At 41.3% G+C, this 134,261-nt stretch overlaps 7 protein-coding genes across 10 annotated transcripts; 6 read left to right on the plus strand and 1 right to left on the minus strand.

The window, feature by feature from the left end:
• Window positions 1–1,808: 1,808 nt before the first annotated feature.
• Window positions 1,809–5,437, plus strand: zdhhc24 (zinc finger DHHC-type containing 24). 2 transcript variants are annotated; one of them, XM_066648458.1, is made up of 4 exons: window positions 1,809–2,095; window positions 2,308–2,682; window positions 4,081–4,358; window positions 4,982–5,437. In XM_066648458.1, the coding sequence occupies exons 2-4, from the start codon at window positions 2,378–2,380 to the stop codon at window positions 5,272–5,274; spliced, it is 876 nt and encodes a 291-aa protein (XP_066504555.1). In that variant the 5' UTR covers window positions 1,809–2,095; window positions 2,308–2,377; the 3' UTR covers window positions 5,275–5,437. The 2 variants fall into 2 exon arrangements, with proteins under 2 accessions (XP_066504555.1, XP_066504554.1); XM_066648457.1 differs by having other exon boundaries at window positions 1,809–2,682.
• A 1,809-nt stretch (window positions 5,438–7,246) lies between these two features.
• slc24a6a (solute carrier family 24 member 6a) lies at window positions 7,247–27,912 on the plus strand. The gene is made up of 17 exons (XM_066649713.1): window positions 7,247–7,751; window positions 11,771–11,866; window positions 14,968–15,044; window positions 15,309–15,383; window positions 15,487–15,571; window positions 15,987–16,090; window positions 16,192–16,266; window positions 16,366–16,391; window positions 16,476–16,529; window positions 16,622–16,764; window positions 18,036–18,202; window positions 20,527–20,794; window positions 22,243–22,409; window positions 22,968–23,082; window positions 23,201–23,313; window positions 24,249–24,314; window positions 25,226–27,912. Exons 1-17 carry the CDS (start codon window positions 7,652–7,654, stop codon window positions 25,334–25,336), a joined length of 1,842 nt encoding a protein of 613 aa, XP_066505810.1. The 5' UTR covers window positions 7,247–7,651; the 3' UTR covers window positions 25,337–27,912.
• A 4,877-nt stretch (window positions 27,913–32,789) lies between these two features.
• Window positions 32,790–34,537, plus strand: urp1 (urotensin-related peptide 1). Its single transcript, XM_066648590.1, has 5 exons — window positions 32,790–32,886; window positions 33,063–33,191; window positions 33,280–33,320; window positions 33,734–33,839; window positions 34,443–34,537. Exons 1-5 carry the CDS (start codon window positions 32,790–32,792, stop codon window positions 34,472–34,474), a joined length of 405 nt encoding a protein of 134 aa, XP_066504687.1. The 3' UTR covers window positions 34,475–34,537.
• Window positions 34,538–34,767: 230 nt separating this feature from the next.
• Window positions 34,768–43,492, minus strand: clic2 (chloride intracellular channel 2). The gene is made up of 6 exons (XM_066649431.1): window positions 43,296–43,492; window positions 41,079–41,188; window positions 38,833–38,958; window positions 38,432–38,532; window positions 38,085–38,266; window positions 34,768–36,672 (listed from the first exon to the last, which is right to left on the minus strand). The coding sequence occupies exons 1-6, from the start codon at window positions 43,347–43,349 to the stop codon at window positions 36,511–36,513; spliced, it is 735 nt and encodes a 244-aa protein (XP_066505528.1). The 5' UTR covers window positions 43,350–43,492; the 3' UTR covers window positions 34,768–36,510.
• A 7,093-nt stretch (window positions 43,493–50,585) lies between these two features.
• On the plus strand, window positions 50,586–62,252 carry si:ch73-335m24.2 (protein eva-1 homolog C). Of its 2 annotated transcripts, XM_066649826.1 has the most exons (8): window positions 50,586–50,734; window positions 53,373–53,575; window positions 56,498–56,621; window positions 56,713–56,865; window positions 58,098–58,241; window positions 58,645–58,716; window positions 59,971–60,051; window positions 60,915–62,252. In XM_066649826.1, the coding sequence occupies exons 1-8, from the start codon at window positions 50,638–50,640 to the stop codon at window positions 61,307–61,309; spliced, it is 1,269 nt and encodes a 422-aa protein (XP_066505923.1). In that variant the 5' UTR covers window positions 50,586–50,637; the 3' UTR covers window positions 61,310–62,252. The 2 variants fall into 2 exon arrangements, with proteins under 2 accessions (XP_066505923.1, XP_066505924.1); XM_066649827.1 differs by lacking the exon at window positions 59,971–60,051 and having other exon boundaries at window positions 60,915–62,251.
• A 4,548-nt stretch (window positions 62,253–66,800) lies between these two features.
• ocrl (OCRL inositol polyphosphate-5-phosphatase) lies at window positions 66,801–88,422 on the plus strand. 2 transcript variants are annotated; one of them, XM_066649001.1, is made up of 24 exons: window positions 66,801–67,448; window positions 69,446–69,525; window positions 71,861–71,952; window positions 72,251–72,289; window positions 72,415–72,528; window positions 74,185–74,355; window positions 74,497–74,743; window positions 74,944–75,105; window positions 75,203–75,304; window positions 75,792–75,906; window positions 76,558–76,674; window positions 76,811–76,992; window positions 77,287–77,398; window positions 77,673–77,782; window positions 77,936–78,071; window positions 78,363–78,473; window positions 78,738–78,903; window positions 79,731–79,966; window positions 80,699–80,722; window positions 81,449–81,565; window positions 81,652–81,736; window positions 83,103–83,230; window positions 84,037–84,148; window positions 84,617–88,422. In XM_066649001.1, the coding sequence occupies exons 1-24, from the start codon at window positions 67,407–67,409 to the stop codon at window positions 84,739–84,741; spliced, it is 2,925 nt and encodes a 974-aa protein (XP_066505098.1). In that variant the 5' UTR covers window positions 66,801–67,406; the 3' UTR covers window positions 84,742–88,422. The 2 variants fall into 2 exon arrangements, with proteins under 2 accessions (XP_066505098.1, XP_066505099.1); XM_066649002.1 differs by lacking the exon at window positions 80,699–80,722.
• Window positions 88,423–90,476: 2,054 nt separating this feature from the next.
• vimr2 (vimentin-related 2) lies at window positions 90,477–112,917 on the plus strand. The gene is made up of 11 exons (XM_066650026.1): window positions 90,477–90,576; window positions 90,689–90,822; window positions 91,157–91,298; window positions 91,805–91,960; window positions 94,315–94,434; window positions 97,219–97,314; window positions 101,018–101,155; window positions 105,119–105,241; window positions 108,977–109,087; window positions 109,168–109,292; window positions 111,905–112,917. The coding sequence occupies exons 2-11, from the start codon at window positions 90,710–90,712 to the stop codon at window positions 111,945–111,947; spliced, it is 1,167 nt and encodes a 388-aa protein (XP_066506123.1). The 5' UTR covers window positions 90,477–90,576; window positions 90,689–90,709; the 3' UTR covers window positions 111,948–112,917.
• Window positions 112,918–134,261: the final 21,344 nt, after the last annotated feature.

Genomic DNA, 134,261 nt, shown 5'->3' on the forward strand with positions numbered 1-134,261 from the left:
AAGAAGTCTGTCCGTCAAGGACATATTTTAAACGTCAATGGACGTCCAACTTCCATCGTAATAAGTTTGTTAAGTGGTGACCAATCGATAACGTCAGTGGACATCCAAAACGCGTTTTATACAAGTAATTTATTTCGGGACCAATTAATAACGTAAATGGACGTCCAAAATACGTCTAATAGTCGTCTTTTCAATGTCTGTGTTTGGACGTCTTCTCAACTTTCATTTTCAACCTTAAGAGAACGTTGATTAGACGGCAGTCATTACGTTGAATCAACGGCTAAATGTTTACTGGGGGGGTATGTTCTCTTTTTTAGACTTAAAAAATGTCCGGCCGGAATTTCACAAATGTCCGGGATTGTGTTTTTCTAGAGCTTACATAGAACTTCGAGAAGCGTTTCGTTCACAAACTAGTCCCGCCCTCCCCTACTCCGATTGGTTCGCTTGAGTGAGAAGGAGGCTTGGAGAAGTAGCCTAAAATCTTCTGATTGGACGGTCTGACTGTAGAGCTACCGTTATTGGTCGATAACCTTCTCTGTAAACATTTAATTGGTCAGTCTGCACGTCAGTAGTCCTTGTTTACGTCAGGTAAAGCTCATGTACCTACCCTCATCTGGAGCAGCTATGCCGAAACGTAAATATAAGTTCTCGGATGAATTAAAAAAGACATTCACATGTTTTGTGTAGCAGATAAAGGTGTAAAAGACCTAAAAGTATACATAGTATACATAGGTTCAGCTAAGCATACAACGGCAGTGAGGGGTGCGACCTCATCACCCCCCCACACCCCGAGACCTGACGGCTTTTTTTACCATCTCAGATCTGGTCCCCCTTGTTTTTATATATGTGACCTTTGAGCCCTCAGACGGCATTGCAAGAGAATCTGAATGTATTATGATAAATATAGCCACATGGGTGCAGGAGTAAGTTGGAAATTTGTTTTTTTATTTAATACAGTCCACCACTGCATTCAGAAAGTGACGCAAAAGAGGCAAACATACCACTTACAAAAAAGCCAAAATCTTATAATTCCCCAAATTATAAAGGTGTGTTATAAAAAGAAAAACCTACGTAACTGTCGTGAACATTCTGTCCTTTTTGCAGTCATCACATAAAAAAGTTGCTTATATTTACAAAATAATTTGTATTTTGTAATTTTCAAAAAAAACCACAAATTTTGTGGCTATTTTGTCTGTTACATGAAGGTTCAATTAATAAAAAACATGGTGTGTTCGCCTTGTGCTCATGTAATTCCTTCGGGTGCTCCAGTTTACTCCCACGGTCCAAAAAAACACACGTTAATAGGTCGATTGGCGACTCAAAAGTGTCTAAAGGTGTGAGTGTTTGAGTGAATGTGTGAGTATGTGTCTCCCTGAGATGGCCTGGCGCCCCCTCCAGGGTGTGTTCCTGCCTTGCGCCCAGTGATTCTGGGTAGGCTCTGAACCCACCACAACCCTGAATTGAATAAGTGGTTACACACAATGAATGAGTGAATGAATTAATTATTTGCATCCTACTTTACAGAGTCCTCTTTTTAGGTAAAGAAATACTTGAATTTGTTAAGGAGACAATTTGTGCACTACCCTATAACACATTATGAGCTTCATGTTGCCAATGAAATGCGCAGTAAAAATAGGTTTCGTCTATTTTTTACTTATGAATCACCTATTATTAGTGTTGTCGTTTTATGGCTTGCCGTAGTGTGTAGGGAGTAGGGAACAATAAGCGCGCAGCGGTGTGGAACAGACCCGTGTCTGAGTAGGAACCTGGCGCCTCAGCCCTTGAATTTGGAGGGAGTTTCACACTGAAACTCAGCCGAGTAGCTGCAAAACCAGCTTGGTGGCTATGAGCTTTTTGTTGGTTTGTTTTAGTATATGATTTATATCAAGTGCTGTTTTAAAGCAAGAAAATCGAGTAAATGACGCTTAATTTGTTTTAAATAAAGCAACTGACTGTGCAGCTGGTAGGAGCTAAACTAAGATGTAAACAGCTAAAGTTAGCAACTACGCTAAGGGATATCCTTCCTAAAAAATAAGAGAATAGCGCTTTTATTAATTGAGTTCTGCTGCCAAAGGCGGTTAAATGTGCGTTTACAGTAAGTATATAGTTCAGAGAAGAGAATACAGACAGCGATAAGTGTTGTTTTGTTTGTTAATAACTATTTCATATCGTTAATAGCCTCCAACTCATAGGAGTGAAGTGTTCATTTTTGATTTAGGTTTTTTCTAGATCAAAGGTTTTTTTTAGTAACGTGAAAGTGTAGCGAAGAGGATAAACCAATGAATATTTGGTGAAATTGAGTTGCAGTTTGGGGCAGCTTTGTAAAGCTTTTGCTTGGAGTTGGAGTTGAACTTGGAGTGAGTTCTTAAGGAAAAGGATGGTCTCCTTTGGCAGTAGAGTTTGGTGTCGATTAGAGAAGACATGTTACCACCTGCCCGTGGTCCTGAACACGGTTCTGGTGTTTTCCATCACTGCGGAAGTCAGTTATCTTGTTGTAATGGAGGCTCCTCTAGAGCCCGCTATGAAGAAGACTGAGTGGTCCTCAACATGGAAGACCATGCATCTCTTGGCACAGTATTTTATGCTCGGAAACATTACGTGGAACGCCTGGTTGTTCTTCAAAACCAGCCCCAGTATCCGGGGTGTGTTCCTCAGTGGAGAAATAGTGGGACAGGGATGGAGGTAATTCATTCACGATGATTGTTTTCTCCTGTTTCCATTCTAATCTGAACTGTTGTTTGTGTCTCATTGTTTTCGGCTGTTTTATGTTCAGCAACTTCTTTTTACAGACTTTAAAGTTTATGGAATCTAATTCAGGTTCGTTGTGTAAATATTAAACATGCTTTTTATGATACAGGTGCATCTCAATAAATTAGAATATCATCAGAAAACGTTAATTGATTTCAATAATTCAATTCAAAAAGTGAAATGAAAAACGTGTGGTAGAAAAAGGTGCACAAGCAACAGAGATAACCGCAAAAGGACATTCAAAAATGTGTGGGAGATCCACAAGGAGTGAACTGCTGCTGGAGCCAGTGCTTCAAGAGCCACCACACACAGGACATCCAGGACATGGGCCACAACTGTCGCACTCCTTGTGTCAAGCCACTCATGTCCCATAGACAGTGGCAGAAGCATCTCAACTGGGCCAAAGAGGAAAAGAACTGGACTGTTGCTCAGTGTTCGAAGTCTTGTTTTCAGATGACAGTAAATTTAACATTTCCTTTGGAAATCAAGGTCCCAGAGTCTGGAGGAAGAGTGGAGAGGGACAGTCCAAGCTGCTTGAGTCTAGTGTGAAGTTCCCACAATCAGTGATGGTTTGTGGAGCCATGTCATCTGCTGGTGTTGGTCCACTGTGTTACATCAAGTCCAAAGTCAGTGCAGACGTCTACCAGGAAATACATTAAAGCACTTTATGCTTCCCACTGCTGACAAGCTTTATGGAGATGCAGATTTCATTTTCCAGCAGGACTTGGAGCCTGTCCACACTGCCAAATACCTGGTTTAATGACCACAGTATCACTGTGTTTGATTGGCCAGCAACTCGCCTGACCTAAACCCCACAGAGAATCTATGGGGTATTGTCAGGAGGAAGATGAGAGGCACCAGTCACAATAATGCAGACGAGCTGAAGGCTGCTATCAAAGCGACCTGGGCTTCCATAACACCTCAGTAGTGCCACAGGCTGATCGCCTCCATGCCACGCCGCATTGGTGCAGTGATTCATGCAAAAGGAGCCCCGACCAAGTTCTGAGTGCATATACTTTTCAGTAAATTTGTCTTGTGTAATATTCTATTTTTCTGTGATAATGACTTCTGGGTTTTATTGGCTGTAAGCCACAATCATCAAAATTAAAAGAAATAAACTCTTGAAATTGATCACTTTGTTTGTTTGTAATGAATCTATACGAGTTTCACTTTTTGAATTACTTTTAATAATAATCTGATTCATTGAGATGCACGTGTACAACTGTTTAGTGTGGAATAATAGTGAAATATCAGGTTAATGAGAATTTGTTTTCCAAGAAAATCTAACTAACACCCCCCCCCCTCCCTCCCCCCCTCTCTTAAATTTGACAGGTACTGTTACACATGTGAGACCCACACTCCTCCACGCTGCTCTCATTGTTATGACTGTAACGTGTGTGTGCTGCGAAGAGACCACCACTGTGTGTTCTTTGGGCAGTGTGTGGGTTTCCGTAATTACAGAAACTTTCTGAGCTGCCTGCTCTTCATGTGGGCGGGACTGCTGTACGCCGTGGTGATGAACGCAGAGGTCTTCATCGTCATCCTCAAGGAGGGGGTCACCTTCCACAGTGTCATGCTCCTTTTGGTTCCATGGATTATGCTCGTGACTGGTGAGTGTGTGTGTTCTGTGCAAAAGGTCTACGTTTCTTGTTCATAACAATAAGATGAACTCATTTATCACCGGAGGGAAGTCAGAAAATAATATACAACATGTACTTTGTGGAAAGCTTGTAAAACGTCTAAAGAAATAATAAAATGAAATGCCCTGGAGCAGCTGCACATTAGCCTCAGGCCTCTGTCCCAGAAATGCCAACGATGGACTACAGGGACAAACTGTTCCCTAGCATTGTGCTAATTAGTGAAGGGCAACACCTTTCAGATTAGTCGAAGTGATATCTGTGAGTGCAGTTCAGTAAATTACAAACACGGTTAAATGAAATGGGGTGGCACAGTGGAGTTCATTCATTCCCTACTTGGGTCACTGTCTTGAACCACCATTCATTTGAAATGTGTTGTGATGATATCCAGTGTATTCCTTGTAAATCATCTTAAATGCATCACAGTAATAATAAACACCCTTATATTGCCTATCCCTGACCAGTAGCACATAGCATACACTGAAGAGTTTGGAGTTGATTACTGTAGCAGTAGAGCTTTACTGCTTTGACTGAAACGCACAACCTCTTATTGGTTTATTTTTCTTGTTTCCTCTAATCCTTCCATTTGATAACAGGTCAGGTGACGGCGCAGGCCTTTGCTTTCGCTTTCATCGCCGATGTCTGTGTGATCGGCTGCCTGCTGGTGTCTGCTTTCCTGTTCTTCCACGTGTTGCTGATGCTGAGAGGGCAGACCACGAGGGAGTGGTACTCTTCCAGGCGTCCCTACAACCTCGGCAGAGTCGCCAACGTTCGAGAGTGTCTAGGAGAACTGTGGTTCATTTGCTGGATCTGTCCCCTCATCCCCTCACCGCTGCCAGGAGACGGCATAAACTTTAAGGTCACTGGCCCTCTGGAGCCAGTACGGTAATAGCTGCATGAATCCAATTGTTTTTCTGTTGTAACATGAAGCCAGAGCTACTGTAATCTGATTTATCTGAGTGAACCTTGATGCATTGATGCAGTTTCCTTGGAACATTTACCAGCTCTGTGTTCCTCTGGGAACCTACAAGAAATTGCCATTTATTTCACACCATATATTTTGTGATTATTTTACACAAAGAAGGGTCGGAGTTAGTTGTTAATCAGGAATGACTCTAATGGGAATGTGTTAATATAATATACTGTATGTGTTGCTGTTATTCCATTTACTGTGTTATCTCGGTGCACTGAACCTATGCCTTTGCTACACCAGAGTGATATTATTGTAATTGAGTGTTGTTGTTTTTTCTTTTTTGGACACGTTATTTTTCATTATTTACTATGCATTTTTGTATTTTAAGCAATCGTTTATGTGACAAATAACATTGAACTTGCAGGTGCACCTCAATAAATTAGAATATCATCAAAAAGTTAATTTTAGAAAATCAATTCAAAAAGTGAAACTCAGATATAGATTCATTACAAACAGCGTGAACCATTTCAAGCGTTTTTTTCTTTTAATGTTGATGATTATGGCCTTACAGCCAATGAAAACCCAAAAGTCATTATCCCAGATCCCACTGTCCCAGTCTGTGTGGGTTTCCTCCTGGTGACTGTCTGTGAGGAGTGTGGTGTGTTCTCCCTGTGTCTGTGTGGGTTTCCTCCTGGTGACTACTCTGTGAGGAGTGTGGTGTGTTCTCCCTGTGTCTGTGTGGGTTTCCTCCGGGTGACTGTCTGTGAGGAGTGTGGTGTGTTCTCCCTGTGTCTGTGTAGGTTTCCTCCGGGTGACTGTGTGTGAGGAGTGTGGTGTGTTCTCCCTGTGTCTGCGTGGGTTTCCTCCCACAGTCCAAAAACACACGTTGGTAGGTGGATTGGCGACTCAAAAGTGTCCGTAGGTGTCAGTGTGAGTGAATGTGTGTGTGTCTGTGTTGCCCTGTGAAGGACTGGCACTCCCTCCAGGGTGTATTCCCGCCTTGCGCCCAATGATTCCAGGTAGGCTCTGGACCCACCGCAACCTTGAATTGGATAAGCGGTTACAGATAATGAATGAATGAACTTTTGGGTTTTCATTGGCTGTAAGCCATAGTCATCAACATTAAAAGAAATAGATCTCTGCTTGTGATAACTCTATAGGTGTTTCACTTTTTGAATTGAATTACTGAAATAAATACATTTTTGATGATAGTTATTTAATGAGATGCACCTGTATATGCCAAGGTATGCCACAGTTATTTTTGGGTTAATAATAAAAAGCTTAACTCTATGTTCTGTGGTTTTTAATAATGTATGTAAACAGTGTCAGTAACCCACCCCCCTGCAATCCCTTCCCCTGATCACTACAGGAGCCACTAAAGCTGCACACTGCTTTAATTATGACATTCTTCATCCCTGTCTTTGACCTTAATATCAGTCAGAACTTTGCATGTAGCATTTCCCCCTATAACTCTGTGTGTGTATAAAAACGGTCATAATTCAAGCTGGGATTCTGTCACAGTGCTATTTGCATATAACCATGTGATCTATGATCAATGCTTTGAGAACCAGCTAAAATTAAATACACGACATCAAAGAATTGCAGGCACCTGCTGATCATGTGTTGTTTGTTAAATGAAGAATATTAATAATGAATGTGTTCCTGCAGTAACAACGTCTACTGTTCTGGGATGAGAGGTTTTTGTTTGTTTTGTTGCCGTGACCATGTTTGCAGACAGCATTGATTACAAGCGGGCGTTTGATTATTTACGTCATAATGCAATTACTAAGTATTCTTCTTTGATGTTATGGTTTAGGAATGCTCTATTTTTAAATAAGAATGATGCAACAAATATTTACCCATTAACTTCAAAGCTAGGCCTACTACAGTTCTGTGCATCTAATATGATTCCCATTCATTCATTATCCAGCTTTAAGGATGCTGCAGGATAAATGGGGGTTCAGTTTTTAGTGTTAGTAATTCATCAGGAGGGCGCACTAGTGTCTATCAGTGTGGGGAAACACCCTCAGTGACGAAAAGAGAACAGCGTGGAGAGAGGGAGAGCAGGCGGAGGGGTATGTGATGAGCATACCCATGGACTGAGCGGGAGAAAACGTGAAAATATTTTCGCTGTTATATATTTGCGCAGGCTTCGTCTCTTGTTTCGTATCCGGGGTAAAAGCGGCACGATGCTGGTTCTGCGCTGGAGGCGGTGCGGTGCTGAGGAGGCGCGTGGCTGATAAGGCGCGGACGCGTCGTGTTTCTCGGCTGCAATAACCGAGAGAGGGGGGCCTGTTTTCTCGCTGTTTTCTCGGGATGTTCTGAGCGGGCTACGGAGGGCGGTTTCGGAGCCATGGAAGCCGTGTGGACGGCGAGGCGGCGGCGGCGGATTCTCCGGGGTCTCTGTGTCTGTGGGGGGTTCATCGCCCTCAGCGCCTTCCTGCATGTAACAGGTGCGTTTGTGTGAAATGTAAGGTCTTTTTTTATAGTGAGAACATGTTATTTTGCCCCACATAGCTTCCCCGCTGAACGTCAACAAGCTTCCAGAAGCCTGTCAGGAAAGTAGAGCATGGAGCTCCTTGAATTCTTAATGTTTCTTTCGTGTTTTTTTTTATTGTAAAGCTTGGCTTGGGTAGCGAGCTAACACACAACAGCTGCACATAAGGTCACCGTTAAAAATGCCAAGCGTCAACTAGAGGGGCATAAAACCCTCTTAGTATTAAACTGTGGAGCAATGGAATTTATCCAACATCCAGTATCTGTCCTCGTTAATCTCCTCTTAGCTGAATGACAAAACATCTTCCAACATCTAGTGTAAAGCTGCCTTCACAGATGAGAATGGCTGCTATAGGAAACCAATTCTAACCATCATCGTTTTCAGAAGAAATGACATAAGCATGGTCACTCATCAGAAGGAGCGTCCACAAAGTTTTTTTTGGCCATTGATAAAGGTGATAAAGGTTCCACTTCAGTGCCAGGGCTTTCCCAGTAGACAAGGAACGTCCCTGGACCTTCAAAATAGGTCTAAAAGTAGTCTGTCCGTCAAGGACATATTTTAAACGTCAACGGACGTCCAAAATCCATCTTAAAAATGGTGACCAATTGATAAAGTCAATGGACGTCCAAAATACGTCTAATAGTCGTCTTTTCAATGTCTGTGTTTTGGACGTATTTTCAACTTTCATTTTCAATCTTAAGAGAACGTTGATTAGACGGCAGTCATTACGTTATTTCAACGTTGAATCAACGGCTAAATGTTTACTGGGTCGACACTTGGAGCAAAGAAATGCTGTCCTTTGTCTGTGTCAAGTCCTGTTAAGTCCACAGGCTGTAATTATCTATGAAGCAGATGACATTTCAGAGTGTGGCCTCTCCACACCTCTCCAGCTTTGATACCTGAACATCACACCTGTGTCCTGCTCCTTTGTATCACCACTCATTACTCCGTCTCTGAATACAGCTTCTTTGTAGACATCGGAGGGAGTGTTACAAATTAATCTAAAAATACACTGTAAAAGTCCTGTTATTTACGTGTATGAATTACACTGACTGAAAGCTATACTGAATGCAGGAGCTTAACAGTAAAGAGTGATCATATTGCAGTGATATTCCAGAGCAGTGGTCACCCTATACTTGCCATGCATTTCGGAATATAGCTTGGCTGAAGCCTCTGAAAAGCTTGACCTTATAAAGAGCTTTTCCTTCCTGCAGTAATTAGGTTTAACGTGAAGAGTAGGAATGAGTGATGAGCCACTTTTAGACACAGCAAGCTGAAAAAAACTGTCCCCTGTGAATCTGTTTGAAATTGGTTTGTGGAAACTGTTTCATTTTGAAGTATATATTTTTAGGAACTGTCTGGATCATTACTGTGTTTTTCAAACCTGGATGAATACACTAGTGATTCACAAGAGTATCACTAAGCAGTTTGTCCACATTTTCTGCAGCAATGGCTTCTCCACTTCGGAGAAAACTTTAGAGTCCTGTTGTGTTCCATTAAGGTACATTACATTCTCTTCTCCAGAATGAGAGGTGAATATTTGTAAGATTTAATTATAGAACTGTGTAAAATAAAGGAACATAATAAAAGTCCTGGTGGCAGGTAGTGTCACAGTCACACAGCTCCAGAGATCTGGAGGTTGTGGGTTCGAGTCCCGCTCCGGGTGACTGTCTGTGAGGAGTGTGGTGTGTTCTCTCTGTGTCTGCGTGGGTTTTCTCCGGGTGACTGTCTGTGAGGACTGTGGTGTGTTCTCCCTGTGTTTGCGTGGGTTTCCTCCGGGTGACTGTCTGTGAGGAGTGTGGTGTGTTCTCCCTGTGTCTGCGTGGGTTTCCTCCGGGTGACTGTCTGTGAGGAGTGTGGTGTGTTCTCCCTGTGTCTGCGTGGGTTTCCTCCGGGTGACTGTCTGTGAGGAGTGTGGTGTGTTCTCTCTGTGTCTGCGTGGGTTTCCTCCGGGTGACTGTCTGTGAGGATTGTGGTGTGTTCTCCCTGTGTCTGCGTGGGTTTCCTCCGGGTGACTGTCTGTGAGGAGTGTGGTGTGTTCTCCCTGTGTCTGCGTGGGTTTCCTCCGGGTGACTGTCTGTGAGGAGTGTGGTGTGTTCTCTCTGTGTCTGCGTGGGTTTCCTCCGAGTGACTGTCTGTGAGGAGTGTGGTGTGTTCTCTCTGTGTCTGCATGGGTTTCCTCCAGGTGCTCCAGTTTCCACCCATGGTACAAAAACACACATTTGTAGGTGGAATGGTGACTTAAAAGTGTCCATAGGTGTGAGTTTGTGAGTGTGTATCACCCTGTGAAGAACTGGTGAACCCTCCAATTTGTTATCCCGTCTTGTCGCTAATGATACTCAGTAGGCTCTGGACCCACCGTGACTCTGAACTAAATAAGTGGTTACAGACAATGAATGAATAAAAGTCCTGTAGATAATGGGGCATATGAAATCAACACAATTTTTAAATCTATAATTATTATAGAATTGGGTACAATTATGCTACAAGTTACAAATATGTACTCTTAAGTGTCACCACAGTGACAGGTTTTCAGACTGTGTTCTGTGTCCACAAAGATTGCCCCTTAAGTAATACCTTGACTTACAAGTTGAATTAGTTCTATGACTGAGCTCGTAACTCAATTTGCTCGTATATTAAATTTCCTTTTTAAAATGAACTGAAATGCTATTAATCCGTTCCAGCCCAAATAACATAATGTACAAAACATAATAATACATAATAAAAGAGTTAGTAGTAGGGGAGTTTTTATTTTCATGCTTTATCGTTTAACTTAACGTACTCGCTACACGCTTAATGCTACAATGCTACAAAAACAGCAATACGACAGAAATCTTGCACGGCAAAATAACCAAGTGAACTGAACGCTCTCTGGGCCACCTAGTGGCAGGTGGCGTAAGCTCGCTCGCTCGTAACTCTGATCTCGGCTCGCATCATAATGCAAAAAATCGACCGAGTGATGGCTCGTATCTCTGAAAATTCGTAAGTTGATTCACCCGTAGGTCAAGGTTTGACTGTTTACGAACCTTTAAATATAAAGTGTATCAAAAGAGGCAGTGTATCATGAGGCATTTGGCTCGGTGTCTTATAAGACTGTCCATCAACGTACAAACTTTTAACAGTTTAATTAAAACAAAAGTCGTACAATAAATTGCTTGTTCCGTAGTGCCGATGCCTGTAAGTCTCGTCCTGTAACTACCACATTACACCAGTAATAACACCTAGACCACCCCATCAGGAACATCTGGACTGCGGCTTGACAGACCATTTTGTGAGATTGGATGTGAAAAGGAATGTCAGCTGGCACACATCGTAATGAGCAGGCTCTCAAGGCCTCTATTGGGACAATTTTTAGAACTGATTCGTTTACATATGCAAATGAGGGCCATATTAGTCACTGGTTTCGCAGATTTAGATCCTGATCCATGCCCTCCATTAATTACTGCTTTTGCATTAGATTTCCATGGAAACGCACAGGGGATTACTCCACTTTTTCCCCCCATTTCCAAATCGATTTCAATTTCCTGATGAAGAGAGGATCGTGTTTGCTTGTCTAAACATTTTTATCCACAGTAACTTCTCAGTTTGTTCCATTCTTGTTATTCACAGGCTTTAACTTCTATTTCCCATGTGATGGAATTGAACTTCGTCATTTTTAAGGCAATAGTTGTGCAAGAAAATAATGAGAAAACAATGAGACAAAAAAAAGGAACTCAGTATTACAGTATCATCATTAATTTTCCTGACCCATTGACGAGCAACATTTGAGCAGTAATGTTTACCTCTTTCTATTATCCACAGTTTTACATTTGTCTTTGACATTGACTGTAATTTCTACATAAAAAATGTATAAAAATGCTCTCTCTCTAAATCTGAGAAACTGTGTGAGTAGAGATTAAAACCTGTGGAGTATGAAGATAAATAAATTACTATATGCCTTTTTAATGTCATTATGGACTGGGTTCTTTTCTTCAGATCATCTCAAACACGACCAGGACCTTGTTTGGTCCAAACGGAGACTAACCCAGCAGAGTGTAGAGGAAAATCAGACGTCTAGCACACCCAGAGCTGGTGAGTTTGGTCCTCTCTCTCTCTCTCTCTCTCTGTCTTCCTTTTTCTTTCTCTTTCTCTCTGCTACATTATACCTCTCCTCACGTCTCACTTGTTCTCTGGTTGTCTCTCCATAATTTTCTCTCTCATCATTTATAGACAGCTGCCTTCCTCACAGTCAAACCCCCTTTGAGGCTTGTGTTGCTAAGCAACCGAATCCTTAATTTTGGAACAGAGGATTGCCTGTTTTACGCATTCAAAGTGTCGTACTTAAGAAAAACACGTCACACTGCCTTTTTCCCACAAATGGTCCACTAACGGCTCACCTACAGAAGTGTCTCACTTTCAGATCTCTCTGTCTCATTTTTCTCTCTCTCTCTCTGTCTCATTTCTCTCTCTCTCTCTGTCTCATTTCTCTCTCTCTCTCTCTCTCTCTCTCTCTCTCTGTCTCATTTCTCTCTCTCTCTCTCTCTCTCTCTCTGTCTCATTTCTCTCTCCCTCTCTCTCTCTCTCTCTGTCTCATTTCTCTCTCTCTCTCTCTCTCTCTCTCTGTGTCATTTCTCTCTCTCTCTCTCTCTGTCTCATTTCTCTCTCTCGCTCTCTCTCTCTGTCTCTCTCTCTCTGTCTTTCTTTCTCTCTCTCTCTCTCTCTCTCTCTCTCTCTCTGTCTCATTTCTCTCTATTGCTCTCTCTCTCTGTCTCATTTATCTCTATTGCTCTCTCTCTCTGTCTCTCTCTGTCTCATTTCTCTCTCTTGCTCTCTCTCTCTCTGTCTCATTTCTCTCTCTCTCTCTCTCTCTCTGTTCTATCTCATCATCTGTTCTGTCTCAGTTCCCTCTTAGTTATCTATCTCTCTTAGTTCAGTGCCAATAGATAGCAAGTGTTTTGCAGCTGTCTTGAAGAGACTTTGTGTGAGTGCTCAGTTGTGTGTCTACTCCCTCTCTTTAATATCTGGGATAATGTTTACTTCTGTGTTTTAGAAGAAGAAGAAGAAAAAGTTACTTTATTAATCTCCTTGGGAAAACTGATCACCTGCATTTAAGGACATTTTCACCCTTGTCCCGAATACTTCAGTCCACATGAAGAATCTCCTGTGCAGTGTTTTAACGGGACTCAATACTGTGATATGCAATATTACTGCCTCAAATGATTAATTTATCCTGATTTTAGCGATACATTCCTAACTGTCACCCGGAACTGGCCTGAACTCTTCCTTCTGAGGCTGCTCCATGACTTGGTGCTGGTGGAGGAAGTCAGGCTTTGATAGCAGGATGAAAGATAGCTAGACGAGATCGCTAATTTACGACTTTCTGGCACAGACTTTGTATATTGCCTTGGCTAAATTGGCCGGCTCACCCTTTTTCATTTAGTTGAAAGCCGAAATGCTCCCAAACCTGCAAAATTGTGTGTAGGGGGAAGCACTGCATTTCACCATGCACCTGCAAAAATCAAGCTCTTTTTGTATGAGAAGATTTTGAGCCCTGCCGGCCAGCATGAGAAGTGTGTTTGTCTCCATGCTCTCAGTACTCTCACACTCAATCCACAAATCTGAGCTTATTACAGTCACCTCGCTCCTGTCCCATGTAAGCATGGATTTATTAGGGAACAGATGTAGCCCAATGGTTAAAGGAGCGGTTTTGGGACCGGAAGGATCTCTGGTCTAATACCTGACAGGAAAATTGGGGGTGGTGCCCTGGCCCTGCCCGTCACTCCTGGTGTGTTTTCACTGTTTTACTTTTTTTTTTTTGGTCTTATATATATGTGTGTGACTGTTGTCATCAAATATAAACATTTTCTTAAATATATTAATAATAATAGTGTAGTGATTAGACAAAATCTGTGAATTGAAATCTTCACATAAAGTCTAGTGTATGTTGATATTGTAGAATGAAGGAATACATCCAAAAACTAGAAACAACAAACATATTATATATAAATAGGATATTTTTTCCTCTTAGCAACACAAACACAGTCAGTTGGTGTATGTTCTACAGTTTAAAAAGCACATTAATCTACAAACTTTTTTGTTACACATTCCAGATTGGAAGTGTTTTCTTGGAGATCAGTGTTTGTTGATTACATCTGTGGAACTTTGGAGTGCAGTGTGTAGCATTGCTCTAACATAAGCAGGCCTGGCTCTTTGGGCTCTGAGGACTGTTTCAAATCAGCTAAAGCTGGAGATTTCAATTGGCACTTAGTTACCAGAGACAAAAGCCTCTTAAAAGCATGGAGTTAAATGGGGTATGGTCAGGGGACAAGTGCTGCATCCACATACCAAGTGTTGATGCTCATGTTCTGTCTAGATTACACAGATTTCACAGTTTACAGTGTTTTCGGTGTGTGTGTGTGTTTGTACATGCGTATGCCCTCCATTTCTCTCACCATAATTTTAATGAAAGCTTGTGGCTCCCTCTCATCAGTGTCTCCAGGGCCAATAGGAAACCCCAGCTCACAGAGAGTGGGGTCTCCATGGCAACTACATAGTAACGCCGTAAAAACTTGTTAAAACCTTTAGCTTGGACATGTTCTTTCCGCTCTGTCAGGAATGCACTTCCTCGAGGGTTGATGTTGTGGCTCGCCCAGAAAAGAAGGTTACACTGGTGGCATTAAAGCGATAGTCGAGTATTTTTCAAACAAGTCTCTATTGGCTGCATCTGCAGCACATGGCAAATTACCACCAAAATTTCTCTTCAGTTCTTAAACACTGTCCCACTGACTTTACACAGTCAGATTTCTAAACACTGGTGCTAACTTTAACAAGGATTTTTAGTCTCTACGTCACTGATAGAGCCAACAGGGACCCTGCTTTCTAGAGCAGAGGTTTCTTGAGGACAGAGCATTTTATATAAACCCACCTGGAGTCCTTTGCAGCTTTAATTCTTTAACCCTTTTTATTTTATAGAGGTTTTTCAGGGTTTTATAAAACCTATTTTAATATTTCCGACACCTTACAAAATGGAGTGTAACATTGGTTCTTGTGTGTCTGCACACGCTGCTGTGGTGGAGGCTAATGGATGCATTTGAGAAGCATTTGAGAAGGTTTTCAGTTGCTTCTGTGTCAATAGTCTGAACTCATTCACTCCTTCCCTCTGCTAATGGATGGTGATCTCTTTCCGCACACAGCAATCAATGAGTTTCCTGAGGACATCTTCACTAAGGAGCAGAGGAGGCATGGGGCTGTGCTGTTGCACGTTTTCTGTGTGAGTAAGGAGAAATATGTGTGCGTCATTTCCACTTCAGTGTATTACACTAAAAAGCTAAAGGTTTGTCAGGTCATTGCTTTAACAGCTTCTAATTTTGTCAGGATTTACTGACAGCCATGAGAGCATTAGTGAGGTTTAACGGTGTCTGATAACTTTTGGACGTATGTATGGTACAGGGTATGTACGTATCACTGCACACACACATCCAGATATGTGCTGTTTCTGTTCACTCTCTGCTTGTGTTCTGTTTTCTATCCCCAGGCAGTTTACATGTTCTATGCCCTGGCCATTGTTTGCGATGTGTACTTTGTGCCGTCTCTGGAAAAGATCTGTGAGGTAAGAGCTCTCATTGCCGTGTTCATAGTGTCCTTCATTTTTGGAAGTTGCAAGGTTGTGTTTACATCCTGAGCTCTTTAAAAAACATGTATTTCTTTTGCAGAACCTACATCTGAGTGAGGATGTTGCGGGGGCGACCTTTATGGCGGCAGGAAGCTCTGCTCCAGAGCTTTTTACCTCTTTGATTGGTAGGTAAAGCAGTTACACTGGATTTTGAACGACTGATCATTGAGGATGAATCTGATGATTGTGAGGGTGTAGGAAGAGATTTTTAAAAATTCAGTCAAAACTTGTAAGGATGTAAATTAATAAATCAGCTGTTGTCATTATATCTCGAATAGTATAATGTTGATCTAGTGTTTAAGACTCTCTCAGATCCCCTAATACACAGTTCACTGGGCCAGAGCATATATTTCTGTGTGTGTGTGTGTGTGTGTGTTTAATGTTTATACATAAAGACACATCAGATCCGAAAAATTCCAAATGCCATGTGCCAAATGTGTCAAGTGCACCTCTGACATTTGAAACTATTTCAGACATTAAAGAGTACTCTCTGCGTTACGGTAAATCTTCCAGTCTGATTTTGATGTAAAATTGTTTTAGGTGTATTCATCACTAAGGGGGACGTGGGTGTCGGGACCATTGTGGGCTCTGCGGTCTTTAACATCCTGGTTATCATTGGCGTGTGTGGCATCTTTTCTGGACAGGTACAGTACATTCTTCACAGTGGTTTTCACCGTTGTGGGAAAGATCAAACAGATGTCTTTAAGCTTTTCCGGTCTCTGTCTCTATTTCATTTTCGCCACAGACCATCTCTCTCACTTGGTGGCCTCTGTTCCGTGACTCTGTTTTCTACATCTTCTCTGTCTTGGCCTTGATTCTGGTGAGACTTGTTGGAATTACAATGCTAAGATGTTAAAGCTGTCTGTTACGCTCATTGTATTCTAAATGCGATTTATATACCACTGTTCTTGACTTGCAGATCATTTACGATGAGAAAGTTCTCTGGTATGTTCTAGCTGTTATAATAGTATTTGGTTTGGATTCCAAAGGACATTTTTTATGATCTCAGACTTTGCTTTGTTGTCACAGGTGGGAGACTATAATCCTCATATCAATGTATGGCATTTACATCCTTATCATGAAGTACGTAGTGATCTCTCTTTGTATTACATTTTTTTTTCAAAATACTCTAACAACAGACTTGAAGCCCATGATCTTGATTCGCTGTGTTTCAGGTTTAACAGTCAGATCTGGGGCTGGGTGGAGCAGCGGTGTGGGATCCCAGGCCAGCCGTGTTTAGTGAGCAGTTTACGCAGAGATATATCAGTTGGAGAAGCTACCGCTCACTGTGACACTTCCTTGATTCTGCTGAAGAAAGGTATGCTTGAGTAGGGTATTCTGTTGTCTTTTTGATTGGTAGAGAGTGCAAGACGTAGTCAAAAGTCTAAGGGTGAACCCCATTTCTTCATTTTATCTTTTTTTTTTTTTTTTCAAATGTTGCCTTGTCCCTTGGAACTGAATTCCCATTCCCCTACGAAATGGGGCAACACTTCAAGAGCCTGATAAACCAGCAGAACACACACAAAAAATAGCGCTTCTCCGCCAGTCTGCAGTGCTATCAGATTAGTGCTGCTGGACTTAAACGTAGTATAACGATTGGACGTTTCACTTCAGTGTTTAACCCACTCCTAACCATCTCTCTGTGTGATATTAAGCTGAATTCAGCTTTTTGTTCAAATCTTCCCTTAAACCTTAAGTGCACTGCAATGTAAATGCTTAACCGTTTTAAGGCGGAACTGGTTATTTACTGGCTACCTACTAAGACTTTGACATACTACAAGTGATGGAGAAAATACTGACATCTGTGGGTTTATTAGGTTGCTCGCATCTTGCCAGTGGTTCACAAGGCCTTCATAACTTTTCGTTTGAAGTGTGCCAATGAAAATTCTCATTTTCAAGGAGTATATAGCCCTAACCATGGATCCTACATCTCTTTTCCAACAAGAATATAGACAACTTAAGTGGTGATAAAAAGGGATTCACCCCATGTTAGCTTTAATTTTTTAATTGTCTTTAGTATCATAAACTAATGAGTATTTGCATATTTCCGTTTGTGACCTGTGATGTCTGTAAGCTGCAAACGATGAGGGCTGTGTCAATTTTTCTTGTGAATGTTCGTGAGGTGAGTGTCTGGGAGAATCAGTAATCTTCATCACGTGCACCCACCCGAAATGTTCAAACCAGGGTGCTGAGCATAACGTGCACATTAGATTGCTCCCTATTTAAATAATGTGAATCAGCCTCTTACCACATGGACATAATTACGTCCAAATATCTGTCCACTCTCACTGATGATCACTGAATCCTAAGATGTTCAGTTGAAATGGAAGGATGCTATCATTTTTTAGATTGCATTCTTCAACTAATCTCCTGTATCTTTTGATAAATAAGTTGGAAAAAAAAAATATATATATATATATATTACTTGCCATTAATTGGAATTTAATGCCCGTTTTTATCTGGAAATAAATAAATAAAACAGATAAAAGTGTGGTCTGTTACTTTTAAACAAGACTAATTTGTAAAGCCCTTAATAGCATCTCTCTCTCTCTCTCTCTCTCTCTCTCTCTCTCTCTCTCTCTCTCTCAGGTCAGTGTGCAGCTGATGGGGACTCACCCGTGGTGATGGTGGATGAGCTGATGAGCCTGCACCCTCACTCATTCTCCTTCTCAGAGGCAAGCCTCCGTGTCATGATCACGCCTCACTTCTCCCCTCGTACTCGCCTCAGCATGGCTGGACGCATGCTAATCACTGAGGTAACGCCCCCTCGCCTGCCTCGCTGCCCCCAGGCACGATGGAGTTCTGGATCTGTGTTTATTGGACAACAATGCTCTTTAACTTTAAAACTAGTCAGTATACCTATTTCTCTTTATGAGATTGCTGCAGAAATCGGAAGCAAATTATTCAACATTTTTCAGATTTTTTTGTTTTTTGTTTTGAGTGATTTTATCAAGTGTAAACATCCTATTTCACAATCAGAATTTATTCCAGTTAATAATGCACTGTAAGATATATTAATGATTTGCTTGACAAAAGCAAAATAATCTGATAGTGACATAAGACACGCACTTTCTAGATATAATCACTTTAAAGAAGTAAAATTGTATAGAAATAGATTGAGCAAACATGAGTATTTGTTACACATAATCTCATAAATATTGCGGCATGGTTGCGCAGCAGGTACTGTCGCAGTCACACAGCCCTAGGAACCTGTGTTCTCCCCGTGTCCGCGTGGGTTTCCTCCGGGTGACTGTCTGTGAGGAGTGTGGTGTGTTCTCCCTGTGTCTGCGTGGGTTTACTCCGGGTGACTGTCTGTGAGGAGTGTGGTGTGTTCTCCCTGTGTCTGCGTGGGTTTACTCCGGGTGACTTTCTGTGAGGTGTGTGGTGTGTTCTCCCTGTGTCTGAGTGGGTTTACACCAGGTGACTGTCTGTGAGGAGTGTGGTGTGTTCTCCCTGTGTCTGCGTGGGTTTCCTCCGGGTGACTGTCTGTGAGGAGTGTGGTGTGTTCTTTCTGTGTCTGCGTGGGTTTCCTCCGGGTGACTGTCTGTGAGGAGTGTGGTGTGTTCTCCCTGTGTCTGCGTGGGTTTCCTCCGGGTGACTGTCTGTGAGGAGTGTGGTGTGTTTTCCCTGTGTCTGCGTGGGTTTCCTCCGGGTGCTCCATTTTCCTCCCGCGGTCCAAAAACACACGTTGGTAGGTGGAATGGTGATTTAAAAGTGTCCATAGGTGTGAGTGTGTGTGTTGCCCTGTGAAGGACTGGCGCCCCCTCCAGGGTGTATTCCCACTTTGCACCCAGTGATTCCGGGTGGGCTCCGGACCCACCACAACCCTGAACTGGATAAGTGGTTACAGACAATGAATGAATTAATCTCATAAATATTAGATATACTGAATAGTTATAAGGTTATTTCTCTTAAAAAGAGATCATTTGTTTTGTTTTTGCAATGAGACTGACATTATTAACTGTTTGCAGCAGGTCTGATAGTAGCCAAGTCTTTTCTCCTCTGCTGAAAAACTACATGTGGTAGGAGGGTGGCTATACCACTTTTAGTTCACATTTATCTTCATCTACATGTTCAGATATGACAGGTTTCTTATAGCTGTGATTAGCTTTGTTATACAATGAGTTGCATGTTTACAGTTGAATATCAAAAAAGGGTCCGGTCACTTATCTTAATAGTAAATTCAGCTACAGCAATATGCAACCATTACTTATGGATGGAATTAACAGACACACAGCTTGTTTAGAAAAGCACTGCGAGTGGAATGGGGCACTAAAGTTACCATTCCAATATTCACATGCCCAGAGTGTGGGATAGAAGGATGAAATAAACCCCTTGCACTAACTGGTGGAGCAGCAGAACTGCATTTTCTGGAGTGATGGTTCTCCATCCACTATCTGAATGGCCAGATGTTTGTGGTAAATGATGAAATGGTGAGTGCAGGAATAAAAGTATCAAAGAAGTGGCAACTCGCTGTATAATGACATTCCACCTTTGTCTTGGTGAATGGAAACATCTTACTTCATTTATTTAATCTGAAAGGGCCCATATTATTATTATTGTTTTGGAAATACCATGTAACATATGGTTTTATGTGGCAAATTCAGTCATGGCTGACTCCTACAAGAATATACAGTTGCTTTAAATTCAACAGGCTTCTTTTGTTTTCATGTAAGACTGTGCTGTATATGCAAATGCTTTGTTAATGCCTCAAGCTACTTTTGTGCCTAAGGTCTGTTTAATTGGCAAAGATAAACTTTGATCTGAATATGAAGCAATATGTGAATCTATTGATTTTGATCATTTTTCAAGACAGTGAAAATGATGTTGTATGTTGTGTTATGATATGGGCCCTTTTGTGTCAGTGTTTTATTTATCGTATCTCCATGCACTTCCATGATTTGCTTGTTTTCTTGACTCGGGGCACTCCTGCATGTCATTATTAAAAGAGCTCTCTGCGCACTGCTATATCTTTGGACATATCACCCAGCATTTCCAGTTGGTCGTTTTCTCTTTGCATGTGAGTGGACATTCATATATCTCCCTTTTATTCTCTTTCCGTCTCTCTCATGTCCCATAGAGGCAGAGGCTGATAAGAAACCGGAGCTCAGGGGATAGTGGCAGTGGGGCCGGGGACACTCCCGCTCAGGGGCCAGAGGGCGTCCCCTGGGGTCTGGAGAACGGAGATGCCTTGGAGAGTGAAACGCAGCCACTGGAAGACCCTAGGACGCGGGGTGAGGGGGCAGCACTGGAGAGAGGAGTAGAATCAGAAGATTCACAGCACAAAGAGGAGGAAGATGAGGATGAAGGAGAAGAAGGACAACACTTCAGTCCTCTCATTTTGCCAGGTTTGAGTTTTATTAGTGCCACAGGGAGTGGGCAACACTTTATCATCCATTAATAAGTAGTATATCACAGTTTGCACCCACTACTGTTCTGGGAAGGTGATACACTAGAAATATGTTGGTAAGGATTTATTGGCATTAGCCACATAAACATTTGAGGGGTCAGGTGATTATTTCCCCAAAGGTCTTGGGTGGATTACTTTCTATGTCTCATCACCCAGTGCTTGGGCTTTTATATACTTCTTTGTGCAGCAGCTTGAGAGTCAGACAGTCATTTCATGATATTCCACCGATATTATACACTCTGTACACACCCTATCAAAAATCTATTTCCACAATGGTTCAGTTCACTAGTCCTAATGTCTGTAGTGTAATGTAGTGTGATTGATCGACAGGCGGGGAGTAACGTAGCCTATTTGTCTGTTATTTCGGGCCATAGCCACCTTTTTTCTATTTTTGACCTGATTAGAAAAAGTTGTCCTCGTGCTTAATTGCGCATGATGACACCAATCCTCAGGGCGAGCTGACATTTCCAGATGAGGGGGATGTGCATTGTTTTTGTTCGGTCAGATCGTCTGAGATAAATGGGATTTGATTTAAAAGCCCCTCCAGCAGCAGCCTGCACCTGAGTGGGCTCTAACTGTATTCACACAGAGACCTGACTACTGAAAGTTGTCAGGACTTTTCTAAAGCAACATGAATAATGTCAGACAGGACAAAGTTGGAAGAGGGTGATGTGCTCCAGACATTTGCAGCCAATGGCCATTTCTACTGAAATGGTCAGTAATCTGAGAACAGTATTGAGACCCGTCACTAATGTAGAATGATTTGTTTAGAGAGAGATTAAATGTAGAGAACAGGGTTCTACTGCTCTACAGCCTTGTTTGTCTTTTGAGCTCAAATGTCCTATTTATAATTTTCTATGGCACATACACAAACTGGTGTTGAGAACAAAAGTCAGAATAATTCAGAGAATAAAGTCTGAAAATGACTTTTATCATCATTGCACGGCTCTAAACCGTAAAGGTCTTTGAATTGAAAATAACAAAGAATACACAGATGAGTGTAAGGTGCCCCTTTAGAAACTATATATATATATAATTTCACTGCTGCAGCTTTGTCATTCAGTCTGCTTCCTTCTGGCAGTAATGGTAATGATATTACGATATACACACCTCAGAATCAAATCCCCTCCATTTCAATGTGAAGACCAGACCAACCATGAAATTATGAAACCAATATCTTCCACATCTTCCATGTGTCTCTTATTAGGAATTAGAATTCTGCTCATAGGCAGCTGATAAACTCAATTTCATGCTTTGAGAGCATGAAAGGGCAGAGACTGAAAGTAATTCCTCCCCACCCCGTTTTGTGTTACTCTCTCTTACCAGTAGATGGCGCCCTGGTCTCATCCAAGTGCCCACTGAGTGAATGTATTTCTTTGTCTGCAGGAGGATGCTGCGAGAGGGTGAGGTGGCTGTTTTCGTGGCCTTTGAGCTGTCTGCTCTACTACACTGTGCCCAACTGTGTGCTGCCTCGCTGGGAGCGCTGGTTCATGGTCACATTCGCGGTGTCCACACTCTGGATCGCAGTGTTCTCCTACCTCATGGTGTGGATGGTACGAAACCATCTCCTGTTGATGTTTTTTTTTATCCAATGGCAATGGCAAATACGCATAACCATAATCTTTTCTTTGGAAACTCAGTATTTTACATTAATTAATGTTCAGTTTGGCTGTTCCTCAGTCCTGCTTCTCTCACAATGCCACTGTAAGTTTACAAAAATATTTAAAAACTGCTTGACATAAATGGCAGTGATCTCTTTCAAAATTTTTGATTTATTTGGTTATGGATTTATCTTTAATTTAGGTTCACTCCATAATATTTATCCCTTCACTGAACTGTAGTAGGGAGAACAGAGTCTCTGTCATTTCTACTCTGGGCTCAGCACTACAGAAACTGCACTGTGTAACTCCCCATTGATTTGAGTACAGTGCTGTAAACATTAATTACAGTAGGGGAGCCCCAGGAGAAAAATAAAAACGAAACAAAAAAGTACCTTACCTAGTGTTCCTTACAATAGAAATGTGCTGACGTTAATGTGTTTAGGTTCCGACTGCTGCACACTTTTTATTTCCTGAATTAAGGACAAATGCTGAACTCTTGTTCTGTTCTAGGTCACCATTATCAGTTACACACTGAACATCCCTGATGTTATCATGGGCATCACATTCTTAGCAGCAGGCACCAGTGTGCCAGACTGTATGGCCAGTCTCCTAGTGGCCCGCCAAGGTGCACAAACACACACTTACCACATTACTAGACCTAGAGCAGTTTCATTGTGTGTGACAGTTTATTTGCACAGTGACTGATCTTGGGTGTGTGTGTGTGTGTGTGTGTGTGTTTTCAGGTATGGGAGATATGGCTGTGTCTAACTCAATAGGGAGTAACATTTTTGACATTCTCTTGGGCCTTGGATTCCCCTGGGCTCTGCGCACGCTGCTGGTGGATTATGGGTCAACAGTTAGTTTCTACCACCTTTATTACTTTTTGTGACTGTGTTCTCATTTGAATACTTGGATTAAAACAGGATGCCTTGCAGATACTCACATTATCTTCTTAAAGATGCACTCATGATAAATCTGTTAATAAAAATGTTCTTTGTGGCATTCCATAGAAGAACCTCTTTAATTTCCCTGTGGTCATTTTATTATTGTTTTTTTTTTTTAAGAAAAATCTTTTTTACACATTGTCAGCACAAAACTGAATGCTGTAATATTTATTCTGCGACATATTCCCACCACTTTTCAAGTGTACTGTGAAAATATCTGACATTTTGTAAACCAATTTAATATTGATTACTATGACTATTTAATCCAGGTGAATTTCGCTCCTGAAACAGCTGTGTGCTGTATTTTGGAGCGATATTGATTTGCATTTGTTTTCGTCTGAGTAAAAGTCTCTACAAGCCATCCCTGCTTTATTTGTTTTGTTAAAAATTGCATTAATAATATGCCTGTTTTGGTCACAAATAAAAACCTAGATATTAAATGCATTATATATTTTATTATATTGAATAAATTTTTGATATAAGGATATTTCTTTTATTGTTCAAAGCCAATAGGCCCAACAAACACGGCTATAAAACCTGTCAAGGACTTTTTCCTTTCAGTCCAAGCGCTGATTTCTTTTCAGGAAGCGCATGTGCTGGGTGACTCGATTTCTTAAAGGGACCACAAATTTGGCACTGAATTAAATACAACACGTTTTGCACACGTCCCCAACTCTTTTCAAAGCAGAGTTTAAGGCCTTCTTATGATCTTATTCTAAACCTAAACTTAATGCTGCTTCTATCAAAATAAATTGTAACTAGAAAAGCATGTAAACACTGTACTATGAGATTTGTTGTATGACAAATGTTTATTTGTATTTTCTGATCATTTTTCTGTATTTCTCAGGTCTTCATTAACAGCAGGGGACTGGTTTACTCTGTCATTTTACTTCTTGCTTCAGTTTTTCTCACTGTGAGTATTGACTACTGACCTTATTTATTATTATTATTATTATTAACACTGTTTTATGATGATGGTGATGGGGAAACAGGAATAGCCATTTCTACAGCACAAGTATGGTCATTATTACAATTTTATTAATAAAAAGTAACCCTTTGGGCTGACTCTGTTTTGTTCTTTGTGGTAATGTAACAGTAGTGGTCAAACTGAAATAAATAAGTTTAATTGGGTTCTGTTTAGTCCAGGGCGGCACGGTGGTGCAGCAGGTTAGTGTCGCAGTCACACAGCTCCAGGGACCTGGAGGTTGTGGGTTCGATTCCCGCTCCAGGTGACTGTCTGTGAGGAGTGTGGTGTGTTCTCCCTGTGTCCGCGTGGGTTCCCTCGGGGTGCTCCGGTTTCCTCCCACAGTCCAAAAACACACGTTGGTAGGTGGATTGGCGACTCAAAAGTGTCCGTAGGTGTGAGTGTGTGAGTGAATGTGTGAGTGTGTGTTGCCCTGTGAAGGACTGGCGCCCCCTCCAGGGTGTATTCCCGCCTTGCGCCCAATGATAGGCTCTGGACCCACCGCAACCCTGAACTGGATAAGGGTTACAGATAATGAATGAATGAATGTTTAATCCTACAACACCTACCATGTCACCACAGCACAGAATGTTTGAGACTGTATACTTTTTAAGTTTCTTAATCATTTCATGTCATATATTTCTGTGCTTTGGCGTTCTGAGGTGGAAAACCATCCAAGCATCTCACTCCACTAGCATTTTAAAAGGCGCTTATAAATAAAATTTTCTTCTTCTTCATCTTCTTTTCTGTTTCATTTTCTTATTATTTCACCACTACCATGAAGTCTCACACGTTTCTGTGAAATGAAACAATTTACAGCAACTACATGTACATTGCTTGTCTGTATCCTTGTGCTGCAGGTTTTAAGTGTACATCTGAACCACTGGAGACTGGACAGGAGGTTAGGCCTGGGGCTCATGGTCCTGTACGCTGTCTTTCTTCTGTGCTCCATCTGCTTCGAGAAGCTTTAGACCAACACATGGCTAACTAACACTGCTTCCTACTGAATACAACCCAGGATCAGTTCTTTGTTAAACACCTAATACACTCGATTGCTGCAGTCATACCTCATCTGGAGATTTGAGTGAGTTTAAGTGAGTTGAACACTTAAAAGTCATAGTCTCTCCGGATTGTTCTGTGATTGGATTAACAACACTCTCACGTCAGTTTGAGAGTGAAAGTGTACGACAACACATTATAAGCGTGGGGGAGGAATGATATGCTTAAGAATATGCTTTTAAAATGCTAATAAACAGCAAATTGGCTGTTGATGAATGGAAATAACCGTTTCTACCCCTTGGACCGTTAAGTATGAGAATACAAGCCACACGACATGATGTTTACAGCACACAGAACACCTCCTTTAACCTCCTGTATTTTTTCTGTTCTGATCTAAAATAGATTTATCCGTATTTATAAGTACGATGGTTCAGTTCTAAGCCTGGCCTTGGTGTTTCAGAGTTTCAGAATTAACACGCATGTTTACATCCTTTTTGTGACAGGTGTCCAAAAAACACCATGCGTCAGATGCCGGGCAGCAGAGATGTTACAGACGTTCGAGACATATACCATTCATTATTATTTAAACTGGTGTTCTTAGAGGAACCAAGTTAATACTCTAGGGCTTACTTATTCTTCTGAGTTTAAATTCTATTACAAGGGAAAAACTTTGATATGCGAACAAAAAAACTCACCATCTGAGCCCTTACAGTGACAATATATGTGATATTTTTTTTAAACGCTTCTTAAACCTGGGATGACATTAGTTGGGATTTTATGTCTTCTATTAAAAATAATCACTTATCACTTTAGTGTTACTTCTGTTTATGTTTTTTTTATTTAAACTTATTCTCATGGCAGATATGTTTTTTTCTTCTTTCTTTTGAAAGGGCTCAAGACTTTACAGTTGTGGACTTTTTTGTTTGCTGTTTTATAATTTGACACTTTAGTTCACTGTGAAGGAAGTAGGGACAGGTTTAAGATTTGACCTCCGGCTGAATATTAATCATGTGAAAAACTTCTTATTACACTTAAGCCATTTCAGGAAAAGGGGGAACATTATGAAATGTTGTTTACACTGTAGCTTCTATTACCTGACTAAGACACAATGTTTTAAAAGCATAATTTCATGCACATCATTAATTATTTCACAATTTCTACGGATTCTATGATACATCGTTTTGTTTAATAAGCTGGAATATCCGAAAAATGTTCAAGAATTCTAAGAAGAGTCTAAAAGATAAATGAGGAAAAGCTCGTGATTCTAGAGAAGGAATCAAATTGTTGCTGTCCAAATAAAAAACGACAGTGAACACGACCTGTGTAAAACGTTCGTGATGAATGAACCAATAGAAATGCTCCAAAATTAGCTGGAATTTAATCTTTTTACACTGACTTCTATTGAAAATTAAGGTTTTTCTTTCTCCTGTAAAGTTACCATTTTGTAAATGCATGATTTTTATTGGACAGCAATGAAATAAATTATGTAGAACATCAAGAACAAATATATGGAATATTCAGGCCAGCCCTACAATACTGCAACACACTAACTTCCTGTTAAAAAAACAAAAAACAAACAAAAAAAACATTTCCTTCAATGCCTATTGTACATATCATTTCTCACATAACTGTATTTTTGGAAGGTGTGTTTATTTGAAGTTTTGAAGACTGAAAGATATCCCTTTGTAGCAGATCTGCATTCAGCATTCGACACTTTTTATTTATTAATTAAATGCTTCCCATTTTCCATTTTAAAAAGGTGTTTAAAAGCTTTTACATTCTAGTAGTTTTCTATAAATTGCTGTATGACATAATAGGTGTGTTTGCTATACGTTCTAGATATGAACCTTAGCTTTTGAACACTTTACACAGATTTCATTTTTAATCCAGGAACTGAATTGATGGCTCCTTAAATTTGAAAAATCAGAAAAATATATTTGATGCACCAATGACTTGCCAATGGCCTGCCATAAACAATATAATTTATTCTGTGTTGTTTTTCCCCCTGTGTGTTCTGGAACTACGTATTGTTTTGTGGTAGTTGTACTTCACAGTTGAAACACGGAGTGCATTAAAAAAAGCTTTTGTAATATAAGCAAATTTACCAACAGTTTGTTTTTTAATTATTATTGTTATGGAAAATTCTATAATGGTCACTTAATTAACAGTAATTAAGTTTTATTTATTTTTAAATGAATTTGAAAGCCAGTATAGATTTAGTACATTTAAATAACACTTTTATGACAGACACCACTTTGCTTGAAGTCTTCATTCTTGGAAAAAAATAATTATGATATTCATCACTCTTCCTAAAATTAATTCAGAGATTAATCTGATGTCACTGTCTGATCTGCTGTAAACTGGCTTCATTCTGTGAGGAGTTCACTGCATTCTGTGTCAAGCAAAATCTACTTTTTTGTTGTTGTTGTTGTTTTACTTTTTTTTTTCTTAGGGGCATGACAGACCTCTGTTCAATTCCATCTGTATTCTTAAAGAAAACAACTGTTTGTATGTTGTTGAGAGTGCAATTAAACAAGTATGGTGCAATATAACACACTTTCTTTTTTGAAGGCATTTCCTTGTATATTGACAGCACTGTTAAAGAAAAGACTTCTGGGTTATTTTGCATTGTGTAAATATTATAACACTACTCAAGGTGGCACAGTGGTGCAGCAGGAGTGTGGTGTGTTCTCCCTGTGTCTGAGTGGGTTTCCTCCGGGTGACTGTCTGTGAGGAGTGTGGTGTGTTCTCCCTGTGTCTGCGTGGGTTTCCTCCAGGTGACTGTCTGTGAGGAGTGTGGTGTGTTCTCCCTGTGTCTGCGTGGGTTTCCTCCGGGTGACTGTCTGTGAGGAGTGTGGTGTGTTCTCCCTGTGTCTGAGTGGGTTTCCTCCGGGTGACTGTCTGTGAGGAGTGTGGTGTGTTCTCTCTGTGTCTGTGTGGGTTTCCTCCGGGTGACTGTCTGTGAGGAGTGTGGTGTGTTCTCTCTGTGTCTGCATGGGTATCCTCTGGGTGATTGTCTGTGAGGAGTGTGGTGTGTTCTCTCTGTTTCTGTGTGGGTTTCCTCCAGGGTGACTGTCTGTGAGGAGTGTGGTGTGTTCTCCCTGTGTCTGCGTGGGTTTCCTCCGGGTGACTGTCTGTGAGGAGTGTGGTGTGTTCTCCCTGTGTCTGCGTGGGTTTCCTCCGGGTGACTGTCTGTGAGGAGAGTGGTGTGTTCTCCCTGTGTCTGCGTGGGTTTCCTCCGGGTGACTGTCTGTGAGGAGTGTGGTGTGTTCTCCCTGTGTCTGCGTGGGTTTCCTCCGGGTGACTGTCTGTGAGGAGTGTGGTGTGTTCTCCCTGTGTCTGAGTGGGTTTCCTCCGGGTGACTGTCTGTGAGGAGTGTGGTGTGTTCTCTCTGTGTCTGTGTGGGTTTCCTCCGGGTGACTGTCTGTGAGGAGTGTGGTGTGTTCTCTCTGTGTCTGCGTGGGTATCCTCCGGGTGATTGTCTGTGAGGAGTGTGGTGTGTTCTCTCTGTTTCTGTGTGGGTTTCCTCCAGGGTGACTGTCTGTGAGGAGTGTGGTGTGTTCTCCCTGTGTCTGCGTGGGTTTCCTCCGGGTGACTGTCTGTGAGGAGTGTGGTGTGTTCTCCCTGTGTCTGCGTGGGTTTCCTCCGGGTGACTGTCTGTGAGGAGTGTGGTGTGTTCTCCCTGTGTCTGAGTGGGTTTCCTCCGGGTGACTGTCTGTGAGGAGTGCGGTGTGTTCTCCCTGTGTCTGAGAGGGTTTCCTCCGGGTGACTGTCTGTGAGGAGTGTGGTGTGTTCTCTCTGTTTCTGTGTTGGTTTCCTCCAGGGTGACTGTCTGTGAGGAATGTGGTGTGTTCTCCCTGTGTCTGCGTGGGTTTCCTCCGGGTGACTGTCTGTGAGGAGTGTGTTGTGTTCTCTGTGTCTGCGTGGGTTTCCTCCGGGTGACTGTCTGTGAGGAGTGTGGTGTGTTCTCTCTGTGTCTGTGTGGGTTTCCTCCGGGTGACTGTCTGTGAGGAGTGTGGTGTGTTCTCCCTGTGTCTGCGTGGGTTTCCTCCGGTTGCTCCGGTTTCCTCCCATGGTCCAAAAACAAATGTTGGTAGGTGGATTGCAGATTCAAAAGTGTCTGTAGGTGTGAGTGAATGTGAGTGTGTGTTGCCTTGTGAAGGACTGGCACCCTCTCCAGGGTGTGCCCAGTGATTCCTGGTAGGCTTCGGACCAACCACAACCCTGAACTGAATAAGCAGTTACAGAAAATTAATGAATGAGTGAATGAAAATATCACTACTCAAATTTTTTTTAGGTTAAATACCAATATCATTATCGCCTTAGCTTATACAATTTAGTTTGTGCTAAACAAGTCATTTGAAGTTTTGCACACATTCTTTATTGTACTTTTTTATGTGTATTTATTATTGTAACTCATGTGAACTGCCATTTTCAAATGATCACTAGTTAACAGCGGGTTATAGCAACAGTCAGGTATAAATTAAGGGAACTTGCTGAGTGTGTTAAACTTCATAATTTGCTTAAAAATAAATAAAGGTTTGGGAACAGGTAGGCCTAATTTTTGTATAAAACCGTGACTTTCAGGCTATGCCGGGTTATATTATGCATGCACACTGCAAGCACCATGAGCAACAAAGCACAGGAAATTATCATTAATTTTTACAAGAGTGAGCCACACAGAGTGACTGACGCCCATGCAGCCACAGGAAGAATTAATCAAAAACTCACAGGCAGGACCTTTGGGCTGTGTGACAGTGACACTATCTGATATCCCAATGTGGTTCCTATTAACTTATTACTGTTTAATATGGCGCCCAAATGATGGAATGAATTTTCACTGGCTGTGCGAACAGCAGAATCTCTCGCAGTCTTCAACGCAGACTGAAGACCCATCACTTTATGACCCACTTAAGTGTGCACCATAACAAAAAGTATTGCACTTAACTTCTAACTTCTTTCTAGGTATAAGCACTGACTAGATGCTGTGTATTGCGCTTACTATGGATAAACATTCTGTTTGAACACTAAGCACTTTTTTGAGTTTTTGAATGGCCAGAAACACCTCTGTGATAATGGCTATGTGGCTGATGGCGGTCCGGCAAAACTAGGCTTGCGTAGATTCTCTTTGCACTTGTTATTTTGTTTATTTGTTAAATCAAAGATCAAGAAAATGAATAAAAATCACATTTTATTGCATTTTACAGCCTTTTAACAGCTTTTTAGGAAATGGTGTTTGTATATTTTGTAAAGATTTGTTTACTGAGAGCTATCAGCTCATGCCTGCTTTTGTATTGATAAGTACAGATAACTATTTAATTATCCTGGGTAATAAGACATGCAACAAACCTATATGATATGACATTTACCAGTGACTACATAAGGAATCTGTAAAATACTGTTGACCAAGCTAAACGTATGTCAACATATATATAAGAACATATATCAAAACAACTTGTAGATGTTGCGATTTTGATGGCATTCAGCCATGTGTGCATTAGTATGATCAGGTACTGACTAATTTTGGATCAGAAACTACTTTAGCTCATCTCAAACATATGGAATGGGCTCCATCACTCCAGAGAACAAACTTCTGGACATGTAATGATAAAAAAGTATCCCATGTCAAAAGACTGAATGAAGCAGAAAGTGTGATTGCCCTCCTAATGAACCCAGAGATCCAGTAGTTCAATCATACCTGAGAGGAGACTGAAACCCTAGTAGCTTCAGTCCTGAGTTATGGCCACATCTACGACGGTAATGGTTTTACTTCCTATAACTGTGTTTTCATGTGGTTTTTAGTCTGACACTGTGCTTTATCTGTGATTGTGTGACTGTGGAGAGATGTATGATATGTTCAGCTGTAATTTCAGAGGTGACCAGACAGCTGTATCCATCATCAGCAGTGCTGTTTTCTATCTGAGTCTAGTCTCTCAGCTCTGCGTTATACACCTTTCACTTTGATAAATACAGCTCAGAGAAGAGAAACCAGAGCAGCAAACGTCACCAACTGCATAAAGTTTCTGTGGATCTGTTTAAGCCTGAATATACCACTGCCATCGGATTAAAAATCTTCATTCATTCATTATCTGTAAGCGCTTGTCCAATTCAGGGTCGCGGTGGGTCCAGAGCCTACCTGGAATCATTGGGCGCAAGGTGGGAATACACCCTGGAGGGGGCGCCAGTCCTTTACAGGGCAACACAGACACACACACATTCACTCACACACTCACACCTACGGACACTTTTTGAGTCGCCAATCCACCTGCAACGTGTGTTTTTGGGACTGTGGGAGGAAACCGGAGCACCCAGAGGAAACCCACGCGGACACGGGGAGAACACACCAAACTCCTCACAGACAGCCACCCAGAGCAGGAATCGAACCCACAACCTCCTGGCCCCTGGAGCTGTGTGACTGCGACACTAACCTGCTGCACCACCGTGTCGCCCGGATTAAAAATCTTGTATCTTCAAAATGGTAATTATATAGTAAAAAAAAACTTTTATGAAAATGTACCTGTAATGAGAAGAATAGAGCATCTGTCATGCTACTATGGGCTCAGCACTGCAGAAATGATACTATGTAAGTTTTGGAGGAAGGTAGAAACCACCCCCCACCCCCTCATTGATTTCAATACAGCGATGTAAAAATGAATAACACTAGTGGGAGCCGAGGGAGCAAAATCCCTAATTTTAACTAGTGTTCCTTTAATATTAGAATGAAAACAAATAACGTTGGTTTAACCCTTTCCAAATCTCTCCTAGTGGCAGTCCAGTATTATTTGAGGTTATCATATAATACCTAGTTATACCTAGGTTAATAAATGCTTTGCACAGGGTGGACTTGAATACTGGATACTGACATTTTGATACCCTATATGTGCTGAAACTGTTTTCTAAGACTGAAAACAATTAATGAATTTTATGTGGCTGGGAATTAAGTCCAGTTAAACAGAGGATAGTGTTTGACTAATGCACACTACTTAAAGGCTGTGTGGACTGGAAAAAATCACTGAATGAGAGGGGGTACGTTGCTGCGTAAAACATGATGTCAAATGAAAAGGGACCAGTGACATCATCTAACATCAGATGCATTGTACTGCACGTCATTTCTTGGTCCGGAATGAGGACAATGATAGGTTTTAGTGAACAGGCCTTATGGCCCATACAGCACTAAATAATGGTAAAGAATCAGAGCCGTCTGATTGGTGGAGGAGTGTAAACATTTGTTAGGACCCTGTGTAAACAAGATAGGTCTGAACTGCGTTTGTGACGAGGGTACCATCACGTCCAAACCATTTACGGTAGGATGAGCTGACATGAGCCGTATTGATCTATTCAAGATGGATGACTCGAGGAGATATAAAGCACACGTCCAGCTCGAGGGAAGGGCAGTGAGGATTGGAGTGACCTCTGAGCATCATCATGCTGACCATCGCTCTGCTCTACATCTCCGCTGTGCTCTTCTCCACAGCCCGGGCTTTACCGCTATATCCAGACACAGCGCTGACACCACAGGAAGGTAAGTTCACTCCAGTTTTGCTGACCAGTGCAAAGTGAAATATGTGCACTTTTAAGAAGTGTTCTTGTCGTCTGTGGAGTACACTACGAATGAAGGCAGCTCCAGTATTTGGTGTCTGTGTCCAGTTGAGTAGATTACATTTATTTGTATTTACACCTGATGGATTATTTCTGAAGATCTCCTTCAGAAGCTGGTGGAAGAGGTGGAGGAGGGTCACAGCGAGGACCTGAGTGAACATAGAGATGTTAAAACGGTCTTTCCCATCCTCCTCCAGAGAGAGAGGGACAGGGACTCATGGCCTAAAGGTGAGGAAACCCAGGTAATTGTAGAGTACAGTGTGTCAGACTGCCAGTCGTGGAGTTCAAAACCAGTCTTTCTTTTTTCTTTTTTCAGAAACAAAGGAGACTATACAGCAGGCCAAAATGAACAACATGGTAGGAATAGGAGCTGATATAACTGTCTCATATTTTCTTATCTCTTGAATAACTGATAGACTAGCGATGCAGTGTTGTTGAAATCAGTAGAATAATCAAATTTAACTGATCATATAAGAAATTAAGGGGAAAAATCCAAAAATAACATGATATTTCTAATGTTTTTTTATACTCACTGATTAAAATGCTATGAATAAATGTCTGAATATTATTAGGTTTTTGTTTGAATTGGAAGTGTTCAATACACATATACACAATGTATTTGACTGTTCCTTTAAAACACACACACACATATATATGTGTGTTTATAAAACCTCCTGAATTATAAAAAGAATCACCAGACTGACAGATTTGAGATTCCTTGGTGAACTGATCATTTTCTAAAGCGTCGCTGTTGAACTGAATGTTTCCAGGTGGACGAGTTAAAAGCAGCTGTTCTGAAACTGGCAGCAGCAGATAACCTGCGTTCGCAGGGCTTCCTTCGATCTGAGCAGAACTTACCCAAACCCAACAAGAGAGGTAAGTGTTCTTACACATACAAAGCCCAAATGTTTGAAGACACCCCACTATTTTCAGCAATTTCAGCTAAACAAAGTTTAACCCTGTTATAATTTTCATAGAAAAGCTTTAACTATAGAATGGTATGCTCTGGAGTTGCTATATAATGAAGCTAAGATCACTATATACAAGCATGTGCTAGAGAGGTATAATAAAGATCCCGCAGCACTGGTCTGTGGAGCAATGGAACTGTGTTCTCAAGTGGTGGAGCTCCCAATGGGGACGATTTGGAATGGTGTTTGTGATCCAAAACTAATCATCTAATATCAACACCTGACCTCACTATGGCTCCTGTGAATGAAAGCCATCAAATCTTCACAGATATCATGCAATATCAAAGCCTTTTCAGAAGAGTAGAGACTGTTGCTGCAGCCAAGTGTAACAGAAGTCCTATTAACGTTTGAATATCTTTTATTTTAGAAGAGACGTCGTATGAGAATTAGTTTACAATGCAGATCCCGAGAGAAAAAAGAATCTTTGGTTTAGAGCCATGTAACCCCGCCCCCCAAAAATCAGCTTCTTTAAAAATGAAACTAAAGCTGTGTGTTTGTTTTTCTCTGATAGCCTGTTTCTGGAAGTACTGTGTAACAAATTAAGAGCTGAACCCTCGGGAATCACAGTGGACCAACCCACCCCGCCCTTCATTCCAAACACATGCGGTTTCGTTGTTTATCTTCTTCATTAAATAACAATCCAACAGCCTTCGACAGTGTGCATTCATCTACTCTGGACAGTGACTGTAACATTGCTTTAGTTTTAAGTGAAATGAAGATGTGCTGCGCAGGGTTTCATCCTGAGACCATCACTGTGGAAACTCATCTATCTCAATGACTTGGATTAGAATATATGTCAGCATAAATACACAGAAAAATCTCAGACAATGTTGTTGATAAATATGAAATGAAATTTTTATTTTTCATTAAAACGTGTAACAAAACAAGTCTGACGTTTTTAATGTCAAAGTGTGAGTGTGTGTGTGAGTGTGTGTATGTGTGTGTGTCTGCATAACCTTTCCTATAATACAACCATTGAGTAAAACGTGTTAATAACTTTGTTTTCTTTGTAGTTTGGGTGTCTTATCAAATACATAAGGTGCCCATACATAATGATGTGTTTATGCATAGCATGCCATCAGTCGGGTCAAAACCTTGTATCTCCACGTAGGATACTTAGCAGGAGAAGGAACAATTGTTCTTAATTTGAATACAACGACATTTTGTAACCAAGTCATTTTGGATTATTTCTATTCAACTTCTCCTTACGACATGTTCATTCTTTAATCCAATGTGAAGGAAACTGATGTTTTCAAATTACTCCACAAAGGAACAAATGGAAAAACGTTTAAAAGGAAAAGTGGAGATAGAAATGTTTTGGTTTGATGGCAATCTTGTACATATTCTAATTGAACAGAAATTGAATAGACATTTTGTAGACATTTAGGAGAATAGCAGTTAGTTGTGTGTTAAAATACATATATACACTATGGACAAAGCAAATCATAGTTGATGTATATTTAATTGCACATGTGGCCTAATGCAGTGGAAAGCCACTGATCCAGTGAGTTCCCTTTATATTGCTGAGCTGCTAACAAGGGCTTTGGGATCATAGGCACACTGGTAATAATAAAGCTTAGCGTGTACTTAGTACAGTTCTGAAAATTGTCTCATAACAAACCTGCAGTCATATCCTTTGAAGGAATAATCCAGCATTTTTCCAATGCAAATATCTATTCTCTAATTGTAGTGTATGGTCAGTAACCACAGGCCACAGATGATCATTTGGACACATTTCCCTGAACTTTGTACAATGCTTCACTTTGTATTAAGTTCTGGGAAAATGAGAAGGGAGATGCTTCCAAATGGTCCTCTGTGGTCTGTGGTAAAAGGCTTTTCATTTTCATTTTCCTGACCCACCAGTAGAAAGCAATGTACTTGATTTGTCCAAATGTTTGTAGACACCATTTCTAACTTTGAATTCAACTGCTTTAAGGTGCATGAACTACTGTATAATCTCTAAGGAACAGGACACACTGAAGCATCTGCGCATGGGACATGGGGCTAGATTTAGAGGGCACAGCAAAGCACAGCACAGGAGAGATTTATATCCCTCGAGCTTATGCTTGGTATTGTGAATGGCGATTTTCAAGTGACATCCAATATCTCTGGACAAGATGTGAGTTGTGTTTGTGATTCAGAACTAATCATCCGACAGCATTTTTCCGGATCCCAGGAATGGTTTTAGTGGCTGAATGCAAGCAAATATTCACAGCAATTGTTTTAACCTAAGGAAGAGTAGATGCTGTCGCTGATAGAAGCTGCTCGTTTCAGGAGAGATGTCGGATAAGCAGTTGTCCACAAACATTTGTCCCTGTAGTGTATGAGCACTAGGCAACAGTATGAGTCTGTGCTGGGGAGCAGTCAGTAGAGCGGTCAGTGTTTAATCAGGCCTCTTTTAGCAACACTGCATTATTAAGTGCTTTGAAATCACATTCTGCCATAAAAGAGCTGGAGTATTCCTTCCATCTGAACCTGGCCTTCTGGTTTAAACATATTTACAGAATGAAAGCTGAGGGGCCTCTTCTGTGCCGTGGAAAAGCTGTAGAAATGTTAAAGCCCTGAGGTCCACTGAGTGACTATGACCTCTTGTTGGCAACGCTGAAATATGCCTTCTCAATCTCCACGTCGGCCGGACACGTCTGGAGAAACTCGTCTCTCGCGGAAGCGCTCTCCAGATAGCGATGGACTCCAGTGAAGTGAGCAGGAATCACAAAGTTACAGTATTTTTTGGCTGCAACCTTTAAAGTCAGAGAGATAAAAGAAAAAAATTAATGAATTAATTTGCTGCTCCAGCTTCTTATGTAGAGCCAAATGGTTCTATAATGTGAACACTCAAAAAAATGAATTCAATAGCATTTCAATTGCTGTTTAAAAGGTTGAAAAACGGCAGTGTAAATGACTACAATAAATAGTGTCTATTGAACTTGGCAGTACAGTCGCATGGCTTAATTCACTTTTACAGCACTGTCCTGAAATCAGGGGAGAGGGGAGGGAAGGGGGTGGTTTCCTGCCTACCTCCAGACCTTACATAGTGCAGTTTTTGCAGTGCTGAGACTGGAGTAGCTACAACAGAGGCTATATTTTTAATGTAAAAATACTACATGGTGTTATTTTAAGCTACAAAAAAAAAGTCTTAATATTGTTACGAGTAAAGGAGGTCTTTGGAGAGTTAATTCTTCTTTCATTTTTAGTGTAACACTGACAATATTTGTGGCGGTCACGTCATAATTACATAACTAAAAGACCTTTCCCAAAGGGTACAAAATAAATTTAGCCTTTTGTGAGGGCACATATTGAATTTTCTTTATGACTTTACAACATAAAATATCAGCATTAACCCTGCCTCTAATTTTTACCCTAACTCCAACCCTAAATTAAACCTAACCCTAACTCCAAACCTAACCATTACCATAACCCAAAGCAAATCATAAGATACACACACATCATAACATGCAAATATTACACATATCTAGGCTATTTCTTTTGATGTATATGTACTGATTTTTGGAAATCTGGCTGTTTTTATGCTATTGTCCTATGTAATTACTCACCGATAGTTGTAAGGTGTGTAGCTATGAGTTTTATACACTTTATAAAATGTAATGATCATATTAGAGCAAGATCTGGTATTTACACAGCAGTTTTAGGGCCATGGCGTTGAGAATAAAGTCAGAATTCTGAGAATAATCTCAGAATAATTCTGAGAATAATCTCGGAATAATTCTGAGAAAAATCTTGGAATTATTCTCTGCACGTTTAACAGGACAGACACACTATCAGTGTAATTGTGGAATGCAATGTGTTGCTGAAGTCATACTATGGATTTCAGGAATAATCACTCAGTTCTCTTCCACATCAGAACCAGGTTGTGATTAGTATTTAAACCCAGACAGGGTTTAGTCGTCATGTCGTGTGGATGCGTTTAATAAAGAAATCTGTTCACTTCACTTTATAATCAAAAATAACCCAAACAGTGTTTCTCTAAATATTCTGACTATGTTCTTATACAGACCTTTTTTTACGCAATTATTCTGAGATTTTTCTCAGAATTCTGACTTTATTCTCAGAATTTTTTATTTTTTTACGCCATGACCCATGGTTGTAGGTATTTCCACTAACTCACATTCATAATGATTTGTGCCTGCCTCACCTTGATCACATGGAGTTTAGGCAGTAAGTTGCAGTCTGCCAATGTCATACGGTCGCCGTCCAAATACTTTCTCTTGGACACGGTGATGTTTTCTGTGGAGTTGTGGTCAATCTCTTCTGGCAGTGGTGTGTTCAGATAAATGTCCAGACGTTTAAACTCCCGCAGCAAAGCCTGCTCTTGAACTGTGAAGGCGACACATTTATAAATCATTACATGTACGTATAATATATTAAAAAAACAATCCTTGTTATACAGCAATAATACAGCCTGAAGCCAATATTATGATATTTTATTTTATGTGCATCCCTGATACTGCACACAGAGACCCTTCTTTGTTCAGAACTTACCGCTGTTGTTTGGGCAGTTCTTGATGAAAGCCGAAAACTTAGCAAAGATATCTGCGCCCACATCAAATGACTCTTTATTGAGTGGACTGAGGTGAGGGTATCTGAGGGGTACAAGGGAGTCCAGTGAGATTTGTGTGTGTAGCTAGTTGCTAACAGTGTTTAATTAGGAGATGAATAAGGAGATGAAGAATCTTTCAAAATGGCAATGATACTTTCAGCATTTTAACTCTTAAAACACTAGGTGTACAGTTCGACTACGGGGGGAAAAGAATTTGCTAGTTTGCTGATAATGTATGACACGTCAGAAACAGCTAAGTAGTTGTACATATTATCCACATGAACACAAAATCTGGTGTGACATTGCATTAGAAATGTTTCATTGAGGTGTATGTTTACAATACCTGGGTGGGGCAAGGGTAGCCTCCAGGAACTCTTCAATTTTAATGAAGTCAGTCTTGAGAGCGCCATTGTAAAGAAGAAATGGAGGGTTTGTTCCTGGAGCTAAATCCTTCAGCTCCTCTGGCTTCCTACAGAAAAAAAATTATAGTAAATATATGGCCTCCAAGGTGTGCAAGTCCTGAACAATCACACAGTGCACTCAGGAGTTATCATCTGTTTCTGAATGAGGCAGGTGATGATTAGTGCCTCTTTCATGCGCTTCTGTTACTCATTAAGCAGAGCACACGGATGTAGGAGCGTTCAACGTTGCTGACAAAAGAATTCTATTAGCTTTTTATTTTATTTGCTTAATGCAAACAAAGTTTCATAAAAGCAGAACAGGGCCTCTATACGCTGTACTGAGAGATTGGCTTCAGAACCTATTTGGGAACTTGAACTATTTCAACAGCCACATGGTTCTCCACATGATTGGATGCGAACATTAATTGTCCTGTTTTTCATTCATTCATTCATCTTCCGTAACTGATTTTGTCCTGATTAGGGTCATGGTGGGTCTGGATGACCATCTGGAATCAATGGGCGCAAGGCAGATATACCCCCCGATGTAACATTGCATCATACACTCAGTCAATCATTGAAACACTCACATGTTTGTACAATTTCACACATCCACCCCCCCCCCTACCAACATGTGTTTCTGGTTTGTGCGAAGAAAATGTAGCACCCAGAGGAGACACAGGGCGACCATATCAAGCTCCTCCCAGACAGTGACCCCCAGTGCCAGGGCCACTGCCACTGTGCCACCCATAAGGCTTTCTTTTTTTCCTTTTTAAAAATGGTTCTGGTCCGTGGTGGAAAATAACAAGGGTGAATGACTGTAAAATTACTGTAAAGTAAATTAAATATTGCTATGAGTCAAATAATATGTTTGTTGGTTTACTTCTGGATTCTTTTGCCCTCTGTACTATAATACTCATCATATTTACACTATTCTCACACGTGAATTCATATATTCACATATATCTACAAAATAGCAACTTAATAGAAGAATGAAAACACCTTAACTATCAATGGAAGTCCATATAAAATGTGAAGGACAGCTGCTGTGTTCAAATGATGTAGTAAACATAAAAATCAACAACATGTGTAGGTAAAAAGCAACAAAATAGAGATACATTAAAGAACATAGAGGGCGGCACGGTGGTGCAGCAGGTTAGTGTCGCAGTCACACAGCTCCTGGGACCTGGAGGTTGTGGGTTCGAGTCCCGCTCTGGGTGACTGTCTGTGAGGAGTGTGGAGTGTTCTCTCTGTGTCTGCGTGGGTTTCCTCCGGGTGACTGTCTGTGAGGAGTGTGGTGTGTTCTCTCTGTGTCTGCGTAGGTTTCCTCCGGGTGACTGTCTGTGAGGAGTGTGGTGTGTTCTCCCTGTGTCTGCGTAGGTTTCCTCCGGGTGACTGTCTGTGAGGAGTGTGGTGTGTTCTCCCTGTGTCTGCGTAGGTTTCCTCCGGGTGACTGTCTGTGAGGCGTGTGGTGTGTTCTCCCTGTGTCCGTGTGGGTTTCCTCTGGGTGACTGTCTGTGAGGAGTGTGGAGTGTTCTCTCTGTGTCTGCGTGGGTTTCCTCCGGGTGACTGTCTGTGAGGAGTGTGGTGTGTTCTCTCTGTGTCTGCGTAGGTTTCCTCCGGGTGACTGTCTGTGAGGCGTGTGGTGTGTTCTCCCTGTGTCCGTGTGGGTTTCCTTCGGGTGACTGTCTGCAAGGAGTGTGGTGTGTTCTCCCTGTGTCTGCGTAGGTTTCCTCTGGGTGACTGTCTGTGAGGAGTGTGGTGTGTTCTCCCTGTGTCCGTGTGGGTTTCCTCCGGGTGACTGTCTGTGAGGAGTGTGGTGTGTTCTCCCTGTGTCCGTGTGGGTTTCCTCCGGGTGACTGTCTGTGAGGAGTGTGGTGTGTTCTCTCTGTGTCTAGGTTTCCTCTGGGTGCTCCGGTTTCCTCCCACGGACCAAAAACACACATTGGTAGGTGGATTGGCGACTCAAAAGTGTCCGTATGTGTGTGTGTGTGTCTGTGTTGCCCTGTGAAGGACTGGCGACCCCTCCAGGGTGTATTCCTGCCTTGCGCCCATTGATTCCAGGTAGGCTCTGGACCCACCGCGACCCTGAACTGGATAAGCGCTTACAGATACTGGATAAATGAATGAATGAATAAAGAACATAGATAGAAAGAAAGAAAGAAAGAAAGAATCTAGTGGCAATTCTTACTTCCTCATGTCCACTGTGGTCACTGTGAATTTAACTCCTTTCAGCCACAACACCATGAAGAGGCTCTGACAAAAAGGACAGTTCCCCACATTTTCTCCATCATGTCCCGCCTGAGCACACAACAAATCACAGCTTTACATTTGCAGCCACAATCACAGTAAAATTCACTTTTGTATTCCACTCAATCAGTGGTGACACTAAAAGTCCTAGTTCATTGAATAATCATGAAGTTAATCCAGGAGCTGAATTTCGTTTTGTGTTATATGTGTGTATAGTTATTACACCTAGAATAAGTGGGTTAGATGGAATAAGCCTTACAGATATATAATTTTATGCAAGAGCCATGTACCATGAACTTTGACCTACTGTAAATTTCTACCTTAAATGTAGCATTTTTATTATATAAAAAAGAAGAAGAAGAAATATTATCATATTTTTATGTATGAGGTCTCTCTATACATCATGCCTGGCTCAAAGAGGTACCACACCCATCTTCAAATACCTTCCCATATTCCTGCACAGTGCTGTTCCTTCACTTTAACCACTTAGATTCTAAATCCATTTTCCTGCCTCTCTTTTCATTAGCTTCAAAGTAGTGTAAAATAATAGTATTAAATAATTCATAGAAGATATTCAACGATAAAGCTAAAGTTGTCATACTGATGAATGATCCCAGTATTCGAGGGGTTAATTACCGGAGTTTAATTAAATCCCAGTGCATTGTCCAGCCGCTCCCATCCTAAAAGAAAGGGCCATAAATAGATGTGATTGTGTCTATTTGGGTGGTGTTTGTATGTCTCTGTGTTTTTGGGTGGCGTGGTTATTTAGAGATCCGGATCTAAATAGAGGAAAAGCAGCCATTGTCTTGTAAGAAGAGATAAAGCACAAGAACAAAGACATGAGTCCACTCACCGTACACCTGTCCCAAAATAAATAAGTCATTTTATCAAAAGACACAGGGGCATTAATTACAGTGAAAAGGCAACTATCGTTTAGCGAGCAAACCCTCACTTTCCTATCAAAATCATACTTTTTTTTTTTTGAAGATGTACAGAAGCTTCTCTTCACACTGTAAAATATATATCAGAGAGGGGCCAATAAAAATGCTTCGGAATTATTTACGATAACTAATATTAGCTAAATGTTTATTTTTATCCTAAAGTTTCACAGAGAATTCAGTATAATTCCCAAAGAAAAGCATGATCATGGAAGTTCACTATGCTCAATGGCAAGCATGAGCTGGAGAGGTGTAAATTACCACAGCGCTGGACTGTGGAGAGGTACTAACAAAGCTACGACAATTTAAAGTACCATTTACTTAAAAAAAGTAAACCTTATAAAAACGTTTTCTCCTTGTTAAGACTGAAATGTGTGTGTTTGTATACATAGAGGGTTGTGTGTGTGTGTGTGTTTGTGTGGGTGTGACTCTTGTGCATGCTGGCGTGTCTGTGGGTGTGTCCTCTAAAAGAAGAGGCCAGGGGTCTGCAGTTCGCGCCCCTCTCCCTGTGCCTCAGCGCGTGTGTGTGTGTGTGTGTGTGTGATGATAAGACTCCAGCTTTGGAGGAGTGTGTGGTGTGATAAAGAGGACAGATGACAGGGCGGTCGTTGGACAGTTGAGACAGTATTTACGTAACTACAGCAACATGGGGCTAGAAAAGCAAAGCTCTGGTTTATTCATTTGTGTTTTTCTATTCAATCAGAGAAAGGGTAGAATCCCACAAATCTTTGCTGTGAATGCCACACAGCACTGAGACACTGCACCAATAAAGTGTGACACTGTTCTGCCTGGAAAACACTTTACTTTCAAAATAAAACTGTAGCTTTCAGGGCACAAATTACCTTTACACAGGGCCTTAAACACTATTTGAGAGCAGTTGCATTTTAAAAGTCTGAATAATTGAACGGCTGTTAATAAACTGATGGTGTTCTCCGGATATTAACCCCATCCTACTTTTCAATACAGTTTACTCAAACAGAAAGCAAAAATAAAATGGATTCTGTAGAAATATTTATAAGTAAATATAAGTAAATAACAATAACAATGTGACCATATATCAGTGAACTGAAGTTTCTATTCTCTTTTGCTTTACACAGTAAATTCACCAGTGTTAAATCAACACTATTAGTGTTAAATGAACACGGTTAGTGTAATAATTGAACACTCTCGGTGTGGAGAATTTCCTGTGCAAATCTGAAAAATAAAAATAAAGTACTCACCTTAATGAAAAGCTCAATGAGTGGTTCTTTATCAGAGTTCTGTCGCAGTGCCATTTATTCTGAGAGTGAGAAGCTGGTTAATCCAGAAGTTATCCCCACAGAGACTCTTGGGCTCACAGTTAAAAGTAAAAGCAGCTTTAATGAACTTGTGTGGGAGTCGTCTGAAGCCTGCACTGACTCTTTGGGTATTTGCTCTTTCAGGCTAGATACTTCAAGTGTAGGAGGGAGTGAGGGAGAGAGGGAGGCTGGAAAAAAATGGGCGTGGCATCATATAAACCCAGTGCCAAGTGGAGAGTGCGCTCAAAAATAGCTCACATTTCATCACACACTCCTAAATAGCTCCATCGTGGAGAGAAAAACGTCAATGTGTCCTCATACGTATGAAGCAGACTCGCGTTCCATTCATTAAGGTCATCAACACCTCACTCACAACACAGTGGGCTGCTCCTGTTCAGTCTGACCACTCAGTAACGTTACTCTCTCAGCTCAGTCCCAACACAAAGCGTCCACTATTCTCTCCCACAAAGCCCCTCTTTCTTACCTAACGCAATTAGTGCAAATGTAAAAACAAATCAAACAGCCCCAGTGAGTGGTGGTGAGGGTGAGGCCCTTTGCTGCTAAAAGCCATTTCTGATATTTCCACCCTACAGCGACAGTTCAGCCCCAAATAGTAGTTACACAATTTTCCTCCCTGACCACACGTGTTTCCTCAGCCAAGACATAGTTGGCATTTCTTCTAAGAAGACTTTAAACAAGATGTTGGAATATTTCAGGGAGAATTTGATGGCATTCAGCCACCAGAACATTTCTGAGGAAAGGCTGGAGGTGAAAATTCCACTCAAACTCATCTCGCACAGTTCCACTGCTCTATAGCCGAGTGTATACGTCATACAGAGATGATGACACATTTGAACATCTGTGTCCACAAATGAAATCATATATTCAGTATTTAATAATGGTTTTACCCATGTTTCTGAGCCATATATGCATATCCATTATCCAGTCATGCAGGTAAGGGTACTGGATATTTGATGGTTACAAGTACAACACTCTGCACACTCAGGAAAAATACAAACCGCTGAGGTACATTCTTGGTCACTAAAAGTACATTCATTCATTCATTCATTCAATTCAGGGTCACGGTGGGTCCAGAGCCTACCTGGAATCACTGGGCGCAAGGCAGGAATACACCCTGGAGGAGGCGCCAGTCCTTCACAGGGCAGCACAGACACACACACACACATTCACTCACACACTCACACTTTTGAGTCGCCAATCCACCTACCAACGTGTGTTTTTGGACTGTGGGAGGAAACCGGAGCACCCGGAGGAAACCCACGCAGACACAGAGAGAACACACCACACTCCTCACTGACTGTCACCCAGAGGAAACCCACACAGACACAGGGAGAACACACCAACTCCTCACAGACAGTCACCCGGAGTGGGAATCGAACCCACAACCTCCTTGGAGCTGTGTGACTGTGACACTACCTGCTGCACCACCATGCCGCCCACTAAAGGTACAACTGCAATTTTAAAGTCCAGTTTTGTTCTCTAAAGGGTATATTTGTAATCATTCGTTATGGAACTGTGTAAAATAAAACAATGTAATGTAAGTCCTGGATTTGAAAGTGGGTATATGATATCAACACAGTTTTAAAATCTACAGTTATAATTGAATAAGGTATGATTCTGTTCCCTAACTAAAGGTACAGCACTTTGAGGGTACCACCACGCTGACAGCTTTTCTGACAGTGTGGGCTGTTCTGAGTTTCCAGAAAATTCTAAGGATTTCTTGTAAAGCACCAGACTGTGATATCAGCCATGAGTCATGAATGCAGTGGTTGGTTCAGTGGAGCTGGGGGAGTGTCGGAAGCCTTGAGTCATGAAGCAGGCTTGAACCTCATGTTTCAATGCTTAAGCTAGAGCTATCTGGAGTGAAATGTTACTTGGCTGTTGCCATGGAAGCAATAATAAATGATACAGGCTACGAAAGACAGAGGAGATAAGGGAAAAGGCTCCTCATCAGATCTTCACAGAAATGTTCCAACATCTTTCATGGGCTATCATGTGCCCCCAAATTTGTATCAATAAATGTTTGTCCCTGACAAAAGAGTATCAGGGCGGGTGTGAGCTGCACTTTGGTCTGATGAATAAAACACTCGAATGATGAAATCATTCTTCTCAGAACAGAAATGAGGCAAGACTTTCACTTCTGCATTAACAGCTCAAAGGAGACTTTTGGGGGGATTCAGAGCTGTTCATCACTGAACCAAAGGAGAAGCAAAGCCCTGACTTTTACAGAACAAAGGAACTGAAAACAAAAAAAAAACAGAAAAAAATACAGAGAAATAGCCAGCTCAAAAATGAAGGCATGAAATAAAATCGAAAACTTATGGTCTGCTCTGCTCACTGTACGATTTTGATTCAGAGGGAGTTTCCAGCATGAAATGGAGGCAAAGTAAAAAACCTTGAAAAGGAAATGACTAACAAACCCTGGAAATGAAATGAGCCTGTGTGAGCCAGTTCAGGAAACAGGCAGGGTAGAGAGTGTTCCCAGCTCTCTCTCTCTCTCTCTCTCTCTCTCTCTCTCTCACTCTCTCACTCTCTTACACACAAGTGCACACACACACACACACACACACAAACACATGCAGTGAAGTTCTGTCCACTCCCAGTGAAATCAGGCCCTCTGTATTAAACAGAAAACAAGTCTGTGTTGCTTGTTGTTCACTGGAATTGTAGCCTTGCTTTAGTCCATTAACTTAACCACACTTATTCTTACTGTGCATTCTTTAAAAAAATATACAGTGCACCATATACAGTGCATCTTGGAGCGATGGCATACAAGAATTATTTTGGTTCCATAAAGAACCGTTTTTGCTAATAACATTATTGAATGATGATTTTTTAAACCTTTAAAAGGTCCATCCCACTCACACATCTCTTAAACACGGTTCTCTATGGAACCCACACTGGTTATTCATCTCCTAAAGGACCCTGTGAAGCATCTTTATTTTTTAGGGGTGTGCACTTATTAAACATACAGAGCCAAGAGGATAGTTTAGCATTGGGCTGTGGGGCAGTGGAGTTGTGTCCCTTTGACTGATGAGCTCTGTCCAATGCAGTGTTTTTGTGGTAAAGAACTAATCATCCAACATCAGCATCTGAACTCACTGCTGCTCTCACAGCTGAACGTAATTAAATACTTGCAGTGTTACGAAAACTAGTCTAAAGTCTTCCCAGAGGACTAGAGTGTGTTACTGCAGCAAGGGTGGAGGGTGAAATCAGTAAAACTACTCTTTCCTTTCTGTAGAAATGTTGGATAAACACGTGTTCTGGGATAATAAAGTAATAAATAAAATCCTAAATACTTTCAGTCACACTGCCTTCTAAAGAATTTCCCAAATGTAAGGAGCTGCCAGAAACTTAGACAAACATGACAGAGGTCAGGACTGATGCACAGGGGTCAATCAGTACTGTGACCTGAATATGGGTCAGAATGCTTTAATCCATGGGGTTTCATGGATCCTGCTGTGTGTGCATGTGTTTCCTTTTCTCTGCTCGGATTCCTGGTTCTGGAGGATTTGCCTGATTGCAGATACTGTGCTGATAAAGCAGAGCTAAATCACTTAGAAAAGTAAACAACCTCCACATCTCTCCCACTTCCTCCCTCCCTCTCTCTCTCTCTCTCACTCACACTCACACACACACGTACACTACTTGCCCTGAAAGCAAACTGTTGGTGCAAGTGGATCAGACACAGCAGTGCCGCTGGAGTGCTAAATCCCTCAGTGTCACTGCCAGACTGAGAACAGTCCACCAACCAACAATATCCAGCCAACAGCATCCTGTGTCCACTGACTGTGCAGCAACAGATGAGCCACTGTCTCTGTCTTTACATCTACAAGGTGGACCAACCAGGCTGATGTGTCTGATCCACTTGTAGCAGTACAACTTAGTGCCACTGCAGCACAGAAAATGATCCTTGACCCCACTCACACCTGCTCTGTGGTTGTCCTGACCAAAACAATCATGCAAATCAACAGATGGACTGTAATTGTATAATTATATATAAGATAACTTATCAAACTCTAATTTGAGAAACCGAAATGTTAGATAATTTACAGACGTTCTGTAAATACACTGACACTGACCAACCATAACATTAATACCATCTGAGTAGATCTGAACCTTCAAGCCATGGGCTCCACAGGAGCTCTGAATGTTTCCTATGGAATCTGGCACCAAGACGTCAGCAGTAGATCCTGTAGGTTGCGAGGTGTGGCCTACATGTGTCATATTTGTTAGACCAGCACGTCCCACAGTTGAAAAGATAGAGATCTGTAGAATTTTGAGGCCAAGATAATACTTTGATCTCTTTTTTCATGTTTCTGAAACCATTCCCAATTATAAGACTGCAACCGCCAACTTGCAATCTACCCATAATGCATATGGGTGTCATCTCTTCATCAGGTAAATGACGCATACGTCATTACCATCACACAAAATGATCAGTTGCCCAGTGTAGGCACTTTGGTTCTGGACAGGGTTCTGCATGCACTCTGACAAGCCTAGTATAGCCCACCTCTTACATTTTTCTTTTACATATTTTTAAATATATATACTGTTTCACAATTTGTAATCGGCTCAGGATCACTCTTCTGCAGGGAGAGTTGAGTAGAAACTGAAAGGAGTTTAAAGAGCTGCCAGAAAGGGCAAAATAGTCCTGAGAATATATCTGCTACCTCAGGCTGAGCTCCATCTTCCAATCAGAGCTAAAGGAAGCACTTATCTGCTTCCTGAAGATGACCAGAGACCCAGACAAAAAATCCGTAAACACCACACTTTTTAGCACCTTATCACACAGATATAAACTAGTCGAAGCCTAAAAGTAATCATTATTATTCCAGCTGTATTTAAGCTCTAAGACAAAAAAGGGATCCATCTAGTTATCTAAATATATTTCTTCATAGGAATAGAAAGGTGATCTCAGATGTACCTTGTCTAAAGTTTTAATAGCGATATTCTCACACTATGAGTAGGTTTGAGATGAACGAAAGTCTCATTTCTGCTTTATTTTCAGCCAGTGGTTGGAAAATTACCCTTAAAGGCATTTGTCTTAAAAATACTTTTTGTTATAAATATTGAAACACTCTTTACATACCAGTAGAAATAAGAAAAAGAAATGCTCTGATGACATCAATAAAAAGGTTTCACTTTCCTATATAAGCCACAGGACTGTCAAAAATCAGTCCAAGAATTTAATTCAGACCAAACTAAACGATTTGATGGATTTCCTTCCTATCTACAACAACATCCTAAGTGGCGCTTAGCTCACGCTGCCCCCTGCCTCACCACACCCATCAGCGGGGGTTGCTGAAATGAAAGATGGAGGGTGAAGACTTTCTAATAATAATAAAAAAAAGGCTGTGTGAAGCCAGAGTGAACATCAGTGTAGCTGTTGGGTGTTTTCTTACATGTGAATAAAACATGAGGTACGTGGATAACGTTTGAACATGAGGCCTGGGGAGCCTCCCTCATCGAAACTCACTGAAACTCTCTGTCAGAGTCATGGGTTTTGATGTCACAAAATGTATAAAGAAGTGGATGAACTTGAGGGACAATTGTATTTGCCTCTGATAAAAAAACTCGCTATGAGGAGCGTGGACCCAGGCAGGAAAAAGTATCAGTGTTGTTCCTTTCCTGGCTGACACTGCATGTAAGTGGGCATGGTCCCTTAATACTATCGTACTAAAATGTTAGCCAGGGAGGAGTGGAACTGAAACCCAGTATAAACCATTTGATTATCTGACATACTATATACATATCTTTATGATCTACACTGTGCACTACATAGGGTGGAGGAGACTCTGAATTGATTCAACACAGAAGCATAATTCCAGCCGTGCCATTCCTGTGTGTTGGGGGACTGGTTTTAGTCGTCACCTGCTCCAGGTGGGTGTTACGCCCTGGCCCTGTCCTGTCTGTTTTTCTCACCATGTGATTATTTAGCACGTCTCTGTTATTGTTTTGTTTCTGTCTTCGTCTAAGTCCCGTCTTAGTCCTGCTTCTGTCCAGTTGTCCCCAGGTGTTCCTTGTCTGTGCTGTGTATATATAGACCCTTTGTTTCAGTGCTCCCTTGTTGGTTCTTGTGTGTGTAGATGTGTGTTTCTGTGCTTCTTTGTCTTCCTGGTTTCATTTGTCTAAACCAGTTCACAGTTGTCTGTCTGAGTCCTCCTGTGTGTTGCAGTTTAGTTTTATGTAGCTAGTGTTTTTCTCCTTGTTCATGTTTGTTCCGCTTAGTTGTAGTCTTGTTGAATAAAGTATTATTTGTGTTTACGTCCACCTCTCTTGTCTGTCCTGCCCCACCATGACAGTGGGGCTAATATGCCTATGTATTATTTGGTAGAAGATGTATCATGCACATATACTTAATGATCTTAATGTGCTTTATTGTTGTTGTAATATACACTCTATTTGCAATATAATGTCCTTTAGGTAAAATGTAAAACATTGGTCAGGAATTGGGTCCCATAAAGGTTCGTTACAAGTCAATACTTTTAAATAGAGGAACAAATGAAAAAGCCTAGAGTTAAAACAGGATATTTAATCATTCATACATTGTCAGTAACCACTTAACCAGTTCATGGTCAGGGTGGGTCCAGAGCCAACCTGCAATCATTGGGCGCAAGGTGGGAACACACCCTGGAGGGGGCGCCAGTCCTTCACAGGGCGACACACACACACATTCACACCTACAGACACTTTTGAGTTGTCAATCCACCTACCAACATGTGTTTCAGATCCCTGGAGCTGTGTGACAGAAACACTACCTGTTACCACCGTGCTGCCCTTGAAATAAGATATATACAATTAATTTACCAGACAGCTACAACTGCTAAGAATAAGATACAATTCTGTTCCCAAACTAAAGGAACCAAACACCACACTGACCCTGAAGGGTGACAGTTATTTTCGAGAGTGTGCATAGCAGTGGGACAGTGTGCCCTGGAGTGACAGAGCTTCATCTAACACCACTGGAGTTGGAGTGGTGTTTCTGATACAAATTTATCATCCCACATTTTACCTGACCCTAATAATGTTTATGAGGTTGAATGTATTCAAATCATCACATTTGGTTTAAAGCTTTTCCGACATGGGACACAATCCAAAATGTGTCAGTCCCCAGCGGTCAGCTGTTGCAGTGTCTGTGAAAAGAGGCCTGTTCTTCTGTTGTTACAATGGCATCATTGACCGTTCTCTGCTGCTCAGAAGTCAGAGGGCAGTGGTCAGGTTAGACAGTGTTAAAACGTCAGCGTTATGTTTATGGCTCACTATGTCCCCTCCATGGCATCCCACCTGGAGCTGGTGTTTCCTCTTCTCTCTTTTGGCTCTACATCTTCACTCTATTAGCTCTGCTCCTGATTTCTCTGGTAAGTGTTTATTTTTCTGTGGCTTTGAAAAAACAAAATCCAATGGCCTTGCCAATTGAATCAATTTAATAAATAATCTAATAATACTGTTTTTGAGTTGCAAGGTTATTATGAGATATATGTTTGTCTGGATATAATTTACTTGTGAAAGTAATTTTATTTAAAATAAAATTCACACTGTATTAGCAGCTGAGTTACTGAGAAACTGCAAAATTCTCTCCCACTATATTGAGGTGTTAGTGATAAGGCCAAATGTTTATTGACCACATGTTTCTCACTGATGGCTTGGTAGATTAATGCTGATTTGCCTAAATCAGACACTTCTGTCCAGATTAAAATGATAAAGTTATTTACAGTTTCAAACCAAGAAGGGTCTTGGTGCTAATGAGAAATGGCTGAATTCCTGTTTCTCAGGCTGTTATTGTTTCAGGAAATCTGAGCTTATTGTGAGACTTTACTGAGTTGTTCATTAAAGTTTCTGATTGCAGTGTTGTCTGGGTGAAAATACAGAGAAAATCAAGTATTAAGCCTCTCCCTTGATTCTACTTTACTGCAGTGTAGCACTGCAGTCTTGGAGAGATTTTGTTGTTGATTTTCCTGCTCAAAGCAGCTGGACAGTGTCAGCTTTAAAGAGATGTGTGTCAGGGTCATTCTCTTCATTTCCAAACAAACTGTTAGTAAAGAGAACATTTTTGTCTATGGTTTATTAACCCAAACTTGCAAAGGTCAGTACATTCCTTGCAGTAAATATGTTGAGAGGATGTATGAAGGTATTTAGCTTTTCCTCATATTTGTTGATGAGTATGAAGATAATATGTGCAATGATCAGCCATAAACTTCAGATAACCTCAGTTTTTCCACCCTCATTTGTCAGCTTTGTAGTTCTGCAACTGTAGACTGTAGTCTGTAGTACCGTGTCTGATCCACTCGAACCAACACAACACACATTAACATACCACCACCACCACCACCATGTCAGTGTCACTACAGTGCCTGCTCTGCGGTGGTCCTGTTGGGGTCTGGACCATTAAAGAACAGGGTGAAAGGGGCCCCAAAAAAACATGCAGAGCAACAGATAGACCACAGTCTGTAACTGTACCTATATGGTGAATGGAGCTGAATTGATGGACACTGTGAAGCAAGTAATTTAAGAGGGAGGGACGAGCACTCTCTGCTCTAAAACAATTCATAGCTCTTCACACAATGTATGGCACTATGGCGCAGCAGGTAGTGTCGTAGTCACACAGCTCCAGGGACCTGGGTTCAATGTCTGTCAAGAGTTTGGTGTGTTCTCCCTTTGTCTACGTGGGTTTCCTCCCACCGTCCAAAAACACACATTGGTAGGTGGACTGGTGACTCAAAAGTGTCCCTGGGTGTGAATGTGTTTCACAACATTCAAAGGGCTGGCTCCCCCTCCAGGGTGTATTCCTGCCTTACGCCCAATGACTCTGGATAGGCTCCGGACCCACCGCGACCCTGAACTGGATAAGTCAATGAATTAATTCATTTGAACACAATACAAACAAGTTTTTAAATCTATGTAAAAATAGTGTACACATTTACATCATATGAAGTGAACTCATCAATGAGTTCTTTCAGTGCATATAAATTTGTAGATTATAAGTAAATACTGATCTCTGTCATTCTGCATTTAACTCTCACAACACAATGACTTTGAGAGTGATTATTAGTCAACAGTAGCTCATTGTGTGTTTGGGTGTGTGTGTGTGTGTGTGTTTGGGTGTGTGTGTGTGTGTGTGTCGGTGGGTGTGTGCCTGGCGCTGACCATCAGTAAAACTTGATTCAAATGTGTTTGTCATGTTCCCCATGTACAAAAATGCTTCATCATTTTGGACAAAGATTTCACACCAATACAATTTTTTATTTTTATGTTTATTTTTATTAAACAACGTCAATCTCTATTAGAAAAAAAATGTAAACACATACCCTTTGTCTTGAGGATGGTACGGTGGTGTACAGGCAGTTGCTGCAACACTAGTTCCAGTTCCTGGGCTCCAGGGTCCTGGGCATTTCTTTATAATTTATTCCTTGCTCTTTTCTCAGAGGGAGAGTACTTTGCATAATTTCTTGATTTTTGTTTATCACTTTCCCTACAAATGTTTCATTGTGTTTGCTTGATTTGTTATCTTTCTTGTTTATATTATGCTCTATTTCCATTTTAACAATGCCTGAAAACTAGTTGTTCTAAGCTGGTTAGATCAAATAAATTTCCTGACGCTTCTGACGACTCAAAAAAAAAACCCTGAATAAATTAATAAGAATAAACCATTGTATTAATATATACATTGCAAAATATATTGCCTTAAATGGATCTCTGTGATTAATCCAGTGTTAGATAAGACTTAAAGGTGTGCACTGTGTAATAGAGCAGCATTTTGCGCCACGCCTGAAGAGATTAGATAAGAGAGGGTGTTGGTCAGAGCACTGTCATATTATTGGTCATCACTAACAATGGTGCTTTTGATTAACATAACATTATTTATCGGAGCACAATGCTGGACCAGTGCTAACTGAGGTTTCAATAACTGTGTTGTTTACTGACCACTGACCTCAGCATCAGTAACTTTTCACAGCTGTCTGGACACATCAGCTCTTCTCTGTTTTTTTTTTCCCTCAGATTTTCTCTACACAATCCTTAGAAACCACACGACTCACGGCTGCGAGGGGGACACCCTTACCATCAGATGCCCCTCCAAAACCTCAGTGGCTATTTTATCTGCCTTCTATGGACGCAGAGTGCCGAGTCCACATTTATGCCCCAACACAAACACAAACATCACCGCGGAGAGCACTGAATGTATGTCCGCCTTAGCCATTCAGGTATGTCTCTCCTTCTTAAAGGCGCAGTGTGATTATGAAGCTCTAAAACACTATAGAATATTTTTCACCAAGCCTGCTTTAAACATGGCTGCCCCTATGCGAGGGACATGCTGTCATTCAGAGACTACAAAGCAATTTGATTAAAAATAATAATAATGATTCTGAGAATAATGTCCGAATGGTGCTGAGATTAAAGTCGGAAAAATCCTAAAAAAAAAAAGTCAGTATTCCCAAGAATTAAGTCAGAATATTTTGCTGCACATATAATGGGGCAGGCACAACCGCAGTGTAATTGAGGAATGTGGTGTATTGCTGAAGTCATACTATGATGTAGATCTCAGGAATAAAAACTCCTCTGGCCCTTCAGGACCAGATTGTTATTAGTATTTGAACTCTGAATCGGTGCAAGATCCCATTTATTCAGAAGAGGGCATGTAGATTCACAGGATACAATTAATGATCACCAATATGATCATTAATTGCCCATGAGGCTCTATCACGTTGTGGCTAATAAACTAAAGCCGTATGCACTGCAGTCAGTGGCTGCACTGACAGAGTTACCTGCTACTTTCACAACTCACTCTATGGTGCACAGACTGGAAGTCTGTCTGTCTAAATATTATAATAGATAATAATCCAAACAGTATTTCTCAAAATATTCTGACTTTATTCTCTGAAGCTTTCCGACTGTATTCTCAGAATGATTCTGACATTATTCTCAGAATTCTAAATTTATTCCCTGAATCATTACGATATTATTACGAATTATTTCAATTTTATTCACTGAATCTTATGTTTTTTATTTGTATTATTTTTCAATGTTGTGGCCCTAAAACTCTATTGTAACTTTGTATGAGTTACATTTCAAAGAAAAAAAATGGGGTTGTGGGTTCAAACCTACGGTGGCCAGGAAAGCCCAAACAAACTGTAAATTAAAACAAGCTGCAAAAGCACAAAACACATCCATCAAAATGACAACACGATGCAAGTTCAGAAAGCTGCAAATTCAGTCATAACACAACAAACATTTTCTGGAGGACCCTGAAACCTGCTGCTCCCCTAAAAACAGGTGATGTATAGAACAAAAGCCCCGTCACTAAGCAGTAGTTGTTATAAAACAAACAACAGTGTCCCAAAAACATGGCACGATTATAGTTATATGACAGAATAATGATCACTTTAAGCACAGCTGGTCATATTTTTAGCTGGAAATCTAAGTCAAATTTAAAACTGGGGCTGCAGCCAAGTGGGGTCATGGGGTTCATTTGAGGAAAAGTACATGTTGGTAGGTGGATTGGTGACTCAAATGTGTCCATTAATATGTGAGTGTGAGTGAATATATGAGTGTGTGGTGCCCTGTGTGACCTGTCCAAAGTGTGTTTCCGCCTAGTACCTAAAGATTCATGCTCCGGACCCACAGAGACCCTAAAGTGGATAAAGCGTTTACAGAACATGAATGAACGAATTGTAGCATTTAAGCACCTTAAACAATTGAGCTATATTTGAGTGGGAAGGTTTTGTAGCTGTAATCATTTTTTTATTTAAAATGGTCCATGACTTGCTTATTTGTGGCATATTCATTCATTCATTCATTGTCTGAAACCACTTATCCAATCCAATTCACACCCTGGAGGGGGTGCCAGTCCTTCACAGGGCGACACACACACTCACACCTATGGACACTTTTGTGTGTGTGTGTACCAACGTGTGTTTTTGGACCGTGGGAGGAAACCGGAGCACCCGGAGGAAACCCACGCGAACACAGAGAGAACACACCACACTCCTCACAGACAGTCACCCGGAGGAAACCCACGCAGACACAGGAAGAACACACCACACTCCTCACAGACAGTCACCCGGAGGAAACCCACACAGACACAGGAAGAACACACCACACTCCTCACAGACAGTCACGCGGAGGAAACCCACACAGACACAGGAAGAACACACCACACTCCTCACAGACAGTCACCCGGAGGAAACCCACACAGACACAGGGAGAACCACTTATCTAGCCACTTATCTAACCACTTATCCAGTTCAGGGTTGTGGTGGGTCCAGAGCCCACCCGGAATCACTGGGTGCAAGGTGGGAATACACCCTGGAGGGGGCGCCAGTCTTTCACAGGGCAACACAGACACACACCTACGGACACTTTTATATCACCATTCCATCTACCAACGTGTGTTTTTGGACCGCGGGAGGAAAACGGAGCACCCGGAGGAAACCCATGCAGACACAGGGGGAACACACCACACTCCTCACAGACAGTCACCTGGAGCGGGACTCAAATCCCACCTGACTTTGACACAAGACTCCTGTTAGTCTTGAAATTGGCATAAGAAACAACTTTTTACTTATGTATTGAGAAGGACATTACGCATTATTGTAACTCATCTGGACGGCACGGTGGTGCAGCAGGTAGTGTCGCAGTCACACAGCTCCAGGGGCCTGGAGGTTGTGGGTTCGATTCCAGCTCCGGGTGACTGTCTGTGAGGAGTTGGTGTGTTCTCCCCGTGTCCGCGTGGGTTTCCTCCGGGTGCTCCGGTTTCCTCCCACAGTCCAAAAACACACGTTGCAGGTGAATTGGCGACTCGAAAGTGTCCGAGTGTGTGAATGATTGTTTGTGTGTCTGTGTTGCCCTGTGAAGGACTGGCGTCCCCTCCAGGGTGTATTCCCGCCTTGCGCCCGATGATTCCAGGTAGGCTCTGGACCCCCCGCGACCCTAAATTGGATAAGCGGTTACAGACAATGGATGGATGTAACTCATCTGACAGAATTATACTTAAATCAATAAGCCTTCCAATCCTCCGGGTTGATCATTTTAAACAACACATTTTTGAGCGCAAGTGAAGGGGTTAAACCAGCCAACTCAGAATATTGTTTCCTCTGTATTTAAAAAATGTGTTTGTGTGTGAACAGAAAGTGATGTCAGAGTGTCAGGACCGGAGGGCATGTCAGATTCCTGTGGTCAGTGCTGTATTTGGTCAGGATCCCTGCCCTGAAACCAGCAAGTACATCATTGTGTCCTACAAATGCCGGCCAGGTATGAGCACTCCTGCACGGAAACACATATACCAAGGAGTCTGTGAAGAGACAGGTGTGTGACGACTATGTGTGTGTGTGTTTATTTGAAGTGCACCATCGTTCGAGGACGGTGTGTGAGAACGAGAGGCTGAGATTGGCCTGTAAAAACAACACTGTCCTGGCCATCTACTCTGCCACATTTGGACACCTGGAAACCGATCACCTGGAATGTCCTCATGGAGCCAACATAAAGCCAGACATAGGTCTGAGACCACAATAACCCAGATATGCCCTCTAGTGGACAAACATAGCATTAAAACATCATTTCTGTTCCCAATGTTGGTCTTCAGTGGGTTTGTTCAAGACTTTTTATAATGTCACTGGTGGATGTGTACTATGTGAGGACCTCAGACAATGCATTTCTATGATTGGTCCAATTAATAATCAGAAATAATCATTTAGTTTTTTCATTTCATCATAACTCAGTACCATAAAATAGAGAAACTCTCAACTCAGTTTATGAGCTGTTGCTCTGTCACCGTGTCACTTGCGCTCTCAGAAATGATTGGCCACCTGTCGCTTTCTTACCTGGGGGTGGGGGGTGCTACTTCAGTGTGAGGAACCTGCATATAAAAAATGCAGGCCCTCTTGGAGGACCCACACTATGAATTCTTCTACTCATTGTTTACAATTAAATGCAAATGTAAGTCATAGAGGAAAAATACATGAAACTTATTATTATTGTTGTTATTATTATTATTATTATTATTCGGTTTCACACCACAGCCAGAAAAGACAGAGACTTTCCATTCACTTGGACTGCTCAGTTTGAGAGTGCTGCGGGCTCATCCAGAGAAGACCTTGGAGGACTGGCCTTCTGAGGATCTGTCCTTCGGAGGCTGTAGTCTAGGTTTTGAGAAACAGCCAGGCTAAAGAGTAGTAACAAAAACTGGCTCTTGGGTTTTAGGTGCAGTTTCCAAGCAGAGATTGCACTTGTTGCCAGTGCTAAAATACTTTGTGTTTCATTCAAGAGTTTATATTCACTAGTGAGTGTATTTTAGCAGCACATGTTTAGTGTTTTACAGCCTAAGTTCAATATATTTACAGTAACTTTTAATCAGAAGTAGTAATTAATAGATAGAGTAGTAGTAGAAGAAGTAGTAGTAGTGATAGTAGTTGTCTAATAAATTGACACATAAATAATGACTAAGTCTTGTCTGTTTTCTACATCCCTAGTTATATGCGTTTTCAAACCAAAGATTTGTTAACACATTTACAACAGATAGAGGTTCAGTTCTCAGATCAGACAGGAACACCATGCTAATTCAGTAAGAATCTTTAGGAAAGACTCCTAACTCACATGTTAAGGTTAACATTGTCAGTTGCTTTGAATCACACATTTTGCTATTATGTATTTTCAAGTGTATTGTTCCAATATCAAATAAACTATAATAGTGTAGAGTGCCCTGCCCTTTAAACATGACTGTACCTCCAGAGTGTTTATCTTCGGTGGCTTTGAGGAGAGTGTCCCGCCGGTGCCATGGCCGGACCAACTGCTCTGTCTTGGCAGATGTCCAAAACTTTGGTGATCCCTGCTTCCCTGGCACCAGGAAACATCTGCGTGTATCTTTCACATGCGGTGAGTGGTGGAACAGAGTTTCCAGCCAACATTGCTTCTACTAACTGTCAGATATTTGTTCCCCATTTTACTGCTGTAACACTTTCTATTTTTATGAAAAAGCTTTATACTAATGCTGGAACAATGCTGTGAGGATTTGATGACGTTCAGCCTCATGAGCATTAGCAAGGTCAGGTACTGGTGTTAGGATTAATCTGGTTGTTCTAGAGCATCCCATTTCATGCTTTTTCGCTGGAGGCGATACCGTCTGTGTGCACACAACTGAACATTTGCTTTCACAATAGGTGCAACTTAAGTAGCTGAATTCACTATTTATAAGCTGTGTCTGCAAACTTTTGGACACAGTATTCATAATCCAGCGATTACTCATTCATGGGCTTGTATTGTTTTTTTGCTGATTTAGTTCCGAGGTATCTGCTGGAGGATGTGGGACGGGGAGACACGGATCCGTTCCTGATCTCAGACTACACACATGGTAGGACATGGAAAACCTAGCACAGGAAATGTGTGACACTCAACTAACCACACAGCAATTTACAAAGAAAATGACTGAGGAAATGATATGTAGAAGAGTATTTTAAATTAACTAATAACAACAAACATAAATGTCAGTGTGTTAGCGTATTAGCTTATTAGCTTTTTTTAGCATACTTAATCCAGTTAATTAGCTAAAAAACGAATGCTAAATTATTACAATGGGACTTCTAACATCCTGGTAAGCACTGGGGCCTCATCAACCTCCAAGCACTTGCTCCTTAAAAAACTGCTGTTAAATACACATTTTCTCCTTGTACTTCATAGCCATTTTCAAATAAATGAAAGGTGGTGTCTGAGATTTTGGGTGAATCATTTTGGCTTGAAATGAAGAAACCCAAATGGTAAACTGATTCTGGCCCATTTCTGGGCTACATCATTCATTTTCATCCAGGCCACTTTAAATATGGATTGACAGAACGTGAATGGACTGCTCCCAATTGCCACATGAGGGCAACAAAAACACCAAACACGCAACACAAAACTTTTTTGCCCACTTCCTCTCTCACAGCCAGCGCAGAAAGAGACTGGGTTTATTTTAGTATGGTGTCTGTAAAATGTGGAGCTTTAATTGGCTACTTTTGGTTTACAGGCACTGCCCCAGTTTTGCCAGAAGTAGTACTCGTCTTTGTGCTATCTGGGAAAGACACTGTCAACCATATTTATTTGAATAAGGGAAGGAAATTTCATATTGGGGCGGCACAGTTGCGCAGCAGGGAGTGTCGCAGTCACACAGCTCCAGGGACCTGGAGGTTGTGGGTTCAGCCCCACTCCGGGTGACTGTCTGTGAGGAGTTCCCCCTGTCTGTCTGTGAGGTGTGTTCTCTCTGTGTCTGCGTGGGTTTCCTCCAGGTGCTCCAGAAACACATGTTGGTAGGTGGATTGGTGACTCAGAAGTGTCCGTACCCATGAGTGTGTGTTGCCCTGTGCCCAGGGTGTGTTCCTGCCTTGCGCCCAATGATTCCGGGTAGGCTCCGGACCCACTGCGACCCTGAACTGGATAAGGGTTACAGACAATGAATGAATTAATGAATTTCTTATTTTATGAATTTCACAGGGCGTAAGGTTCATTTGTATTTTGTGTAGCTGCAATAACAGGAAAGTATTTCAAACAGAGAGATCAGGCTGTCGAGCAGTGTTTTTGTTAGTGGTCGTGCTGACTGCTGAAGCTCCTCCATTTCCCTTCTCCTCTGCAGGCGGCTGGTACACTGGCCCTGGAGTTTACAGACCTCAAAACATTTTCACCAACACTCTGGAAATCTATTCCCAGGTCCAGGGTAGGTTAGTTGCACCTGCCTTCAAATATGTCAGTGATAATATTTAAATTCATCACTTTTTCTTCTGTTTATGAATTACTGACACCAGCAGTCAGCAAAGGCCTTATGACAGACTCCCAACGAAACCCTTGTGCACTAAAACATATCACTGCAAGAGCTTTATTTAATTACGCCATAATGTCATATATTAAAACTGAGTGAAACTAAGCTAAACTGAGTTGTGTTACTCATCTAGACATTGATTAAACACATAAGACCTCATCTCTGTTCATCAAAATGTATATTTAAAATATAGAAATATTCCAAAATCAAACAAATCCCCCTAATCCTTTACAAGTGGCTTTGGTGTAGCTCCTTTGCCTTTATTCAGTATGCACTGGTCTGTGAATACGCTAATTTACCCCACCTCTATCTCCAGTCATCCCTCTACTGCTGACCTGCATTGCGACTTATCTGGGAAAGCCCAGTGTTTACATTATGATATTACGTATTCTTCCAAGACAGGTGAACCCACTCAGTTCTAAGTTAACAGACGCCTAGGTACATGTTTCTCAATCATTTTGAAAGCTCCTTGCTGATACCATTGTGGTGGCCCAATGACCTCAGTCAATGTAGGCTAGGACTGTCCTGTGTGATGGGGAGAAAGAGGGCCATTAAACACTTACAGAGACAGTGAAGTCAATTCTGGCCTTTCCTAGACTCCTGATTACGGATGGCTGTGGCATCACTCCAGAGTAAACTGTTGAAGACAGGGCCTACATTTGGTCAATTGTGCTGCATTCATTTGGAAGAGGACAGTATGTCAGCCCCTAAAATGCTTGACTTTGAACTCTTGAACTGTCTCTTTCTTCCCATTTCCCCAGGTCTCCCAGAAACAGTGGCACTGTACTTTGTATCTGGTATCTGTGCCGGCCTGGTGTTTTTGCTGTGTTTGTTTGGCGTGAAGTCCACTCTGGTCCGAGATGTGAAGGAACTGGCCTCGGAGCTTCAGGACGAGCTGAAGGCCGCACGCAGGTCCCGGCGTGGACTGATAGAGGACTTTGATGATGATGAAACCTCACTGGACTCTGCTTTTCGTCGCCTTACGCGCTCATACCGGGCAGCAGACATGCTCAGCCCTGAGATGGTGATGACAGTGGTGATGGAAGATAAGAGGGATGAGGAGAGGAACAGAACCGAGGCTGTGAATGGAGATTTGTGGCCTCACTGTAACTCCAGCCCTTATGCCATCCACAAAACCAAGTCTTCAACCGCCTGAGTCTCTGAGACTGAATAATACATCACAAACTTATACTGTCACTCACATGTGCTAAATCTGCCTGATTTATAGGGAATCCTGAACACTAAGACCTCAATAGTGATTGTTGTAGGCCTCAGTGTACTATATGGTAGTGTTGCAGTCACACAGCTCCAGAGACCTGGAGGTTGTGGGTTCGATTCCCGCTCCGGGTGACTGTCTGTGAGGAGTTGGTGTGTTCTCCCTGTGTCTGCGTGGGTTTCCTCCAGGTGCTCCGGTTTCCTCCCACAGTCCAAAAACACACGTTGGTAGGTGGATTGGCGACTCAAAAGTGTCCGTAGGTGTGAGTGTGTGTGTGTGTCTGTGTTGCCCTGTGAAGGACTGGCGCCCCCTCCAGGGTGTATTCCCCGCCTTGCGCCCAATGATTCCAGGTAGGCTCTGGACTCACCGTGACCCTGAACTGGATAAGGGTTACAGATAATGAATGAATGAATGAATGAATGAATATGTTATTTATAGATGGTGACTTATACTATTATAGAGTGCAACTGTTGCTGACAGAGATATTCACCAATGCACAGATTGCTTGTATGATCTCCCAAGAAAAATATTTACCAGTAGATTGAAACAAATGGAGTGCAATCAAATCCTTACAGCAATGTTCCAATAGTTCCCAGAAGTGTAGAGGCTGTAACTCCCTATTAATACCTTTCATTTCAGTAGAAATATTGAATGGGCCATATTTCCTCTATTATTAAAAACAGACGCTCATCTACTAGTAGGTGTCTTTTAAATACTTTATCACAAAGATATAATCTGTTTGCTATGCAGTGTTTTTAATGACTGTGTTTGGGTTTTTTTGTTTTGTTTGTTTTGTTTTTTAATGTGAAGAATATGTATTTGCTTGTCAAAGACGTACTAATCTTATCTTTTGATAATTAAATAAAATGTCAGTTTGTAACAATCTGTGCTAAGCCATAAATAATTTTAAGACATTGGAAATATTTGAAAATGTTCGATTCTCATTGAAATTAAATGAAATATAAAATCACAATGTGAAAAGTAACATTTAATCAATTTTTCCAAAATTGTTATTTAAAAAAACAAACAATTTGTGGGGTTAGTTACATCTTAAACACACTCCAGGTAAAATCAAGTTGTTGTTTATTTTTGTTTGTTTGTTTTTTATTTTTTTACTGTATTAGTTGTTCCCTCTGGTGATGTTTATAAGCGAGATCGCATATCATGAGCGAAATAAGCAGTTAAATCCAGGGCTGAGAATTTCCTCTGTGAATTTACATTGTTCTAGGGATTGTCACCAAAACACAGTTTCAGACAGCCAGGGTTTCACAGGTCACAAACTTTACGAACCAATCCTGGGTGCTGCCTTCCAGGTAAGTGATCTGCAAGCCAGCTTTGGAAGGATATGTGAAAATTAATATGGATTGCATATTCATATTCATAGATTTATACATACTGAATGAAGGCAAAGGGCGGCACGGTGGAGCAGCAGGTAGTGTCGCAGTCACACAGCTCCAGGGACCTGGAGGTTGTGGGTTAGATTCCTGCTCCGGGTGACTGTCTGTGAGGAGTGTGGTGTGTTCTCCCTGTGTCTGCGTGGGTTTCCTCCGGGTGACTGTCTGTGAGGAGTGTGGTGTGTTCTCTCTGTGTTTGTGTGGGTTTCCTCCGGGTGACTGTCTGTGAGGAGTGTGATGTGTTCTCCCTGTGTCTGTGTTGGTTTCCTCCGGGTGACTGTCTGTGAGGAGTGTGGTGTGTTCTCCCTGTGTCTGCGTGGGTTTCCTCCGGGTGATTGTCTGTGAGGAGTGTGGTGTGTTCTCCCTGTGTCTGCGTGGGTTTCCTCCGGGTGACTGTCTGTGAGGAGTGTGATGTGTTCTCCCTGTGTCTGCGTGGGTTTCCTCCGGGTGACTGTCTGTGAGGAGTGTGGTGTGTTCTCCCTGTGTCTGCGTGGGTTTCCTCCGGGTGACTGTCTGTGAGGAGTGTGGTGTGTTCTCTCTGTGTTTGTGTGGGTTTCCTCCGGGTGACTGTCTGTGAGGAGTGTGATGTGTTCTCCCTGTGTCTGTGTTGGTTTCCTCCGGGTGACTGTCTGTGAGGAGTGTGGTGTGTTCTCCCTGTGTCTGCGTGGGTTTCCTCCGGGTGATTGTCTGTGAGGAGTGTGGTGTGTTCTCCCTGTGTCTGCGTGGGTTTCCTCCGGGTGACTGTCTGTGAGGAGTGTGGTGTGTTCTCCCTGTGTCTGCGTGGGTTTCCTCCGGGTGACTGTCTGTGAGGAGTGTGGTGTGTTCTCCCTGTGTCTGTGTGGGTTTCCTCCGGGTGACTGTCTGTGAGGAGTGTGGTGTGTTCTCTCTGTGTCCACGTGGGTTTCCTCCGGGTGACTGTCTGTGAGGAGTGTGGTGTGTTCTCTCTGTGTCCACGTGGGTTTCCTCCGGGTGCTCCGGTTTCCTCCCACAGTCCAAAAACACACGTTGGTAGGTGGATTGGCGACTCAAAAGTGTCCGTAGGTGTGAGTGAATGTGTGTGTGTCTGTGTTGACCTGTGAAGTACTGGCGCCCCCTCCAGGGTGTATTCCCGCCTTGCACCCAATGATTCCAGGTAGGCTCTGGACCCACCGAGACCCTGAACTGGATAAGCGCTTACAGATAATGGATGGATGGATGGATAATGAATGAATGAATGAATGAATGATGAATGAAGGCAAAGGTGTATTACAGCTCAGACACTTTTTGGGCATTTTCCCGATGTAAAATAATTAATTCTGATAAAAAAAGGTAGGTTTAAAGGTTTAATCAGTGTCTGGAGAGGGACTTTAAAATTTTTTAAATTATCATGAATTTTTGCGTTAAATATTGCCAGCAGAGGGAGTTATCTGCCATGTATTCGTCATTAATTCATTGTCTGTAACACTCACACCTATGGACACTTTTTTGAGTCACCAATCAACGTGTGTTTTTTGGGCCGTGGGAGGAAACCGGAGCACCCGGAGGAAACCCACGCGGACCACGCCAGTCCCTCACAGACACACACCTACGGACACTTTTGAGTCGCCAAGCCACCTGCAACGTGAGTTTTTGGAATGTGGGAGGAAACCGGAGCACACACCACACAGACAGTCACCCGGAGGAAACCCACGCAGACACAGGGAGAACACACCACACTCCTCACAGACAGTCACCCGGAGGAAACCCACACAGACACAGAGAGAACACACCACACTCCTCACAGACAGTCACCCGGAGGAAACCCACGCAGACACAGAGAGAACACACCACACTCCTCACAGACAGTCACCCGGAGGAAACCCACGCAGACACAGGGAGAACACACCACACTCCTCACAGACAGTCACCTGGAGCGGGAATCGAACCCACAACCTCCAGGTCCCTGGAGCTGTGTGACACTACCCGCTGCGCCACCGTGCCCCCCACCCACTCAAATTACACACATTAAGCCTAAGAATTTTTTTGGGATCTGCATATTGCACTTTGTTGGGAGTCCGGATCCACAGACGTGCAAACGTTTTAAAAAATATATGCAGACAATATTTTTACTCCCAAAAAGGCACATTTTGTAAAAAGAAAAATTTATTTATATACACCTTTAATCTATTACATTAATTGTAGAATATTCATGACTAGTATAGTGCACTATGTAGTGAGTAGGGAGCGACGTTACGCCAATCCTCGTTGGGCTTGTGTTCTCTCATAAAGGGTTTCAAATGGCTCCCTTCTCCCCAGTACATAAATGGCTTTTTGAACACAAATAGTGCATAGTGTTTCCAATAGATAACAATTTCTGTAAAACGAAAGTTATTTTAACATTTGGTACACAATTGTGAAGAATCCACAGTTCCATGTCCTGTGCTCTAAACAGGAAGTAGGGATCCAGGACAGCGCATATTTGAAACGTCCCGTATTGTGTCTCTAATGGTTTGCTGTCCCCCATATAGTGCACTTGTTAGTCATGAAACGACCACTGTTTAACACCGACAGAATCGCATTGGCCCATGTCGAGCGGTTTGTTCACAAGGCAAGTTTATTTATTTACACAGGGGCAATTCAAAATGCTTTACGGAGTCGAAAGAAACAGTAAAAATCAGTTAAATTAAAAGAAAGGATTAAAAACCTCCTAAAAGTAATTTAAAACAGTTCAATAAAAGAAAATACATAAAAGGAGTAAAAAAAAATATTAAAATGATTCAATAGAAGAAAAAATGGGTTTAAAGTCTTCGGTTCTCAGTCAGCTGGTTCCGTTTAAGAGCGGCACAGCTACACGTCGCTTCTTTAATATTTTCACCTGAGACAGAGCTAGTTCATAAAGATCTGAGAGCTCTGCTTGGCTCATAACTCTGTACCAAATCTGATAAATTCTCAGGTCCTACACCATTAAGACGTTTACAGACCAGTAACGGGGGTGATGTGATCTCTTCTTTAGTACTTGCTTGTAGTGATGGGAATTTCGGCTCTTTTGGGGGAGCCGGCTCTTTTGGCTCGGCTCTTCATAAAGAGCCGGCTCTTTCGGCTCCTAAATGGCTCTTTGTTTTACCACTTATTTCCACTGGTACAGAACAATATTACCTACATTTTACAAAACTATATGGACAAAATATTATTGTTCAATATTAAAAATAATAGTGTTGCAATGGCAATTGCAATTGTTTTTATGGCTGTCTTGTAATAACTCACTGATTGCACTCACACATTCAGTTGTATAAATAACTGGATTTTTATTTAAACACCTTAATAAAAAATCACTTGTAAACTCTGAAATATAGCCAATGGAACCCAAAAGGTGGGTATTACAAATTAGTTTATTAAATTAAATAATCATCCATTTCTGGGAAATAAAATAAACAAATACAAAGTGCAAAACAGCAGCATTCAACGGTAGTGATTAAAACCACAACTGTCAACAAACATTTAACTGATTTAACACTTTCTTCAACTATTTTTTGGAAGGAAGATTCATTCATTCATTCATTATCTGTAAGCTCTTATCCAGTTCAGGGTCGCGGTGGGTCCAGAGCCTACCTGGAATCATTGGGCGCAAGGCGGGAATACACCCTGGAGGGGGCGCCAGTCCTTCACAGGGCAACACACACACACACACTTTTGAGTCGCCAATCCAACGTGTGTTTTTGGACTGTGGGAGGAAACCCACGCAGACACGGGGAGAACACACCAACAGCGGGAATCGAACCCACAACCTCCAGGTCACTGGAGCTGTGTGACTGCGACACTACCTGCTGCGCCGGAAGTCAGATTGGCATTCAGGAAAACCAAGTGTCTCAGGTTGGAGGGTTGGAGCTTGCTTGTTGTTCTCTGATTGGTTGAATGACAAGCCTTAGAAAAAAATGGCTCGGTCTTAGACGGGGAACCGGCTCTCATCGTTCACTTATAAGAGCCGGCTCTTTGAACCGGTTCGTTCGCGACCGACACATCACTACTTGCTTTTGAAGTGCACTATGTAGGGAACAGGGAGCGTTTGAGACGCACCCATTTTCTCACGCTGATGTGGAGGAGCGGCGCTAAAGCTAAAGCTAATGTTGACTTACTGACATTACGTTTCGCGTGGATGTCTCTGGGAACGACTATACGGACGTAAAACAGATAAGAGTTGTGAAAGCGACATTTGAATGCGAATTTATGTGTGTCATCGAGACTGACGTTGTATTGACGTGAAAGATTTTAAACTGAATTTTCTGCTTCCGAGTCCTGAGCGGCTCCCTCTCTCTCTCTCTCTCTCTCGTTCTGTATTTCTCTCCCTCCTTCTCTCAATCATTTTGCTCTGCTTAGATTTCCAGGCTCTGTTTTCAGGTACTTTATATGTCCGAAATGAACGACCACATCAACAAAACCGTGTTTTTCGCGGTTGTTTTAGAACGGAAAATCTCCCTCAGAGACTAGAATTATACTTGTGGACCGCATAGCCCCGTTTTAAACCGTTTTTGAGCCGGTTTTGAGGACTGAAGAAGGCCGCTTCGGGTGTGGACTGGAGCTGAAAACATTGGGACAAATATTTCTCCCCTCACTTCAGTCAGTTTTAGCCCCTAGCGTTGGGAATAAGTTACATGGAGAGAAGCTAAATTAAACCGGCGACGGAAACCATGGATTCTCCTCTAGGACTCTGTGAGGAGAAATGCCTGGCTGTATCCTTTCTAAGTTCATTTATTGTACTTTACTGTATTCTTAATGAATAACTTATTTTCCCCATTAGTACATTTACGTAAACACTGTCTATCTCTTATCTTAATAAAACTTATCTTATGCGCATAGGCATTTAGCTGTACACTGTCTAATCTACTATCAGTAGCTTCTATGTAGGAGTTACCAAAATACTGTCTAAATATCGCTTCAAAATAAGTAGCTTCTCTCATATTCAGATAAAGGCTCATTCAGAGGTGTGTTACATTATTTACAGAACGTATTTTATGTATGAACAGATTAAGTTAAAGGCTGTGTAACTCACTAACATTAAGACTGACTAGGTTTGTTATTGGCTGCTGCTTTTATGTGTGAAAACATTTAGCTAAAGGCTGGGCCCAATGTGTAACATTAGTTTAGGTGTTGCTAGTTGCTGATCTTATCATAAACAGCAACATAACCTTAGTTCGGCTTCATTTTCAACAATATACAATAAGAAATGCTGTTGTTGTTGACGGTAGGAGAGTGGGGTGGACCTTATGTGAAGCTCTAATGGGCTGCTGCAGGATATTTTTCTTATCCTGTGTATAATTACGATTACATCAGTTTAAAAGGATATAGGTTACTTCTCTTATAGACAGACCTATGAATACATTTAAATCATTGTGTTATAGTAAACTTTCAGTTGTTTGTTTATTTGGCGTGCTTGTAAAATTGGTTTAATTAGAATAACAGCTGTGGGTAGCACTTATTAACACAGTATTGTGTAAAATGTTTTAATGTAGAATACGAATTAAAGGGCAGCCTTGGCTGTTGTTCGTATGTAATTATATATGGTCTTACGTTTCTTCTCCATTAGTCAAAATGATACCTGTTAACTTCACCAGGTTCATATTCATCCCTGTACAGTCTTAGCTAAGTATATAATTGCTAATTAGGATTTTTAATTAATTTATGTCTTATAATAGCAGTACTGTAAAGTTAACAAACATTTCTTGTAAAATTTGTGCAAAAAAAAAAAAAACCACATCTGTTTGGACTGTGGGCGGCACGGTGGCGCAGCAGGTTAGTGTCGCAGTCACACAGCTCCAGGGGCCTGGAGGTTGTGGGTTCGATTCCCGCTCCGGGTGACTGTCTGTGAGGAGTGTGGTGTGTTCTCCTAGTGTCTGCGTGGGTTTCCTCCGGGTGCTCTGGTTTCCTCCCACAGTCCAAAAACACACGTTGGTAGGTGGATTGACGACTCAAAAGTGTCCGTAGGTGTGAGTGAATGTGTGTGTGTGTGTCTGTGTTGCCCTGTGAAGGACTGGCGCCCCCTCCAGGGTGTATTTCTGCCTTGCGCCCAATGATTCCAGGTAGGCTCTGGACCCCCCGCGACCCTGAACTGGATAAGCGGTTACAGATAATGAATGAATCTGCATTCATCACAATCCAGTTTAATCTTGAGTCTCACACAAATAAACCTTTTTGCAGTGCCATTTTAGTGTCATGGCTTAGTCTCATAGAACTGTTGATCTGTCAAGTGTTCAACTCAAATAAGCAAACATGTCTCGGTCTAGCCACAATGCACACACAAAAATTGAGCGCTACCCTTATATTTCTGTTGTATTCAGTTCTGAGGAAAGTGGAAGTTGTCCCAAAGCCTTAATCTTAATCTTATTTCAAATCTTTGTTCGCCTTTAGTTTTCTTCCCTGACTCTATATCCTTAGCTTCCAGGATTTGTTGAGGCTTGTCTAAACAGCTCTCAGTATGCACAGAGTAGTTTGTGTGTGCACAGTGTTTGAACAGGGCTGTGTGGGATGCACTTTCAGTCTTTAACACTGGTTACACAGTGAGGATAAATGTCAGTAAGGGCCCTCTAATATCGGTCTGAATTTTTGGGAAAACGCTTAGTGAGGCATTAAACATGATGAAATATGGAGGGAGGGAGGGGAGTGGGGGGTTTGTATTATTTATTCTTTATCCTCTTCCTTGTGCCATTGAAGCCTTAATTGCAGTATATAGACGGTGAGGGGTTTTGAGGTCAGGGCTGGCCAACGAGAACCAAGACTCCTCTCTTTACTGGAGCGCTCAGGACAGTTTACGTGAGTATCTGCTTCTCAAATTTGACACCATGACTTTTATTTAGAGAGGATTTCCTCTGCTTTCTTGTATGTTACACTGCAGCCTGTATGCTAGGTGTATGTTTAATATATGAGCAGTTGTGCTAGGTTATTGTATATATTTGTTTTGTGTTTTCTGCGGCACTGTTTTAAGCATTTAGTAGCAATGCTTCTACAGTAACAGGCCGTGTAACAACCGGCTGTCATTTAGATAAGCTTATTTAAGTCTCCTATTTATATATAATGATACTCTTTAATGCAGCTGATTGCAGGCACATCTGTGTTTATGGCACTCTCTATTTTGGCATTCAAACAAGCCTTTCCAATGTGCTCATGTGTAAAAGTGTGTTTTCTGATAACTTAAAGTGAGTCAGTATTTTATACAGGTTTATTATGATGAGAGGTGGAGGGTGGTTGTGAGAGAGAAAAGGAGAGGGAGTGTGTGTGGTTTCACTGCCTGCCAGAATGCTGCCCATTATCCTGCATTCCACCATAGTGTCCTAAAGCCTAATAAGCCTCACATGAGCACACACACTCTCTAATGGCATTAAATGTGTACACACTGAGTCTCGTTCTGCACTGAGGAACAGTGCTATGAGGTGAAGAAATTTACAAACTCTGAAGGCCTTGGCAAATGTGGTCATCAAACAATGAGCACAGGGAACTGATACAGATGCAGTGTGCTTTGTGAAAAACGTATTTATTTTATTCTTAATCTGCTGGCTAAAATCTTCCTCAAATTTGATTAATTCAGTTGCAGTTAGGTCTCATAATCACAATAATTACATTATCGACTTATCGTACAATGTATGGAAGTTTCCTTAATCATTTTTTATATAAATTTTTGAAAAGATGGCCGACTGTGTTTACTTGCATGTTTGTTTACATAAGAAGAAACATTACCAATATTTTGTATGTTTAAATATTTTTCCCCCAATTTTACTGTCTGAATATTCCTAATAACTAAAATACATTGCTCTTTAAGAGGGACTAATTGCATATTATGTAAATGTATTTCCATTACACACTATACAATAGTCTTAAAATGACAATATACAGGGGTTGGACAATGAAAGTGAAACACCTGGTTTTAGACCACAATAATTTATTAGTGTGGTGTAGGGCCTCCTTTTGCGGCCGATACAGCGTCAGTTCGTCTTGGGAATGACATACACAAGTCCTGCACAGTAGTCAGAGGGATTTGAAGCCATTCTTCTTGCAGGATAGTGGCCAGGTCTCTACGTGATGCTGGTGGAGAAAAACGTTTCCTGACTCGCTTCTTATTCACTTCTTATTCCACTTTGCCGCCTTGTGCTCTTGGAGATTTTTGAGTGATTATTTGTCATTGTACAATGTTTAACAACCCATCTATGGCAGTGAATATATATATACACACACACACACCTGGACTGGTGGGCATCATCAGTGCCTGGGGTGCATTTAGGGGTTAAGCATCTCAGCCGTGGATTGGGGAAGGGGGTAGTGCTGTTCTTTCGCTCCCCAACCCCCAATTTTCCTGCCTGGCATGGGGACTGAACCAACAACGTTCCAGTCCCAAGCCTGCTTCCCTAACCATTAGCCCATAGCTGCCCCCTTGGTCTTTTATATCTTTAAATTGTACTATGTATATGAAAAGTCAGATGAATGTCAACTGCAGGGAACGGCTGAGATTACTCATCTTGCACGCAGCGCACACTGTGGAAATTCTGCAGCTTTTTAGCACATTCCTATGTGCTATTTTTTTCCAGTTAGCGACAACAGAAGTGCTTCTGAATGGCTGTTGGAATGTTGTGTCTGAATGCAAAGGTTGAAGGGATTCCTCCTGTCTTTGAACCATTTGCCTAATTACATATTAGGTGTGAACGAAATCAGTTAGATAGACATTCAGGATTAGAATTATTCACAAAGCTGATGATGGGAATCATCAGGAATAGCAAAACATGCCTTAAACATTATTTTTTTTTACAGTTTGGAGATTTTTGGAAGCAATCGTTGCTGGGCAATGTAGGGAATTCCAAAATGAAAACATGTACATATAAAAACTCCGTAGACACCTGTACAGTTTTGAATAATTGATGGAATATTTGTGTTTACATGTTTTGGTTCATTTCACCACCACTTTAAAGAAATAGAAACATTTTGAAGACGTGCTATTTTGTGGAATTGCCTTTTGAGGTACAGGCTAGTGTTTTTCGTGGGCTCTAGTTTGGAGATTGATTTGTCAGTCTTTCACTTGTGATGCTTGCACTAATGTTATGGAAACATATTGTAGTGTACAAGTTGTGTACAAATTAATATTTTTTTTATTTTCTTTAAGGTTGGGTGTTATGGCAAATCCTGATGCAGTTGTGTCCTGCCCAGTGCCCCAGTTGTCCATACCTGTCAATGGGAATTTTAACTTAGTACGAGGTAAGTACATATTTAATAACCTTTGCAGCTATTCAAGCCCATGTTTGTGTTTAAATGAAGACAATTCGGAACATGATGGCAAAAGCAACTGCTTGGAAAGTAATACACTACCTCTCTCATCTACAGCGGTTTGTTTTAAGTGCTTGTCTCCACCTCCTTGTAAATTTCAAAGACAAACATTCATTGCAGAGAGCTTGTAACAAATGTTCTTTCTACAGAAGTCCAGCCCCTAGCAACCTTTGCATAGTATATTCAAAACTGCCTTTTAACTGCCTGTTCTTTACTGTTCTTCATTCAGAAGCCGAGGACGCTCTTCTCATAGACATCTCAGTAAGCAGTGAGTATAGTCCACAGCATTCTGACTTGCAGCTTCTAATAACACACTTCCTAGATAATTACCCACATTTTACAGAGAATCTTTGGCACCTTAGGGAATGTTATCACTAACATCTCATTCAACAGCGACGCTAAGGATCCGTATTCACGGAGAACGAACCCCAGAGCTGTTGCTAGAGCTGCAGGATGAAGAGCGAACACAGACATTTTTCCAGCAGGTGATGAAGGCCAAACAGCAAGGTGAGGATAAGCTCTGGTTCTCTTTGTTATTAAGCAAGTCATGTCTTCTCTTACGGAACGTGATTGTTCATTAACTTAAAATCTTGCATTAGTGTTTCAGGATTGTTTGCTCATTTGAGGAAGTTGACCTCAATTTCTGCTGCACCTTTTGAAGGATATTAATCAGGGAATGTTTGTTTGTTGTTGTGCATCTCTATTGTTTCCCACAGCAATGAGAAATGTTTCAGGTCAATTTCAGATCATTGGGAATGGCTTCAAATATTGCTTTGTGTTATATCTTCTACTAAAACGAAACTGTTATCTGCTTCCATGATCAGTGTCAATATTTTCTGGAAATGCAGATGTACATTATCAATCTGAAAATCTATATAAATTATGTGAAATTATTTACAGTTCCAGGCATGTAGCAAGAAAAATATAGCGTGTAGTGGAAAGTGTGTTAAGTTACATACAGTACTGTTCAAAAGCGGAAGACAGCGTTTCCCTGATTTTGATTCCCAATGTGTATGTTATTCATTTTCATAATATGTTTCTGATAAAATGACAAGTAATCCTTTTGCGTACAAAAGGGGGAAGTTAAGGAAACTAAGTGGGCAAAACAAAAGGCTAAATAAAACTACAGAAGAATTGGGACTTTTAAAAACCACTCTCCTTAGAAGATGATTCTCCTTCTTCTTCTTCAATTTCCTTGAGTTAAACACACACCATCCCAACCTGCTAACTACCTGCTATGTTTGGAAAGGGAAATCACCTTCTCATAAAGACTTTATATCTGCATTCTCTGTGTAAACAACCATTCCTAATTTTGAACAAATTTGATCTGCAGGCTGCTGGTGTTTAAAAAAAAAAAAAAAAGAACTAAGTGGTAGATAGCAGTGTTACAGTATGGCGTTAACAGAAAATGAGTCATTTCTGCTCTGTGACATGTGGTAATCGAAACCCAGAGCCTTGTTTATACTACTTTCTTAGAATAGGCACTCACTCAGAATGTGGTAAATGGTCTGAATGTTACAGTTTCACAAGAAAACTGTTCTTTTGCTGTGTCAGTGACTTTGAGAGCACTAAAACGTGGCAGAATGGTATTAGAGAAGGAAAAGGAAATTATTTTCTTTGAAGGCAGTCACATCCTACAAACCTTGCCTTACTAGTTTCAAACTATTGTGCACTTACTAATTTGTTAATTGTTAATCTGTTAGCAGTACTATATCAGCTCACCAGGAGCAGCATAACAGCAACCTTATCATCAGTAAAACATCTAACAGATGACTGTGTTTTGGTTAGTTTTCTTTTCACCTACCCATCGTTCTGTGTGAACAGACCACAGGAAAATAACAAATGAGCTATTTTAAGATTGTGGAAAAACGTACTCATTCCACATTTCTTCTGAACTAAAGGTTATAAATAAGTCATTCAATTCACCACTGATATATATATATATATTAAATGAGTGTTTCTTTGTTTGCTAAGATATTCTTTCATCATTTCCAATGTTGCAGTCTTTGAGGTTTGAATGAGTTATGTTTTGTGAACAGAGCAGTGTACTAGTTCAGTGTATATATATTACTATTGTGGAAGTCTGTAATTAATCAGTGGCAATTATCAGGTTTATTTCACATGGACCTCTGGGTTACTAATTGGATGATTCTTCCTTTTCAGTTGAAGGAAAAAGTTCACTGCCCAGAAAGATAGAGCCTGTTGTTCCTGCTCCTCTCAAACCTTCTGTTCCAGTCCCTCCTCAGAGAGGAACATCTAAACCAGCGGTTAATGCCTCCTCTAAGAACTTGGTACAAGGCACCACCAACAACAGCAACACAGGAAAGGTTTTAAGTATGTTAAATTTACTTCTTTTTATTTTATGTGCCTCATGTAATGTTTCTTCACTTATTTATCATCACTGTCATCATAAAACGGTGTATCTCTGTATCGCCGGATATATCAATGATGCTGGGATTTCCTCAATTTCTGTAGATGCTGCACACTCACTGGTGAGAGATTTTGGCTTTGAGGAGAATTTTAATCATGCTTTAAAAGTAGAAGAAAAGAAGAACCAGCAAAACCGGATAGTTGCCCAGAGGGAACCTCCTCCTATTCCTCCTCCTCTACCTCCACTTCCTCCTCGAAAGGGGTCCTATACCCCTTCTACTGCTGCTGTGTCTGGTCCACCAGCCAAAGATAGACCTCCTCCTGTTCACGCTGCCACACCCATCCGACCAGAGTAAGTGTGAGAATGTTTATAATCTGCTAATTCATAAATAACCTGTATTCATATTATGCAGTGAGTATAATTAATGTAAATGTAAATAGATTTCTCTATGTTTTTAATTACTTCCCTGGTTCATTTAAATGTTAAGTAAAAGTAAAAAAAAGAAGTAGTGGAAATTGCATGAGTAAATTCTATATACTGTAATTCTACAGGTACAATCATTCTTCGGAACGATCCAGTTCGTGGTCCAGTAGCCCAACAACAAACACCATGAGACAGGCTATGCTTAGCAGCCAGTCAGGCCTCAGAGACGGCCTTCTCAAATATCGTTTAGGTAAAAAGGAGGAGGAGTTTGTCGATATCCGTGAATTCAGGTTAATATTCTTTCTCTTTTTTTTTTCTTTGTAACGTCTTCATTTATATTGATATTACATACTGTATTTCAGGATGCCGTTTTCCTTTGTTTCTTAGGTTCTTTGCAGGCACATGGAATGTGAACGGTCAGTCACCCGACAGCAGTTTGGAGCCATGGTTGTGTTGTCACCCTGAGCCTCCTGATATGTATGCACTGGGGTTAGTATCAGAACACTTAACATTTTCAAGTGTTTTTACGACATAATAGAAATTTCCAGGGGTTTGTTAATACATGTGCATCCAAACTAAACACAATAAAAAAGTAAATAGGGATTTTTTCACCTTGTGCTGCAGTAACAGCCTTTTTTTATTGTTTGGGTAGACTTTATACATCTCTAAGTCACGCTTGTTATTGTCCACGGTGACGTTAGGCTTATTTGCAGCTACTCCAGACAGTCCCGTATATTTTATGCTTTTCAGTGAATATAATACAAACTCTGTTCTCAACGACATGCCTGTGTTCTCAGGGTTTTCAGATTAAAATGGCTTTATTTCTTAAAATACTTTTGTTTCTTTTGGTTCCATTGCAGTTGATTACTAAGAGTTGCTTTTGTGCATCAACTGAGATTATACAAGAGTGATGTTTATATATTCTGCCTAAATCTGTTTCTTTTGTTTTGTCCATAAAACAAATTCTAATTGATAGATTTCAAGAATTGGATTTGAGCACAGAAGCCTTTTTCTACATGGACTCATCCAAAGAGCAGCAGTGGGTTGAGGCAGTGGAGCGCAGCCTTCATCCCAAAGCCAAGTATAAACGGGTGAATAACTTCACTAAAATTACCGACAGACCCAAGTTCAGTTTAGAATCCATGAATTGTATTACAGTAAACTGTTGAATGATTCACGAAGGATGAAGGTGTTTACTTAAACAACATTTTGTGAATTTTAAATCAAGTAATTTTAGAATCTGTCCTAAAAAAAAACAGGAAGCATGCCAATAATCCACACAGCTGGATTTGTATGGTAATGAAAAACCTGGAAAAGTCAAGAAATTTGAAAATAGAAAAATATAAAAAGCATTGTTCAGGCCAGGATACACTTTGGAAAAATAAATAACCCCCAACATATTTGGGAAAAGTCAAGGAAATTTGCTTGATGGTCAAAGCAGTGCTAATTAACTATGCTGCTGCCACTCAACTCTACCTCATCACTGGGTTTTTCACTTCAGAGACAAGCTTGACACATTCTGCCACCTACAGTGCTACCAGAGAATCAATGTCATTAAAGTTAGCCCTAAAGGCATGGAAAAGTCATGGAAATGTATTGGTTTAAAAGGGTATGAGTACTGACAGTTGTGTGTAAAATAAATAAATAAATAAAAATGTTCTGCATCCTTCTACAACAGGAAAACTCTTAATTTTAACATTTGTTTCAGGAAGAGTCTAGAATTGATTCTTTTCTTTCCTCAGGTACGCACTATTCGGTTAGTGGGTATGATGTTAGTGGTGTTTGTCAAAAAAGAGCACAAGAGCTTTATCAAAGATGTGGCTGCTGAATCTGTAGGAACTGGCCTCATGAATAAAATGGTAAGATATTTTTGTTTTGTGTAATAGGCTGTGATTTGTCACGTAAAGGAATTGTTTGCATCTGTGTGATTTTTAGTTCGAGTTATTTACTATAAAGCCAGTGAAAATACAATTCTTTATCTGGGCTAATCTACAGGGAAATAAAGGGGGTGTGGCAGTGCGTTTTGTGTTCCACAACACCAGCTTCTGCATTGTGAACTCCCACCTGGCAGCGCATGTGGAGGACTTTGAACGGCGGAACCAGGACTATAAGGACATTTGTGCCCGAATGAGTTTTCACCTTATGGAGCATCCACCTCTCAGTATAGTCAAACATGAGTGAGTTACCTGGACTCATAATCCCAGTATACTAATATATAATTATCAGCAAAAGCATAAATATGACCTCTTTGTTTCTACGCTCATTGGTATGGTATGTGGAGCTGATAATACAGACAGTGAGTCTAGAAATAAGGTGGCTTTTTTTATGTTATGGCTGATCAGTGTATGGTTTTCTATTAAAAAAAAATAATAATGCACTATGGCATTTGACTTGAAACTGAACAAACAAAAGGTTTGCACAATACTGAGTATTTAAACACTGTTCCACATACGTCCTTGTTTACTGCTTAGTGTGGTGATATGGCTGGGGGATCTGAACTACAGGCTGTTTTTGTACGATGCAGCTGAAGTGAAGAGACTCATTGCTGATAATGAGCTGAGGAGGCTCCAGGAGTACGATCAAGTGAGTACAGAGGCGTCGTGTGCTGAGTGTCAAAATAAATAGTCATGTGAAAGCAGGGAAGTCTTTGTGAGCATAGTACGAATACCACATCTCAGTTCCGCAATTTGTCTGTGTACTTATATTCAGTCAGTGAGTGGAATCCCTTGCTGTTGTTCCTGTTTCCTTTCCGAGATATTTATGAGAGTCCTTTTATAGTGTTCCACACCTGAACAGAGATTTCCCTGTCTTACTGAGTTCTAACACTGTCATTTTTGTTTTCTCTTTTGTATTTTAGCTCCAGATTCAGAGGCAGACCAAACGCGTTTTCATTGACTTCATGGAGGGGGAAATTAATTTTATTCCTACATACAAATATGATGCAAAATCTGACCGATGGGATTCAAGGTACCACTGTAGATTATGTGAAGAAAAGTGTATGTGCTAAAACCCTTTTACATGGCTTTAGATATCGGGCTGAGATTTATCAGTACACAAACTATACTTATAAACTGGTAGTCTGATCTTTGGTTTTGTGTGTGCTCTTGCTGTTGGATGCAGTGGAAAATGCAGGGTTCCAGCCTGGTGTGACCGTGTCCTGTGGCGAGGTAACAATGTGAAACAGCTGCACTACAAGAGCCATATGGAACTCAAGACAAGTGATCACAAACCTGTCAGCGCCCTCTTTAGCATTGGGGTGAGGCGCAGTCTAATAACACATCTGCTTTTTACTTTTTTCTTTTAATAAGTGTAATTGATTCCTACTTTTGATTAATCAGAGAAACACTATCATTACAAAAGCCACAAGCATTTTTTTTATCTGGTGGAAATCTCTTGAGTCTTATGCAAGAATGGTTCATTTTAGAGGGAAGATGATTTGCATATTAAAAGCCTAATTTACTACTCAGAGTATCTCTTAATTTTACATTACTATTCAAATGTTTGAAGTGTGTGTGTGTGTGTTTGTTTGTTTTCTCCTGGATTATAGGTGAAGATGGTGAATGAACCTCGTTATAAGAAAGTATTTGAGGAGTTAGTTCGCGAAATGGACAGAATGGAGAATGACTTCCTGCCGTCTTTGGCGCTATCTCGAAGGGAGGTGAGTGATGAGGACACCAGACGGGAGCATATTTGCTTGTGTGTATCAGTCTGGTGCGCTCCTTTAGCTGTATAGTAGGTGGTCCTGCCGGGGAATCAGTTATTAGATCAAATGTGGCACGATTCAAGATCCTCTTAGTAATGAAACAATCAATATGTGCATACAGAGGCGCTAAATGAATCAGCATGAAATTCTTGCCTACGTCACGGCAAATTATTTCATCAGTTCGCATTAACACCGTCACTCTTGTGTCTTATCTTTTAGTTCATCTTTGAGAATGTGAAGTTTCGTCAGCTGCAGAGGCAGAGTTTTCTCATCACCAATGATGGTCAAGTGCCCTGTACTTTCGCCTTCATCCCCAAACTCACAGACTCTATGTATTGTAAAACCTGGTTACGAGCTGACCCCAGTGAAGGCCTGCTGGACCGAAGTAGGTTTTTTGTTTTTTCTCTATTTCAAACTAAATATCTTATAGATGGGTTTCCCATTTAATAACAGTACAGGATGAGCAGCTGGTCACGAGAGTAATGTTAGTCAACATAGATTTCACACATTATATATTCTTTTAGACTCGGTAATAAAATACATTTTTATAGTTGCATCCGTTTGTTTTTCATTGTTTATTAATACAACGTTATGTAAAACTAACAGTGTCTTCTAATCATGTCTCTACTAAATGTTTATCACAAAAAACACTATAGTTTGCTGGTTTTGTTGTCTGTCTATCCTCTATTATCTGACGTTATATTGAGCATGGCGATATCATTAGCTTTGTTAAGAGAAATTAAAAATATGTATGATCTTTGAATTTCACAGCTACTGTAAACATACTGTACATGGCAGTAGAGAAGTGACTGGCAGAGATTAACTCACTGCCTTTGGGATGGTCGAGACCTCACTCTTCTAATTTGATGGCCTGGATCCATAATCTTCTCTGCTTTTTAGCAAAAGGATATGATCCCTTAGGATATTAAATTATTTCCATCCATCCTCTCTGTGGTTGGTGCAATTTACTGCACAAAAACCCTCGTCATTAGTGTTCTCTCGCTTCATAAGTGCTTCTGTTGCTTTCTCCTCCTGGTTGCATGTGTATAGCTGTAATGATGTTACACAGAAACCTGTCTATTGTTCAGATGGTTGTTTGTTGTTGTGAAATCTGGCCAAAGAAAGTAATTAATGGCATCTACAATTGCAAAAGATGTGTTTGTTGCTATATAGTCACGGTTGATCAGGGTGTTTCACTGTGATTCTCTGCAGATGAGACCATAGAGATTACCCTGGAGGTGTATGTCAGTAAGGACTCCGTTACATTGCTTAACTCTGGAGAAGATAACATTGAAGACATACTGGTTTTGCACCTGGACAGAGGAAAGGACTTCTTCATTACCGTGTCTGGGAACTACTTGCCCAGCTGTTTTGGAACCTCTCTTGAAACTCTGTGCCGTATGAAGAAGCCCATCCGTGAAATTCCCATCACCAAACTCATCGACCTGGTGAGGCATAGCCCACAGCCACAGGCTTTTAAAACTTTGGATGCAACTAGAGTTATACTCTTTAAATTATTCAGGTTTAATTTCTTATTCAGCGTTAATTCTTATCATGCATGTCTTGTAAGACATTTTTAGCATCACCATGTTTGACCACACAGCAGTGAGTTATATGCTGTAAGTTTCTTTCATGTTATAGCAACACTTATGTTTTTTTGAGCCTTGAGCAGCTGGGCTTTCATTTTTTGTCACTCAGCTGTTCATATGGCCACAGTTGTCATTGACTGTGCCAAGCACTGTATAATGATTTTGGTTTTGAGTAGCTTAAGACTGACATGACAGCTTTGTTTTATGTCTTTGTCTGTTTAAGGAATGCAGAAACCGCACGTACTTTGAAACGTTGCAGCATGTTTAATACCTTCTAGCTATCAGACAGGTTTCCCTTGCTCGTAATATGTTACTATCTGCATTTATTATTGTGCTATTTCCTATACACACAAAAAAGAAAGGTCTCTCCTTGAAATCATAGCGAGACATCTTAAGTAGTTCCTTTCATTTCTGCTGATCTGCTTCTTTGACTTCTCACTGGTGGTGAGGGGAAAAGTGCTTACTATGTCTTATTTAATGCTTTTCACTCGTTATGCAATTTCTCCCTTGTCCCTCCTTTCCTCTTTTCTTCCTTTTATGCATTGCCTATTTGTTTCCAATCAATGACTCTTGGGACTGCTTCATTCTCAGGGAGAAGATAGCTACATGGAAAAGGTAAAGCTCTGTAAGGGCTGCTGAAGTGTATCCCCTTGTAGTCCCAGTAAAAGCCTTCACAATGTTGTGTTTACTGTGCGTGTTTGGCTTTATGTGATTCGTTAATGTCGTGCATGCTGTCCCTCGAAAGGCTGCTGTTTATAAAATGTGTTGTTTATTGGTTTGAAACATTCTTTAACATGTATCACCTAAAGGCATCCTCATCGCTTTGGGCTTGTCAAAACTCACATCACAGTAGGACAGCTCACTGCCTGATGCTAATTGAGTAAATGAGAGTTTAGGCTCTTAAACGTAGGCATGCATATCTCTGTTAAACACATTGCAGAACAAGTTTGACACAATTAGAGATTTTCTGTGTTAGGCTACAATAATAAAACACTGATCAGATGTCCGGTGTGTGGCAACAAGCTCTATTCTACTCAAAAGCTAGTAGAATTTAAATCTGCCAGTTAATCTCTGTAGTTGATGTGTGTGTGCGAAATCATTCCCAGGGTTTATTTTTGGCCCTGTGTCAAAGTTCGCAGGGATCAATTTGCAGTGAGTAAAGGAATGTGATAGGTCTTGCACAAAAGACCCCTCCTTCAGCATCACTTACCATGTGTGACTCTCTTAACCCCTAACCTCCAATGTATGACGTGTGACCTGTTGAATCATGTCTCATCTAAAGTAAGAATTGTTCAGTTTTTTTATTTATTACTAACTTATTAAAATGGTTCCACTTCTCAGGAGAAATCCAAGGTGAACTTCCTTTTGGACAGCGGTAACACAGAAGACAAACCCTTAAAAATCCCCAAGGAGATCTGGCTTCTGGTTAACCATCTTTACACCAAGGCTTGTCAGCAGGTACTTTTTTTCCCCTTCTCTTTGAATACAGCCATTTTTTAGATTAATTCATTGGATTCATTGGGTTAATAATCACTTGTTTCTAGGAGGAACTCTTTCAGACTCCTGGCCTGCAAGATGAGTTGCAGAGTATCATTGACTGCTTGGATACCAGTATTCCTGACAGCATACGTATCCTTTTTTCACCAGATCCATTCTGTACCATTACTGGACAGTTCACCATAGGTCCTGTGATTTATTTTGTGGAGACAGGACTAAATTACTAATCACAGGCTTTATACCCAAAGATATTACAGTCTGTCTGATGAAATATACACTGATCCGCCATAACGTTATGACCAACTCCTAGTTTCTGCACTCACTCACTGTTCTCTCAGCTCTATTGACCATACAAGAGGACTTTGTTGTTCTAAAGTTGCTCTGCATATTTGTCACCCTGTTTTTTAATGGTCAGGATCCCCACAGGGAAGCTATGATTTGAGTGGTGGATCATTTCTCAGTGCTGCATTGACATGTCTTAGTGTGTTGTGTTGGTACGAGTGGATCAGACACAGCACAGTTGCTGGAGTTTTTTAAACAATGTTTCCACTCACTGTCCACTCTGTTAGATGCACCTACCTTGTTGGTCCACCCTGTAAATGTGAAGTCAGAGACAGTAGCTCATCTGTTGCTGTATAGTTTGTGTTGGACGTCCTCTAGTCCTTCATCAGTGACACAGGACGCAGTTGGCTGGATATTTTTTATCGGTGAAGTATTCTCAGTCCAGCAGTGACAATGAGGTGTTAAACTCCAGCAGCCATGCTGTGTCTGATCCACTTGTATTAGTGTGTGTTCTGCTGATACAACACCAGCATGTCAATCACTGCGGCGCTGAGAATGATCACCATGAAAATTATACCTGATCAGTGGTGGTCTTCCTGAACATTAAAGTACAACAATGTGTGCAGAGTAATGGATGAACTACAGTTTGTAATTGTAGAACTTTGTGGACAGTGCAGCTGAGAGAATGGAGAGTGCGTGTAGAAACAAGGAGGTGGTTACTGTATATGCTTTCAAGTGTCTCAAGCCACACCAAATGTGTTTGAATTCAAATCACTCACCTTCTAATTTATTAACATGTGCTATGCACGATTTATTCTCAGTGTGTGTAGCTTATGGGATGTTAAACAGTACATTCATCTTAAGTGCAGTCCCCAAGCTGTACTTTCCCACATAATTCAGCTCAGCGCTCTAACCTGGCTTCTCTTAGACTTAGTGTTTCTTTTAAGTGTTTTTTGGCAAGGAGTCTTAGAGCTCCCTTTGTCCTACTGTAATAGGTCTTCAACCCTTTGGTTCGCTCTCCTTCTCTTTTCTTTCCTTCTTTTAGTTTCTCACTCAACCAGTTTTGCACATTAGCTTGGATGTCCTTACTGCCTAATTTGTCCTGCATTCTTCAATTGTTGTAAATGTCTCCATGGTTCTGTAGCTGTAAGCACACAGTATTTCAGTCTGCCTTTGTGTGTGTGTCCAGTTTGTGTGTTCTCTTTAACTGTATCAGCTGGCTGTAACCACTCAGTGGCTGAGGCACTGCTGATTTTCTTGGAGGCTCTTCCCGAGCCAGTAGTGTGTTATGAGCTCTATCAACGCTGTCTTGAATGCTCACATGACAGCCACCTTTGTAAAAAGGTAAAAAAAACAAACAAACACACAGTAGATATACTGGATTATATACATATAGACTAGTGAAAAACAGAAATAAATGAGGTCAGAAAAATGACTGGTGCTTATGCTTCTAGATTCAGATTCAATTTATTTGTCACATACAAAGTTATACAAGTACAACATTCCAGCGAAATTACATTCCGTCTGTCCACTCACCCAAACGGGTTAGGCGTGCGCAACAGACGCAACAGCAGCAGGTGCCCCGCGCCATCTTACAGTTAGAAAAAAACAGCTGGATTACAACAGGGAAGCGGTGGTAAAAAAAAAGAAGGTCACAGACAGTGCCTTAAGGAACACAGTGTGTGATCTTGAAAAAAAAAAAAACACCTATAGCACAAGCACACACACACAAGCAATACACACAGATAGTTTCAGTGACGTGGACAAAAGCAGTAGGAGGCGTGTTCAAGGGGGGGACGGGGGAGGGGGGGCAAGGTTCAGTCTGTGAGTAAGTTCAATAATGTAGTAGACAGTTGTACTGAATGATTGAAATTCTTCAAAGCTGTGTGGCATGTAAAAAAGATGCTGAACAGCCTCAATTCACCACAGAAGGGTGGATCCATGCAACTTTGAAAGTGCGTTCATTATTAAGGTGATAACAGGAGTTTCTTTTGAAAGAATGGTATTCTGTCCTTCCAGTAGTTTTTGTTGTTTAATTTATGTTGGGTTTTTCCCTTTAAATTGTCACTCTTCTATGTGCACCTTTATTTAATTATATGTGATGATAACTTTTAATAAAAACCATTTTTTATTCCCATTTTGCTCCACAGTTAATATCTCAGCTTCCTCGAGCTCACCGCCATGTGTTCCGTTATTTGATGGCTTTTCTCAAAGAACTTCTTAAACACTCAATCGACAACAACCTCACTGCCAACCTTCTAGGTCAGTCACTCTTGTTTTTACCTAACCTTGGAGTTAATGGGGACCTGCTTATCCATCCAACAGTCTTTGAAATTAAGGATATTATAGATTTTAGACTGGATTTTAGAATGTTTCTGTGAAAATCTGATTGCATTTAGACATATGAAATGTATTTTACATGTAACATTAGACACAGATGATGAAATGTTAGCTTTGGATCACAAATAACACTACAGCACACACCCTTGATAGGGCTTCATCGCTCCAGAAACACAGGTTCATTTCGACATCGCCCATTGGTGTATTTTATTCCCATGTACGCAACAGCTGCCGTTGCCATGCAGTTACTCCTAAGCATTCATGTTTGTTCTGTGCTTTTCTATGAATATTATACAGGCTTATACAATGGATGCACCAGTTATACTGGGGCATAAACTCTGTATAACTGTATTTGTTTATTTTATCCCCATTGCTGTTCTGTTCAATCAGCTACCCTCTTCGCAAGTCTTCTTATCCGGCCACCACCCAACCTCACTGGCAGGCAAACTTCAAATGATCGGCAACGGGCAAATGACTTCATCTTGGGGTTTCTGATGGGCAGTGATGAGGACTAAGGAGCCGTTCAGAGATTGGTCATACATCTCTCCTCACATCGGTAATGGCCTGCGGAGGTGTGTGGGTGTGCATATGAGGGGCTTCAGTTACTACACCTTATTTGAACCGCCCTGCACTACAGTGACAGACGGAAGAGCAGGATGACAGCATTGATTTGAGCCTCCTTTTGTACAGACACTGCTTATTGGCTCTGTTGTGATGTTTTTCTCCTGGAGTGTCCTCTGTTGCTGATGTCTCTGAAATCCATTTTTTTGACCTGTAGTGGGATGATCAATGCCAAACCAAATACGGTTCACCTGACTGAGGTATTTCAGTGAGAGATATATAATAGTATTTGTAAATGTGTGTGTGTGTGTGTGTGTGTGCATTTTCACATGCACCTGTATACAGAGACTTGTACACTAAGTTATAACCGTGCAAATTATTGTTTTGACTGATGCGTTCATTCTGACCGTTTTCCTCAGATGAAAAGTTATAGCTTGAGGCACCTTTCATTCTTTTTCCAAGTCCTAACAGTGTGAGGAATGACCATATAGCTACATATAGAGACTGTTCCACAGAGTCGGACACCAGTGGGTGAGGTGGTGTTTTATTTCTTCAAAGGTGACTTAGACAATCTATTACTAGCTGGAGGAAATCTTTCTGTGACGGTGTACCTGGATTATGTTAGTGTATCTGTTGTGTAAAATTGTTATTTATAGTTCACTTGGTCTGCCACATCTGTCATTTGCTGCCCTTTTCTGCATTGGGAAATCCTTAAAGCTTGGTGAGATCTCCTCCTTACGATACCTTGGAGTTTTGCATTTAGATCAAAGATAACTTGCCTATCCTGGTTAAGCTGGTTTAACTTGCAAAAATATCATCCTGCTCTGTGTGTTTAATTTTAACATTGTGTAAGCAGTGCTGGCAAAATGCTGTTAAATGGAGTATTCTAGAACTCGGTCTCTTTCTCCATAGACAAATGTTGATGTGTTTGTATCTATGGGGTAACAAATCAAACGGGGGATAAAAGACTGGCCCATATAGCATTTTAAAGGATTTGAAAAACATTAATTAAAAAAAAAAGGTGCTTGAATTCTGGCACCACGGTAACACCTAAAATTGAATGGGTTATTTATTATATTATGATTTAATGTACAGGGGTTGGACAATGAAAGTGAAACACCTGTCATTGTAGTGTGGGAGGTTTCATGGCTAAACTGGAGCAGCCTGGTGGTCAATCTTCATTAACTCCACACTGCACCAGTAAGACCATGTGCATCCAATGGTTCAAACATTGTATCCTGAAGGCGGTGCCGTGTATCAGGACGACAATGCACCAATACACACAGCAAGACTGGTGAAAGACTGGTTTGATGAACATGAAAGTGAAGTTGAACATCTCCCATGGCCTGCACAGTCACCAGATCTAAATATTATTGAGCCACTTTGGGGTGTTTTGGAGGAGCGAGTCAGGAAACGTTTTCCTCCACCAGCATCACGTAGAGACCTGGCCACTATCCTGCAAGAAGAATGGCTTCAAATCCCTCTGACCACTGTGCAGGACTTGTGTATGTTATTCCCAAGACGAACTGACGCTGTATCGGCCGCAAAAGGAGGCCCTACACCAGTTTCAGTTTCATTGTCCAACTCCTGTACATTAGTAATCAATCTATTCCGGTTTTCAGTTTGTAACAAGGTTTCAACATGGAGCTAATTGGAATGGTGAACACACACTGTTCAGTGCAAGTGTATTTAGGTTTGTTTTAACTGTAAATCTGTACACATCTGTGGCCATTCATGTTTTATAGTGTTCAGGTTTGCTGTTTTCTCAGCGTGACTGTGATCCGCATTTATCTACATTACCTGGATCCCTAATGTAACTTTCAGCGTTAAATGTGTGTTGTCTCTTGGTTTTATGGTAAAATATTCATCCAACATAATCTTAGAAAAAAGGAAGAGTGGGGATTTTAATGTTAGGTTTACTGTATATTAACCCTCCAATTTTTACATAAGGAGATAAAAAAACATAATGGATAAATACATTAATTATTTGAGCCAGTTGTAAAAGAAAGATTAGTTTAAAAATCACTGAAATATTCCTTTGATGCATCAGGACAGCAAGCATTTTTTGCTGCAGAATTCTTGCCAATCCTACATTTTGGAGGGGTGTTTTGTTATAGCTAACTAAGCTCAGCGGGTTTCCCATGGTTTACTCTGTAACCAGATGTGTCCTTTCTGCTTTTGAGTGTGTCATGGCTCACTGATTTAATTTCCCAATGTAAATGCAGTCCTGTTGGGTGTTTTAATGTAATGTCTTGTGTGTTAATGTTCATGAGAGGCGTGTCTTCCTATGCATTACTTTATGGCGGCTGTACACTCAGAATTCACTCACATAAAACTAAGGGGATTTGCTTTATTTTAAGTTAGTGCCCTTGTGATCCAGCATGGTGCTGACTGTTGGAGATGTACTACACTAATCAGCATAATCTACCCCTCCAAATAAGCTCAGTTTCCGTGATCTGTAATAGTTATCTTTAGATGTTATGAGAAAGTGTAACTTAAGTCAAATGACAAAAGGTGTTGGGGTGAAAACACACCAGGGCTGTCATTGACCAAAGCCCAAGCGTGTTGTAAATGTGGCGGAAAAAAAAGAAGGAAATTCCCCATTATATTTGACATGTATTTATGGCCTTTGGGTCATTTGTTCTACTGGGAGTGTGCGTTACCGCTTGAATTACCTTGTTTTCTTTTTTTTGGGTGGGTCCTCTGACCTCATGTGGCTTTATTATGCTACAGTGCTCTGACAAAATGGTCATGGGGTGCTCTGATAAAAACTAAAACAAAGTAAGTAGTTCTGGGGCTGAGTGTAATCTTGACATAGGCTTAAGTTCAGGCCATTCATGCTTTCAGTACATGTACATTGTAATTGCACAGTCCAGTTTAATATTTTGATAGTCACTGAAAGGTTTTTGTGTTAAGATGATTTAAGAAAACGTTAGACATTATTTGTCAAGCTGTTATGATCCAAAATCCGTTGTTTAATATCGGTTGAAACCTCCCCCGGCCTAAACACAACACTGTTGTTTGGCGGCGATAGAAGAGCACCACGTCCTGGTTCAGTGTTTGGATTTTCACCTTGAAGACGCTTATCATGACCCTGTGTAATATGTACCACTGCTGCTCTCACCCTTGCTCACTTTAAATCTGAAAAGCTCTGCTCCTTCTGACCATTTAACTGTCTGCACTTCTAAAAAGTCAGTGTCTGTGGCTAGGTTTAGTCACCCACTGAGCCAGCCTGCTTGTTTTGTAACTTCCTCTAAGGCAGTGGCCATAAGTGAATTCCTGAAAAGGGCCTGGCCTCGGACTGCTGCATTACTCAAAGGATGAAGCACTTGTTCAGCATTTCCAGTGTGTGACATCGCTGGAAGGAATGATCTCCATTGTTCGAGGAGCAGTGCAACTGAGATTCCAAACGAACTTCCCGTTCTACAGGCTGTTCGATTTTGTCTGGCTGCTGCACACGTTTTCTGGGAGATTTAAATTGGAAGATCGCTCACCTGTTGTCCTTCTTTTCCGTTTTTATGTTTGTACATGTTTGTTTCTACTGTGGTCTCTCATAGGGTACATATGCAATGAAATACTTGCACATTCACCATTTTTTTTGGTACTTTAACTTATTTAATGGAATTAAAATGATAAAACCCTAAGCGAGGTGTGGTTAATACTTGAAGTAACTCATGACTGGTGATTTAATGAGGAATTTATGATGATAAGATGATGTTGAGTGATTTTAATGAAACTTCATTCTAAAGAAAAAGTCCAATCTGAATTGTCCACATCAGTGTTGAAATGAACCAGACCTCTATAGGGTTTATTCATTCGTTCATTAACTGTAACCGCTTCTTAATCCACTTCAGGGTTGCAGTGGGTCCAGAGCCTGGGTCCAAGTCAGGAACACAACCTGGAGGGGGCGCCAGTCCTTTGCAGGGTGACACTCACACCTATGGACATTTTTGAGTAGCCAATCCACCTACCAACGAGTGTTTTTGGACTGTGGGAGGAAACCCACAGAGACACAGGGAGAACACACTGTACAACAGTCACCTGGAGGAGAGCTCGAACCCCCAGGCCCAGGACCCTGGAGCTGTGTGACGGTGACACTACCTGTTACGTCACCGTGCCGCTCTCTGTAGGGTTTAATGCATATACAGTACCAGTCAAATGTTTGGACATTTTCTCATTCAATTGGTTTTTATTATTTTCTACATTGTAAATGAATGTGAAAGGCGTTAAAACTATGAAGGAACACATTTGGAATTATGTAGTAAACAAAAAAAGGCTAAGCACCACTTAATGGACCTCCATGAATATTTCACATTATTGTAGTTACTGACAGATATAAGTATGAATTAAAATGAAAATAGCTGCCTAATTTGCTTTAAAACTGACAATTTTATTAAATTGACGGAAAAACCCGAGCTCTCTACGGAAATTCTTGAACGCGACCGTGACGTCACTGGTGGACAACAGCTGAACAACGCCGCGGTAAAACACCGTTATGACTGACTGTTATGACAGTATCTAGCTAAATAACCAACATTATTCATGACAATAGCCTAGCAATAAGCTAAACTCAAATGTAGAGGTACCGTTATTCTTATAAATGTGATCGAAGTCGAACTCGAATTCATCCGACACTATAAACACTATATATAAGCTAACGTTAACTAACACCAACTAAAACAGGCGAAGTGAGTGTCCTTACCCTGTTTACCTCCATGTTACAGAGGCTCTTGAACACCTTTCGTTGGTGTCCTTACATGCCCATATTGTTGGAAAAGCGCCAGTGAAATGAGCTACAGATAACGGAGTGAGCGGATGGTCCTTTCCAAAGTGTCCGTTTAAAGTGGACAAATTTAGTCCATTTTCTGGATATTTTGGGATCTTTGGGCCATTTGTTCACAGATGTCCCACTGTACATTGAATGATTGCAGCCAAAAAACAACACACCTTTTCGTCATTTTGCATTAAATTAAGTGCAGCTTCTAGAGTTGTTGTCCACCATCTACGTCACAGGCAAGACGCCTATTAGAGTTTCCCAACACCGTTGAGGGGGCGGGGGACCAACGGTCTTTTAAACCTTATTCCTTGAATTAGTAAGAAATAACATGTTTTCTGACTCTCAATAAACACAAGTTAGGAACTCAACCACTGTATTTATTTGTTTGACACTTTCATAGAGCTGGTGCTTAGCCTTTAAACAAACCAGAATATGTTTTATACTTTAGATTCTTCAAAGTAACTACCTTTTGATTTGATGAGAGCTTTGCACACTTTCAGCGTTCTCTCAATCAGCTTCATGAGGTCGTCACCTGGTTCAGTGAACAGCTGTGGCCTCGTCCAGATTTAATTTGTAGAGCTGCTAGCAGCCTTAAAGTGTTTGAGACCATAAATTGGGTTGTGCAGAGGTAGCATTTTAAAGCATTGTAAGGCAAAAGTAGCTTTTTTGGTTTCTTTTTTCCTCCCAGTGCTCACTGTAGTAAACACTGTGACAGCTGGTTCTAATCTCCCATTACGTTTCTCTGTAATCCTGCTTTGCTCATTTCTCATTAAAATCTGTGGATTTTGACTTTAATTTGGGAACTGATTATAGCTTCAGTGATGACTTGATCATAGCTGTTTAAACCAATCTTTAATCTACTGTTATTTCCAGACTTCATCAAGAACAACCTGCGCACTGCACTGGTTCAGTAGAAGTAGAAGTTACTCGAATGCTGAAGTCCAACACAGACTGAAAGGCCGAGTTGTTTTGCTCTGATGTGAAACATTTTTCTGCTGACACCATTCCTATAGTTAGTGTGTCTTGGTCACAGTGATAGATGCTTCGTGTGAATGTGACATTCTCAGCTCTGCAGTGTATAAAGCCCTCAGGGTAATGCCACAGCCACCTTTTTTTACCTACAGTTGGACAGCTCCAGAGCAGACATGGCTTTGCTGAGAGTGTCATCTTACCGTAGGCTGTTTGAGGAGCAGCAGTGGAGTCAAGCTGCAGCGGTCAGTCAGCGATGTGGAGCTCAGATCCTCCGCTCATCTGCTAGGTCTGTTTTTACCATCCATCTTGTATTTTACATTTCTTCCTCAGTTACATAGAATACAGTCTACACACTCATCCCCACTGTATCAGCAGCTGCTTGTGAGTTTTGCTTGTAGTGTAGGGTGCCTAGGCCATAACAGAAAATGTAGTGTATTGTCTTTTATTTACTTTTTAAAAAATACAGTTGCATTCATTTGACTAGTAAATATTGATCAGATGACAGGATTGTTTTAGTGGTTGAGCTTGTTCTCTTCATAGGTGTTTTCTCACTCGTAATGTATTCGCCCATGGGTTAAGAACAAACAACCTTGACAAAGAAAGGATGGTGTGTTTGTTAGGGGTGGAGTGTCAGTGATGGAGTATCCTGAGCCGGACTTTGCGGCAGCTCGAGCTCTGACCCGGGCAGGCGTGGCACGGTTTACCCAGGAGCGCTCCATAATCGCTGCCCTCAACGATCGCCTGGCTGTCCTCATCGATGTGGTGAGAGTGGGAGAGGCAGCAGTTTGAGGCTGGGTGCAGAATAGTTCGCACACGTATGAAATGCTTCAGACACAGCACATCCTCGAGACTCTTCGTTCCTTCATTTCACTTTCATTATCATTTTCTATACCCTTCTGTGAAGGTGCTGCACTAGAATTTGGAACATTACTCAGGGGATTTCATGGCATTGAGGCAAGAGAATGAAGTGGCGCTACACTACAGCCATTGCGGGGGCATTTTAGACTCTTCCAGGCTGCACTTGCCATTGGGCATTGTGACCTTAGGTCCGTGTGTAACTGCTACAGAATTACATACAAAGTTTCTACACACCTTTGGGACATACATGAAGGTTGGGGAAGACTAATTAAACTCCATTACTCTAGAAACAGAAATATGGCCATAAAATTTACATTACAGTATATGCCTTTTTGATCAGTTCCAATTCCAGCAGGTCAATCAGTTCCTAGTACTCATAGTGTCATATGGTGTGTGTTTGTGTGTGTGAGGCCCGCTGCCTGGAGGAGGAGAATGAGTCTCTGGAGGCTCAGATCATGGAGCTGGAGGAGAGATTGGGAGTCAAGCCGAGCTCCTCCACCTCCCTCTGCATCAGCCCTTCAGACCCTGGCCTGGAAGCCGTCATCCAGAAACTGCGTGCAGAGAAGGTGTGGACAATCTGGCAGTGTGTTACTGTTATCATTTTGAATATCTTACATCACAGTACAGTATAGTTTTCTGAAGACTCCATTCGTCTCCATGCTTGAAAAATGGATATTTAAAGGTGAATAAAAGCCTTTCTTCTCTGAAATAGCAGTTATACTGACACCTAGTGTTATATTGGCACCTAGAGATTCTGTACTAAACGTATTTTAAATTTCATGTGGAGGTTTCCTCCCACAATCTAAAAACAAACGTTGGTAGGTGGATTGGCGACCCAAAGTTGTCCATAGGCGTGAATGTGTGAGTCCTGTGAAGGACTGGCGCCCCCTCCAGGGTGTATTCCGACCTTGTGCCCAATGATTCCAGGTAGGCTCTGGACCCACCGTGACCCTGAACTGGATAAGGGTTACAGATAAGCACAAGGGTTACAGATGGGCGGCACGGTGGCTTGGTGGTTAGCACGTTCGCCTCCCAGCGCTGGGATCTTGGGTTCAAGTCCCATCTGGGTGGAGTTTCCATGTTCTCCCCGTGTCTGCGTGGGTTTCCTCCGGGGGCTCCGGTTTCCTCCCACAGTCCAAAAACATGGAGGGTAGGTGAATTGGCTTCTCTAATAACTGTCCTGGTGTGTGAATGAATGTCTGTATGTGTGAGCCCAGATATGGATTGGCGCTCTGTCCTGGGTTAAACCCTAGTGCCCGATGCAGTCCTCCAGGTGGACGGTCGTTTCTGGTTGAGAGTACGCTGTGCGCGTTTGGCTGCCGCTTCTCGCCAGTGTGTGTGAATTGAGCGTTCTGAGCAGTGTAGATTGTAAAGCGTCCTTGGGTGTCTAGAAAGGCGCTATATAAGTATAACGATAATAATAATAATAATGGATGAATGAACATATACCACAAGCACAGTCTTAGAGTTCCATACTCGTAAGTAACTGAATGTTTATCAGGAATCTTAACCAGAAATCCATGATTTCCTGTTTTACTAAAATATAAATACTAGACTACACTGAGGCCAAATCCTTAGTCATTCATCTAAACCTAAAGAATATTGCCCATCTCCATCAACCAGAGCTGTAGCGGCAGCTTTGGAGGGTTTACACCTGGCATTAAAATAGGGGTGGGCGATATGGCTCTAATATAATAATGTGATATTTCAGGGTGTTTTGGTGATAACGATATTCTTGGCAATTAAAAAAGAAACACTGAAAAATAGTATTAATTTTATTAATGTCAAAAACAGACTACTGCAGCAAAATCAGTGTTATATTAATTATATTAAATCAAATATATTTAACATATTCATTTCTAACATAATACCGTGGTTTATTGTACGTCTGATATTTTATAACCAAACCCCCTCCATAAGTCCCTTCACTTCTGTGGAGCAAATTTGTCCACTTTCCACCACACTTCACCGTGTCTAAATGACGTATGCAGTATTATCGGTTACTGCATGACGTCATTACGTAAACGAGTCTGAATATTACTAATATAATTATATCCATGTCGGCGTGGGTATCCTCCGGGTGCTCCGGTTTCCTCCCACAGTCCAAAAACACACGTTGGTAGGTGGATTGGCGACTCAAAAGTGTCCGTGAGTGTGTGAGTGAATGTGTCTGTGTTGCCCTGTGAAGGACTGGCACCTCCTCCAGGGTGTATTCCCGCCTTGCGCCCAATGATTCCAGGTAGGCTCTGGACCCACCGTGACCCTGAACTGGATAAGGGTTACAGATAATGAATGAATGAATATGACACAGCCCTACATTAAAATCTGATCACTGTGATTTGATCATAATACAGTGAGAGTCTGGAGAGATCAGGTCTTTGACCCCCTGCCCTGTGTTCTCTAGTTCGATCAAAGGCTTCAGAGAAGAATCCTGCCAATCCAGGCAAAGAAAGGTTGCACAAAAGCCACATACTTTCATTCACATTACACCAGACTAAATGTTGTGTAACTGCTTATCCAGCTCAGGATGGTGGTGTTTCTGGACTCTACCCAGAATCACCGAGCGCAAGGCTTGTGGTATGTATTGGTTAACACAAAATTAAACATTTATTATTTGACCTAGATGTTTAAACAGCCTATTTGAGCCTGTAATGTATTGAAATTGTTTATACTGTGATTAACAGTTACAACTTCATGGCCATGGCAGCCCTCAGTGTACTGTACTTTAACTTTTCCCAGCAGCTTTTCCAGTTAATGTAAATATAGACAAATATACGGAGCATGCCTGTGTGTTTCTAATGAAATACTTTGGAAATGAGTGCCTTTAGGCATATCTGTGTTTGAAGCAACATACTGTGCTGGAGAACATGGTGGACTTGGCCTTATATAATGTGCATTTGTTTCCTTTATTACCCACTAGGCAGAGATTTTATGTGAGACCGAAGAGCTGAAGAAAGTATTACAGTCCATGCAGATGAAGTATGACAAGGTCGTGGAGCAACGGACTCTCGTCCAACTGGAGCGCGAGGATGTTGCCGTGGTAATGATGTGAATGCTGTAAAGTTTCTGTCTCTACTGTTACTACATTTCACCCAGAATAATTGCAATCAAATTCTACAGATCCAGGGAAATGTAATCTAGCTGTCTGCAGACATTATGTAAATTCCATTACCAAACAATTACCTTTAAGCAGCTGTTCAGATTGCTTTAATCGTATGCAATTTTCCATTTACTTTATATGTAGATGATCAGCCAAGACATGTTTAACTTTTTCTGTTTTGCACTGGTGCTACAAGACTCTACCCAGTAAACATTTAGCCGTTGATTCGACGTTGAAATAACGTAATGACTGCCGTCTAATCAACGTTCTCTCAAAGTTGAAAATGAAAGTTGAAAAGACGTCCAAACACAGACATTGGAAAGACGATTATTAGACGTATTTTGGACGTCCACTGACGTTATCGATTGGTCACCACTTAACTAACTTATTACGATGGATTTTGGACGTCCGTTGACGTTTAAAATATGTCCTTGACAGACAGACTACTTTTAGACCTATTTTGAACGTCCAGGGACGCTCCTTGTTTACTGGGTGGTGTATTTACACTATATGGCCAAACATTTTACACACTGGCTGCTGTCATTTTTTGATGAATAATGAATAATGTTGTTTCTCCCCATTGCAACAGTAAAGGCCTGTACTCTTCTAAGACAACTTTACAGTCTGTTTTAACACATTTCTAAAGGCATCTGATTGCCTTCAAACACATTAACATGAGTGAGATCAGGTGCTGATGTTGATGTTTAGTTCTGGTTTCCAAATGCCACTCCCAACTCACTCCAGAGAACACACTAACACAGCACCACAGCCCTTATACCCTTCCAGTCCATGCTTGGCATTGGCCATGCGTATCTTGGGCTCATATGCAGCATTCTGTTTTAATAATGCATTCCTTCCTTTGGTGAGATTACAAACGGTTTGCGCAGTTTAACCCCTGTCTCAGAACTGAGAACATCATGTGTTCCCACGAGAGTGGCCGGATTAAAATAGGATCAGCACTCAGATACATTCACGCCACTAGGTGTCAGTGTAATGATCCTTTTATAATGAAAAAAAAAGGATTTATCCTTTATAGAATGTCTTTAAGATGCCCAGTAAGTGCATTACTCTCACCGGTAGATGGCAGTGTTTTCCTGGGCTTTGGGACTAATGTGTGAATTGACATGGCCCTGGCTGCGGCCTGCCTCCAGCAGAGAAGACTGCCTGCTGCTCCAGGAGTGGCTCAGCACAGCTGCTGTTTCCAGTTCTGTTCTGGAGGACGTTGATTAGTCGTTCCACGCTGACTGTGGGCCAGCAGCTTTGCTGAAACATGAGCCGTCACTCCACACATGTCACCGCACATTTCTTCCAGTAAAAGAGCAGATGTGGGAAAGCTGTTACTACATCTCGTAATTCACTCTTTCAGCCGTTCATATCTCCCTGCCAGATGCAGAACAGAGTGGGGCTGGGCTCAATGGAGGACAGCTGAGGAGAGAGAGAGAGAGAGAGAGAGAAGCTGCTGTAAAATGCAGAGAGAATGAAAGGCATGGTGGAGACTCAGAGAGCAGTGAAAGACAGAGGTGACGGGTTCAGTAGTAACATGAGGAATGTGTTGAATCCCCTTTTTCATAACAGCGATGGGTAATTAGGTTCGCTATCTGCTTAGTGATGAAAGACGGTATACTAGAGAGGCCTTCTTCAATACCATATTTAAACTGCGTAAGGACGGTGCATGTAAACATCCGTTAAACAGTTTTCTCTCATAAAACATTTATGAAATATAACACTTTATTCAACAGATCTCTTGAAGGCTTCCATTGCAGTGAAAGCTTATTGTGATTGATCATGAATGCTTTCCAGACCCGCTTTATACTTTGGAATAAAATAGGCCCTGCTGAGAGGGATATATGTAAATGAGCTCCCTTCTCATAGGCTACCCTGCAGTATTCTTTGGACTAAAACACTACTTGTAGCTTCAGTTTTATGAATGGGTGGGACTGCATGACTTCAGGCTGGATAGGTGCATATATGTCCATTTAAAAAGCAATTACATCAAAACAAGAAGCTTAGTTGCCATATATGGACCGTATTGTATAATTTACCTACTACATCAAACAGTATTTCGACTCCACTTTAAAGACTTTTAGCGATATGAGCTTTCTAATGAAAACGCTGAGCTGAAATTAAAAAACATGGCTGCAGGCTCCGGCCTGGTTTGCATTCAGGCTTTTCGCACGAGGATGGTGCTAAAGCGTAAAATCGAGGAAGGGACACGCTAACGATTGCTAAGACTGTGTCTAGACTCCGTCCAGCATCAGGCTTGTGTTGGGATTGAGATAACGGTGAAAAAGCACCCGCTGTGCCAGCTCTGAGGTTTGGAGGAGAAAGAAACAAGCTTCCTCCACTTCCTCCACCACACTGGCACATTCACATGCAAATGCTGATTGCTCGGAGTAATTGAATTCATTGCCAATTAATCAGGCACTTAAGAAGCCCAGATGAGCTAAATAAAAACGGCAGTGTCTCACATGGGCAGAGGACAGGCTGTCTCAATGTGTATATGTGTGTGTTTGTGTGTGTGTGTGTGGCTGCTGGCCATGCATCCGAAAGCTCCTCCTGCTCGAGCTGCCTGCATTGCAGTGTGTAACAGCAGGTGGTGGAGAGGTGGAAGCTCAGTAGCTCAGCACTAGGCAGAGAGTGGTGGTGAAACTGACGGTTGTGTATTTGTGTTTGTGTTTGTGTGTGTGTGGTATCTCTCCTGCTAATCACCACTGCCCCCTGCAGGAGGTGGACGCCATCACTGCTGACTGTCTGGCACTCAGAGATCAAGTGTCCATCTATGAAGGGCAGCTGGCTGAAATGGAGCAAAAGCATCAGCTGGTAAGGAGGGACTCAACCCCTGTGTGCTTGACACAAGCTGCCTTCCCTTACACACTTCCACGCTGAAACTTCCAGGTGACCTTGTAACTCTAGGCCATGTCAGTTAACGTTACAATCAGAAATGATAAGGTGTTATTCTTTAATACTGCATTATATTCCCAGGTGTAGTGGAGGTCTAGCTGAGCATTTCAAATGTTAAGTGAAAGTTGTAGGAGAAGATGAACATTTTATTGCGCAGCACAAGTGTTCTGTCGCAGGGAGAACACACCTCACAGTCCTCACAGGCAGTGACCCGAAGCAGGGTTTGAACTCACAACCCCTGAAACCTGGAGATGTGTGACAGTGACTCTACCCCTGGGCCATAATAAGAAAACACAGATAAATATTCCACCAAAAACCATATATTATCATATGTAAACAAGCAGATACATTTTCAGTGGTAGATCTAGTTCTGACTTAGCTTTGTTTGGTAAGCCCTGTTCCAACACTAGATGATTGTGTGGCATTTTCTCTAATTCTCATTCATTAAACGTTTTTTGAACTCTGGTAAGCAGATGGTAGTCTGTGCAAAAAATGTAAAAAATGTACAATGACGCTGTTGGTGATTTAGGGTCTTCACTGGTGAGAATGTGGAAGAGCGCTTTTAAACATGGGTTGTGGTGTGGTCTCCTTTCTGACTGGATGAATCTGATGAGTAGTCAGTGTTGATATTTTTACTCAGTTCAAACTTCTTGAAGCAAATGTCTTCTTGTTATATACTGTTTTAATTTTTATCAGCACTGAATTATATAACTGTTATTTGGTTTTAAACTATTTAATGCAGATATGTATTGTCTCTACAAAAAATCATTTATATCCTCAATACTCCTCTGTGAGGAGTGTGGTGTGTTCTCCCTGTGTCTGCGTGGGTTTCCTCTGGGTGACTGTCTGTGAGGAGTGTGGTGTGTTCTCTCTGTGTCTGCGTGGGTTTCCTCCGGTTGACTGTCTGTGAGGAGTGTGGTATATTCTCCCTGTGTCTGCGTGGGTTTCCTCCGGGTGACTGTCTGTGAGGAGTGTGGTGTGTTCTCTCTGTGTCTGCGTGGGTTTCCTCCGGGTGACTGTCTGTGAGGAGTGTGGTGTGTTCTCCCTGTGTCTGCGTGGGTTTCCTCCGGGTGAATGTCTGTGAGGAGTGTGGTGTATTCTCCCTGTGTCTGCGTGGGTTTCCTCCGGGTGACTGTCTGTGAGGAGTGTGGTGTGTTCTCCCTGTGTCTGCGTGGGTTTCCTCCGGGTGACTGTCTGTGAGGAGTGTGGTGTGTTCTCTCTGTGTCTGCGTGGGTTTCCTCCGGTTGACTGTCTGTGAGGAGTGTGGTATATTCTCCCTGTGTCTGCGTGGGTTTCCTCCGGGTGAATGTCTGTGAGGAGTGTGGTGTATTCTCCCTGTGTCTGCGTGGGTTTCCTCCGGGTGAATGTCTGTGAGGAGTGTGGTGTATTCTCCCTGTGTCTGCGTGGGTTTCCTCCGGGTGACTGTCTGTGAGGAGTGTGGTGTGTTCTCTCTGTGTCTGCGTGGGTTTCCTCCGGTTGACTGTCTGTGAGGAGTGTGGTATATTCTCCCTGTGTCTGCGTGGGTTTCCTCCGGGTGACTGTCTGTGAGGAGTGTGGTGTGTTCTCTCTGTGTCTGCGTGGGTTTCCTCCGGGTGAATGTCTGTGAGGAGTGTGGTGTATTCTCCCTGTGTCTGCGTGGGTTTCCTCCGGGTGACTGTCTGTGAGGAGTGTGGTGTGTTCTCCCTGTGTCTGCGTGGGTTTCCTCCGGGTGACTGTCTGTGAGGAGTGTGGTGTGTTCTCCCTGTGTCTGCGTGGGTTTCCTCCGGGTGACTGTCTGTGAGGAGTGTGGTGTGTTCTCCCTGTGTCTGCGTGGGTTTCCTCCGGGTGACTGTCTGTGAGGAGTGTGGTGTGTTCTCCCTGTGTCTGCGTGGGTTTCCTCCGGGTGACTGTCTGTGAGGAGTGTGGTGTGTTCTCTCTGTCTGCGTGGGTTTCCTCCGGGTGACTGTCTGTGAGGAGTGTGGTGTGTTCTCCCTGTGTCTGCGTGGGTTTCCTCCGGGTGCTCCCGTTTCATCCCACAGTCCAAAAACACACACTGGTAGGTGGATTGGCGACTCAAAAGTGTCCGTAGGTGTGAGTGAATGTGTGAGTGTGTGTTGCCCTGTGAAGGACTGGCGTGTTGCCCTGTGAAGGACTCCCCACCTTGCGTCCAATGATTCCAGGTAGGCTCTGGACCCACTGCGACCCTAAACTGAATAAGCGCTTACAGATAATGAATGAATGAAGAAAATACGGAGAAATTTTATGCATTACCGATCAGAAGTGTTTATTATTAAACTATTAAAATCGTTCACTCAGGGATCTATTTATGTGCTTAGATAATGTTTAAAACAGTTAGTTAAAGAAAAAAGATAGCCTTAAATTTGCCTGGGAATTGTGATAGATGTGTTTAATTTTTATTTTGATTTTTTTCAAAACATACAAGCAAAAAAATAAACAAATAAAAAATATCAGTGTTAGCAAGCCTGAGTACTACTGTTTACTATTTTTTTTGTTGACTACACATTTGTTAAGACATACAATAAAGAGCATAAAAGATAATATATATAGTTTATTATAATATTCTGCCCCTATTCTACTGCTTTCAATGAAAACTAAGTCTTAAGGACTGCAGCTTTAATGTTAAAAGGTTTTATTGCTATCTCTGACCATTTCTGGTGGTCGGTGGCTTTTTCCAAATGATGTTAAAACATGAAAAAGCTAAAAATGTTCCTACAGTGATGATATGTACGATTACCACTTCAACCAAACGTCCAGTGGTAGAGTCCAGAGAAAAGACTGCTGTGCCCACTTTCATCAGCTGTGTGCACTCTCTATTTTGGTATGACATGAGAAAGAAGTGAGAGAGGGTGTGAGATAGCAGCCAAGAGTTGGCCTGGGTGAGTTAGATGTCACAGATGATAGAGCTTTGGCCCACATAATAAGAAGGGCTTTAAAAAAGCTTTCTCTGTGCCTGCCCCCCCCCCCCTCTCTCTCTCTCTCTCTCTCTCATTCTCCTTATCTCTGCCTTGCTTTCTATACCTTTTCCCCTGAACCCTCCCTATACCTCTATCTCCTGTTTCTGTCTCTCTTAGGTATTCTCTCTAGCTCATCATTCTTATCTCTACCTTGCCTTCTGCACCTTTTTTATTTTCCTGTGCCAGTTCTTTCTCTCTCTCTCCCCACCTCTCATTCTCCTCCCTTATTCCCTTTTTCCCTCCAGAGGTGATAGACAGACTGGTCGCTCATATCTGCGTTGGGAGCTAGGGGCAGAGTAGTGCTAGAGGCAGAGGAAACTTCATCAGTGTGTGTTTTTTTTCTCCCTGTATCACTGTGGCATCCCACATTTAACACACTCCCTCAGCGCCACGCTCCATAACTCATGGCTGAGAGCTGTTGTGGAATATTAAATGAAAAGAGACATGCACTTGTTTTTTTTTATTGACATCTACCATTATCAGGACATTCCAAACATCTCACATTCCCTTGGTACATCTTCTGCATGCTCATTATTAATGTTTAGGGGATGGCTTGCATATACTTTTCACAAGGGTGAGATTAATGAGCGTTGTGTTCGGTTTTAGAGGACCGTGTATTGCAACCTGAAGACAAACATGTAACCTCTTAATGTTATGTTGGTCCACAGAGAGTTGAGAGCCTTTCTGAACCTGAGACTGGAGATAAAGAAGCTCCTGGAGTGGCTCTGCAATTCCCCTCCATCGACATCACCCCAGCCATCATGGATATCAAGGAATATTACCACCAGCTGGCAGAGAGCCTACAGGTGCATTATGGATACATTTATAGTCTGTTCTTCACTGACACTAAGCCTTCTACACATTCTACGTTTGTTCAATCCAGTGCCGTAATTACCAGGAGTGTGCCCCTCCCCAACATATTTATTGGACGCCTTATATTATTTTACACATGATTTATGAGTCGCTATCATAACTTAATAATATACTCCAACATTAGCTTACATTAGGCCACCAACCTGACAGATACATAGCTATATATAGATATAAAACTATTAGAGCTAGGCCTTCAGTTCAGGCCCTAAATGTAACCTTAAAACAATACCCCTGCTGACTTGAAATGATTCTAATTATTCTATGAATTGAAATTATATCAGACTTCTGGTAGAACACAACAATGAAAAAACAGAACTAGTGACAGTGTTTACACATCCTTCTAGAGTAAACACAGACTTCTGAGGTTTATTTTAATTCTTAGGACAGCACTGAAAGCCTTCGGTTGCCAAGGGTGTTGATTAGGATAAACTCTTTTCTCAATAAAATATACAATGTTGGATTGCCCTGGAAAACTTGAAAAGAAGAGGTTTATAGGCAATGTAGGCGATTCTGGAGAACTACGCTTCTCACAGGAAGACAAACTGCCCTCCTATCTATTATCTATTAGGCTAAGACTGTATGTTTGAGTAAGAAACGACTGTAACTTGTACATGGTTGACGGTTAACTTGTCTGTAAGTTTTTATTCGCAATATGAATTACCACAGAAACTCATGTGTAACTTGAAGTGTTTATTTTGTAGCACCTTCGGTCTGTGTTTTCTTACATGAGGTTAGCAGACTCCCAGATTTCTAGTCAGTTCCAGGTATAGTTCAGGATTGTATTCAAAAACACTTTTTTATATAATTCATAAATATGTTTTCTCACCATTCGCTATGAGTGATGAGCTCTCGCCCCTCGTTGTATTCTTAGCTGAACCTATGTGTGCTTTTAGGTCTTTTACACCTTTATTTACTACACAAAACATGGGAATTTCTTTTTTAATTCATCCGAGAACTTACATTTCCGTTTCGGCATAGCTGCTCGAGATGAGGGTCGGTACATGAGCGTTGCCTGACGTAAACAAGGACTACTGACGTGCAGACTGACCAATTAAATGTTTACAGAGAAGTTTATCGACCAATAACGGTAGCTCTACAGTCAGACCGTCCAATCAGAAGATTTTAGGCTACTTCACCAGGCCCCCTTCTCACTCAAGTGAACCAATCGGAGTAGGGGAGGGCGGGACTAGTTTGTGAACGAAACTTCTCGAAATTCTATGCAAGCTCTAGAAAAACTAAATCCCGGACGTTTGTGAAATTCTGCCGGGACATTTAAATCTAAAAAAGACATGTCCGGGTAAAAGAGGACATCTGGTCACCCTATGCTATCCCTGCACCATATGTGGGTAATACTGACTTCTGCCGTTTTATCCACTTAAGGTGGAAATGTCTCCAAACTCGGGAGACAGCTAACTGCATTAGTGAAAGTGCTACAAACGTAAACAGCTCAAGTTACAAATGAGTTTCTGCTGTATTTCTCTGCTATTATGACTAAGTTTTTTGCTCAAACACTTGAACAACTGTGTTTACTTTCAGTTTCGTTTTGAGTCATCTGACGTCAACCCTGGCTGTCTCCGAGTGGGAAAAAAGTAATTTGGCAAAAACATGCAATTCTGTTCGTTTCTACTACTGTTATTTATTTACAGTGTTTCAAAGTTTTTGTATGAGGTTTCACTTCAAATAACATTGGATTAGATCACAAAATATAAACTAAATCTGCCATTGTATTCTAAATAAACATGTATTATTTCATCGTATTTTTAAAGATTATTATAATTAATACTAATTTTTACTATTATAAGCAGTTGAGTATATTGCCATTGTACCAAAATAATTTTTATTAGTTGGTTTATATATTGTCCATTTTGGCCCTGAACTAAATGCTGAGCGTACTGTGACTATCAGGGTTTTATCACTCGTAGATCCTAGAGATGAGAATATGAAGATAAATAAGTGTCTCATGCTACTCATTAAGTTTGTTACAGTAATATGCCATGTAGTATATTATCATCAAAAATGCTTATGTTTTTAACTACCAGACACCATTGACTAACAATTTCTGAAAAGATATCTGAAAAAAAGAAAATCCTAGAATTCCTAGGAGTTAGAACTGTTTTCTCACAATCGTAGACGTTCCCTTTAAGTAATGTAACTATAAAAGTAGGAATAGAGCCACATCCTCATCTCTTTTCATGCTTCTCAAAGTTCGGAGGTCTCCCAATTAGCAAATGGTGTGAAACAATACTCTGAATTTTATTTAAAAAAATATTGGATTGAAATTATGAGCATCAACTTTAATTAAATTTTAAAAAAAAGCAAAAAAAAACTCTTTTACGTCCCCACTGTCCATGTTTACAGCACCCAGCTACAACCACACTGGGTCTAAACCCGAGATTTCACACACTATGGTCAGACTGGAGTGTGTGTTTTTCTTTCCCACTTTACAAACTCCGTAGGAGCTCTGTCCACTGCTGCTTCCCAGCACAGAGCTCTATTGTGTTCTCAGTGGTTTATGAGAAGAGTGGGCTTCTCAGAGGTCATCCTCTAGCACTAGTGCCCTCTGACCCCTCTGCCCCAAGAACAGCAGTTTTACACTGGGGTCACAGTCAGTAATCACAGCCCTGAACTCCTTCCCAGGGGCATGCGTCTGGAGAGGGAAACTGCTCTGGGAGGCTGGTTTCTAGAGACTCTAAAAAAGCCTTCTTATCTTGTTGTGTGACCATGTATTTAGCTGACAAATGTTATCTGAATCTTCCATGTCTTGTAGAGTATCCACAAGGGCCAAACAACAATTCTCATGCTTTACTAATAACATCTAATAAACCCACACACATATCCAATAGGATTTATTAAACTACACAAATTAACATTTGGGGCGGCACGGTGGTGCAGCAGGTAGTGTCGCAGTCACACAGCTCCAGGGACCTGGAGGTTGTGGGTTCGATTCAAGCTCCGGGTGACTGTCTGTGAGGAGTGTGGTGTGTTCTCCCTGTGTCTGCGTGGGTTTCCTCCGGGTGACTGTCTGTGAGGAGTTGGTGTGTTCTCCCTGTGTCTGCGTGGGTTTCCTCTGGGTGCTCCGGTTTCCTCCCACAGTCCAAAAACACATGTTGGTAGGTGGATTGGCGACTCAAAAGTGTCCGTAGGTGTGAGTGAATGTGTGTGTCGGTGTTGCCCTGTGAAGGACTGGCGCCCCCTCCAGGGTGTATTCCAGCCTTGCGCCCAATGATTCCAGGTAGGCTCTGGACCCACCGCGACCCTGAACTGGATAAGGGTTACAGATAATGAATGAATGAATGAATTAATTAATTAATTAACATTTGATTAATCCCCAACAGATCAGCTTTCTTTTATAAACGGACAAGGGTAGATAGATTTTTTTGAGGTAAATGTTAGCTGGAATAAGAGTTGTTTGGGCTTAGCTCCTGTAATTCATGGAATTCAATGGAAACAAACCACAAAGACATGATTTTAAACCTTTGTGTGTATGAGAAAGAAGCCCTAGGCCTTGTTCTGAAAAGTTGCCTAAAATTTATTGAATTCCTCCCTTTTCTGTGTTTTGTTCTCCTCTCTCTTGTTGTGTACCAGCTGGATCCTGGACCTAGAATAGAGTCTGGGCTTCATTACCATCGCACAAGGTGTAATTGTCTCAGTCACAATTGATAGTGATTGGGTCCTGGACTGATGATAATTACCGGCGGATTTTTGGCTCATCGCTGTGGCTTACCTTCATTTGCTTTCCTTTCACTGATATTTATGTTTGCCTTAATTGGGAAAGAGGGCGAGCTAGTGTAAGTGGAGATAAACGATCCATCCCCACAGTTCGCTGTATACACCAGAGTCAGTTTTACATGGTGGGTCAATGTGAGTGATTGAACTGGACTGTGTTGTGTTAACAGTTTGAGCCCAAGGCTGCCATCACAGCCAGAGGAGAGGGGAAGGAGAAGCAGATGGGAAAACCGACAGGAGGGAAAGTGAAGGACGTCTCCAAAGAGATGGACGTGAACTCTCTAAAGGATCTGGTGAGTAACTCTGCCCTTAAGTCCAGTGACCTGATCTTTCAGCACAGCTCTGGGTCATTTTCACACTAAAGATTCCTCTAGATCTGGAGCCCACTGAGGCTGGATGCTGCTTCAACACCAGATATCCGCCTCCGTCTCTTGCTCTAATGGTGCAAAGGTGTGGTCAGGAGCTCTGAGAGTGGTCAGGAGATTGGAGGAGGTGAGGAGGGGGCTCCTCTATGTGTGTGAATGACAGGCAGCGAATAAGACAGGAGTGTTCCTGCTGACCAAAGTGTTTACACTGAGAAATAGCGCTGGGAGTTGTGAGGGCTGCAGTGTTTATTTCTCGCTCACTGTCTTCCATTATGAACAATACATTTCATAGTCTGCCATCACTTGTCTCCCCCCAGTAAACTTCATAAACTTCACACATTCGAGCAGGGCCCCTGGAGAGCCACGGTAATAAAACCTTACCTGTCAACTGCACTTTCACTGAGAGAGATCTAAGTTTTGGTTTTGTTTTGTGTTTTTTGGAGAGAAAAAAAAGAGGGGGGGGGGTGCAAAGACAAAGTCTTAGCCCCGTAATGCTATTTACTAGAGTCAAAAGTTTTTGACACTTGCTCATCCAATATTTCCTCTGTTGTTGCATTGTGTCTGGCTCATAAACACCACACCACTATACCCTTTTCAGCAACAGTTGGTCACTGAGCAGCTTATCCTTAGGCTCATGTGCAGCTGCTCCAGAGCGTCCCATTCCATTTCATGCTTTGCTATGGAATTTATTAGAATGGGGCTTGATTAAAAAAAAAAAAATTAAATGAATTAATTAGAAGCTTTGTAATTAATTAATTGAAATTAATCACATTTTAATCACATTTCAATATTTAGCATGAGAGATATTGATTGAAGTTTGGTTGATAAATGAATCAATGAACATAAGCTTAAATTCAAAATCTTGTTTATTTTCCCACCAGTCTACTCCCAGTGAATTGTGGTAACGAACGGTGGAAGTGCTCCTGTGATATGTAAACTGCTTCCTGCATAAAGTGCAAATAACAACATTTTTTTTTGTACTTCCATCTGGAAGTTTCTTGTATTTAAATTTCCCATCCACCACCGTAGTCTGTTCCGTCATCTCCGTCATGTTCATCACATTGTGCGTCGTTGTAATCTGTACGTCTGGAACTCATGCACTGAGAAACGTTCCATGGTGCAAAGTGCGATTAAAATGCGTTAAATTTTTAGATTTCGTTATTTTCCCCGTAATTAATTCATCGAAATTAACGCATTAAAGTCCCACCCCTAGAATTTATACATGCTGTACCTGACCAGTTGAAGATCTGTGTCCACACTGGGTGCAGCCTAAAGTAGCTGAATTCATTCATTCTAAACCATGTCTACAAACATTTGGAAATATAGTATTGGGCAAAATTCAGATCAAATTCAATTTCTGGTTAAAATGGTCGTTAAAGAATGTGTGAGTGTCGCCCTGCGAAGGATTGTGGCCCTCTCCAGGGTGTGTTCTGTCCTTGCATCCAGTGATTCCAGGTAGGCTCCAGACCCACTGCAGCCCTGAACTGAATAATCAATTACAGACAATGAATGAAAGAATGAATGTATTAAATACAAGATTCTCTATTCTCAGGAGATATTTCCAAAGAGACGATACAGATGATAACCTGTTTGCATTAGGAAGAGTAAAATCGGAGTTTCTAGCTCTAGAGTTAAAGGGACTGTCTATGATTGTGGGTAAACGCAGTTCTGGTTGTTTACATTCAGACGCTAAGAGTCTTTTAAGATGGAATGGAGCGTTTTTTAGGGGAAAAAAGACTGTTGTTTGAATGTAGCACTTTTGTTTTGTCTGTAATGCAGTTAGCCGTCTCCTGAGTTTGGAGACATTCCAACCTTAAGTGATCCGAAACAGCAAAAATAAGTCAATATTACCCATATATAAAGCAGGAATAGAGCAATATCCTCATTTCAGTTCATGCTTTTCAACAAAATAGTTGAAATACAAAAAATAGAAAAGTCTAAAAATAGTCATGATTTGTCTGCCATGCCTAGCATACCAGACTGAGACCATTTGTTTTGTTTTTTTTCATTTAGACATCAGGGCTTCATAAACACATTAAACCATTTTCGAGCAAGAAAACTAGAAAATGAATTTTAGAATTTTAAAAAAATGTATTTCTTGTTTCATTTCTGGTTGCTGCAAATATAACATCAAAAGGAGAAGATTAAAAGATAAAAATTCTATTAGTTGATTAATCAAATAATAGGTTTGTCTTAATCAATTACAGAAACAATCATAATTTAAAGCCATAATATCGACAGAGAAGAGTCATCTGAGAAGGATTTCACCATGACATGACTGAGAACCATTTGTCGCCCTCAGTTTACATTCTGGAGGGCAGGAAAATCATCAGTTGGTCACGGCTGACACCTTTTCATTTGCAATAACAAACACAGCAGTTTGGTTCTAATTATACTGCTGTGGTCATATACCACTCGCAAAATAAACGGTTCCTCAGAAACGGCACTGCTCTCGTAACACTGCATGTTTCTTCCTTAATCTGCAACACACAAATCAGGATGATGGAAAGCTCGCTTTTCACCTCTCTTCATTTCCTCCACTTCTTCCCTTCTTTCATTGTTTTTCACCATCTTGCACTCTTCACTCACACTCTTTTTTTTGCTTTCTACATATCTCTGTCTCTCTTTCTGTCTCTCTATCTGTTTCTCCTTCCTGCTTTAATCCTGTGGCCTGTGATGGGTGTCAGCAGCCTGGTTTATATTATATAGAGGCCGCTTTCTGTTATTATGTCTCTAGACAGTGGAGCTTCACCTTTAATTAGACAACAATCCAAGAAAGAAAGAAAGAACAAAAGAAAGCCTCAGTTGAATTAGAATTTTAATAATGGTTTTAATACTACTGCTCTTATATTTATCTATAATTGAGCTATAATTCATCTGATCTATGTTATGAATGTATTTTTTCCCTAAAGTACTTAAACGTTTGTAAAATACATTGAGATGCTACTAATATGAAATTTACTCTGGAAGTAAAATGAACTATTATTAAATGTAGCTTGGCAACACAAACAGCTGTTTCTGGTAAAATCAGGCGTCCTCTGCTCTGTTGTACGCAATAAAGAATGCATTACTGCTTCTTCTCAGACTAAGGACAGACAGACAAGCTTCATAGACCCCAGCCCAAAACCCAGGGCCTGAATGATGGCCTATTGTCCCTTTAATAAAGCTGCTATGAGCCTCGTGTGATCTACCTGAAACCTGAAAGAGAAACAGAGCCCACACTCTCCATCCATCTCTGCCAGTTGAGTGTTTAGCTTACCTGATTACAGTAATTACTCACAGGGAGGGACTGCCCTGAGGTGGGGCAGACTGCTCTCTGAGTTCTTTTTGTAGTAAGGACCATCGGCGACCTGAAATTCCAGTAGGCTTCATAAGAACACGCATGCCTTCGTAATGATGGAGTAGGCATCACTCACTGACGGACAAGCTGCAGTGTCAACACTGTATGCCTTTGCACGCCGTGTTTGCCTGACTATATGTATAACTTGGGCTGGGTGTTATTGTCCAGTTACATCTGAATTTGAATTTTATAAAGTGCAAGTTTAAACGAATTGTCTATAATTGTCTTGTGTGTTTAAGCAGGAATTGTACATGATTCAAATCAAGTTCATTTCTTGCTGCTAATATCCGTCAAGCATATAATCAGAAATGTTTTGTGTCTAGATTGCTGAGCTGCAGAAGGAAGTAGCTGAGCTAGAGGAGTGTGGTGAGGAGCTGGAGGCTGAGATTGAAGCAAAGAAAGAGGCTCATCTGCTGAAGATGGAGGAGCTGGAGGTAAGAAGTCATTACACTGATACCTTCCACACTGCAGCTCTAACAAGAAGCAGCTGCTTACACACTCTGTGTGTGTTTAGACCCTCATCTGCCAACTGCAGGAAGAGGAGGCTGACCTACAGGAACAAATAAAAGAGCAGGCTGAAGACTACGAGGAGCTGCTCAGTGAGAAAATGGCACTGGACATAGAAATCGCTGCCTACAGGTAACATTCAGTGCGATGAGCCCAGGATTTATGAACGGCGAGTTTGGTTAAGACTGCGATTTGGTTTATCACCCCATTAAAGACACAGTCAATCATTTTCTCACATATTTTTCTTCATGTTATGAAACGGACATCACACTCAAACTCTCTACTAAACCTGTTTTAAAGGAACACTAGTTAAGGGGCAGTGTATTGGTTTCCAACCCTACACCAAGAGTTACATAGTACAGTTTCTGCAGTGCTGAGCCTGGAATAACAGTGAGAGAGGCTCTATTCTCCCTATCACATGTCAGTGAGACATCACAGTTATTTTCTATGCAGTAATTTTAAGGGAAAAATACTTACTAGTGTTCCTTTAAACATGGTCATGTGGGGGACCCCCTCTATGGAGAATAAACTAGTTCATTAAGCCACCTCAAAGCAATATGACATCTAATGTGACTCATGCAATTTATATATAGAGAAAAACAACAGATGTATGTTGCAATGTATATTGGGCTTTAGCTAGGCTCAGCTTAACAATGGATGATATATTCTTCCAGATCCAAAGGAGTTCATCCTCCTCTTTAAAAAGCAGTAGCTACTGTTTACAATACAGTATCTTTTTTCCATCAAATACGAGGAAGTGTCCAAGTTCCTGCTGTGTTAAATTGAGAGTCCCAATAGGAAGAGTGAGAATAGGAAAGATAAGGTCATTGTATAGGAGAGCACCTGAATAAACCACTGTTTGGATGAAGGCATTCCTAAGAATAACAGCCGCACTGATCGCAGGAAACAGCACCCATCTGCCGTTGTAGAAAGCATGATGCCATTTCCTTTCGTTTCCTTTATCCTTCAAGACGCGTGCTTCCCCACCATGTCCGTATTGTCATGGTTCACCTGTTGGTATGCAGTGTGACGCATGCAGCTCTGTGTGACCTCCTGTGACAGGAGTTAGCTGCAAGGCAGCAGCAGAACCGCGCCAGAGGAGCCTCCTCGCAGGATGTGGCCACTACGGATACAATGGCTCATTAAATTGGATGGAGGGGAGCTCGACCTGTCAGGGCTTTTTGTTTTGGACAGAGTCAATGTTAATGTTAGAGCTCTGTGCATATAATATACATTTTAACAACGGCAGATGGTTTTTAAACTACATATGAGTACAGAATGTTATCTCCAATTTAGCAATACTATTAAAAAAAAACATTTACACACCGTACTCTGGACAAAAATGTAATTAACAACAATAATTAATACATTTTCAAGGGGGGGGGGGTTATTTTCTACAAACCAGGACGTCTGGGTTATGTGGTCGGTCATGTGGTAGTTTTATTTTTTATATCTCCTCCTGAAAATGTTCTACCAGGAAGTGCATGTTGTCAAAGCCTGACAAAGGTAATGTTTGATTGATTCTTCAAATGCACTTATTTTTTGTTTTGCAGCTCTGAAAGGGTTTAATATCTGAGGGAACATTAGTACTTTGTTTTTTGGGACACTGTGGTAATTTACCATGGCAACTGTAGTACATTTAGCCTTGTAGTGTGTTTAATACACTAAAGAGACAAAAAAGATTATGCATTGCTTAGAGCAGCTCTTTTTTTACTTTCTTTGCTTTTTTTATTTATTTTTTAAACCGTTCTCTTCCAGCGAACTGTCACTGTGTCATCCATGCTTACAATACATGAATAACGTATTTCACCTTTGGCTCTAAAGACGCCAGTGACACCACACCAGTGAAATTTCCTGAAAGCTGTTTGACTGAAGGCACGTCAGCAGGCTCTCCGCCATGTAATGTTCTTCTTATTTGAATCAGCAGTGTTTCCAGTATTACTCAACACAGACTGAACGCAACTGTGCTGAGCTGATATCAGAAGTGGTCCCAGAAGGCCCAAGGCAAATTGACTCATCACACACAGTAGCACAGCAGTCTAAACGGTATTAAAGTTTGAATATGTCCAAATGTTTGATTCATTCATCATCTGACCGTGGTACCGACGGGGGTTTGTTATCTCCGTGTTGCTACAGGAAAAGGCTTTCCTCGTCTGGGGTAGTTTTAGATTGGATTTTGGAAGATTTGCTATGATTTGATATTATCATTAGCATTCTTTCAGATCTGATAACCACTCCAGATCAAATGTACTAAATAGAGCCAACAGAGAATTCAGCTGGATGTTAATTTACAAGCTGTGTGTGCTGTTGAGTGCTATGTAAGCAGTGTAGCTCCTTAATGTGGTCAGTGCTTTTGGACGTATTTTGTATAAGGGATTTAGTTTAGCAGTATAAGGCTGGTAGGTAGTTAGACATGCAGGTAGGCCATTCTCTCTGAATGAAATAGCTGTGTTTTATGCAGTCCTACAACTGCCACAGATGACTTTTTTGGGTTGATTTGTTGAAAGACCCACATGACCTCTATTTTGACCACTTTTAAAGTGCAACAAAGTGTTTTGTTCTATTTGAGTGGACTTTCCCTGACCTAACACTGCTCTGGAGAAGGTCAAACTGTGACTGAAGTCAATGCTGTGGAATGAAGTTTGAAACATTGCTCAGCCATGAGTGTCCCTTTGCCCTAGGCTAGGAAAAAAAAAAAAGACTGCAATGTGACTTGAGTTGTTTCAAATCTTCCTGTGTCCCAGGGGTTTGGTGGAGGAGGAAGAGGAGAGACTCTGCTACCTGTGAGTGGACGAGGGACGAGAGACGGGAGGGCGAGAGAGAGAAAGAGAGAGAGACTCTCCTGTGGATTGCTGCAGAAAAAGTGAAAAGCTAATATAGACTTTCTTCAGCCGTGAAAGTGAGTCAGACAAGCTAAAAAAAGGCCAAGCATAAGACACACAGCCATCTGACCAAATGCAGACTTCAGACAACAGATAAATGACATGTGGCCTGTCTTCCCAGACCGCTGATAATGTTTGTAACAGTAGTTGATATGTAATCTCAAGCCCTGAAAGACAGCCCTGACCCTAGTGGGAGTTTCAGTAACTAAACAAGAGAACTAAGCAATGGCATCCAGTTTTTAAAGGCAGGAATTCAGCAGCCGTTATTTTATCAGTGAGAATGATGTAGAGGTCTTCAGGTCAGCACTGAGCAAGTGCTGCTCTTTAAACCTACTGTACAGCATCACACCCATTCACTCAAGTTTAATCCTGTTGAATCAGTCACCTTCTGATTTACCATCACCCCACACTCAAACACTTATCAATTACAAGCTCTTGATCTCTGCCCTCGTTTAAACTGTCCAGGCAACTCCTGAAGACCTAACCTAGTACAATTATGTTATCGAGATATCTACTATAGTTTTGACTATTTTATTTAAATTGCTTGCTTCAAAGAGGTGTTCCATCCAGGGTTTCAACTTGCCAACATGTCCTCATGCAGCACTGCAGAAACTGCACTATGTTACCTTTAGAGGATGGGTAGGAAACCCTGCACTCCCACTTGATTTCAGGACAGTGCTGAAAAAGTTAATTGCACTCTGCAACTAAAGAAAATCGTATGTTGCTTTAAATGTCTCTTTCCTGTCACCACTGTCGTAACAGTTCTCTGAAACAGTTCTAGAAAGGGTTTCTCTAAAAAACATATTGATTCTAAATGACTACATTTGTAGAATTTTGAAATGTCCCCTTTAAGGGTTCTGTCACTCCCTCTCTAACTGGCAGTGTGTTTCAATAGACTCCATCATTTTTCCTGGCTGTTTTAAGTGTCTACTATAATGAGCTTGTTAAAGCCTATGATTAAATCCTTTACTCATTCTAATTCATTGTTTATGTCTCCATTTTCCCCAACCACCACATTTTTATCCCTGAGGTACGATCCATGCTATGGATTGCCTTTCTCCACCTTAAGCATCCTCTGAGGATTCTAAGAAAAGTCTTTACTTTAACTCAGCTTGAGTTATTCCCTTCATATTCCCCTCGTTCATCTTCATATTGAACTTCACATGTAAGCGCTGTGCACCATCACGTAACCTCATGGAGCCGCTGGGCTAGCGCTGCAGTTTAGGTTAAAAACGTTGGTAATAATGTATCAGTAATAGTGTAAAGCAGAACTGACTGCTTTAATTGTATTGATATGAAACATGGCGGACAGAGAGGAAGCCACTCTGTCATTGAGGCCCTTGTTTTTGCTGCTGAGGCTCTTCATCATTCTTAGTGCTTCAGGGCACCAGATCTCCACAACTTACACCCCCACCCCCAATCCCCAGCACCCACACGAAACACACACACACACTCCAAGCCTTCTGGGGCCTTCTGGTGAAGTATGGCATGTTCAGTTAGGCCTCCTGGGCATGTCTGCAGAGCTCCAGACCTGCTCCTGTTGCTGGCCTTGAGGAGGCTGAGTAGAGCAGGAAAGAAACCAAAAGGTCGACTTGAGCTGTTTTTTGAGCTTTATGTTGACATGTTTTTCTATCATTTTTCTGTTCTTGCTCTCTCTCTCTCTCTCCCCCCCTGTCTCGTCTGCCTGGGCTAACAAACACCCTGTTATAATTGTTTTCTAATTTGTTTGCTGCTTACTAAATCACCGCAAATTACATTTGATAAATTAAAAGCGCTCGTACATGTCTATAATGTACTTTTCCATACAAATACGCTGCATCGAATTAACTCTTAAATAGTTTAATCACTCTTCCCATTTCTTATTTATTTATTTATTTTTTGCCTCTGTGAAAAACAAGCACGTGTCTAGGCTGCGATGGCCTCATTAAAATGGAAATGATTGCACTTTGGCTCGGCTCTCTGAAACAGTGATTTAATGGCCTGATTGTTGATTAAAGAGCTGCTGGTGGTGTTCGTGGAATGGGATCGTCAGCTCCCCACCCACTGGACCCTGATAGCTGTTAACCCTTTGCGAATCAGTGGTGACTTTAATGGGTCAGGGGTCATTCCTCCCTTCGGCCCCAAGACCTTGGCTATGCGTTCGTGAGGTCGGTCATCAAAGCTAGGCCTTGGGTCACCGGTCAGCTGCAGCTCTGGCCTCTAAATCCCCAATGCCCTTGATTAAGATTAAGAATTGGGGGAGGAGAGTGCGGGAGAGATGTCCATGACAACAAACGAAGAAGTGGCTTTTTGTATAAAAAGTGAACTGCCGTTTTCTATTTTAAATGCTCCAGGAATCAAAATCTTAAAGCTTGTAATGTGTATATTATTGGAATTTAAAGCTAGATCTACTGGAAGTAAATCTAGATGGGGCTTAGGTAGAGTGGCTTTAGAACATAAAGGAATGGCTGAAGGCTGGTGCTAATTTTCTACACAGGCTCTAGTGAAACAACACATGACTTCACATGTGAAACAATGTTCCCCCTCTGTGTGGGGAGCAGCCCTTGCTAATGCCCACTGGTATCCGAGCTGAGTAGAACCAGCCATATCAGTCAACATCTCTCCTGCCTCAGCACATGAAGAATTAGATTAGTGGATGGCAGCAGTTCTGACCTGAGCAGCTCTTGCCTTCTGATAGGTGCACACTGAACCTGAAGATTATCCCAACCTGAACGGCTGTGCAAACAAACAGCATCTCAGAGTCAAAGAGAGAGGCCATTTTTAACCGTCCAACACTGACTCTAGACATCAGGGACCACACTGACATTTACACTGTAAATAAACAGTGAGGGGAAAGAAGGATGAATAAAGAATGAAAATAAAGACTGAAAATATACAAAGTGAGTGAGACGATGGAGACAGTATTTCCTTAACAAAAAATGGAACTCTAATAAATTGAGAGCTTCTATCTATGGCATGGCTCTAAGACTGCAAGGAGATAGGCATCTCTCACTCTCTCTTTGTGTGTGTGTGTGTGTGTGTGTGTGTGTGCCTTTTTGTGTTTTAATGTCTTCTATTCATAGAGATATTTGGGAAAATGCATAAGTAAACATTCTCTCAAAGGATGGAGTAGACTATTTTTGTATATAACATTTGATACAGAGGTGATATTATTTTATCAGGTTCCCAGTGTCCGTTCCAGTTCCCCTCCTGAAAGTTAACTTAACCTTTATTTAATATACTTTAAGTATATTAGAAGCAGTAGTACATTGTTACAAATATAACATTTTAAACTCTGTCTAGGGCTGGGCGATTAATCAAAAATTAATCGGAATGGACATTCAGAACTTCTAATCTACATAATCTTGTCTATATCGATTATATAAATAATTTTTATTCTGCTATGTCACCACTGTGTGTTTATGTACTGTCCCTTTAAAACGTGATTCTGCCGCCTATCTGCCACATGGAAGCAACCTAAACGCAGAGGCCGACCGACTGATTTGAGAACCGAGAGGAATAAGCTCCCAGCAACATTAGAAAAAATATCCCAGCCTTAACACTGGAGCATATTTACAGCACAAGCCTCGTCTCTGATTGATGAGGGTCAAAAATACAAAAACAAAATAATCATGGTAAAATGTACATTTAATCGTGATATTGCTTTGCGCTCATATCGCCCAACATTCACATTAAAAATCTACATTTCTGAATTCTGCTTAAAATGTATTATTATATTCTGTGTCCTTACTTTTGGGTCCCATTCTCCTTATTACTGTTCCCTTTCACCCCTTGACAGAGGCCTGTCACAAACAACCGCCCAAACATTTGAGCACCCCAGTCTTGGATAACTAATTTGCCATTTGTCTCATGACGATTTTTCATTAAAATCTTTACTTTTTTGAGCAGCATAAAACGAATCTTTTTTTAGGGCGAGTAACACTACAATAATTAGTACAGTACATGTGTCTGATGCTGTACATGGATTAAAAAAGCCATTTTATAAGACATAATGAATGTTTCATATTATGATATATTAAATCATAATAATAATGACTCACAGTTAAGACTTATTTTATCATAATTTCATTTTTATTTATAGAGGGCTTTTTACAGCCGGTGTTGTTACAAAGCAGTTTTGCTGAATTCCAGGCCCTAGCCCCATGTGATTGTCACCAAGGCAACAGTGACAAGAAAACTCCCTCAGAGCATAAGGAAGAAACCTTGACACTATCCAAGACACAAAAGGGGATCCCATTCTCCTCTGGTCCACTCCAGAGCAAAACAAAGAGCAGTGAATAAACAAAGTGTAGCATATAAACAAGTACAGTATATAAACATATACCCCTATGAATGAAGAATTACAGAGATAGACTGGCCTATTACAGAGAATTACAGAGATACAGTGGCCTATAACACCATGTTCTGAGCTACGTTAATAAAGCTGATTGAGAGGCAGGTGAAAATGAGCAGATCTTGTGAAAGCCCATTGTCTCATCACTCAGTTGAGACACACTGGCACACGCAGAAGGCTCCATGAGAGACGAGCAGTAATCTCCAAATCTTGAGTTGTTCCAAATGTTGTTCCAGCATCCTGTCAGATTGGTTTTGACTGGCAGCCAATGTAGGGTGGATGGTATCGACCTTACATGGTCAAACCTAGTAATTCATGTAAGGAATCTGGCAGCAGTGTTCTGGACCAAAATGAAGTTTATTGAGGATTTTACTTGGAACATCCAAAAAGCAAAGCACTGCAGTAGTCCAACCATTAACACATATCTCAGCATCCTGTAGTACTGCATCTGTTAGCACTATTTTGAAAATGTAGATATGCTGTTTTAAAGTTATATATATATATATATATATATATATATATATATATATATATATATATATATATATAATCAGTGGCGGATGCTGGTCTTTCAAGGAGGGGAAGCTCAATTTCGGCCTACACCATAAAATGTGTGGGTTTATTTATACGTAAAATCTACCCTCCGTTCCTTTTCAAGAAAATGATCTGTGACCCTGTCGTACCAACAAGGCGTCTTTTCCAGGAACTTGACTAGTGTCCTCTCAATGTCCAGCAGAGCTAGGCTGCTTAAACTGCCTTGGCCCATGTGAAGTGTGTCCGCCTGTGAGTGCTTTGAAACTGCGATAGAAGTCAGAAAGAGTGATAGAAGTCAGTCTCCAAACACAAGCAGCTACAAAAAACTTCACCAGAAATAGAAGCTTGATTTGTCGCTAGTCGTTTTTAAAAAAAAGAAAATGCCTCTAAGAGGATTAAGAAAGTCTGGTTCAACTCAGAACAGAATGAAAATGTAATGCTCCCACTGATCTTTACACCAAAGCATCGCTGATTCGCTCATTTCGCTGTCAATCAAAAAGGGATTCAGCCTCAGACAGATCATCCAATCATCATGCAGAAGCTGAGCGTCCGGGCCAGCCGAGGCCAGCCCACTGCCCCATAGACCCCCAGAGATGCTGAGCGTCCGATGGGCGGGACAAAGCCCAGCATTTATCCAATGACTCGTCTCGTTTCACTGCACTTCGCTGCTTCGCTATTGAACTCTGTGGATGCTCAGCGTCCTCACTGTTTAAAGCACTGTGAAGCTGTGGAAATGATTGAGAGGAAAGCCGCGTCTTTACCAGTGATAAGAAGCTGATTCTGAACAAAAGTTGAGCGTGTTGTAGTGCATATTTATTCAATGATCTGTACACACAACAGTATATATTTGATCACTTATTTGTTGACATTTTAGGGGAAGCTGAGCTTCACTTGCAGTCTTAGAGCAATCGCCACTGATATATATTATAAAATGTTACATGTTCATGAAAGGGCAGATCAGAGACAGCTGCCATTGTTCGCAGATGTACCTAATGAAACTGAGAAATTATTTAAATTTTACAGTTTACAAGTTATAAATTTCACCAGTGCTGTGAAAGCAGATGAGGCCTAAAATCCTGAATTTTTTATATATGTGATTTAAATGCAAATACAAATCTAAATGTTGTTCCACAGCTTTCTCAAAAACTTTCAGATTGAAAAAGAATCCTTGAAATAGGTTCATATTTTCATAGCTCACAGGGATCAAGATTAGGTTCCTTGATCAAAGGCTTATTTAATGTTAACATGTTTTTGGTACATAACCTGAACTGAGAGATGAGTTAATTATTATCAATAGAGGCTTGGTTATTTATGGTAATATTTCTTTGAGTAAACGTAGGATAATAATAAAAAAAATTAGACAATTTCTCATAATGATTTATGATTTCATATTAATGAGAAAGCATAAGGTCACGTCGTTATGAGTTTCTAAATTAAATTATAGCATCACCTTAATTTATTAGTTACTTTCCTGAATTAATTATTGTAATTATTATTTTATTTAAATATTACTCAGTAACGCAATTCCCTTATTTCTTAGTGTCTTTTTCTTTATTGTTTTCAGTATTTCGACTTGTGGTGGGACTTATGTATGGAATCAGAGTTGTCTCACTCCAAAATTATTTTAAATATCAAATAAACATAAGAATTCAAGTGAAAAGAAAAAAATGTCTAAAATAAATTTAATTTAAATGTAAAACCTATAATTGGTAAAAAAATTATTTGTGCAATCAGGCAAACTCGATAGACAACAGTCTATGGAGTATATTATGTAGGGCTCTGGGATGCTACTCAGAAACTAAGTAGCCAATGGGGATCTAGTGTCCCTCTAAACCCTACCATCCCTTCCCCTCTCTCTCTCTCTCTCTCTCTCTCTCTCTCTCTCTCTCTCTCTCTCTCTCTCTCTCTCTCTCTCTCTCTCTTTATAAACACTATAAAAAAAAAGACCACATAGAAAGCTGCAGGGTTAACCGCAGTCAACAGAGAGAAATCTGATCTGTGAGAAACGCAGAGAAAACTGTAACCAAAATGACATATTAAATTAGTAAAATACCATTCATCCATTGTCTGTAACTGCTTATTGAGCTCAGGTTCAGTCGGTCCAGAACCTACCCAGAATTATTGGGCACTACCCTGGAACACATATCTGAACATTATCCAGTTCAGAGTCGCGGTGGGAACAGAGCCTACCTAGAATCATTGGGCGCAAGTCGGGGAATACACCCTGGCGCCAGTCTTTCACAGGTGAACACAGACACACACTCACACATTCACTCACACACTCACACCTACGGACACTTTTGAGTCGCCAATCCACCTACCAACATGTGTTTTTGGACTGTGGGAGGAAACCCACCCAGAGGAAACCCACGCAGACACAGAGAGAACACACCACACTCCTCACAGACAGTCACCCGGAGGAAACCCACGCAGACACAGAGAGAACACACCACACTCCTCACAGACAGTCACCCGGAGGAAACCCATGCAGACACAGGGAGAACACACCACACTCCTCACAGACCGTCACCCGGAGGAAACCCACACAGACACAGAGAGAACACACCACACTCCTCACAGACAGTCACCCGGAGGAAACCCATGCAGACACAGAGAGAACACACCACACTCCTCACAGACAGTCACCCGGAGGAAACCCACGCAGACACAGAGAGAACACACCACACTCCTCACAGACAGTCACCCGGAGGAAACCCATGCAGACACAGAGAGAACACACCACACTCCTCACAGACAGTCACCCGGAGGAAACCCACGCAGACACAGAGAGAACACACCACACTCCTCACAGACAGTCACCCGGAGGAAACCCACGCAGACACAGAGAGAACACACCACACTCCTCACAGACAGTCACGCGGAGCAGGACTTGAACCCACAACCTCCAGGTCCCTGTAAAATATCACTGGATGATTATTTATGTTTATACACATAATATTGTTTTATAATTTTTACATTTAAGATGAATGTTTTGGTTTTACTCTTTCAAACATTTATTCTTGTATGATGTTTTTGTTCTTTTTTTTTTCCTTTGACAGAAACCTTAATTAAAACCCTAGCAAAGTTAATAAGCAATAAAACTGATTTACTGCAAGGCCAATTATTGATAACTGATTAAGGTAATTGGCTAAACTAAGGTAGCTGGAGCGCCTGGTCAGGTCACATGGCATTGAATTTCACAATAAAAGTTCTTGTTGGAATGTTTATTTAGTGTTGAATTTGCAACAGTAAGATGCTACATTACATTCCTTACATGTGAGTTTTAAATGAACCCAATCATGTCCAATAACTAAAACTTCAGTATTAACTTTTTTAAAAAATTGATGCATTTCTTGAATGTCTAATTGTGGTTTAAACTTTTTAATCAAACTTTTTAATACGTTTATGTTGGTTAACAGCATAACCACTCTAAGTGATAAAAACTGTGATGCATTACAATTGTGTGAATGATTATGGTGACTATAATTTAATATTTTTAATAATCTGATGCAAATATAAATCTGGCAGATTAAATGTGTAGATTATTTAATGCATTCGAAAACAAAAATGCATGAGAAAGTACAGTAAAGCAAAGCTTGTTTTTTGCAATGGAGCTCAATAAATAAACAGTTAATCGAGAGGATTATCAGGATTTATTGTTGGGAGGTCAGAAATGCTGTAAAAACAATGCAACACTGTCTAGTCTTGCTAATTCCCTCCACTGAGCTGTTTACACACATGCGTAACTTATGCCAGCACAGCAAATCCATCCAGAGAAAGCCACAGTAAGAGTCTCCATTTTTGTGCAGTAAATGGCTCAAAAATTTTGAACACCTGCTCATCTGGAATTTTGGTTCAGGCACATTAGTGAGGTAAACCGAATATAGATGTAGTTATGTAACGCAAACGTCAGTCCAACTTGTCCCATAGTTATAGGACGGAATTCAGTCACTCCAGAGAACATAGTTCTCGATCTCACAGTCGGCTTTTGACCACGATCAATTTCATGTAGATTCTCTAGAGCATACTTTTTCATTTCATGCCTTTTGATGGAGATAAAATAAGCTGTGTTGACACAGTCGAACTGTGGATACTCCTGAAAGTAGCTGAAATCCCTAACTGTGTCTGCAAACCTCTGGATATATAGTGTATCTCTTTCCAAAATATTGACCAACTTTTGCTGTGGTACCATTTCACCACTGCCCAGAAATGAACATGTATTTACACTATGGTAACTTTACAGAGAAGACAAAATACCTTTCACTTTGAATGTAAGTTAATGTAAAAAGGTTTATTCATCATGGATTAGCGCCTTTCTATTGCCCCATTTATCCCAAACTGCCTGTACATTATAAAGAGCAGCTGAAAGGTTTCTTAAACAATGTTGAAAACATTCAAAAACAGACATTCATATTTGTAGGGAACCATTAAACCAATGGAAGGATAGCTCATTCAAATTCATGACTAGTTTTTCTGTGTATTACATCAAGCAGATCAGTTTTTCTAGTTGGCCTTGAGTCATATGGGGCACTGTCCTGGAGGCACAACTGGCTCGGAATTTGGACCAGACTTTCCTGCAGAAACTCATTCATCGGCTGCATGCTCTGGTCTGTTTCCTCTCAGCTCTGACAGGGTTAGCAGGTAAGCAGGAAGCTCTGTTTTAGCTTGAGCGAAGTGTCGGTATCAGATTTGGCAGCCACTCTGGGCATATGTTGGCACCCGTCTAATCTTATGGATGAAAGTGTCTGTTATCTGGCATGAGACACCTACTGTAAAGAGATTATCATTCACAATATATCCCCCATTATCTGAGCAAAGCTATGGGATGACTTTGCAGGGAACCTCGACGGCATGTGGTGCTTACCGTAACTGCCCACTGATGGAAAGATGCTTATCCTTCAGCTCAGAGGTTTTGCACTAAGGCTGTTCATATGCTTGGCAACCATTCAAATGTTTTCTTCTTGCATGTTAGTTCTGAGTCATACGTAACTGTTAAATGCTCAGCATGGTATCAATTTTGACCTCACACAGTAGATAGCTGTGGTTACTTATCTCACCATGAGGAGCTGTCAAGTCTGCGATCTTTTACAGCTCAGTTTGCAGACAAAACACTTCTTACTTCAATCCCCAACAACATCTGCTGCCAATTTAGGAAACATTCCCGCTGTTGGTGCTGCTTAATATTCACAAAGGTTCTGGAATCTGCCTGATGCATGTAGAGAGAGAGAGAGAGAGAGAGAGAGAGAGAGAAGCATAAATGCAGCAGACCTATGGAGAGTCTAGACACAGAAAAACGAGAGGTTAAAACAGACTTCATTGGTAAAGAGGCTTTTTTTTAACTCTGCTAATTTGGAGACCTAATAATGGTGCTGACACTTGGCCCTCTGGGACATCAAAGTTGGAGAGGCCAGAGCTGAGGCCGAGCCACACAGGAAGTTTACATTGCTGTGCGGCAAATCAAAATCCATTTAATCATCAAACCGAAGGCAAAGGAGCTGTGAGCCAAAGCAGACTTAGCGGCCACTTCAGATGAAGACAAATGTGGTGCAGAGGTGCTGGATCAAATGCCAAATGTGCCTCTTAAACAAAAAAGACCCTTACCATAGATTGTGCCAAAACTAAACAACGTCATAGGCTTGCCAACTCTTACGTGGTACAATAACAGCAGGGGAAATGTTTTTTTAATGGTTTTAATTGTTTTCATGTGAGCGTCTGAAAGTAAATATTATTTTTCCATTGAAAGAATCATGCGATTGATGCATTGCATGTTTTATGAGAATTGCTCACATATGGAGGTTTAACATCCACAAAGTTAATTGCAACTTTCCAACTCTGCAAGCATTTGCCATATGTTTTAGGGAACTGTGTGTGTGTGTGTGTGTGTGTGTGTGTCCTCTTTAATTCAGAATTTTGGAATTCCTTGTTATGTTTTATAATTTTAAATATGAAATACTGTAATAATATAGTGCAATTGAAGTTGTGTATGTTACCTGCCTAGTGATTTGATCACCAACTACACAAGCCATTATGAATTTTCATGGTTTGATAGCATGTGTTAAAAGTAACGTTAAACGTTAACGTTAAAATTCAAATGTTTCCTCACTGTTTGCTAGCTGTTTGCATGCTGAAAAGTGTCCTAATGTATTTACAAAGCCCCGGTGTCAATAAATGGTTAAAAACAAACAAAGGCTACGATCTGCTAATCTTCCTCGCTCTGTCCACGGCCGTGAAAAAGCAGAAAATTACAGAGACCTCCAAACAATGAAAAGCATGACTCAAGATGAGGACATTGCTTTATTTCTGCTCCATAGATGGGTAACGTTGACTTATTTTTGCTGTTTCTGGTTACTTAAGTTGGAGCTGACTTCTGGAGAACGCTGAACAGAATCTGGATCTCTAAATTCATTCATTCATTATCTGTAACCCTTATCCAGTTCAGGGTCGCAGTGAGTCCAGAGCCTACCTAGAAACATTGGGCACAAGGCAGGAACACACCCTGGAGGGGGCGCCAGTCCTTCACAGGGCAACACACACACTCACGCACGGACACTTTTGAGTCGCCAATCCACCTACCAACGTGTGTTTTTGGACTGTGGGAGGAAACCGGAGCACCCGGAGGAAACCCACGCAGACACAGGGAGAACACACCAAACTCCTCACAGACAGTCACCCGGAGGAAACCCACGCAGACACAGAGAGAACACACCAAACTCCTCACAGACAGTCACCCGGAGCGGGAATCGAATCCACAACCTCCAGGTCCCTGGAGCTGTGTGAATGCAACACTAACCTGCTGCGCGACCGTGCCGCCCTATCTCTAATTTCAGTGAGAAACTATTTTGATAATGAACAGTGATAAAAATACATGTCTGAATATTCCTGATCCCCTGAGAAGATGTCCACAACAAACGCCTGCCCATTTTTTCAAACAGTGCGGTCTGAGCGATCAAAAGTCATAAGCACTTGGTTGGGGTCGGTTTGCCTGTTATGCACAGAGATTTCTCCGGATGTGCTCTGATGAATACAGATTTATAAATAATGGAAGGGTATTGTTTCAGTTTTATGTAAGATGAGTGGTGTGTACATCTCCAGAGATTTTTTATTTCTGGAACACAGTGTATTTGTTTTTTCTCAGTGTGGGTTTGATATTTGAGTGAATCTGTGGACTTGAGTCTCATGAGTGAAAGCAAATAATGGGCTTTATATTTAATACAATGAATGAAATTTAATATAATGTATACCATGTTGGGGCATATCATGTATATGAGAATATTTTCATACTAACAGTCCCAGTAGTCTCATCGCTATGGATTTAAGCTCCTTGGTGGCCGTTTCCTTTTCCTGATAAATACCTCCTTGGCTGGTTGCTATGTATATCCTCTTTTAGCCAAGAGGAAAGTCACCAAACAGTGGTATAGGGAGTCTGCGTGTTCTAGGCTCATATTGGAAAGACTTTTCTGAACTAGAGGATGGTGCAGATCAGTTAACACCTCCTCAGCCTCTCTCCAAAGGACATCTCTTGCCATGGCAACTGCATAAACATCAGACTGCCTCTCCCAGGGTGAATCTGCAGGGAATTTATGAGGGTGCAATTCATGAAGCATCAGCTAGGGACTATGTTTCTGTGCAGAAAACCGAGATAGAGAAGAGCATATCACAGATTTTCAGCACCATTAAAGACATTTAGCAAACTGCCAGCAGTGAGTACTGAGCCAAATATATATTTATATATATTCCCAAATTGTCAGAGTTTAATTTGATACATCTTTGTTTGAGGTTTTGATTAGATTTTGGTGTGTTTTGTGCCTAAAGCTGGAATTAAAAGTGGGTAGATGCTGCCTACAAGCCTACATCAGAGGACAGTTTAATCATGACCTTAATTATCTTCATTGACATTCATGCAGAAGGTCTCGAGAGAATACTCGCACTGCTCCGATTGGATCTAAGAGAATCCAATAGATAAAAGTGTGCAGTGGGTGTGAGGGGACAGTACTGTACAACACCAGTTTATCAGGTTCAAAGAAAAAATATATTTATTTTCCCACACCTTCAGTTTTCAATCTTGCAGGTTGCATTTTCTGCTTCTCAAATTTTGAGCAATCCCAAATATATTTAAGATGTATATCACTCTTTGTAAAGGATTTCTCACATTTGTGGATGGACAGTTTTCTTTATATTATTTTTAAAGAATGTGTGTGTGTGTGTTGGGGAGGGGGGTGTATCTCCACTTTTAAAAGATCTAAATGTCTCCTGAAAAGTAAATAAAATGGATGTTCCGATAACTGATTTAATGAAAGGTTTTCTTATGCACATTACTGCAAATATTGCATGTTATTTGTAGGTGTTTTGTAGATATCACTCTTACAATGGTCCAATCTTTGAATTAAAGGTCAGTTTAACTTTTCCGTGATGGGTATGGTGTGTATTCAGTCGAGGTGGTTGAACTCTGAGCTCCAGATTAAACTGATTTGGAGTATTGGACTAGATGGCCCGGAATTACATGATCAGCCAGAGTGGAAGTTCAGTTGGCTGCCGCTATTGGTGAGAGTTATATGTGGCCACGGATTAGGTCGCTGTTTTAGTGTTGTGGTGAAATTAAGCTCCAGTTTGTTTACCAGAGATGTAATGGACTGAATCAAACGAGTGACATTAATGTGTCAAAAGAACACAATTTTATTCTGGCAGATGTTGTCTCCCTTCATATTGACTAGGTTATTAGGTTGTTTGTTTGCTGGACCATCTGAATAGGGCTGTTGGTTCATGGTGAGGTTTGTGGCCAGTAGCCAGTGTTCCTGAGGTCACTGAGTTTTCAGCCAAACTGTAGCCATGGAAATATTCACAGCTCCAGTCATGACTGCTGGGATTGTGCCATGTAAATATCAGCCATGTTTTAATGCATTATTAATCTTGTAATCACAGAGATACACAGAGAGGAAGCCATGAGCACAAATAAAGAGGTTCTTGTATTTTGGGTAAAATTGGAATGAACATACAGTATTATCTTTTTTAAAACATGTTTTTGTAATGATAGGTACTACACTTACATGAAGACTGTTAACTTACTTATCTTGGAGTCCAAACTGTCCATTACAACTTATTCACTGTTAAAGAAAACACATTTATTTACTGATTAGTTTCGTGCAAATCAAAGCTAGAAACTATAGCTGTGAATATAACTGAACTTATTGTATAGTAATATCTTATATTGATAACATGTTTATTGTACCAAACACATCATGCTGCTATGAATCCCAGCTGTTGAGCTATGCAGGTTGAACATCAGGCTTTAGAAATCATTCATTCATTCATTGTCTGAAACCGTTTATCCAATTCAGGGTCACTGTGGGTCCGGAGCCTAACCGGTGCCTACCCTGGAGGGGGCGCCAGTCCTTCACAGGGCGACACACACTCATGGACACTTTAGAGTTGCCAATCCACCTACCAACGTTTGTTTTTAGACTGTGGGAGGAAACCCACACAGAGATGGAGAGAACACGCCAAACTCCATTGCAGTGTGCACTTTGATAGTGTCACGCCCTCGTCCTGTCATATCTGTTTTCCCGGCCATGTGCTCGCTCACAGCACATGGCTCTCTCTGTTGTTGTCCTTGTCTCCGCCCATGTCCCACCTTTGTTCCACCTCCTTGTCCGCTGTCCTCGTTATCTGTCTCAGGTGTGTCTTGTTTACATGTAGTATTTAAGTCATTGTATTGTTTTGTTTTGCTATGTTCTAGTCATGTCGTGTTGTTTCTTTGTTTTGTTAAATTAAAGTATATGTGCTTTAGCATTTGCATCCACCTCCGTCAGTCTGAACTGTGAGTTCTGTGAGTTCCTAAAAGAATGACCGATACCAGGAAGTGACACAAGGGGACTTAAATACATCAACAAACAAGACACACTTGAAACGGATAACGAGGGTAAAGGACAAGGAGGTGGAACAAAGGCGGGACATGGGCGGAGACAAGGACAACAACAGACAGAGCCATGTGCTGTGAGCGAGCACATGGCCGGGAAAACAGATATGACAGGACGAGGGCGTGACAGATAGATGATATGAATCAGCCTTTTCCCACATTAAATTAATAGACCAAATATCGGTCCACATTCTAACGATATCACAGAGGCCTGCAAAAAAGTTTGTACGAATCTGGCTCACACTACATGATTTTAAAAAATCCTAGCTGATGTTGAAAATGTAAAATACCCATACATGATTTTCCTGACAGATTTGCTTGATCGTTGTAGTCCTCATAGTCCCCACACTGCATGTCCAGATTCCTCACACCTGAGACAACTCCGGTCCTCAAAACCTTGTGGGATTTTCTCACGAACCGCTACAGTGCACGAGCAGGTGGGAGTTTGCACACTAGCTATTAAAAACATGGCAGATGGCAGTCAAACCATAACCTCCCGCTCAGCTCACATTTTTTTTACAGTCTTTCACAATTGAGGTGACCTAATTGCACTGAGAGAAGATTGGAGGAGTATAGTATGGACTATGGACTCCCCACACTATAGGAGCATCTAGGTAGTCAGTCCTTTACGAAGACTTTTTGCGATTGTTGTGTACCTTTACTGTTAATGTGCATTAAGGATTAAAAAATCACAATTAGCCTTTATCTCCATTCATGGCTGTAGTGATTAAATAGCTGTTTAATGTTTATTGAGACCATTGATACCTCCATTGTTGACATTAAAAATACATAAAATATAAAACATAAAAAAATACCCCCAAATCTACAATAGAAACCTCAAGAAGAAAAGAGTGAACTGTGAAGATTATAGAAAACGATGAAAGTTATGGAAGTCTCTTGTGGCGTGCTTGCCCTTGCCGTTAGATCTAGTCATTTTGTGATGACTCTTTCAGACCACCATCTTCCAAAGCCTTAGCTTTTTTTTCCCACGGCACATGTTGTGGATGTTGACACACACACTTGACCTGTGCGACTCACATTTGTCTGCTAAATTGCTTCTCTCCACCGCTGCCCTTATCTTTCAACATGGAACTTTGATAATCCTGCTGTTTTGGAGAACTATGATTGGCTGAAATGGAGTGGTGCAGTGGCCAGTAGCGTGTCTGTCCTGTGGCCTTGGCTAAGCTGCTGTTTGTCTTCACCAAGCTAATCCCACATCCATTTGGGCCAGGCAGCTCAGTGGAGGTCCTCCAGCACCCCTCGGCCTGTCTCTTCTGTATATCTCCTCCTCTGTCTCTGTTTACAGCCTGTCTTGAGCAGAGCGGAGTGCTGCCATCACCACACGCTCTGTGGAAGAGGGGAGATATAGGTCTCGAGGGTGTGTGTTTGATAAACAATTCAGCAAAAATAATTAGCTGATAAGACATGCGCTGAGATTCACTGTCGGGTCCAAACTCACCGTATCGCCCATAAACCCAGCCGCAGTCACTCGTCTGACATTACCATATGCTGAATTTTTAATACATTAAGAACATAAGGGAGCATGATCATATGCAGATTTATTCCATGAGGAGGGCGATGGGGGGGAAGGACAGTGCACCTGCATTAGCATATCTCTCAGTGTTCGCGTGGTGGATTCTAGCTCTCGGCAGTGCATTCTTTTATTGGTGCAATCACAGAATCTTTCAGACCTCGAAGCACTGAGGCAGCAGGTCTGCTCCAGCCGCAGTTTAATTTGCTGTCAGCTTCACACTGAGGTGGAGTTGGACTTCGCTGTGCTGGGTACACACTGTGCCAGGAAAGCTGGGCTGGCTCTTAAACTGTTCAGTGTGTATGGGGCTCAGCTGGCTGTGCTAATAGATAAGAAAATGTAGAAGATAGATTTTGCTTGTTTGCATCTTTCTCTCACTCTTGTTCTCTGTTTCACGCTTCTTCCCAAGGCTTTAGAGCAGGGTTCCCCAATAGGCGGCCCATGGGCCTAATGCAGCCCGTAAGAGTAAAACACTTGGCCTGCCGCCAACACAGCCACATTGGGTTTGCGTCCTTGAATTTTTCACGAGAAATTCCTAGTTTAGCGCCACTACTGCTAGAATACCAGTGTTCTTCAGACGTGAAACTGGTGAGACAATATGCAGGAGGGTTTACAGCACTGAGTGCTGGCCTCACGCTCAGCCACACCCACACCAGGCTAAAGCTATTTCTCAAAATGCGTTACAATTACAGAACATCCACAGCATTTTCCTGTCCTCAGGAGTTTGTACTCGCGAGTAGAACTCACCAAGTTTGTACAACCAAGTACTTTGTATTGAGAAACAGACTAAGTAAAATGCAAAAACCTAGTTGGCTTTCTAGTAACCGCCAACATGCTGTCTGTCGCTGGGTTCTCTTGCCTGACCCGTGGAAGCTTTTTTCGCAGGACAAATTTGCCCGTTCTTTACCATGACCCTACTAACCTCTGTATTTTTATTTGTTCCCTTTGTCTGGTTTTCTTTCTCCTGTCTCTCTCATGCTTTGAGATGTCCTGCTGCTCTCCAGGTGTTGCCCTGATCCAGCCCCTGTGTCCTGTACAAGATCCTGGCCTTGTCTCATCATGCTTGGCCATGCTGTTTTATCTCAGATTAACTCTGCACCTACTTTTAACTCTCACAGAATCCCTGATCACCTTCTCCTTCCTCAGACTCATACATCACTAATATACTGCATTTATATTACTATAACCCCTTCATCTGTCATCATTTCATTTTTACTTCTGTTCTCTGTTGTGTCTCCGGTGTCGACCCGAGGAGGATGGGTTCCCCGTATGAGTCTTGGTTCCTTCCAAGGTTTCTTCCTTGTGTGCTGAGGGAGTTTTTCCTTGCCACTGTTGCCCCAGGTTTGGTCATAGGAGGCTTGGACCCGGATCTCTGTAAAGCTGCTTTGTGATGACCTTTTGTTGTGAAAAGCGCTATATAAATAAAATCTGATTGATTGATTGATAGTGTGGCTGGGGCTTAACACTCCTGGTGCCAAAAAGGAAAAAGAAAATCAGTGAAATCAATTACAAATCAATTTTGAAATCAACTTCAGGTCTCTTGTTTCAAACTGTAGTTAGGCCTACCTATTTACATAAACTTAATAACCATCATAATCATCGTAATAATAATACAATTAGCGCAATAAAAACTCTTGTCCTGTACTGTATGAAATAGCATGAGAATGACCCACTGGCCCTTGCATTTGCGATGTTGGTTGGATGTGGCCCTTGAGGAGAATAAGAATTGGGCATCCCCGCCTTAGAGAGTTGATCTGCGTTAAGACATCAAAGAAAATAGTGGGTTGGTTAATAGAATACGTCTGAGCAAACATATTCAGAAGCTTGTGAAAAATGAAGCATTGCTTTGGTGTCAGAAATCAAATGGATGTGGTATTAATAGGAATAATTTAATCCAAGGAGGCAGGTTAGAGCTAACTGGCCATCTTCCAAATAGCCTGATTGTACAGAGCCTTCATTGCCATCTACTAATGCGCTAATGAGCTGTATAGTATTCATAAAGGGCAACCTGTTTCTGTCTCCACGCATGAATGAAGCCTGTCTAGCCATGATTTTCCAGCTATTACCATTAGAGCATCTTTTCCCACTGAGTGTTTTAGGCTAATGTAGTAAGTGCAGTGTATGCTCTAATGTAAGCTCTGTGCCACAGCCACAGGCTGCCTCTCATTGCATCCTAATGTTTCATTTAGCTGACATATGTCTAATATCCTGAAGCAAATAGGAGGTTTGCAGCCTAAACCCATCTTTGTCTTGTGTGTGTGTGTGTGTGTCCTACAATCCTCATTTTCTAAAATGAATTTTTGTATATATATATAAAACCCAACTATTTGTTTTCCCCACCCTGTGGGGGTTTTTCATTATGACTTATGTTCTTTCTGGAACTGAAATGCATCCAGTAGCATAGCTCTGGAGATGCTGGGGTCCTTCCAGTTACATGTCAGTGTGTGTATTGTATTATTTGATTTAACCCAGTGTAATGCTTTCGTGGTAATTCCAAGAGTAATACATCGCTCAATCATCTTTTTCTAAGATGATTGTCCAGAGAAAGTGGACAATGTTGCAACACTGGCCAAATGCCCTCATTATTTTATTAAAATCTATCCTAATAAAAACCGAACAAGGGTGAAATCTGACATTGGCACGTGACGGTACGTTCCTCCGTGGCATGTTCTCTGTTGCCTACATAGGGCCTGTCCATTTAGTTGATTAGTGTTCTTGGGCAGAAGGTGAAATGCCATGAATGAAATGTACAAGAAAGAATTAAGACAGTTGACTGCCCCTGTCAAGATCTTGCAACTCCATTCAACCGGCTTTTCATGAAACTGCAGCCCCTTCATTTTGTAAACTTCACTGGGCTCAGACAAAACCACCCATTCTTATCCTATCAGAGCAGAAAGAAGATTAATTTCCCACTTGAAAGATTAGAATACCTTCAGGGTAGCGACTCGTGCTACTGTCTGACTACTGAGACTGTGACCAAAGCTGTTAACGCCTGCCTGCTTTGTACAGAAACCCACAGACCACAGCTTTTCCTTCGTGGTCAGATTCTTCCTTGGGGACGTGGCCCCTTGGCTGCCCTTAGTAGATAACAGTGCTGCTCTGTTATTTGTGATTAGCAGCACATTTTGATAATTGGTTGAGAAGGGTGACAGCATATTGACCCTCAGTGGAACTTATTACCAGTGTTTTTCTGGATCAGGTATGCCAGCCTAATCCCAGCGTTAACGAATAAAAACTAAAAGATCATGAGGAAGACTGATAAACGACCCATTAACAGCGCAATTGTTTTTGAAAATCTTTGCAAAACAACTGGCATTCCTTCCATAATCCTGGATGTTAACATGGCTATAAATAAAACCCATTTTTAAGCTGTTGTTTATGAAAGTCAGTCATAAATAATACCTCTTTGTGTATTAATTGCCAATATTATCACTGCCCACTGCTTTGGCATTGGCCCTACATTTTGGCAAATGGTGTGGCTTTGAATTTACATGCAATTCTTTTAAAAGTGTTCTGAGACAAAGGATGAAAACACTCAGAACTCAGAATAGTTCCATAAACGTTCTCTTACAAATAGAACAAGGAGTGTTTTTGAAGTGACTGGCCAGCACAAGGCCTTGCTCCATTTTACAATGTCACCAGATCCCTGTGGGGGACTTTTGTTTACTGGCAATAAAGACTGCAGCAGTATTTTTTTTTCCACAACCCTGAGCTTCCTTGGGTACCGCACTGGCTCCGTAGGTGCCAAACATTTCTGTGCGATGTTACAAAGGGAGTGTGCTGTACCCCTCAGATCTTTGCACCGTTCCTGTCAAAAATGGCTTTCCTCTTTTGACCAATTTGAGCAACAGGCTAGACTATAAGAATATAAGCATATGATGGGATGGGAAAGGTATGACCCTGGCTGTGTTTAGGTATGCGTCGGTGCACTGGCTTTGTTCCTGCTCTACCAGTAAAGTCTAATTTGACTGAGCTGATCTCAGTGTGTCTAATCCTGGAGGACAGTCTTTGGCTCACTGATGAGGGAAATACGTTCAGGGAGACGTGCGGAATGCTGACACCCCTTTCCACTCCCAGACAGCTAAACCTGAAGTAGTCCATCAGAGCAAGTCCTTCTCATGGGACTCTTTGAAGAAATCACAAGAAATCTGCTCCCTGATTAGGGTAGTAACCAGAGAGGCTAAAGTCACGCCTCTGAGACCTGCTTCAGAATTGAAACTCACAGACATTCTCCATATCACTTCTTTGTAGCTGACCACAATTCACCTTACTTGCCTCCTTGTGTTTGTGCTGGCCTTGTTTTTATGACCAAGTCAATGAACCGTTGCCATTGCTGAACTGCCACTGTTAACACAGCTGAGGCGCATTAGGCCTGTGTTATTCTTGCTCTTTACCTGGCTCCAGGCTTGGGCTTATAGTTTTGCTTCCACTTCATATGGTGGACTCCATGCGAGAGCCCAAGTGGAACCTCTTAGAAGCTGTAATGCATTTAATTGTCCATGGTGTTGATGTTCTTTTTGGAGTTTTGACGTTGACAAATGTCTATGATTTGACAGTGTACTGTCAGATCCACTAAACGTCAGCCTGACTTATTTATCCGAGACTGAGCTGGAAACCTGAAGAAATGAACCAGTATTCACCCATCTGTCAGTGCTAAACAGCTGCCAGTGTTGCGCTAGACAAGTCAACATCAATAAAGGATTTTTAATGGTGTGATTGGAAGACTTGGCAGCTTTAGTGCCAGGAATGCTCCCAATATTAATGCTTTGGCTAAGCGCCTGGACTTTGCTCTTCGGACTCAGCTTGCCGTCAGGACGTTATCAATAATTAAGAAAGGCACTAGAGAGTCTGGTGGCAGAGCATCTGACATGTATTACCCACTTATGTGATTTCTACCTCAGACTCTTCACACGCTCAAGAATGTAAGCCGAACCCTTCGCACACTTGGATTTCGAGTGTCCACTAGACATTCTAGCAGAAAAAAAAGTGAAAAGACTGTAGCTGGCACCTCTCATTGACCCCTAAGAAGTTAGAGGAGCTGTCTGGGATGCTTAACTGCCTGGAGCTGCCTCTCTGGCTAGGACCACACTGTAACTCTAGATCTCCATTGTCACGCTCCATATCACCTAGGTGACCTCCTGCCCAATTATAGAGCTGACCCAAGTTTGATGACATAACCCCTTCAGGTTGGGCTGTGCCTGCCCCATGGGGCAACCTGTAGCCTGTCAGAACCCGTCAGCCTTGCATACTAAGCAGACACTTCCCAGAGCAGTCCCAGTGGGTACGGCACTCATAAGAAGCTCCAGACTAAGCTTTCATTTCACTCAGACTTTTCTCGTTCACTCTCATGTGCCAGTCTCAAACGATAAAGCCACGTAATCATTTTATATCGGTTGTGTTTATGTTGTGTTTATAAATCTTGAAGGCAATGCCTCTTGTATTTCTCAGTATTTCAGGGCCGTTTTCTTCCCCCTGGCTTGTGCCACTCTGTCTGCTGTATCCAATGTATGATAACATAACATTTTTCCCAGGTTGTTTATTGTTAGATAATGGTCAGTTGGAGTCTCTATAACAAACGCCATCTTTTTTTTTTAAACACTGAATTAGCAATCTTTACATTTTGAAAAATATAATTCAAAGAGTTCATGATTGTATTCGTTTGAAAGTAATTTATGTTTTTGCATTCATCGCTTACTTTGTAAAATTGTTTTAAATTTTGTTTTAAATGTAGCTCTTGTTCTTAATCTTTTGTCTGTATCAGACTTTGCTGAAACTGGAGAAGAGTTAGCTTGATACAGCAGAGGTTCTGATACAATCTACTGCAAACTTTGCTTACTGTGGGCAACTGCTCAGAAGTCTTGTGATGAACACATATTGAGCTTTGCTGTTGGATATTGGCATTTTCAAA

The sequence above is a fragment of the Hoplias malabaricus genome, chromosome 17 (genome assembly GCF_029633855.1).
Source record: "Hoplias malabaricus isolate fHopMal1 chromosome 17, fHopMal1.hap1, whole genome shotgun sequence".
Taxonomy (NCBI): domain Eukaryota; kingdom Metazoa; phylum Chordata; class Actinopteri; order Characiformes; family Erythrinidae; genus Hoplias; species Hoplias malabaricus.

Excerpts from the sequence above, each read along its gene's own strand:
- zdhhc24 (XM_066648457.1), top strand. The coding sequence starts at position 2,378 with ATGGTCTCCTTTGGCAGTAGAGTTTGGTGTCGATTAGAGAAGACATGT. Across the intron at positions 2,683-4,080 it reads ATAGTGGGACAGGGATGGAG|GTACTGTTACACATGTGAGA; the intron begins GTAATTCATTCA and ends TAAATTTGACAG. Across the intron at positions 4,359-4,981 it reads ATGGATTATGCTCGTGACTG|GTCAGGTGACGGCGCAGGCC; the intron begins GTGAGTGTGTGT and ends ATTTGATAACAG.
- slc24a6a (XM_066649713.1), top strand. The coding sequence starts at position 7,652 with ATGGAAGCCGTGTGGACGGCGAGGCGGCGGCGGCGGATTCTCCGGGGT. Across the intron at positions 15,045-15,308 it reads TGCTGTTGCACGTTTTCTGT|GCAGTTTACATGTTCTATGC; the intron begins GTGAGTAAGGAG and ends TTCTATCCCCAG. Across the intron at positions 16,765-18,035 it reads CTTGATTCTGCTGAAGAAAG|GTCAGTGTGCAGCTGATGGG; the intron begins GTATGCTTGAGT and ends TCTCTCTCTCAG.
- urp1 (XM_066648590.1), top strand. The coding sequence starts at position 32,790 with ATGCTGACCATCGCTCTGCTCTACATCTCCGCTGTGCTCTTCTCCACA. Across the intron at positions 32,887-33,062 it reads AGCGCTGACACCACAGGAAG|ATCTCCTTCAGAAGCTGGTG; the intron begins GTAAGTTCACTC and ends TTATTTCTGAAG. Across the intron at positions 33,192-33,279 it reads CAGGGACTCATGGCCTAAAG|AAACAAAGGAGACTATACAG; the intron begins GTGAGGAAACCC and ends TTCTTTTTTCAG.
- clic2 (XM_066649431.1), bottom strand. The coding sequence starts at position 43,349 with ATGGCACTGCGACAGAACTCTGATAAAGAACCACTCATTGAGCTTTTC. Across the intron at positions 38,959-41,078 it reads ACCACAGTGGACATGAGGAA|GAAGCCAGAGGAGCTGAAGG; the intron begins GTAAGAATTGCC and ends TTTTTTCTGTAG. Across the intron at positions 38,533-38,832 it reads GCTACCCTTGCCCCACCCAG|ATACCCTCACCTCAGTCCAC; the intron begins GTATTGTAAACA and ends TGTACCCCTCAG.
- si:ch73-335m24.2 (XM_066649826.1), top strand. The coding sequence starts at position 50,638 with ATGTCCCCTCCATGGCATCCCACCTGGAGCTGGTGTTTCCTCTTCTCT. Across the intron at positions 50,735-53,372 it reads CTCTGCTCCTGATTTCTCTG|ATTTTCTCTACACAATCCTT; the intron begins GTAAGTGTTTAT and ends TTTTTCCCTCAG. Across the intron at positions 58,717-59,970 it reads GATCTCAGACTACACACATG|GCGGCTGGTACACTGGCCCT; the intron begins GTAGGACATGGA and ends TCTCCTCTGCAG.
- ocrl (XM_066649001.1), top strand. The coding sequence starts at position 67,407 with ATGGATTCTCCTCTAGGACTCTGTGAGGAGAAATGCCTGGCT. Across the intron at positions 75,106-75,202 it reads GTCGATATCCGTGAATTCAG|GTTCTTTGCAGGCACATGGA; the intron begins GTTAATATTCTT and ends TTTGTTTCTTAG. Across the intron at positions 79,967-80,698 it reads TCACCAAACTCATCGACCTG|GGAGAAGATAGCTACATGGA; the intron begins GTGAGGCATAGC and ends CTTCATTCTCAG.
- vimr2 (XM_066650026.1), top strand. The coding sequence starts at position 90,710 with ATGGCTTTGCTGAGAGTGTCATCTTACCGTAGGCTGTTTGAGGAGCAG. Across the intron at positions 91,961-94,314 it reads AGAAACTGCGTGCAGAGAAG|GCAGAGATTTTATGTGAGAC; the intron begins GTGTGGACAATC and ends ATTACCCACTAG. Across the intron at positions 109,293-111,904 it reads ATAGAAATCGCTGCCTACAG|GGGTTTGGTGGAGGAGGAAG; the intron begins GTAACATTCAGT and ends CCTGTGTCCCAG.